The 144,179-nt window shown below is 44.5% G+C and overlaps 1 protein-coding gene across 1 annotated transcript; it reads left to right on the top strand.

Moving 5' to 3' along the window:
• Window positions 1-14,167: 14,167 nt before the first annotated feature.
• On the top strand, window positions 14,168-95,056 carry LOC144817785 (uncharacterized). Its single transcript, XM_078674600.1, has 2 exons — window positions 14,168-14,286; window positions 92,348-95,056. Exons 1-2 carry the CDS (start codon window positions 14,202-14,204, stop codon window positions 94,423-94,425), a joined length of 2,163 nt encoding a protein of 720 aa, XP_078530726.1. The 5' UTR covers window positions 14,168-14,201; the 3' UTR covers window positions 94,426-95,056.
• Window positions 95,057-144,179: the final 49,123 nt, after the last annotated feature.

A 144,179-nucleotide genomic window follows, 5' to 3' on the forward strand; every position in this document is an offset into this window, starting at 1 on the left:
TTTGACTTCCTTGTCCTGGTTCGGTTGGTCTTCCGTTCTCCGAGCGATCCACTTGTTGAGTGACGACATTGCCCCACCTTCCAATAGTCTGTTCCCCTCAGGTATGTTTTTTTCAGTCATCCTTTGGATATGCACTGTCTACTCTTTTATGTCATCCCCCTCTCTCTTTCTAGTTCTTCCCTCTACCTCTCCCTTTGATTCTCTCTGTTTGGATTTGTACTGTCTCCTTTCTTCTCACATTTTCCCAATTTTCCTATTTCTATTTTCACTCCATTCTTTCAATCCTTTCCTCTCTCTTGACAATACTTGCTTTTTTCCTTTCTCTTTCCTACCCTTCCACTTTTTAGTTCTATTTTGTCTATATTTATCTTTGTCACCCTCTTTCATTGCCTCCTTCTTGATGCAGTTATTTGCTTTTTTCTTCTCCTTTCTCTTTTCGGCTTTATGTTATTTATCCTTTTTTTTGCATTTTGCAATATCATAACATTTATTTTTTCTGCATGCTTCTTCTTTTTAATATTATAATGTATACATATTGTTTAGCATTTGTTGCTATAATTGTCCTCCTCCTATTTAATATTAGAGTTATTTCCTGGAATGTAAAAGGTTTTGTTAATCTCATAAAACGGCAGAAGAATGGAGTTGCCCTCATGCTTCATAAAAAGTTGAAATGTAAAGTTTTGTCAGAGGAAAGAGATGATGAAGGCAGATGGTGTCTTGCTACTCTATCTGTTAACTCAGTCCCTTTAACTGTTTTTAATGTCTATGGACCTACCCTACCTGATTGTACATTTTGGCCATTAGTTAAGAGTAAATGTATTCAACATAAAAATGACTTCTTCCTATTAGGTGGAGACTGTAATGAAATTATGGACCCATTTCTTGACCGCAAATCCACAGTTCGATTTGCTCCTCACAAATCTCATAAACAATTTCTCCATACCATTTCGCAGACACATCTAATTGATTCTTGGAGACTCTTACATCATGACACTTTGGACTATTCTTTTTTTTCTCCCCTCGCGCGTCTTTCTCTCGTTTGGACTATATTTTTGTCTCTCAATCTTTATCTCAGAACTTGCTATCTTCTTCAATTGAACCTATAGTTATTTCTGACCATGCTCCCATTGTAACAGACCTCGATTTGATCTCGCCCCCTCCCAAATCATTTCGTTGGCGTTTCAATTGTGTTCTCCTTTCCGATCCTATCTTTTCTTCTTCATTTCGCTCCTTTACTACTGATTTCTTTCACCTTAATTCTGACCCTAATGCACCTCCTTACATTCTCTGGGATTCCTATAAAGCGACTGCAAGGGGTTTTATTATTGATTTTGTTTCCAAGAAAAGATACAGTTTCTTCAGAAACGTAAACTTTCCCTAGCACATATAAAACAATTAGAACACCAGTTTTTCACCTCCTCAGATAAATGTATGTCACCAGATCTCCTCTGTGTTAAAATTGACTTTAACAAACTCACGACTGATAATGCATCTTTTAAACACACTTTTATAGAGTCCATTTACTCTTCTGACAATATTCTTCTTCATAAAGATAAAGATGTACTTGATCAATTCCAATTGTTTTACCAACAGCTCTACACTCCTGAATCTCCTCCTTCCTCCTCCCTTATTCAATCTTATTTTGAGAAATTGCCGAAACCTACTACTTCCCATCTCAACTTTTCTGCTCTTGAACTTGATCTTTCATTACAAGAACTTTCTACTGCTTTATCTTCCCTTATTAAAGGTAAAACACCTTGCCCGGATGGTTTTCCTGTTGAGTTTTATTTACGTTTTACTGATCTTTTGTTGCCCAAACTTCTGTCTCTTTTTCAGTCCTTCTATTCTTCTGGCAGAGCTGAAGGTACTTTTCAAGATGCTACCATTTGTTTGATCCGAAAAGAGGGTCGCGATCCCAAGCATTGTAAGAAATACCGTCCAATATCGTTAGTTAATGCTGATTCTAAACTTTTTGCCAAATTACTTGCCTTGCGTTTAGACCCCCTTATGCCTCATCTTATTGGCAAGGAACAATGTGGTTTTGTTAAAGGTAGACTTACCTCTGAAAACTCCCGGCTTTTTCTTAATGTTTTAAATACGTCCTCTTCCCTTTCTTTTCCTTTAGCTGCTATTTCTGTTGATGCGGAGAAGGCCTTCGATAGAGTGGATTGGTCTTTCTTATTTCCTTCCTTACGCATGGTTTCGGTCCCAAATTTATCTCTCTTATTTCCTTGTTATACTCTGCTCTCAAAGCTTTAGTTCTTGTAAATGGTCAGTGTTGTAACTTATCCCTTGGTTCTTTCCCCTTCTTCCTTTTCCCCCCTCTCGCCTCCTTCCCACTTGGTATGGCCCGTGCTGTCTCCTGAAGGCTGCAGTAGAATGTTGGTGGTTTACTATCCTGTCAAGCAGGGAGCACCAGTGTTGAAATGAACTGAATAAATGTTCTGGAACCTTACAGCGTGTGGAATTTATTACTACAGTCAGCTTTTTTCCTCTTTCACTCTTCAAAGAGGCGTACGTCAGGGCTGCCCACTCTCTCCGCTTCTTTTTATTCTTGCCCTTGAACCGTTTCTTACTTCTATTCGAAATAATAATTCTATTTCGTGCTTCGCTATGGTGATGATAACTTAAAACTCTCTGCATATGCAGATGATATCCTCTTGTTTATTTCTAATCCAGAATCGTCTCTTCCCCCCCTATTATCCTAATTTGACGCTTTTTCCTTCGTCTCGGGTTACAAGATTAATTAGGACAAGACAGAAATCCTTCCCCTAACCACTAGTTGTCTCCCACATATGTTCTCCTTATCTGGCTTTGCTTGGAATAGCACAAAGATCAAATATCTTGGAATTTTGTTTTCCAAGTCTATCTCTTCTTCCTCATGGAATCCCCTTTTCCTTTCTTGGTAGGGTCGACTTGATTCTATAAAAATGATGATTGCCCCTATTCTTATTTATACTTTTTCTATGTGACCTATTCACATCCCTGCTCTTTATTTTGAGCGCATTGATTCTTCTCTTACCAAATTCCTATGGAAAGGTAAAAAATCTAGAATTTCTTTGGTCGCTCTTCGTAGACCCAAAATGAATGGTGGTGTTAATTTTCCTGACTTTCGTCTTTATCATAAATCTTTTTCAACAAGCTTCCCGTTGGCTTACTTCCGACACTTCCCCATTTTCTCCTCTTTGGCTCGATGTTGAACGAACTTTGTTATTACCCTTTTCCTTTAAATAAATATTGGGTTTCTCTACCAAAACCTCTTATACTTCCCTTCCTCTGTTTAAATATGCTTCTTCTCTTTTAAAACCTTTGCTCTTTCCGCATGACATTTCACGTGATTCCTTCCTAAATACTCCTATCTGGTATAATTCTCTTATACTTATTAATAAGGGACCTATTTGTTGGACATCTTGGAGATTAAAGGGTATTATGTGGGTTAATCATCTTTTTGACGGTGTTTCATCTCGTTCTTTTCCTCAATTTCAACTTTTTTTCCACTGCCCTCACTCTTTCTTACGTAGATTTACCATTCTCATGGAAACCATTCTAGATCGTTATTACTCTCTTCCTTCTGAGGTGTCCTTACCACCTCAGTCTTGTTATTCTTTCTGCTCTTCCTAGATCGTCTTTAATCTATAAATTCTTTTCCTCTCCCAACCCGGAACGCAATAAAACCAAAGTGGAACTTTCTTGGGAACAGGATTTTGATTGTACTTGGTCTGTTACTCTTTGGGACAAGATTTGGTCTAGGTCTTTGAAGATTTCTCGCTCTGCTTCTCTTACTCAATCCCTATTTTTCCATACCATAGACTTTATTTGTCTCCTCTTTCTCTGTCTCGATTCTCTTCCTCCTCTGATTCTAAGTGCTGGACCTGTGGCTCTTTACATGCTGACCTTTTCCACCTATTTTTCCTCTGTCCTCCTGTGTCTTCCTTTTGGAATAAAATATGGTCCTATCTCTCACGCATTTTTACACTTTCTATTTCTTGCTCACACATTCATCTCTTTCTGGGCAGTCTCTCAGATTCTTTAGATCTTCCTCCACATTCACATGGACTTTTTGATCTCATGCTAGCACTCGCTTTCCAACACATTTCTTCCAACTGGAAATCCCTTTAAAATCTTTCAGTACAACATTGGTTGAAATCCTTATGTGATTTCCACAGACTTGATGTTGCCTTTATTTATTTTTATTTATTTTAAAAGTTTTATATAGCGCTGGCTAGACCCGGAGGTATCAGAGCGCTTTACATGAGCATCAGATCATAGTTATAGGTTACATCGTTACAAAGGTTACACAGTTCTTAGAGCATGGCAACATAGTTACTTGTAAGGTTGAGATAAATAATAAGCACAAATACATAAGGGGAAAAGAAGGCAAGGTGAGAGATTCAGGGGGTTGGAGAAGGGGAAATAGACAGATAATGAAGGTGGGAAAGAGGAGGGGAGGGGAGTGTGAGAGTCACAACATGGGGAGAAGAATGGAAGGATGACAGGGACACAAACCGGTAGATGAGTCAAGGCAACGTCCAAATCCAGTAAGCTGTGATCCCATGGGAAGTGGTATCCCTTTCCTATTTCTATTGCGAGAGGCTCCCTTTATGCAGTGGACTCTCTCAGAGAGGTCTCTGAGACTCCAAGGCCTACATACTGGATCCTTCCCCAAAAAGGGGAGAGGGAGTGCTTTGGCAAGGGGTGCCATACCATACCTCAAGTGTGAGTGGCTCCCTTGGCGCAGTGGACTCACTCAGCGGGTTCGCTGAGACTCCAGAGTATAAATATTGGATCTTTCCCCAACAAGGGGAGAAGGAGTGCTTAGTCAAAGGGCACAAAGCACAGGGGGAAGGCAGAGTAGCAGGCAAGGGGAGAGATTCAGGGTAGAGAGGATAGAAGCTAGGGAAGAGACAATAAGGAGAGACGAAAAGAAGTCTGCCTAAAGACCGACAGGGTAGGTGACGACCACGGAGGGAAACCAAGGCCCATCTCCCCTACATCTAAACCAAGTAGCTCCATCGGGAATCAGACACAATAGTTCAGTCTCAAAACATTGAGAGAGGAGGGAGGGAGAGACATAAATAGAGGGAGGATGCGGTAGGAGACAAATTATAGAGACGACAGGAAGTGCAACAATGTGGTTCAACAATATACTAGAAGAAAATCAACAAGAAAACATTAAATAAAACAATCAGCAATACAATTAGGGGAGGAGTGAAAGGCGAGAGAAAGTAGTGGGGGTAGGGGACGAGAGGGAGTGAGGATAAGGGAAGAGACAACCATAAAGACGAAAGGAAGTCTGTCTAAGGTTCACAGAAAAACAGGGTGGGGACAAAGGGCAAGGGCATGTGAGGGCTGAGGACAGAGGACAGAAGACAGAAGCTGGAAAGAGTAGGAGCGGAGAGGGGGGAAGGTTGCATGAGGTGCATAAGGTTTGAACAGATGCACGTATCTCCTGCCTGGGGGCTGTATTGTTGGGACCATGTTTAGATAGAGAAAGGTCCTGGGAGGGGGGAAGGGAAATTGAGAGGAGGCGTATTGGGCAAAGAAAGAGAGGTAAATAGGATAGTCACGTGAGAAGTCAAGGGAGGGCAGTGTGTTGAAGCTGTGGAGGGAGAGACGTGGAAAGGGAGGAGTGGAAGGACGCGGTGTTGGGAAAGGGTAGGGGAGGATTCGACAGAGGAGAAGTCCTTCTTCTTGTAAGCCATGACGTAATATAGACCTTTATTGGTTACCTCTTACCACATTTCTAGACCGATCAGTCCGAGCATTATCCAATCATACCACCTCAGAGACTTTCGAAGCCCCCTTGAAGGACTTGTACTCTCTCCCTACTTGTTAACTTGAGGTTTTTTGCAAGTTTCCTATTTTATATCACCTTTTACATATGTATACTGTTATTTATCGTATATTCTTCTCATAGTTTGCATTGCCGCTTTTCTTTATATTGTTCTATTATTAGTATTATGTTGTAGCATTGCTTTTCCTTTCCACCCTCCCCTCCCCCTCCTTTATAACCTTAAAATCCCATAAAATGCTTTTATTTCTCTGTTATGACATTTGCAATGACACTGCTTTAGTTTTTGTTTTTTGTAGTTTTACTTCTAGCTGATGTCTATTGTTCATCATTTTTGCTTTCAATAAAGCTTTCAAACTTAAAAATTAAAAAGAATTAGTAATTTCTAAAAAAATAAAGTTTAATTTAATATAATTAAATTACTTCCCACCCTATTCCCCTATAAACCCACACCCCGCTACGGAATTAAATTACGCAAAAATTAAATAACATAAAATGCATTACGTAAAAAAAATTACAAAAATAATATACACTTTTCACACATATAATAACATACCAAAAAAATGTGATATTATAAAAAATTCGATATATTGTAATACCTATATTATATACTTCGATATTTTGACTTTCTATATTTTAAAAATCAATTCAATTAGATATTTTTCCCACTATATTTTGTCGCTTCGATATTTTGTCCATTCTATATTTTTACTGACTATTCTATATTTTGTATTCGATATTATGTCTAGTTACCATTAAATCTTATTACCTAAACACATAAAAAACACTCTCTCCCGAATACAATCTTGGCTGACCGACAAACACCTAAAGCTCAACCCCAACTAAACTGAACTTCTCCTCATCCAGCCAAAAACTAGCCCTTACCCTGTCTATAACTGGCTCGACAACCTATCTGCACTATACTGTAAACTATCCTTCTCCAGCTCTGTTAAATCACTCTGGATCACTCAAGACAGAAACCTGAACATGAAAGACCACATCAATGCCTCATCAAAAAGTACCTTACACACACTAAAACACCCTAAGAAATGTAAATATTGTTCCCCATCGAAGACCTAAACCTCGCCCAACTATCTTACGCCAAGGTCTCCTATGAATGAAGTCACACTCAACACAGCGGCCAGACATCTCTTTGGAGAGAAACAATATGACTACATCACTCACACACTTAAGAAACTCAATTAGCAGGCAATTGAAGCAAGAAGTATTTTTAAAATAGCTTGCATAAACCACAAAGCCCTCTATTCTGGAAAACTAACCTTCCTTGCCAAAACAAATTCCTTTTAAGTTCTAACACTTTTATCTTGATTCCACCTAAATTCAAGACTAATCATTTTTATTTTCATAAATCTTTTTATTAACAATGCTCATGAGACCATTCAATACAATACAGTATCTATACAGCAAGTTTTGGAGAAACCCAAAAGCTGACCAGAAATTAATCATTGGGGAGCAACAAGGACAATCAACCACTATCATCTCCATCATCCCTCTGTGTATACCCCGGATTTGTACTAGCTCCTTCTCAGAGTAGTCTCCCGGAAGGTTGTTTGACAGAGGCATGCATGAGTAAACCATGCATACCCCTACAATGCTACCAAAACAATGAATGCTTCTTAACGCATTATTTTAACATACATGCCTTTACAATGCATGCCTTTACAATGCAATTTTGTGGAAAAGGCATGACTGGTAAAGGTATATGTGTGGTAAAGATCACAACCCAGGCCCCCACCCTAAAAATAGCCCTGACCCCCCGAGACCTAAAAGCAACCCTGATACCCATTGAGCCCTAAAAACAAGCCTGACCAACTGAGTCCTAAAAACAACTCTGAGCCCTACAGACAATTCCATCCTCTCCTAAGCCCTAAAGACTCCCTGACCTCTCAATCCCTGAAAACAATCCACACCCGGAACCCCTAAAAACTACCCGACCCCTAAAAACTACTCCCCTCACCCCAAAACCCAAAACCCGGTCCCTGCCCCTCCTACGAGACCACATCCATATTTCCTGATTCATACTCTTTTTGAGGCCACCAGCTTTGCATTTAGACTGCACACTTCCATAACCATTAATACGCATGGTTAAGGCATATGCGTGGTTAAGGAAAACGTTGTTCTGCTTACGGGGAAATGGCATGCATTGCTCAGCCCACGTTTGCAAGGCTGTTTCCCCTCACGTAATTTGGAACTCCCTTCCAAAAGAAGTACATGACAAACAATCTTATCTACGCTTTAGGAAACACTCACAAACTATCTCTTCTTAACAAATACCTAAACCCTCCCTCATAAATCAGTTCTTCCCTACTAGCTACACATCCAGCCCTCAGAGCAAACTGTTTCCTCCCAGCCTACAATTACATGACCCATGCCTCAATCTCCTGTACCTACCTCAAAACTTTATTAACAATTCTTTCCTCTATTACCACTGTATCTTTCGCATTTGTTTTATAACACATATCACTGTATGCTTTCTGCTTGTATTATATCTCCTGTTTTATATTGCGTACTATTGTATGCTTTCTCCTTGTTTCTCCTGTATGCGTCTTTCTGTTTTTCATTTCCTGTAATCGAGACTCTGGTAAAGCACTCTGATGACCTTGGGACTCGTTCGCCCTATATAAAACTAAAAAAATAAAATTAAAATATATCTGACTTAACTTGAAAAGAATTGTGGTTCCCGCTTGTACAAGGTGTATACAACCAGAAACCCGTGGGCAGATTTACAAGCCCCTTGTGCCTCTTTTATGTCGCCATTGCGTCACTTTTGTGACGTAGTAGCGGTGCAAATCCATCGCCATGGTGCGGGGTACTTTCAATGTGACGCATCTGGGAGATGTGTCACGTTGTAAAGCCCGGTGCCACATGTAGGCGTTCTGGTGCAGGGGGGGCCGTTCCGGTGCAGGAACGCCTCCTAAAAGTGGCTGAGTGAAATCTGCAAGATTTTTAGGGCCATGCTGCGTCAAAACCCTGCAACTGCTTGAAGCAGGAGTAAGGATTGACACAGCATGTTAGAGATAGGGCACCCCCGATCCTTGCTGGAGCTGCGTCATGTTTGCAACGCAACTCCAGCAATGTGCCGCATTTCTGCTGGCGATGCTTCGCGCATCTGCCCATCCGAGCGCAACGGTGTGCTGCATTGTAAATGAGGTGCATCAGTGGTGGCGCAAGGGTGGGCTGATGTGTCACAACTCTTTTGGCACATCTCTGCTGATTAGCAGGGATGCACCAGAAGTCGTAAATCTCTCCCCCAGTTTCTACCAGGGATGAAGAGACAAGGAACAGGAGTAGTGACCAGATGAAAGTAGAGAGAGGACAGATGAGAAATAGATTCTGAATCAAAGGGAAAGCACGGAGAAAATGAAGGTGGCCCGAGCCTACAAGGTGGGTGACAAGTTGGGTGCAAAAGGGGGTAGTGGGGGAGGAATCGAGTGACAAGTCTATGGTGGAAGGTGCTGGGAGTCCCAGCGGGAGGTTGACATCTCGAGGAACATGTAATCGGTTGGAAAACAGGGGGTGTGGTAGGACCGCAGAAGATAAACATCCTAGAAATGTACCTAACTCCCGGAGGAGGAGTGATGAGCAGGAGAGCTATTTTGAGGGTCAGGTGGCCGAAAGGGCTGGGATACAGAATGTAGGATTTGCGTGCAGGGGAGGAAGGCAACTCCTTCCAAATGATGAGGGGAGTTGAGATGCAGGAATGTTAGCTCTGCAGGGACAGTCGTGTGAGGTGTTGGAGTGTGAATGCCACTGGGTCTCAGGTGAGAGGACAGTGTGGCAGAAACAAAGAACATGTGGGTGGTGTACCGCTAGAGGTCTGCAGTAAGCCGATTCAGATGACAAATGAGGATGGTGAAGAGACATCATACAAGGGGGAGACAAATCACTAAAGGCTAAAGGACTTATTATAAAACAATGGAAATCAGTGAGGACCAGGCACGCGTGCCGCACATGGGTGTAGCTTACTCACTCAGTGATGGGCAATAACTTGAGAGCACGAAAGAGAAAATAGTGGTGTAGTAATTCATAGATCTATTTAAAGTAAAGTATAGAAAATTCAAGTGCAGAGCGGGATCAATGGCAGGAGAGAGGGAGAATGTGAAATGCCCTAGGATCCCCACAGATATTGAGAGTAGACAGCAGTGTTCACCGTTCTTGCGGCCACTCTTTGTGTGAGGTTCTGGAGCAGTGTGCTTGCCTCTGTGGAAAACCTTGGGCCTCATTTATGAGGCCTTGCGTCAGTTTATCGATTCCGATGCGTCATTTTTTGTGACCCATCGGTGGCGAAAAAAATGCCTCCTGTGGCGCACTATTTACAAAGTGACGCATCGAAGCAGATGCGTCACTTTGTAAACCCCTGTGCTACATTATACCTGCGTCAGGTATAATGTATGCAGAGGGAGGGGGCATTCGCCCGCAAAAAGCCTCGTAATAGTGACGCAGTGAAATCTATGAGATTTCACTGCGTCACTTTTAGGACGCTGTTGCGTCAAAATCTTGTGCCTGCATCACAGCAGGCGTAAGACTGACGCAAGCTCGTTCACATGGGGCTTTCCCCATGTGAAGGACGCATTGCTGGAGTTGCGTCACTTTTGTGACACACTCCAGCAATGCGTCACTTTTGCGCCTACAGATACGTCAGAAATACTGACGTATCTGTAACTCCTTGCGACATGATGCGTCATACTGTAAAATATGATGCATCAATCATGTCACAAGGAGTGAGCACTGAGAAGTGACGCATCGCTGCTTTCACGCAGCGATGCATCATTTCTCATAAATAAGGCCCCCTGAATGTTGCTAGGTTGGCCAGCATCTGTTTCTAGAGGTTGTCTTGACTTTAGTAGGGTGAGGAGTTCAGGGCTTGATAACATGCTGTGGCTCAAATACTCGTCCTCTCAGCTCATGCCGGCAAGAAGCATGCTACATCCTGCCAGAATGAGAAGTATTAAAGAGCGACGTTTATGAAAAGTAGTCATTTTTCCAGCATGCACATTCTAATTAGGCATTTTGCTTTCTAGACATAAAGCATTCGACAGGGATAACTTACTACAGCATCATGTCCCTCATTCTGAGAGTGCTCGTGCTTCTGCCATTGTGAAAATGACTGAGTGCACTGGGAGGTATCGATGAGCACATGCGTGCACACAGGGATAGAACTAGCTTGGGCATGTTTACTGAGTAAAACAAGGCTTGCAAACATTGTAGGATCTGAGCTGCATGTCACATGCCTTGTGGTTTTACAGCACACAAATCAACGTGATAAAACCACATTATTTGCTCACATATGTTTGCCAAGAGTATGCGCTGCTGACGTGTTGCAGGGTGATCATTTCTTGCTCATGATGGATGGCAACCTCCATGTTTGTTCCAAATTTGCATTGTGGGTTCTATATCTAGAGAAATCTCTACCAGAGGATGCAGTTGGGAGAGATCCCACCTGAACTGACGGAAGAGAGAAGCAGGCAGCGGTGAGACCTGACACCATCACTCACTGAGTGTGGGAGATCCTTCCTGAGCTGACAGGAGAGAGCAGCAGGCAGAGGCGAGACCTGACACCATCACTCACTGAGTGTGGGAGATCCCACCTGAACTCACAGAAGAAAGCCGCAGGCAGAATTGAGACCTGAAACCATCACTCTCAGAGGGCGGGAGATCCCTCCTCAGTTTACAGGAGAGAGTAGTAAGTAGTTGTGAGCCCTGACACATCACTCACTTGGTGTGAGATCCCACCTAAGCTGACAGGAGAGAGCAGTAGGCAGTTGTGAGCCCTGACACCATCACTCACGGAGTGTGGGACATCCCACTGAGCTGACAGGAGAGAGTAGCAGGCAGAAGTCAGACCAGGCACCATCCCTCACTGTGCATGAGAGATCCCACCTTGGGTCACTGAAACAAGCAGCAGGCAGAGGTGAGACCTGACACCACTGAGTGTGGGAGATACCTTCTGAGCTGACAGAGGAGAGTAGCAGATAGCAGTGAGAACTGACACCATAACTCACTGAGTGTGGGAGATCATTCAGAGATGACAGAAAAGATTAGCAGTCAGAGATGAGCCTTGACACCATCCATTACTGAGTGTGGGCGATCCCACATGAGCTGATGGAAGAAAGTAGTAGGCATCAGTGAGAACAGACACCATCACTCACCAATTGTGGAAGAACCCACATGAGCTGACAGAAGAGAGTAGAGGAAAGGTGAGCCCTGAAACATCACTCACTCAGTATGGGAGATCCCTCATGAACTGACAGAAGAGAACAGCAGGCAGCAGTGAGACCTGACATCATTACTTATTGAATGTGGGTGACCCCACCTGAACTCACGGAAGAGATCAGCAGGCAGTGGTAAGAACTAACACCGTCACTACCCGAGTATGGGAGATGCCACTTGAGCTGACAATTGAGAGAAGCAGGTAGAGGTAGTGCCTGACACTATCACTCACTGAGTGTGGGAGATCCCTCCTGAACTGACAGAAGAGAGTAGCAGGCAGATGTGAGCCCTGATTCATAGATCTAATCTGAGACAAAATCCTAAACGTACTACTGTTGGTATTCGCAGAAGGCATTTAGTAGTAGTACGTATGATCCATTGTCTCTGTATAATGTGTGTGTGTGATATAAAGGGATCTGACAGCCCTACACTGATTTGAGTAGCACTATAAAACAATAAACAGCTTGAGTAATGGTGTGGTTTTGGAGATATGAGGGGCAATGTAGGAGGGTGGTGGTGAGGGACTTCATGAAAAAAGTAGGTTATTGAGGGAGGTCCTCACTGCCGCTAATGCTGTCCCTGATGCTCAGATATGGTGTGGGGGGCAATATCTACAGATGCTTGGGGTGAGGCAGGTGATGATTCAAGAAGGAATTTGCTCCCAATAGACAAGACATGAAAGCATCCTCCAGAGCGGATAAGAAGCCAATAAAGTTGTGCAAGTATAGGTCTGGCTCTGTCAAAATGGGAGCTGAATTGCTGAATCTAGGGGACTAAGATTGAATTAAATGAATTTCTTGTCACAGACATTTATTTAAATCTAGGTCTATGGCATTGCAGTAATCAATCTGAAGCCAATCAAAGCAGACATGGTTCCATTTCCACCTTCTGGAGAAAGTAAGGGTAGGATAGGTGTAAGTTTGCACAACCGATGAGTCCAGTAAGATGAAACTTTCTGTACTTGGGGCGCCACTTTAGGCTGCTGTCTATTTTGGCTCCAATCTGTTTAACCTTATCCCTTCGAGCTGTAAAATGACTACACAGACTGTGCTGATGGAGAGGTTCCCATACACTGTCAGAACTTATCTTTAGCTTATACTGGTCCTATGACAACATTTTATCCAACCATTCTGGTGACACACATTTAATGATAGTGAGGTCGACTGGGCACCCATTAGATCAAAAATCAATTAGGTGTTGTCACCATAGATGTAGAAACAGGCAGAAATCTCCTAATCAGAGCTGGCAGTGGTTGTAGATGAAGTGAATATATTGAGCCTTGTAGGGCGCTGGTGGTCGAGGGTGCAGGGTGATGTTCTTGGCGTCCGGTGCATTATAAAACTGCTGCGGACAACCCACAAAGGGTCAGACACTCCTCAGTGGTGGCTCCTCACACTATTATCATTTTAAGTTTCCTTCTGCTGTGGCAGCTTTCTGGGATAGGCTGCTCCAAGGACAGAGAAGCAGGGGAGGAGTGGTTTGCAACTCCTAAGTGCACATGACTGCTTGGTCAGTCCTCTCGGGCCACACAAAACAGTCATGCACTCTTTCCATATTCTCCATTAGGGCTGCAGCAGTGTTTAAATTTCCAGTGGAAAAATTTATCTATTTTGGGGTCCCCTTTTTCTCTGTACCCGCATGACCGATCACTCCATAACATTACAGGAAGGATCTGAGGTGGAAGAACATCGTTTTAGAATGTTTCCTAGAGATACATCAAATGGTGCCAAAGTTATGAGCAAACCAAAACATGCTTCTCTACTGGAAACATGGTCCTAGCAATAACTGCCCAATGGTAAACGCCACTGGGTGAGTATCATATTGGGGGAAGTAATTTGACCTCAGCTAGGTAACAATTTCTATGGAGCAGCAAAACTGCTAATACATAAGGAATAGGACGTGAATACAGAGAAGGAAATAATATATATTTATACACAAAAGTGATGCTTGCACTTTGTTTAGATGAGACAATCAGCCCTTTGCGAATGCTGCCTGAATATCGGTAACCAATAAAAATTAAGTAGAAGTCTTGCCACATTGTTTACAAATGATTGATTGATTGATAGTACTTTACTTCAATCTCCTAAAGACAAGTAGTCTGTATTTTATGTACAATTATATTTCTCTTTCCCTCTCCACAGGAAAAAAAAATATTGCTGATCAGTCTAAGGAAGGCACCATGGAATTCAACATGCTCTTCTACACTCTGGTCTTCTTGTTGTCCACCCTTGAATGTTCCTATTCAGAACCTGTTTCCATTTACAGTAAGTGATTTGATTTAGGGGGCTGAATTACTTTGTCTACCAGTGACTGAATGCAGTGACAGCCAATAATGAATCAGCGGAACTCAGGTTAAAACACCAAAGAGAGTACAACCATGTCAGCCTTATAGAGCGAAAATGTATTTATTTATTTGAGGAGGTTGTATATAGTTCTAACTAGACCCAGCGGTATCAGAGCACTTTACATGGATGTGGAGTAAGAAAACAGTTGTACCTATTATATTGGTTACAAGAGAACAAATAATACAAAAACAAGTCCCATGGAGCATAGAGGGTGGTGGGGGAGGGGAATTGAGCCAGAAGCTGGAAATCAGTCCAAGTCAGGCATACCGGCAATGGAGAAGGTTATACACCAGGGGACCCTCTAAAGTCAAAGTCAACTAGCCCACAAGTCCGGTGGGGGTCACGGAATCCGCAGCATCTGGGCTGAACTCGCTCTCTACACCGGAGTACCTGGGCTGTAGATAGGGCCAGAAGTAGGGTGAGGAAAGGATGTCTTGCAGTGACCAGCATTGCTAAAAGGGAGAAAGCATTCCGAAGGGGGGGGTCAACTGGATGCAAAAGACAGGCTGCTGACCCCAAGACATAGACCGCCAGCAAGCGGTGATCTTTGTATGAAGTTAAAACCGTCAAGATGGAGAATCCAGGTCCTGGTCACCATATACCTCCAGCACAAAATGGAGGAATTGCAGATTCATCAAAAAATCTGAGAGGAAACCAAACTCTGGGAGCCGGACTGGATGTGTGAGGGAGCCACGGGGTCTGGAGGGTGGAAGACAAGAAATATCAGCTCTCACTCAGTTTGTCCAGGAAAATGCTCAGGGACACAAGGGCAGCAGCATTGCGGCATTCACTTCCTGTTTTGTCTGGGTAAAGTGACTCTGGTGCCCTGGCAGCAGCCCTAGAAGGTGTGGGAAGAGAAAGTCGTAGCGGGATGCGAGCAACCAGGGCCTTGCCCGGAAGGTAGGTGATGGCCGGAGGGGTGAACCCCAGCCCATCTCCTCTCACCAACATAGGCAGCTCAACCGTGCATCGGCCATGTTGCTTGGGCTCCATTAGCGGCAGACTTTCCTGGTTACTTGGTAGGTGCTATAGCTGATCTCAAATTCGATTGGTGTTGGAAAATCACAGGAACATAGTACACAGATCCCTAGGGGTGTAGGTGGTCCAAAAGGGGATTTGTTCCCCGGGATTTATGCCAAAAGGCAATCCCTAGACAGGGATCTCCCGGCCGAAGCTCCTTACCCTTCAGCCATCATGTCTGTTCAAAGGGAACAGACAACCCAAACCTAACAGCCTGAAGTTTTTGTGAACTCACTGCCCCACTCAAGCAGCTCTCAATTTTAAGGATGTGACCTGGTGAATTAAGTTGCTCTCTTGTGCTACTTGAAGAAGGTTTTCAAAGTGTTAACTGCTGCAGGTCTACAATTAATACCATTAAAGCATAGGGTATGTTACAACTACAAGGATAACTCTGACTGTGCAAGCTAGACTGTGTTCCTGGCTACAGAAATGCAATTCATCCATGTTGAAAGATGTTCTATAATGCCTCCATTTGTTTACCCCAAGGTGTCTTATCAATTACAAGTGAAATATAATTTGATACTTCCTTCATCCTCACACATGCACACCATCTCTTGTGATTCCACTGGACACAGATCAGCCTGCTCTTAACCACTGATGACCTGGTTTATCTCACCCCAGTCCATGCCCAGAGCACAGACAAACTACATGGGGGCATATTTTTTTACAAGATTATCAGGCAGAACAGCAAATCACTTTACTGTGCTGTGCTGCACTGCATGATAGGAAAATGCCAGGAATATGTTGTATTTAAAATTATACGATGCATTCCTCCCGTTTACCCTGTGCTGGTGTAATTTTGCCTCACACCAAGGCAGACACCCTTTCACCATGATGCAAGAGTGCCTGCCTTGCATGCAGGATTGTTTTTATGCTGGAAGGGGTGTCATAACCCATGCATGTTGCTAAGGAACACCCATGCAACATGCATGGAGAGCCTAATTGGCAGAAAGTAATTCAATGCAGTGATTAGCGCTGCGTTTCTTTACTCAAGATTTATGAAGCCATTGAGGGTCATGCAAGGTGGTCTTGCATGGCTTTATGAATCTCAATTCTGAGTCGTGTTGCTGTTGCTCCACATATTGTGGAGCAAGAGTGATGCAACGGTGCTCGTAATATGCCCCTTGGTTTCTAAAACTGCCTGCTTCTTCTCATGTAAAGCAACAGATCTACCTGGGATCATTTTTATTTTTAATTTCAACTCCCCCCATATTTCACCATCTCATTAATACTCTTCAAGTACAGGAGAGGCACCAACAGGACGGGAGGAAAAGAGGACTAGGAGAAAGAGAATACAGTCCCCACAGGAACCCAAAGAGAACAAACAACACTGACATTGTTGTGTCACATGTGTCTACTTTACTGAAATCTCTACACCAATTACAAAATGGCTGGTTGTAAAGCACCTGTAGTAATTGATTTTGGTGTGTAACCGCTCCATCTTTAAGACCAACAATAATGGGTATAAAAGAATGAGGTGAACCCCTTACATCTCCTGTGCAGTCACATGGGCAACACAGAGCGCAATGGAGTATAACGATGGAGAACTAGGTATTTTTGGGAGTGAAATTGTGCATGCTTTTTTTTCAATTCCAGCTAGTGCTAAATGAAAGTGAAGGGGCAGTGATGGTTTGCTACTCAGGGGCATGCCAACCTTGGAGAAATGTAGTGTACCTCTATCCTCTTGGCAGTGAAGGGCGTAGGAGGGATGCTCTCAGCCCTGGACCTGTGCATCTCACCCTGCCAGGGTGCTATTTCACTCCATCCTAGATTCTGCTGTGCTGTGCACTGTATTGTTAGGTGGTATTCTAGTGGTCTTCAGGAGAATGACAATGTGAGGGCAGACTGGACTATATTGCAGTGCTTGTGGAGAATGTTCTTCCCTGTGTCAAGTTCCCACACATTTGGCAGGTGATGGGCTGTAGCTGTACCAGACCCCCTTACTCCTCTCCACCTCCTTACTAGTCGTATCTTAGTGCAAGCTCACAGCTAGTAAAACTGGAATAATGGGCACCAGGCATTTTCAGGCCTGGAAGCACCAGACCAATCTGAATAAAATGGAGTGCTACCCTGTTTCCCTATATTGTACTGAGTGACCTTGTCATTGTGATGGCGCTTTAGCCATGTTATAAATTTGAGAGTATACTCTAATGAATCAAATCCCACTAGGTGCTGAGATGTGCATGCAGCATGTCAGTAAAATCCACAGTGGGCAAGGGATATGTATTTTCAAAGATCTAGGTAAATATAGCACCTAAAAGCATAAACGCATAAAGAGCAGGCCAGACGATGGGCATGGTGATCGGTGTAGCTTGCCGTTCCTGTTGTCAAGTCAAGTCAAGTCAGAATTTATATAGCGCACTACATACCCATGGGGTCTCAAGGCGCTTGAGGAAGGGGGGGAGGTTTACTTATCGAATATCCATGTTTTAAGTTGTTTTCTGAAGGCTAGGTGATCCTGAGTAAGGCGGAGGTGGATGGGAAGGGAATTCCAGGTCTTGGCTGCTAAGTAGGAGAAGGATCTTCCTCCCATGGTGGCTTTGTGGATGCGCGGAACAGCAGCGAGGGCTTGGTTGGACGAACGCAGCTCGCGGGTGGGGGTGTAAAAGGAAAGACGCGTGTTGAGACAATCAGGTCCAAGTTTGTATAGGGCTTTGTGTGCGTGGGTGAGGAGACGGAACGGTATTCTTTTGTTGACGGGGAGCCAGTGAAGGTCTTTCAGGTGAGCGGAGATGTGGTCTGTGCGGGGGATGTCTAGTATGAGTCTGGCTGAAGCATTTTGGATGCGTTGGAGTTTTTTTTGTAGTTTCGCGGTGGTACCGGCGTAAAGGGTGTTTCCGTAGTCCAGACGGCTTGTAACAAGTGCATGGATGACCGTTTTTCTTGTTTCGGTGGGGATCCAGTGAAATGTTTTTTTGAGCATGCGTAGGATGTTGAAGCATGAAGATGAGACGGCGTTGGCTTGTCTAGTCATCGAGAGTGAGGAGTCCAGGATGATGCCCAGGTTCCGCGCATGGTCCGTCGGTATGGGGGCTTTTCCTAGGGCCGTTGGCCACCAAGAGCCGTCCCAGGCGGAAGGGGATGAGCCTAAGATGAGGACTTCCGTTTTGTCCGAGTTCAGTTTCAGACGGCTGTGCTTCATCCACTCGGCTACTTCTTTCATCCCTTCTTGTAGGTTGGTTTTGGCGGTTGTTGGGTCTTCGGTGAGTGAGAGGATCAGCTGAGTGTCATCAGCGTAGGAGATGATATTGAGGTTGTGTTGACGTGCAATCGTTGCGAGGGGGCTCATGTAGACGTTGAAGAGGGTGGGGCTGAGAGATGATCCTTGCGGGACGCCGCAGATGACTTCGGTGGCCTCTGACTTAAAAGGGGGGAGGCGGACTTTCTGAGTTCTTCCAGCGAGGAACGAAATGATCCAGTCCAATGCTTTTCCTTGAATTCCGATGTTTCTGAGGCGTTGTATCAGGGTGCTATGGCAGACTGTGTCGAAAGGCTGCGGAGAGGTCAAGGAGGATAAGGGCGACTGTGTCTCCGTTGTCCAGTAGTGTTCGAATGTCGTCTGTTGCTGCGATGAGGGCGGTCTCGGTGCTGTGTTTGGCTCGGAAGCCAGACTGTGAGGAGTCGAGTGATTTGTTCGTTTCAAGGAAGGCGGCGAGCTGATTGTTGATGGCTTTCTCGATGACTTTGGCAGGGAATGGGAGGAGCGAGATGGGACGTAGTTTTTGAGTTCGGAAGGGGTCAGCTGTGGGTTTCTTCAGAAGGGCGCTGAGTTCGGCGTGTTTCCAGCTTTCTGGGAATGTGGCGGAGTTAAGGGAGCAGTTGATGACATCTCGGAGATGGGGTGCGATAATGGTGTCTGCTTTGTTGAAGATGTGATGGGGACATGGGTCTGTAGGGGATCCTGAGTGGATGGAGTTCATCAGGCGAATGGTCTCTTCTGTGGTCATTGGGTTCCATTCGAGAAGGATATTCGGAGGAGGTGACGGTTCGGAGGTGAGTGGGGTGGGCTGGTTTACAGGTTGGTTGTCGAAGCTGTTATGGATGTCGGCGATTTTGTCATGAAAGAATGAGGCAAGTGAGTCGCAGAGTACTTGAGAGGGGGTGATGTCGTTAGAGCTGGCGGTGGGGTTGGTGAATTCTTTGATGATGTTGAAAAGTTCCTTGCTGTTGTGGGCATTGTTGTCTAGTCGGTCTTTGAGTGCTGATTTCTTGGCTGTCCGGATAAGTTGGTGGTGTTTGCGGGTGGCGTTTTTGAAGGCGGCTTGGGTGATAGTGTTTGGGTCTGCTTTCCAAGTATTCTCGAGGGAACGACAGAGCTTCTTGGATATCTTAAGTTCATCGTTGAACCAGGGGGCGTTCTTGCTTCCTTGCTTGATTTGATGTTTTTTCAAGGGTGCTAATTTGTCGGCGGTTTGTGTTAACCATTGTGTGAGGTTGATGGCGGCTTTGTTGGGGTTCGTTGAATGGGCAGGGGGTTTTTGAAGAAGTGATGTTGAGATCTGGTCGATGGTGATTTTGTTCCAATTTCTTCGCAGAGTTGGTTGAGGGTGGTTGTGGATCGAGGTCTTGTAAATAAAGTGGATGCAGCTGTGGTCCGTCCAGTGGAGGGGTGTGGTATGAGTGAAGGAGATATGCTTGCTGGAGGTGAAGATAGGGTCGAGTGTGTGTCCTGCATAGTGTGTGGGGGTGTTAACAAGTTGTTTGAGTCCGAGATTGGCGAGGTTGTCCAGAAGGGTGGTGGTGTTACTGTCGTTGCTCTTTTCCAGATGGAAATTGAGGTCTCCAAGTAGAATGTATTCTTCCGAAGGGAGGGCGTGTGGGGTGATAAAGTCAGTGATGTCTTCGCTGAATTTTATACGGGGTCCTGGTGGCCTGTAAAGAAGGGTGCCCCTAAGTGTTGTCTTGGGGTCGGTGTGGATCTGGAAGTGAAGGTGTTCGGCGATAGCGAGGTTGTCATCTGAGCTGGTTGAGACGCGGATGGTGTTCTTGTGGACGATGGCGATGCCTCCTCCTGTTTGGATGGGGCGGTCCTTACGGATGATCTTGTAGCCGTCCGGGATGGCTATGGCTATGGTGATGTCTGGAGCAGAAGAGGCAGAAGAGGCATTCATCCAGGTTTCTGTTAGGAAGGCGATGTCCGGAGAAATGGTGTCGAGTAGATTCCAAAGGTCGATGGCGTGTTTGTGAACCGAGCGGGTGTTGAGAAGGATGCAATTGAGGTGGTTGGTGTTGGCTCTCTGTTTGGTGTTTGTGGATTTCGTTTGGGACTTGACGCAGGTGAATTTGCAAGAGTTGCAGGTGAAGGGTCCATGGGTGTATCCTTGGGCGCAGTTAGTGTGTCGGCCGGGGTTGAGTGCAAAGAGGGAGGAGGCGCCGTATGTAATGCGGGGAGGATGGGTGAGGCGGGGACCAGGGGGTCTGGCCCTGGGCGCGGTCCAGGCGCGGACGGGCGTAGACGGGCTTACCTTTGGCGCACCTTGGGCGCGACCGCAGCGCGTGACCGCTGCGCTCGAAGGCATCCGTCATATGTGGATGGTAGAGGGGGGAGGGGCGAGGGCGGGTCAGCTGGGAGGCAGGAGCGGGGGTGGAGACTCAGGTAGGGAGCCACAACAACAGGGCAGTAAACAAAATGGACGCAGGCCAAAAGGCAAATACAATTAGGGCGCAATCGGTAACAACGCGGTGCAAGTGGCAGTGGAGCCGGCACAACCAGGCAGCAATCAGCAGTACACTTGGCTCAGCGCTGCTCAAGATTCTTATCAGGCGTTTAGCAGTTAAAGAGCTACGATCTCAAAGCGCTTCAAAATTAATTATTTATATGTGAGTATGTTGTGTGTCAGAGACAGTCATTGTGGTCATTGTGGAGCTGCATGTTGGCAATCAGCTCAAGCTGCTGAATCTACAGCACAAAGAGCAGGTCTTGCAGAGCTAGGCATCGCTGGCTGCTGTGGCACGAAGAGTCAGGTTTGCTGGAGCTTTGCACTGGCGATCATCATGAGCTCCAAGATCATGCCACAAATGGGTCTGCTCGCAGTTGCAAATAGCTTTAAACTTAAGGGTTCCTCTGTTCACTTTAGAGGAGTGTGCCCTATTGCAAGCCAAGGTCCCAGGACCTAGAGAGCCACCTCTTAAGGATCAGGGACTCACTCTAGCATATCAAGGCCTCTAGGTGTTGGTGTGAAACGCAATGAAGGAGTCTTGGCTGAACAATGAGCGACTGTTTCTTTGCTATTAAATGAGATTTCTTAGATTATATATACACACACACACATACATACACACATATATATGCCTAGAGCACACAGAGTTAGAACACATTTAAATACCAGCAGCTCTTAATGTTCATCTCATAGGGATAATTAGTCCACACAGATCAGATGTCTTAGGCTGTGTGCAAATAGTTTGCCATAGCATACCTGTGTTTTATTAACAGCAGTCTTCCACACAGGGACAGTTAGTTTACACAGAGCTTATTTCTTAGCCTACATGCATTTGTACAAATGCAAAAGTAGATACTACCTATTAATCAAGGGTCTTTGCCTGTAAAGTGTGCTGGTCAGCATTCATCAATTGATATTTGACAATTCTCCCAGAAGGAGTCTAAAGCCACCATACATAAGAAATGTTCAAGGACCATGGTGGAACCATTCATTTCATTTCATGAACGACTTCTTTATCACAGCATGACAAGGCAAAGGAGATGAATTGGCCATCTCTTTGCTAAGATGAAACTTAAACCACCCAGCCTCTGCCAATTTTTTAGTTTTAGCTGGAAAACAGAACAGCAATTCAAAACAAGCAAAGAATAATAAAGCAGAGTTATCAAACCACAACAAACCCCACAGCCCGGCCTTACTGTCATTAATAAACCAGCAACTAACACAAAGTCTATCTGGTGATGGGGGTGATCCAAGGCAGTCACTAACAAGTTCCACTACCCAGGTCCCCACCGACCTATTAATGCAGGAAGCTACCCTTGCAGTGGACTGGTTGTTGCAAACTTCCCTCTTTCTCACCTACTGCCTCTGCTGATCTCAATGAAAAAATGCAAAAAGAGAAAAAGGACAAACTTAACCAATACTCAAATGGACTGAAACAGGACCACAGTAATTGGAGTGACCTGTGTACCATCCTGCAGCTCCTTTGGGAGTGCAACCACCGGTGTGTCGTCCTGAAGAGCTCCATTATTTCTATCAGAGTCAAGGATCTTCTGGTCAGATAGTGCGAACTGTTCTCCCCACCGCCACTGCCCCCTCTCTCTGACAAAGATGCATTCAGTATTCCGGGCAGAGCTATGGAGGCATTGCTGAGTTTACCATTCGCTGCCACCTACCAATTGGGGGGAGCATGGTGATCCTCTCTAGTTTTCTACCAGGACTGAGTGCCTTGGGGCCTTGTGTAGAACACTGTCCAAGTGCAGAAAATGACTTGCAACTTTACCAGGAATAAGAGGGAATATTTGACCCCCAGGGCTTGAATATTCTGTTTCACATCTAGAAATGCATCCTGTTGTCTGTGTACATCTACGGTGTAATCCGGAATAATGGTAACAGTGCTGTTATTAACACACCAGAGGCCCTTGACACAAACTAATTTCAGTATGTTATCCCGATCTCTGAAATTGAAGAGTCTTACCACCATTGTTCTTGGTAGTTCTTGGTAGTGTTCCTGGTGCAAGGGGATAACCAGGTATCCAGTGGGTTCTCTCAACATAAGATAACTTGAAAACCTTTCTTCCCAGCATCTCCTCCATCAGCCGCTGCTCCATCTACAAGTCAATACTCAGGCTCTCCCCTCCTTAGGCAGGCCTACCACCCTGATGATATTCCTCCATGAGCGGCCTTCTTAGTCATTCCTTATGTCTCTCAAGATTGCCACTGCAATATCTCAATCTGTCATTGCTGCTATGTGACAGAAGGGCGAATCAGCGCCATTTCTTTTTCTGTATCCTACACCCTGTCTTTGATTGTCTTATAATCCTCTCTCAAGTATACGTTGCCAATCATGAATGAGTCCAGTTTAGGATCCAAGGTAGTCCACCTATTGACTGCTGACAAGAGTTTTGAAAACCTTTTGGGTGTGGTTTTGCAAGAGGAGTTCCACTGTAGTTTGTAATTAGCCAGCAGATGTGTGCATGTGGACACCGTCTCTTCCTTACCCTGCCTTTACTATAGCCATTATATGAAGAGATGGGGTTGACGGTATGACTATGGAACCACGAGGGAGGGCCCCAGAGTAAGGCCAGAGGCAAGGTTCACATGGAGGCTGCAAGCCAGCATGGCAGGCACCAGGGAGAGTTCCAACCCTCACAATGCAGCTCTAGTGATGGGGTGCTATCCACAGAAGTGGATGACATACAGTAGAAGAGGCAGCAGGATAACAGATCCAGGTGTGCTACCTATGGGTCCAGCACCAGCAGGTGTCCTGGTCAGAGGTTTATGCTCATTCTACTGTGGCCATCAGACCAATGGTCCATTCTCCCCAAAATAGTCACATGGGGAAGCATTCACACCCCATCAGGGCCGAGCGAGTGAATAATAATGGGCAACGTGAAAGGGGCCATCGCACATAGCGTAGGTCAGTGAGGATATACCCCAGCCTTCCAGGACATAAAAGGAGAGTGTTGCTTGTACAGGTAATGTGTGGGAGTATGGTGCCTGGAGGAGATCAAGTCCTACCTCAAGTCATGTGTGGCTGGTGACGTGGCCTTCCGCTGTAAAAGTTTTTGTATGTGCAATCCCTATCATAGTCAGGTAGTTTATTGCAGGCTGCACCAGTTGAACCTTCTAAAAGGAGGGGGGTACAACAATTGCACCTTGGACATCTATTTCCTCCAGCTGGACAATCGTGTAGAAAGTGAGGGACTCCTACCTAGGTTCCACTGGGCATGGGACGGGCAAGTCCAGATGCTCCGCACCTCTAAATGCAGCTAGCTGCAGCCAAATCCACCTGACAGTGTCTGTAGTTCACTGGGGCACCCCCACCTCCGAAACTCCAGCAGCACACGGCTATGCCACAGCCCTGTATTCCAGTCGTTGATGCCCTATTCTCAGTCTGGGAGGCATAACTAGTGGCGCATGCTGTAGTTGCTCCTTTAGAAGTTGGCAACCAAACAATGCCAGGATACACATTCACAGGTCCCTTCGAAGGGGCGCAGGTACCCCCAAACCATGTCTGCGATCTGTGAGGGAGATATATTTATTTATTTATTTATTATTACACTTATTAAGCGCGCAGCTACCCGGAGGTTTCCCGGCGCTAGAGCAAACTGATCAGTGATAGGCGCGAGGGACATTAGTTGTTGAAAAGCCAGGTCTTTATTTTAGGCAGATAAATTACTGTGGTGGGTCAGAGCTCACAGTTAGACGTCTGTCCCAACTGCCATCTTGAACACCCCCCCAAGTTTGGCAGTCTACTTATTGATCTGAATACCCTTGGTCCAATTAGATTCAACCATCCTCCAGATTTTTCAGGGAACACTTAAAGGCCAAAGACTAATGAAGACAGATATTTGACATTTATGATTCGCAGTAGTGGCAAGAGAGAGAGGCCAACAAGGGTGTTTTTCACTTTATTCAATGCAGAGGCGATCCCTTTGAGCATATGGAATTTACCTGCACCTGATGCTTGAAATTTGTTGCCAACGTATATGTAAAATGTTGAGCTAGAAACTGTAACTATTGAACTTTCCATAGCCAAGAATGCCTCTTGCAGAACCTCAGGAAGACAATTTTAGATTTTTAAAGATTTATTTCTAGGCAGTAGTCTTTGCAGCAAATAGCCAGGTTGTTTAATGAATGTGGAAGGGAAGTGGCCAAAAAGCGAAACAACTTAGGGCCACATTAGTATGTTAGTCAGAAAGCCTCCAACCAAAGGTCAGAGGCTTTCCAACTAACATCACTGGTTTGCCTACCGAATACCAAATTACAATGTAAGCTGTCGGAACTCAAACCGGCCTGTCATTCCGACTAGCTTCTGACAGGCTCAAGGAGCCATCAGCCAGGCAGAAACTGCAACATAATCCCTACAATGGCATTTCCGCCATTGGGATTATGATGTCAGTCTCAGAAAGACTTTCCATGTAGGGCTCTACGGCATGGAAAGCCTATCGTAAACAGCTTTGGAGGCACTTAGCAGGGACCCCGTCTCACGGCTGCATCCAGTTGGGGGCCAAGTACCCTCCTGTAAATCCCTCCACCATGTGGCAGGCACCGTTTAGGGATTTACACAAACTCCCATTTCTCCATGGGAGGTTCTGCTGCAGGCATAAACTGCTTGCTGAACAAGCTCCTGTAGAGAAATGGGAGTATGCAATGCACCATGTGCAATCGCATCACATTAGTATGTTCGGACCCGCCGACCCATGGCCGGTGAGTTCCCACACCGAAATGGTGGCTGGCGGATTCCAGTTCACCCTACATCCAAATTGGGGCCATAGTGTCATCTGTGCACTCTAGAGTATAGATTTGTTGACAGTTGAGTCTAGGTGAACAGGGCTTTTGACTTTTGACTTTTCGCTGCTGATTTGATGTCAGCAATAAGCTTCAAGAACAACTTCTCAATGGTAGTTTGCCAAGGCAAAGAAGATAAATTGGCCAAATCTTTCCCAATATGAAACTTAGAGCTCCTAGCTTCTGCCATTTTTTTTAAATTTCAACCAAAACTTTAAAATGTTTGCCCTCTGTGCCAATGGATTTTCTGTGAGGCAGAAACTAGATGAATTTAGGCTTCCTTAATAGATTTTGGCAGTCTACATATTGATCTGAGTCACCTTGATTGGATTAAATTCAGCCGTCCTCCAAATTTGTCTGGGAATATTTCAAGGCCATAGATAAATTAAGGCAGATTTGTGGCATTTATGAGCAGCAGCAGTTTTAGGAGAGAGGGGCCTGTAAGAGTGTTTTCCACTTTTACCAATAAAAAAGAGATCTTTTTTGTCTTTTTTGGAGCGCTTCCATCTGCAGTTTACTTGAACCTGATTGTTGAGATTTGATGTCAAGAGATTTGTTAAAATCAGTGCTTGAAATTGTGAACTGCCCTAATGTCCATATCCAAGGATGCCTCGTGCGGATCTGGGAGATGATGACCATGTTAGTTTTTTCGAGATTTAATTCTAGGCCGTTGTCTTTGCAGAAGTTGTTTAATGAATGCTGAAGGTCATTTGCTAAATAGTGTAACAACATAGTACTGTCTTTGTACTTCAGAGTATAGAATTGCTGGTGAACAGGGCTTTTGGTTTTCCACTGCTGGTTCCACGTCACCAATCGGTAAATTGAAAAGGATGGAGGATAGCACACACCCCTTTTTAAGCTCTTTGTTTACAAACACACGTTGTTGGAAACTGTGCACTTGCTAATTCATTTTATATGTATCTAATCATTGGAACATAAAGCAATATTAGGGTTTAATACCTTGGTGACTAGCCACAGATGCTCAATTTCAGAGATAGATTACTCCCATTGATGCTACCAAACTCTTTCATATAGTCAAAAAGCACTGGGATGTAGGAAGTGGGATCTTTTTTCATTCACTTCTTTTTGCATTTCAGAAAGTGTAACAAAAACCATAATACAAGTCAAAAATGCTTAGGCACATTGTGAGATGTTTTTATTATTTCAAACTGTGTTTGGTGAATTACATGTTTTGGGAACACAAAGTACCTTTGTACATTGGTCCCCGTAACCACATCATGTGAAAAAGATGCTGCAAGTCTTCTCGAAGTATCTTCATTTGATGTTTTAGTGCTCAGCTTGTGTGCCCCTACAATCAGTTTTTCTTAGAGCACTTTGTTTGCCTGTAAAATATTTCATTTGCAGGTGCCTCGTGCCATATAGAAAAAATGGCTTTGAATTTCTAGAATTTTTCTGCATTCCTCTATACATTTGCAGTCTTTCTTGCTCTGATTTGATGAATTCTGTTGTAGGTAAGTGAAGATAGATGACAGGATACTTCTAGTTGATTACATGTAGATTTATTGTAGGACACAGCCGAGTACACATCTCGCCAGCTGACCAGATCCATCAACTGACACACATGGAACCCCAGGGGATAAGTTAGAACACTCACAGGTATTCTGGGAGACTAAGGAGGTGAAAACACTAAGGAAGGGCTAATGACTACAGTCAGCCATATTACAAGAAGAATCAATATACAACACATCTTCCTCCTTTACAAAAGAAATGAAAAAAACATAAAAACAAGCTTAAAGTATGGGAAACAGCAACAATAACATTAAAGACAGATAGGAGGTCTAAGACAACTTGAACTAATTTTAGTTCATGAAGGCAAAAGAGCATTTTGGGGCAAAGAGTGTAAAAGTGAAGTGTGAGGTGAGACACAACACTTAAAACAACTAATAGGCATCACCACTACCTACTCCCCTTAGACTGACAAAACAGGAAAAAGATAGTGCACTCCCTCCAATCTGTCTTTGACCAGCAAAACAGGAAGAGACAGTCCACTCTCTCAAATCGGTTTCCGTCCATCAACACTTTACGCTCTGAGTTAAAGATAGAGAGTTCAACACACGCCTTCGTGCTTTATAGATACCACATTCTTAGATAAACTTTGAAGATTCCAAACGTAGGTGCTCCTGAAGATTACCAAGTGCAGTATCACAAGCGATGTAAAGAAATAAATTTTCTCTTCTTGAAGCTTTCACTTCAACAGATGGATTTGTCCATCCTTGCTGTAAATCTTGGAACCTTTGTCCCAAATACGGGTTTTCCGGCTTTGCCTCCGTTGTGGACTTCTTGTCCAAACTCTGTCTTAGGACCACTGTACCCGTTGTGGACTTTCTGTCCAGACTCTCACTTGGGACCTTTGACTCCGTTGTGGACTTACCGTCCAGAGTCTCACCTGGGACCTCTGTCCCCATTGTGAACTCACCGTCCCGAGTCTCACCTGGGACCACTGTCCCCATTATGGACTTAGCGTCCAAAGACTCACGTGGGACCAGGACCTTTGTCCCCGTTGTGAACTTCCTATCCAGAGTCTCACCGGGGACCTCTGTCCCCGATGTGGACCTTCCGTCGAGACTTCCACCTGGGACCTTTGTCCCGGTTGTGAACATTTTGTCCATCTTGCAAACTTGACTCCACTTGCATGACCATTGTCCATATTTTATTTTCCAGAACAGCTTTTGTCCAGTCCTGTTTCTTTTACCTCTGTCCCCTCGTTTCTCCGGCTCAATTATGGACTAATTTCGCCCTGCTCTATGACTTTCCGAGGATTCCGGGCACCGATAGTTATTGAACATTTGTCCATAGATTCTCTGTCAAGCCAAAGTCTCCTTTATGTTTCTTTGCCATGCATAAGTACTAATTACAGTTGTAAGGCACTAGTCGAGAATGTGAGGGACATGTCATGTGGATCATGAAAAATTGTATCTTTCTCACTGTAAAGTTTATTTTACTTCGTTCTAGGCACTCTGACTCGTTTTTAGGTTATTCTCAGATCTCTGTTACAATAACGGAAAGATCCACTAGGTGGCACTGTAGTTAGGTATTTCACACACAAACAGTTTCTAAACCTAAAAAACACAAGTGCAGACTTCCGTGTTGAACATTGTTGTATAAATGAAGAGAATGCGCTGGCTTACCTTTACTCTCTGTATAAACCTTGGAGTGCAGAATAGCATTGTCGAAAGAAGCTCAGTCTTGTCAAGTAGGGACATGCACTAGGGTGACCAACTGTCATTGGTGCAAATTCAGGACGGTGAGTGTAAAAATTCAGGACAAAGGGTCAAAATTCAGGACAGGAGGTCAAAATTCAGGACAAAACTTCAGGACACTACGTAAGTTTTACAGACACATCAGAGGTCGCGCAATAGTATATAAGAAAGCCCAGCCATTTCCAAACATATTCAACCATTTGCAAACCTATCCATCATGTATCCTTCCATCTACCATTTCACTCATCCATCCCTTCATCCATCCTTTCACTCATCCATCATCCATCCATCCACCCTTTCACCCTATCCATCTGTACACTTATCCATCCACTCTTCATCCCATCCATCCATTCACTCATCCATCCAGCCATTTACCCTTTCACCAATCCAGCCATCCTTTCACTTACTAATCCTTCCACCCATCCACTCTTTTAGTCATCCATCCATCCTCCCTTTCTCTCTCCATCGACCTTTTCACTTAGCCAACCTTCCTTCCATCCATTCATACACCCACCCGCCCATCCATCTACTCATCCACTCATGAATCCATCCATTGACCCTATCACTCATCCATCTATCATTTCACTCCTTCACACATCTATTCATCCTTTTGTCCATCTACCCTCCCTTTCACTCACTCATCCATCCATCCTTACATCCACCCTTTCACTCATACGTCCATTCATTCACCCTTGCACTTATCAATCCATCCATCATGTCACTCATCCATCATCCACCCAACCATCCGCCTACCCAACTATCCACCCACCCACCATCCACCCACCCTTTCACCCACCCACCCATCCACTCATCCATCCTTTCACCCACCCACCATTCACCCACCCACTCATCCATCCATCCTTTCACCCACCCACTCATCATACATCCATCCATCCACTCCTCATCCATCCATCCTTTCACCCACCCACTCATACATCCATCCATCCTTTCACCCACCCACCCATCATCCATCCATCCACCCACCCACTCCTCATCCATCCATCCTTTCACCCACTCATCATCCATCCATCCTTTCACCCATCCATCCATCCTTCCCCTCCATCCATCCCCTCATCCATCCATCCATCCTTCCCTTCATCCATCCTTCCCCCTCATCCATCCATCCTTTCTTCCACTCATCCATCCATCCTTTCTTCCCCTCATCCATCCATCCTTCCCCTCATCCATCCATCCTTCCCCTCATCCATCCTTCCTTTCATCCATCATCCATCCTTCCCCTCATCCATCCTTCCTTTCATCCATCATCCATCCTTCCCCTTATCCATCCATCCTTCCCATCCATTTATCCTTCCCCTCATCCACCTACCCTTCCCCTCATCCATCATCCTTCCCCTCATTCATCTTTCCCCTCATCCATCATCCAGCTACCCTTCCACCCATACATCCAGCTATTTACATTTTCTCTCATCCATCCTTCCCCTCACTCATCAATTCATCCATCCTCTCTCATTATCCATTTATTCACTCTTTCATTCATCCATTTACCCTTTCACTAATTCATCCAGCCATCCACCAATCCCTTCACTTATTTACTCTCCCACCTTTCCATATTAATTTTGAGCTGAGCCCTCTTGTGAAGAGGCCCATCAAGAACTTCATCCTCGCTGCACGAGCCATTCCAGGACTGGGACAGAAGCCACCCTGGGCAGAGACATGATCCACCACAGGTGGGGTACAGGAGCCATCACAGGCGCGGGGGGGGGGGCAGGAGCCACCACAGGGGGGACAGGAGACATCACAGGTGGGGGGACAGGAGCCATCACAGATGGGGAACAGGATCCACCAGGGTGGGCACAGGGGTGGGCATGCAGTATTCTAGTATTATCGTGGGCTCCTCGCCCCTTCCTGCACAAGACAACGAAGACATGCTCTCTGTCCAAAATGTCATCCCCCACTGTGATGTACAGTACTTACAAGAGATACTCTCAGAGAACTGATGTGCCTTTTCTTTATTTTATTACATTATAGACTGCATGTTTGAAGAATCGAGGTTTGCTTACAATTTAGTGACAGTAATTAAGCTGTGTGAAGAGAAGCACGTGCTGCCTCCGTGTAATCAGGCGGAGTCTAGGATGTTTGGGGCCCTGGGTAGAAATGGAATGTCTGAGCCCCCTCTAAACTGCAGAGATGTGACCATTCAGGGCTGTTTGCATCTGAATGGATGTCCCTGCTCCTGAACCTGCAGCCCCTCCTCTCAGTCACCTTCAAGCACCTCTTAACAGCTCATCAAGGGCTGGAGGTGTGAGGGGTGCCATCCCGCTGTGCCTCTTCAATGCTGATGGGTATCTGAGCTCTGGAACAGAATCGGAATCAAGAAGGGAGGTGGGGGCAAGCTGTGCCGGTGGGGCGACCGGTGCCGGCTAAAATGACGGACAAATGGCGTGCATTAAAGAATCCTTCACGGACAACGGACAGACGGCCGTAATTACGGACTGTCCGTGAAATTTACGGACGGTTGGTCACCCTGTCTCAGGAAAGTGACAATAACAAGATATAGAGCGTGAAAACAGACCTTTGATCTTCACTCTCTGACAATGCCACTCACAAGACACACGTGAAATAGATTTTGAGCAAGCGTTTCAAGGTCGATTTCATTTGATGATGTTCCCGTAACTACGTTGCCATGGAATCAAAAGTACACAGAGCAAACAAAATGGATGCTTAATCTCACGCAGTGACGTTTCACGCTACGCAACATTGCGGGATGACTCACTCAGGTAGACAGAATGGTTACCTCTTCACTCCTAAGTGACGCTGGGCTCTCAACGTCGACAATGACGCTGCTCCTCCGCTGAGACTAACAGAAATGCAAATACGTCATCATTTGGAAATACGCCTTGATGAAGAGCAGGTCAGCACGGAGACAGTCAAACGATATTAACAGGCAAAACGGAAATCTCATCACACAATTGACCTACCGTAGACGAACATGAATAGTATTTCTTCTTCTCCTTTCACCGTTTGGATCTATAATTGACTCGATTTTGTCAGCAAATGTCTGTTTTTCCTCATGAAACCCTCGTTTACGTTTCCCTTTTTTCAGCATATGAGTTCACTTTCTCTGCGCTTCTCTCGTTTGTAGCAGTATGTGTGTCCAATTTAGATGACAATATCTCAATTATGACAGAAGCTGTGACTAGACCGTTAAAAGTAGTTGTCTTAAAATATTCTGTTAGAGAGGTCTAGAACTTCATTTGAAGCATTACTGGAAGCAGGGAGTAAACTCTATGAACACATTTCTTAAAGTTACTGGTTTGCAATCATTCTTAAGAAGAGATTCACAGGATTAGAAGTTCCTTTTCTTCTTGCATTTAGTTGCATCAGGTGCAGATACAGTTTTGTTTAACTCTTGCTGCCAGTTGAGATTGGTTTCCTAATTTTCCAAAACACTTAATATATTTGCGGCTGGTTTCTTCATTTTTAGCAGCACTTCAGATGACAGCCTAGGTTCTGGTTACTTGACATCTTAATTTCTCTATAGCTTAAATCTAACCACAATTGAAAGATAAGGCGTCTTTGCTTCTTATTGCGAAGTGCTTCCAAAAATGAAAAATAGACTTACAGTTCTTTACTTGCTTTAGTTTCCTTTGACTGTTCCAGCAATCGTGCGATTTCAATCTTCCTTTGATATTACTGGCAGCAGATAGGTGGACCTTTGAGGGTTCTTTTCGCGAGGTGTAGCTCAGGCTGTGTTAGATAGTTCTTTTTCTGATCTGGTCAGCTGAAACGTCGCCAAAATGTTGTAAGTAAGTGAAGATAGATGACAGGATACTTCTAGTTGATTACATGTAGATTTATTGTAGGACACAGCCGAGTACACATCTCGCCAGCTGACCAGATCCATCAACTGACACACATGGAACCCCAGGGGATAAGTTAGAACACTCACAGGTATTCTGGAAGACTAAGGAGGTGAAAACACTAAGGAAGGGCTAATGACTACAGTCAGCCATATCACAAGAAGAATCAATATCCAACAAATTCCTACCTTGAGCAAGTTGCCTGACCTCAGTCAGGATACTGCCCAACCTGAAGTGACTCTATCTCCTACTCCATGCCGACCCCGGTTCGAGGCCGGCACCCACTCTGCCTCGCATCTCTGCCTGCCTGCCTGACTGCTTTTGTTTCTCCTCCACTGTATTTCCTCTTATTTTCTTTTTATGTCCTTGTTCTGCCCTACCCATGTGCCTGTGCCCTTGTTTGGTGCCCCCAACCCGTTTTCTCCACCTGTCTTTTCTTGCTTTTTTCCCTTCCACTGTTGCCCCCATAGCCCCTTTCCGTGTCTCCCAGCTGCATCTCCCTCCGTCCCCCTATTTAATGATGGCTGCTGCGCGGCCATGCAGCAGGCATGCCACTAGCTCCCTGAAGGCATGCCAAAGGCAAGCCAATATGCGCCCGTCCATGACCCGACTGCTACCAGTGCCTGGACCCATGACCCTCTGGCCTGCCAGCGCTACAGCTCCTCGGCTCTCCCTGAAGTCAACACTAGCTAGGAACCTAAACTGTACCCTCTCCTGACCACTCGACAACCACCTGCGCTCACTGCTGACTTTTCTTTACCTACGCCGAGACCCAGGACCATCCACCTCCTTCCAGCAACAACTCCATCACACCCCAAACTCTGAGATGCATCCTCTTCAACATCCGCTCCCTCCACAGACATGCCACAGAACTCTGGGACCCCTTCGACAGCACTGCCCCGGACTTCGCCTTCCTCACGGAAACCTGGACAAACGCAGCCTCCAGCCCAGGCATTGTGATCGCCATCCCGGAAGGATGCAAGCTCACCCTGAAGGATCACCCGAACCTCCCCGGAGGAGGCATCGCCATCGCCCACAAGGCTAATCTCTGACTGAGCCCCTATACCAACTGTCCCTCAGACCTGATGGAACACCTCCCTTTCAAGATCTATACCACTCTGTCCTACACCCTCGGAGGCACCCTCATCTATGGACACCCCAGACCACGTGCTCCTTTCTCCGACTCCATCATCATGCTGCATGCCATCACCTCCTCTGATTTCATGCTGCTAGGAGACCTCAACTTCCACCTCGACAACCTCCAGGACCGCAACTCTGCCTTCCTCCTGGACAATCTCCACACCATCGGACACAAGCAGATCATACCTGAACCTACGCACTCCGCTGGACACATCCTGGATGCTGTTTTCACAGTAGGGAACTCCATCACCTTCAGCCACACCTCCAAACTTTGATGGTCAGACCACCGATGTGTCCACTTCACCTTCAAATCCAACATCCCACACAGACGCCTGCATCAACTCCAGTGCAGGAACAAGATCTCTGATGACCAGATCACTGCTGCTCTCATCAGCTCCGCTCCTACCACCACAAACTATGATGACCCCATCACTGCCACCCACACTCTTCACAACTGGATCACCGACTGCGCCAACACCCTTGCCCCTTCAAGAAAGCCTCCAAGCCTCACGCCAAGAAATCCAGCTGGTTTTCCACTGAACTCTGAGACTCCAGATGCAAGATGACTCAGAAAACTGTGGAGTAATTCAACACCCAGACTGACCTCAACAACTTCAAAATAGCTACTGCAGCCCAGCACAAGCTCATCAGACTCTCGAGGAAGAAAGCACTGCAGGACAAAATCTCCACCAACGGTCACCACATCAAGGAACTCTTCTGCATCATCAAAGAGTTTGCCCAACACAACAGCGAGTCCGTAGACATCATTAACTATAAGGACTCCTGCAACAGACTCAACACTTTCTTCCATAATAAAAACAAGACCATCTACAACAACTTCAACAACAACAACCCCCACAAGGAACCCCCTCACACTGCTCCCAACAGCAAGCAGCTGACACTTGACAGCTGGACTGCCCGCAGCATCAAAGACACTCTGAGGATAATTAAGACCACTCACCCAGAAGCCCCCACGGACATCATATCTAATGCAAAGTCGCAGGCACCATCGCCTCCGAACTTCAACATATCATCACTCACTCCTTCAAGACCGCCTCCTACTCTGATGACTGGAAACACGCAGAGATCAACCCTCTCCTGAAAAATCCTTCAGCGGACCTCACCAACCTCATGAATTTCAGACCGATCTCCCTACTCCCTTATCCGTCCAAAGTCATGGAAAAGGCCGTCAACAGCCAACTTGTCGCCTTCATCGAAGTAAACAGCATCCTTGACTCCTTCCAATCAGGCTTCAGGAGGAACCACAGCACAAAAACCACACTCTTTACAGAAACAGATGACATCCACGCCCTCCTTGACAGGGGAGTGACCTCAACCGTCTTGACCTCTCCACTGATGCCTGGAACGACACCTGGTGCCCCCCGCCCTCAGAGTCCCTCGCTCCAAGAGACCATCCACGTATCATTGGAATCATCCTGGACTCTGAATTCAAAATGGACTAACAAGTCAAAGCCATAACCTCCTCCTGCTACCACACCCTCTGTCTTATCCGCAAGACCTTCAAGTGGGTCCCCCAACACAGGGAAATGGTCACTCATGCCCTAATCAGCAGCAGACTGGACTACGGCAAATCACTATATGCCGGGATCAGCAAGAACCTCACCCGCAAACTCTAAAATGTCCAGAAAGCTGCCACCAGACTAGTCCACAACCTACGGCTCTACATTCACACCTATGGTCCCTACACTGGGTCCCCATCAAGAAGAGAATCACCTTTAAGATTCTCAACCACGCCCATAAGGCCCTCCATAACACCGGACCCCCCAACCTGAAACACCGCCTCGTGTTCCGCGTCCCCAGTGCTCTCTATGCTCAGCCCAGCTCCCCTCGCAATGGTACCTCAGATCAAGAAAAGCAGATCAGGAGGGCGCTTCTTCTCTCTCCTCATGGCCAAGGCATGGATCACCCTCCCTCTCTACCTCCAGCAGACTGCATCTCTCCCTAAGTTACTAATGGGCCTCAAGACCGGGTTCTTCGATGGAACCCAGTGATCCTTTGGACACTGCAGAATTCTCCCTGCTCCCTTCCCCAGCACCTAGAGACCTGTTCCGGGTGAGTAGCTAGCGCTTTAGAAACTATGATTGATTAATTGATTGATTGAATTTCCCATGATCATTGCCTTTTTATGAACTACTACTAAAACTGGTTCTAGATTAAAGCAAATCATGTTTGCATAAATAGATCCCAGCTGCTCCTTAAATAGATACTCATGAGACTGTCTTCATTGTTGCATGCGAGATCTAATATTGTGCTTAAATATGATACTTGTGGCTTCCCTTTGCATGGAATCTAGACTATAGATGACGATCAATATATTTACTATTTCAAGTATGTTTAGGTGAATGATTATAATGTCTACTTATAATGAAATATTTAATTGTGTTGGGACAGAATAGTCGCACCCATGGTGATGGACATTAACCGCTGCTCTGAGTGCCGCAGCTGCGCCAATATCTGGATCCTTGGTGATGATTTTTGGTCATGGATGAACACAGATCATGAAAGTGTGCCATGACCTAGGTTTGTCTCATGGATTGAGGTCTTGTTAGACCAGGAGAGGCACATAAAGTGCTAACATTACCAGGAGTTAAGTGGCTCAAGAGCATAGTTGGAAGCATACATTTTTTGTAGAAAGTGATAAGCTGGGGGAACAGTCCCTTTTACTCTATGTCACGATAGTGTGACATAAAGCACACTCAGGTACAGTGGTCATGCTCTGTAAATAACTCACCCTTGGCCTACATCATGTTAGCATGTGTTGAGGCTAAAAAGTCCCTTGTATGGTAATAGCTGTATACACCTGCACTGAATGGCCCACCAGTAGTGATATCTGGATAGTTAACAATTTGTGGTAATGTGTTGAAACAAATCAGGCATGCAGGCCATGACCTAGGCCTTTCTCATGGATTGTGGTTTTGTGAGATAGGAAGTGGAACATATTGTGCTTCCCTCATAGTGGGGAAGGGCTACCGTCCTTACCAAGAGCTAATAAGTACAAGCTGAGTGGTGGCAGTATACTCTTATGTAATGAGTAATCAGTAATATGGCAGGGTCACATCAGTGGGGCCTACTAGCTCACTCGAATCAAATTTGGTTACTGTGTGCTTAGCTCGCCTTTGATCTACATCAAGATAGATTGAGCGCCGTAAACGCGAATGTTGATACACAAGAGCAATAGTATGTGTGCGTATCTCTGGCAGCAGTAAAAGAAGGTCAGAGTGCATGTTTATGCACATAATGCTCTTATGTATGTGGGTCCATTGCAACAGTACGTTGACGTCTATGCTCATGTTTATACACAGAATGCTGTTATATTTGTGTACCTTTGGCAACAGCACATGGAGCTATATGTTCAACCTAGCAGCTTCCTACAGCTCTTCTACCGCTTGCGGCAGCGTCGGACACTCATTTTAGTAGCCGTTTTGCCCTATAACAAATATGTTTCATTCATTCATACATGCATGTATATGTGAAGTGTTAAGGATGAACACATGACTGTGAGTGCCTCAGTGCTTGAGGGCTTGTCTGTCCCATTTGGGGAACCGTAGGGCTTGCAGGAGCAGCATGTGGAGGTAGAAGAGCCCCTCAGATAGATGTGAGAGCTATGTGGGAAGGAAGAGCCAGGCTCATCAATGCACATTAAAAGGTGCTCTATTATTTTACTAGAGGTCACTGGTCAAAAGGGTCTGGACACCTCTCAAGAAGGAGATGAGGTTGATATGAGAATTGTAAAGAGTAGGGCAGGGGGCCTTTGTAACCTTATGATAGTCATATCACTGTGGCCATGATGTAAAGGAAGAGTTGTAGTTCTGAACTAGAGTGCAACTGTAAATGAGAAGCATGTTATGACTCACATAGAAAAGAGAAATGACTGAACTCCAGACCAGCACCCAGAGTCAGAGATAGATTACCATAGGCCCAGAAGAGCACAGTAGATGTCTGTTGTCTTGACTGTAGCTTCTAAGCTTCTATTCACTCCCAGGATATAGACGCACACTCAGGGATTTTGAATCATCATTACAGCAACACCTGATTGACTTTGTCATACCTAACAGATTTACTTATTGGCGGAAGGACAAAAATACACAAAGGGTAGTGGTCACTCAATGAGTTATCATCAACAGAGAAGGAGTACAATCTACACGCATGATTGTTTGACAATAATATATAATCTATGGTTGTGCATAGACCTCTACTATTGAAAGTGTGGTAAAGCACATAATTTATTTGAAAAACACAAATTAAAGGAAAATACTATTTCAATGAATAATCCCCCCAGAAAAGAGTGTCAAAAATGGGTGTTACCTATCCTTTCTTCACCATTGAAGCCACATAATTTACCATCATCATTTGAGCATAAATCACAATTAAAGTAGCACAATTAAAGTCCCCGACCAAAATTAAGATTGTGTCTTTAGCATTATCACAGCACAGAGAATTCAGATCGTTACCCAGTTTTTTTACCACAGACACAGATTTTTCCGGAGGAATCTTATTATATAAATTTGCCAATACAATACAATGTTTTATATTTTCATGTATTTTAATCATTTGGGCAAAAGGTTTTCTCTCTATATAGCTCTATCATTTTCATCTACTTGATATATAGGTCCTGAGTCCCCCTTTGCCCTGCTGCATTGTCCCATAACTGCTCGAGTGTAAAATGTTTTGAACCCATTTATATGAATTGGTTCCTCAGCCCACGTTTCCTGAAGACATAGTGTTAGATTTGGGGTCTCTAGTTGGCACAGGTAGGTACATGTGACAAATAGGGACCCTCGCCTGTAGTCAGGATAAGGGGATTACACTTCTAAAATAACCCCTGCTCACCCCCTTGGTAGCTTGGCACGAGCAGACAGGCTTTATCGCAGAGGCGTTGTATGTTAAGCATTTGTGACCAGAGGCACAGGTTTTATATAAAAAATAAGTATATTTTATATAGAGTTACCACAAGACCATAAACAACAAAAATACACAATACTGTTATGTTGCGTTGCGCTTCCACGACAAACAATGTCGCAGCGAGAGAAATGCGGCAAAGTTCAGGTGCAATAAAATAAAGAAGTGAATATCTTCCAGATGCGGCATGCTTCTCGGGGATGCAAGAAGTTTTAGGTTCGATGCGTGGACTACACCTGTGACACCCTTGTTCTGCGATGCAACGGCAGCAGCTCCAGCGGCGACGCTCTTCTCCCATGATGCGTGAAGCTTCCGCTCGATGCGACAACTACAGCGGCGACATCTACGATGCACCAGCATTAGCTCGGATGACAGAGCGCTTCGATACAGTACAGTGCGACAGTTCCAGCGGCAACACCCTCCCTCAGAGTTGCAACAGCAGGCACAGCGATGGCCAGAAGCTCCAACCTTGTTGTAAGATTCTTCTCCTGATGCGGTGCAGTGCGACAGCTACAGTAGCGACACCCTCCTTTGGAGTTGCGACAGCAGCAGCAGCGACGGCAACAAGCTTCTTCTTTCTGAAGTACGCTTCTCTCCGATGCGGTGCAGTGTGACAGTTCCAGCGGTGACACCCTCCTTCGGAGTTGCAACGCCAGGCACGGCGACACGCTTTTTCTTGTTGAGTCATTCTTCCAGCTCCTTGAGACATGCAGTCCCTCAGAAGGCCCAAAACAGCAGCAAGCACTTCCACAAGAACTCTGGGGAGCTAGGGGTTGAAGTCCGTTGTCCCTTAGACTTCAGCAGGAGGCAAGCTCTTTTCCTTGGAGATCCTTCACAAATTGAAAGCAAAGTACACAAAGTTCCTTTTTACATCCTTTGGCAGTAAGGCAACCACTGCATGCCAATACCCCAAGCAACACTTCAGCTTGGGAGTAGTCTCTCCTCAGTTTCTTCAGGTTCCTCTCCTCAGTAAAAGTTTCTTTTGTAGTCCAAAAGTGATCTAATTTCATGAGATCAGGGTCCCAATATTTATACCCTAAAATCTTTGTTCTCTGAGGGGAGAGTCCAAACCAGTTCTGAAGCACTCTGTTTAACAGACTTCTCCTTTTCTTTCACAGTGCAGGGCAGGCATATTAGATGCCCCACAGGAGGTGGAGCCAGCATTGTGGAACGCAAGTACAGCCGTGGAGCACTTTGTTTACAGGACTCCTTCGCTTCTTTCAGTGTGCAGGGCAGAGACATCAGCCACTCCACAGGAGGTGGAGCCAGCATTGTGGAAGGCAGGCACAGCCCTATTCAAGGTTCAGGTGCAACTCCTCCCTCCCATCGAGATGCAGATCTCTCTATTCACCACTGGGTGACTCAGCCTGTCTCTTGGAATCCCCCAGCCCTGTCACTCACAAAACCAGACAAAGGAATACACAACCTAGCAGAGGCAGGCTTGAAAGGTTAGACAAGCAAATACCTACTCTCTAGAAGTGGTATTTTCAAACACAGAATATTAAAATAAACTTCACTAAACTATGTATTTTATTATTATTATTATGAGTCCAGGCATACTAAACTCGAATTTCTACCATGTTCTCTGAGTTTGTAAGGATTATAAACAATAATACCTCTAACAGCCCATTCTGGCCTATGGAGAACAGGTAGCCTTGCAATAGTGAAAAATGAAAATGGCTGCAGTTCACTATTAGGACATGCCACACACATCAGGGCGTGTCTACCTTATACTTACAATGCACCCTGCCCTTGCGCCTTCCATAGGGGTGACTGATATGAAGAAAAGGGAAGGTTTAGGGACTGGCAAGTGGGTGCATTTGCCCAGTTAGCATGACAGTACCAGACTGCACGCAGGTTCTGCAATGGCAGACCGTAGACACATTTTACAATGCTGCTTCTGTGGGTGGCACAACCAGTGCTGCAGGCCCACCAGCAGCATTTGGATTTACATGCCCTGAGCACACTCAGTGTACTAGACTAGGGTCTGACACGTAAACCAAATATCCAAACATGGAACCACTGATTCATACATCAATTTACAATAGGGAGCACTTTCACTGTGGCACTGGATAGCAGTGGCATAGTGCCCAAAGCATCTAATACCAGCAAACATACATGAGGCAACAGCAAAAATGGAAGGGAGACCCACGCCAATGGTGCCAGGTCTAACACATAGTATGTCATGTCTTGCTATAAAATTGCATCAAATTGGATTAGTCGACTTGGAGCATAAACCTGATATATTCCACAAAACAAGATTACAAAAGATTTTATCAGTGTTGCCCTTAGGGCTAACTGTTACAGCCTTATTGGACAAACGTTCACTAATATTGATAGGTGACTGAACTGGACTTGTATATGCATGAGAATTAGAAGAAACAGCCGGGCCAATTTAGTAGTACCCACACCGCCTCCTCCTGCTCACTAAAGGCTGGAGATAACAGGCTGTTACCTATAGCTAAATAAGCCTGATTAGGGGTGGTTTTCTTCTTGAGTGCCTTGTTGCCTCACCCTCCATTTAGGTTAGACTTAAGATTTTGAGAGTAGGATTTCAAGTAAGTCAATCTATATCTTCTAAAGGATTCAGAATATCATAGTGATTGCTAACTGGAACCACATATCTAGGTTGTCTGGTCCGTGTGAATCTCTCTTCCTCAGAAGAAATCCATGGGGATCTAAGTAGTTGATAAACATACCCTAATGGTAGAATATTAATGCCCAGCACCATTACGGTCCAGTAGCCAGCCCTACAAGGATTGACTGGACCAAACCTGGTGACCTAAATGTTAAAACTACGCAGTCACCAGCTAATGTCTTAGTTGATTTGCCTACCCAACGTATTCTTTGTGCCATTTTCAATTTAGAGAACATGTTAGTTATGCCAGTACTTGCACTCAGTAGGTGTAGGGACATATCGCTCAATGTAGACCAGTGTTCTGTGGCATTGGGCAGTGAAGAGGGGAAATTAGTCAACACAACCATATAAGAGGTTGCTTCTGGGGGAAGGTGCAGTTTCAAATGTGGGCTTGCAATATCTCCCTAATCAACTCTCCGATGACTTTGTGTACTTATAGTTTTTCCCCCACACCTTGTGTAGTACTCCTCATAACAGAAGGTGCCCCGTTTGGGGGGGTTTATGATCTGAGCGTGTGCAGTGTTCAAGCCATCTTTATGTTGGTGGGGCCATGAATGATCTGGTGAGGAGGATGCTGCTCTTTGATGTAAGAACCAGCCTGAGCTATACTATTTTGCATCCTAGTGTAATTCTCTTGTCTACTCACAGGATTGCTTCCAAGGTGATTACCCACTATACCCATCTCCCTGCTAGATGGCGTGTTCATATCCCTGCATTGGCTTCCATCGGGGAAGTTGGGGAAAAACTAGTAACAAGCCCTTCCAGCTTTAATAATCTCACTTCCAGTTGGGACAATTTTTGTGTCAATGGATCTAGCAAAACTGATATTGTTGACTTTAACCTCTTCCAGAACACCTCCTCCTCCAAAAATGGAGGTATTCCAGTCATCACAGCGGGCTGTGGCACTATACTGGGCCCCTGACTATATTCATTGTCCACAATCTTAGTTTTGTGACCCATTGCCTATGGCAAATTATGGTTTTGTTTCTGAGGCCCTTGACCTCTCCTCTTAGGTGGGGGCTCATGGCTATTGCCTTGACTTATTTTTGCCTTTTGACCTCTGGAAGTTACATTGGGCCTTGTTTGTCTTATCTACTATCTCAGATACTCCAATAGATTCAGGGTCTGCTTCTGTGGATTGCAGCTACTTAGGTTAAATAGAGGAGTCTTCAGGGTTGATTTGCAGTAAGGGTCCAATGGGTGCTTATCTATTCAATGAGAGCTGGGGCTCTAGAGATAATCTGCTGTCATTGTGTTCAATCTCATGTATAAGTGCTGACTCAGCCCTTAACACCCCCCACGATGGCAGTGAGGCAAAATAGAGGTGAGTACAGGCTCCACAGAGTCAGTGACTCCATATGCCAGAAGTGGCTGCTGTGAAGATAATTGCAACTTTACCCAATAGCCTGTGTACTGCCTGGTAGGAGGAGCATAGCCATCACTCCTGGTGTACCATATGCAAAAAGGATGGACCATTGCAGTCTACAACCTGAGACCAGGAAGACCAGTGGGATTTGACCCATGGGCCCTGAGCCTCGATTGAAGCATTGGCAGCAGAGTGACTGCTCCCGACCTTTCAGCGGGATCCAAGGTGCTTACTGCATCATCTGAGGAGAATTGTTGATGACCAGCTACTCTGCCTAGAATGACAATCCAACTGGCTTCTGCTCTAGTACACCATGATTCTAGAGTGCGGAACGCTCCCAGGGTCTTCCGTATCACAACACCAGTGACAGCAGGTAAATCTGATTTTCAAGCCACAGAGCCTAGGTGGATTTGCTCTGTCTCATATCGCTATGCCTCTGTAAATCTGCGACTTTCAAAAAACTATTGTGGAACTTATAGGGGCAGATTTACAAGCCCCTTGCGCCTCTTTTGCGCTGCCGTTGCGTCACTTTTGTGACGCAGCGGCGGCGCAAAAGATGCACTATGGTGCGGGGTATTATCAACGTGACGCCTCTGGGAGATGCGTCATGTTGTAAAGTCCTGCGCCATAAGGAGGCGTTCCTGCGCAGGGGGGGCGTTCCTGCACAGGAACGCCTCCTAAAAGTGGCTGAGTGAAATCTACAAGATTTCACTCGGTCACTTTTCGGCCAATGCTGCGTCAAAACCCTGTGCCTGCTTGAAGCAGGCGTAAGGATTGACGCAGCATTTGAAGGATAGGGCACCCTAGAGCCTTGCTGGAGCTGCGTCGCACTTGCGACGCAACTCCAGCAATGCACCACTTTTACGGCGCAGATGCGTGACGCATCTGTGCCGTTTTTGCCTCATGGTGCGCCGCATTGTAAATGCGGCGCATCCATTGTGGCGGAGGCATGGCGCACAATAAGTGGCGCATCCCTGCTGATATGCAGGGATGCGCCACTTATTGTAATTATGCCCCACTATATTCTGACTCAGTACCTATTGAAAATGGAGAATTATCCCTGCCAGTGGATTGGAGACTATAACTCGCGACTGGAATAAGAAAAGCTCTGTATATTATTTGTGTATTGTGTTTGTGTTTGTGTATTTCAGATTCACTTTGACAAATTCTACCATTTCATAAAAGCAAGTATCTGGCTGTATATACATTAATTGGGGTTGCTAGATGTATGTTCCGTCCTGCGCTTGTTTGCATCTTGCCCCTACCTCCCCCTAGGAAGCCATAGACTGCTCAACCCATGTTGCCACTGAGATTCAAGTGATGATAGGGTACTTGGCACATTTCCTTAGTACTTCACCTAATTCAGACCCTAGACATCAGGAGGGAAAGGACCCAACCAGCATGAAGCCTGTGGACCTCTGAATAGAGTTATGACAAACATGTTTTGAGAAGGTAATGGGCAACTTGCCCCTCCATTGTCTCAAATACCCAAAAGCAGATTGCCATTGTTATTTGTATAATACCGTATTCATTCATAACTTTGTCCAGCTGTCAGTCCTTTAATTATCAATGTGCAAAGGCATCAAAAGCCCTTTATGCTGATAGAGCATGTTGTTTGATCAGTTTTATTTTGGTACTTGTCATTGGATTTACACACATTTCATGGAAGATTTATTGGAACAGACCTTCTTTGTACAGAATGTCAGTGAAAACAGAAAATTAAATATAAAATCACAAAGTATGATGTCAGAGAGAGTTCAGTTACTGGCAACTCTCACTGGGCATGATCAGCAAGCTTCCTCTCTCAATGTATCCAATAATTCATGTAGCTATTTTAGATTTCATTCCCCTTGCTCATATAATGAAACTGTATAGATGAAGTGGGAGGGGGAACTTTGTAGGATGCTCTACATGTCAAGTTTAGTTCTGTGCAAGAGATTAAGGGCCTCGTTTATGAAAAGTGACGCATCCCTGCGTGAAAACAGCAATGCATCACTTTTCATTGCGCCCTCCTTGCGACGCCAATGATGCGTCATATTTACAGTATGACGCATCATTGCACAAGGAGTTACAGATACGTCAGTATTTCTGACGTATCTGTATGGCGCAAAAGTGACGCATTGCTGGAGTGTGTCACAAAAGTGACGCAACTCCAGCAATGCTTCCTTTCACATGGGGCAAGCCCCATGTGAAAGGGCCTGCGTCAGTCTTACGCCTGCTGTGAGGCAGGCGTAAAATATTGACGCATTTGCATCCTAGAAGTGGTGCAGTGAACTCTTATAGATTTCACTGCGTCACTTCCATTGACCCTTTCTTGCGTCAATACGCCCCCCTTGCATACATTATACCTGGCGCAGGTATAATGTGGCGCAGGGGTTTACAAAGTGATGCATCTACCTAGATGCATCACTTTGTTTAATATGGCGCAGTAAGGTGCATTTTTTATGCCACTGGTGCGTCACAAAAAGTGACGCACCAGCGGCGTAAAAGTGGCGCAAGGGCTCATAAATGAGGCCCTAAGAAAGCAGCAGGTATAGAGAATTCGCTGTACTAAGTTTTAATGGCAGTTTCAATGAATCTAACTTTTGTCACTGGATTAAAGGAGACACAACCTCCGTTGGTGCAACAGATGCAGTGGCTTTAGGCCCAGAGGGCTCATTCCCAATGGACTCTGATTTTTTCTGGCATTGAGGCACTTGGCACACTTGCTGAGGTGTCATGAACCCCACCCAATTTAGATTCTATAGAAGGGGTGGGTTGCTTAATGGGCTTACTCTCTCTGCAACGTGACAGATAAAAGCTCACAAATAAGGTAGAACTAAATATTTGTTTCTAGAAAAAGGAAAAAAGGATACATATTGGTGAGTGGATAGATGAGTGAGTGAAAGAATGGATGGTGAGTGGGTAATAAATGGGTGGGTGAAAGGGTGAATTGGTGGATGAAAGTATGAGTGTGTGAAAGATAGGTGGTGAATGAATGTATAAGTGGGTGAAAGTAAGGATGTGTGAAAGGACTACTTAGTGAGTGGATGGATAAGTGGGTACACAGATGTGTGAATGAAAGGATGGGTAGATGAATGGATGTCTGGAGAGATAAGATGGGTAGGTGAAAGGATATATGTTTTGGTGAAGGAATGGATGGGTAAACAGTTTGATGGGTGAAAGAGCTGATGAAGGCGTGGGTAAGCTAGTGGCCAGTTGAGTGGGTGATAGGATGGGTAGATAAATGGATAAACACATGTCAAAGTAAATGGAAATCTGTGAAAATAGATGGGTGGGTGTAGGAAAGTGCCCTCTCTGCATGGTTGCCCCATACGTTTTTGCCAGATATCTGATGCAATTCTACTGAGTGGGTCATGGTTCCCTGCAATTCAGGTTCACAGGGCCTGCGTTCTTTCCCTAAACTGTACCATTGTTTCCCCAATTGGCACAACTCTGGGCTACCTATAAGTCCCTTATATGGGGTACAAATTGAACTAAGTGCATGGTAGCCAGGGAAAGGCATCTGAGGGCTGCAACATGTATTATGCAACCCTGAGTTACATTTCACCACAAGCAGGTACAGTTTCTTGATAATATGCCCCAGGGTTTGGAGCCCTGTTTGACGGCTAGAAGCAGGAGCATTCCTTGTTGTTTTGCCAACCTTGCTGCTTGGCGAATCAGCAATGCCGTGCCTACAGCCAACACCATTTTTCTGTTGCACATCTTGTTATTAATGGTGTATGACTATACACGGTTTCTCCAGTATTAAATTGCAGTCGGAATTTAGGGGCATATTATCAAACATGAAGTTAAAATTATCGCCGCTTTAGTGGCAGAAAACTGCTGCTGAAGCGGCGATTATAGGCTTGATAATGTGCCCTTGAGCATTCCAATAGAAGCCCATGTTGACACCAGAACATGGGCTTCTATTGGAATTCTCAAGGGCATATTATCAAGCCCAATATCGCCGCTTTACCTGCAGTTTTCTGCCGCTAAAACAGCGATCAATTTAACGCCGTTTCTTGATAATATGGCCATTAATTTCTTCATTTAAATCTAGATTGTGAAAAACAGAGGGGCATATTAGCAAGGAATAGCAATATTTATCGAAAAATGCGCTTAGCACATTTCTTTTATTGCTGACTATCCCTGAATATGTTAGCGGAGAAAACATGCTATTAGCAAAGTTTTTCTCCATTGTGCTAAAATATCCAGCGATAGCGGCGAAATTCATGAACATCACTGGAAATCCAGCGATTTTCACGCATTAACGCAAATGGGGACTTAACCTGACATTCCACCTCATATTGGATAAACAGGTAAGCCATGTTTTTAGCAGGCGTTAGATTATAGTGATAATCGCGCTTTGCGGATTTTTTTATCATTATGCCTGCCTTGCTAATAGGCGATAGCTGTGTTAGCGACTGCTTTCAGTCGCTAACAGTTTGGGTATGCCCACTTGTCATTAGTGATAAATATTGCTGACATGCAAATCGGGCCCCAAGCCGGTAGCTATCGCCTAAAAGCTGTTGCTAACTGCTGTTAGCGACAGCTTGCTGATAGGGAGATAAAAATATCGCTGCTTTAGCGGCAAAAAGTGCCACTAAAGCAGCAATATGGCCCTTGCTAATATGTCCCAGAATCTCCATATGTTGCCTTTGCATTGATTCATTAAACAGGAGATAGTAACTATGGGGCAGACTTACAAGCCCCTTGCGCCACATTTGCGTCACTTTTCCAATGCTAAAAGTGACACAAATGTGGGGCAACGGGTTGTATATCTGCCCCTATGTGTCACAACAGCACGCACCGGGTACACAGTATTGGCATGCCCTCTGGTTTTTGCAAATGGCAGCATTTTCAATATATGTGAAAAAAAATCACCTCTGACGTTGAAACAGTTAAACATAGAAAGAAAAAGGTTTTAATTATATTGGTGATGTTAGTCTTATGAAGGACGCTCTTGCACGTATTCTCTTCCTACACCCTTTTCCCAGTCATTTTGTTTAAGTACAGGAATGGGGTGGGGAGAGAATCTGCCCCTCCCCATGACACCTGCACTGCAGTACAAGCCAACAAGCTGCATAAGACATAATCGGTCAATACAAATGCATCCTGCCTGCTTGTACTTTACTGGCTGCCCAGTCCCGGGGAAGAGAGCAAATAATTCCCTCCTATTCGGAGTAGGATTTGCATGTCGGCGTGTGAGGCACATGAGCTGATGGCAGCGTTCCTCGAGTTTTTTTATGTTCTGTGTCGGTATCTTTTCTGCAGACCCACATCTCTGGAGGCTCTCAATTGATTAGTATTATTTATGGCGAAAAGCCTTACATTCCCTTTTTTTGGATCAGAAGTAATTCCCAAGAAGCAGCATGGGCCTGTGAGATGTGTGTTAATACTCATAGGGGCATATTAGCAAGAATCTGGTTAAAATTATCGCCAATGTAGCGGCAGGAAACTGCTGCTAAAACTGCGATAATAGGCTTGCTAATATGCGTAACAGAATTCCAATAGAAGCCCAGGTTAGATGTGCAGGACAGCATCACTGCTTGGTGGGAGATGTCACTGTGAGTGCATCTGGGCACATACGACAGAGGGGATATGTTTGCGGAACAGGGGGACGTGCTCTAAAACTGCTAGAGCCTTGAATAATAATAATGATGAATATATATATTTTATAACAATATCCTGAGATCTCCAGGCCCTCGGTAACCGGGTCAGTGGGAGGAGGAGTGACAGACCACTGCACTGCTGTGAGAGGTGCACGGGTAGGAACCCCCAGGAGCACGAAACATGCAGACAAAGAGAGGAAGGAGGCACCCTGGCCACAGACTGATTTCCTGGTGTCAGATGACACTCTCTGCCCCAAGCTGCCTCCGAGACAGTCAGGGACCAGAGAGGACTAGAGCAGGCTATGGGCTGCTGAGAGACGGCCCCACTGTTGAATTAATCCCCCGGAATCCATATTCAAGGGGCTCAAGCGCTCCCCCCTCGGGTGGATGATTGGTCCCAGAGTGGCTAGGTGGGTACAAAGAGCACCATATAACTGTGCTGAGTTTTTAGTGTCCTTATTTGTCCAGGCAGCGCAGCGCGGGGCTGCTGCTCCCAGCCATCAATTCTCGGATGAGCGCTGCAGCCCCTAACCTGACATTGCAAACCTGTGCTCTCTATCGAATCTCGCGCCTGATACTGCAGTGCTGCACCGGCTGGCAGGGAAGGACTGCACCTCTCTGACATGACAGCGCCGGGCTGCACGCCCATGGCATGGACTTGCAGCACAGAGATACGCTTATCTGACTTGGCAGCGCAGGGTGCGCCTCCCGGGCCTGTGAACAGTGCTGCACCTCCATTTGGCCTCGCAACTCAGGGCTGCACTTCCCTGGCCTGCAGCAGGGCTAAAGTTCTTCCTGCCTCGTTGCCCTTGCCTGCGCTCTCTGGGGCGCTCCCAGGGTGCTGGCACACCTCGAGGCTGCTCTGTCGGGCCCTGCTCCTCTGAAGCCAGCATGGCTTGGCCCGGCCCCTTTTCTGTCTGATGTACTTTGGAGACCTTTGGGGGTGGACTTTGCCAGTGCGGCTGTGGGGGTGATGGGGCACGGCCCTGTGTGTGGCTGTGGCCTTTTGGGGTGAAGTGTGTGTCTGCGCGGGCATGTTTGTTCATCTGTACGATGTGTGTCTGTCGTTTACTGCGGTCTGTGTGTCTGTCCCGCTGTGATTTAGTGGTCCTGTGTATACTTGTTTGAGGTAGGGTGTTCGCACTTGTGTAAGGTATTGTAATTGTGTGCACATGTGTTTGTGTGTATGCATGTGTGTGTACGGTGCTGAGGGTATGTTTGTTGTGGTTAAAACCCATTTTTTGGCTTTCAGGAGGAAGAATAGGAGGATATGTGCATTTTTTAGTTTGTCCATTAAAACAACATGCACTTTCTTGCACCTTCACCTGCCAACCAGAGCAGCCGATGTGGCTTTATATGGCCTTTACCTATCAATCCACACTGCATATCAAGTGGCTTCAGAACACCTTCACCTGCACTCCAGAGGAGCAGATTATGATACCTCCACCTGTGTTTATAACGGGGCTGAAGTAAACTTGGCCACACTGACAAGTTGCCTCTCACGTCATCAGCAGAGACCCCTCATTTTGAAGTTGAAACGGAAATCACCTTTCTAAACTAAGCTAAATGCACCCCTCTGGTAGGGAGCGGGGTGTACGTTTGCTCACAAGATGTGGATGCTTCAGAAGTCTGCTTCGGGAAGTTTTGTTTTCTCTTTCACATCTGTAGTGAATGCCGGCCTTGCCTGGCGCATATCATCAATGAGGCGATAAAAAATTAAAGCCGCTTTTGCGTTCGTTTTTGGATGAAAAGCGGCGATAATTTTATCACCTAATCAGCAAGGTCACGCTATAACATGAAACCTTGCATTAGCGTCTGTTTTCTGGATGCCCACTGTACTGTAGTTCCTATATTTCTAATAGGCTCTGCGCATTGAAATAACATATACTCTAGTTTAGAAGTAGGACTGAAGTCGACTAGGTCTCTATCATATATATTAGACTTAATTGTGAGTGCCAGCTAGCTCAGAGTGTAGTATGTTTATCTAGGGACCTGTATCGATACTCCTATTTCTGACCCTTGTCCGGTTATTACAATGGCACAGAAACCCGTTTTCAGATTAAGTCATAGCGCATGCTGTCCCATTGAGCAAGCACTATTCCTCCAGCCCCCTAGAAAGCACAACAAGTTCTCTAAACAAACCAAGCCTCCAGCAAACCTGGGAAATCCCCGCTACTATTGTTTTGATTTCGTTTGAGAACTCCTGTAAAGAATGTAAGAACGACCAGTTCTTAATGACATCCTTTATTGACGTCTTATGTCCATTCTTACGTCAAACCCGGCACCTTTCAGGTATAAATATACCGACGCTGCCCTAAGCAAGACACGGTGGTGATGAGCTTGGAGCAGTGACTACTTGCCGGAGAGCCCAGCTGATGCTGATGCAGGAAGCCCACGGACGCTGCCCCTCCCTTTTTGATGCGCTGAGAGAGACGCTGTCTTTTCTCCTGCCGAGAAATCCAGCCTCCGGCGTTTCCAGCTTGCCCTCGCGGGTAACTGGGATACTGAGTCCTGAGACAGAGATACCAGCCCTCCTGCCTTCTAAATCCCAGGTACTGAACTGACTAACCCCTTACAGAGAATTCTTGAGTCAGATTCTTGGCAAAACAAACTTAACTTAAACTGCTACTTACTTACTCTCTCCCATGTATTAGGCTTAGGTCAGGTACACCGGGGTAGGCGTAGTTAGAAGCACCAGTTGAGTACGATTAGTCAATGTATATATGTATGTATATCTTTTATCCATTTTAAAGTATCATATGGCTAAGAAACCATATCAATGCTTTTACAGTATTATTTTATAATCCTGCTTTTACTGTATGCACTTTACTTAACCTTAAGTATTGCAATTGTAGCGATTCATTTCTCTTGTATGAGAAAAGAGACTGATCAATAAATAACACCCTTTTTATTGAACACGCCCATCTCTTCTTTCTCTACAATCTGGTGAAACTAAGTATGCACGTACTGACTGAGTAAAACAATTGTCTTTTGTTTTCACACGACCCTGGAGATATACTCTTGATTAGGGAGAGCAAAGTTGTCATGTTCTATGGTTGTCAGCAACTAAATCCCTTCTTGTCTATCCAGGGAGGTTAAACTCCTCCTTGCCTATTCGAGAAAGTTTCTAGTGAACTCTGAGCTAGCTGGCACACAAAACTTAAGTCTAATATTGTCAGTAGAAGACCTAGTTAACCTCTGTCCTACGTCTATACTATTGAAGATATTATTCCAATGCGCAGAGCCTATTGGGATAATAGGAACTACACTACATGGCGCCCAACGGTTTGGTAAGGCGATAAATCTAACGCAAGACATTAGAGTAACTCAGTCGTGCTTTTTCACACAGACCCTTTCTCCCATAAATACTCCAAAGACGTCTGGAGTGGGTCAAAGGTTAAAATCCGCCAAACCTAGTAGGAGGAGACTCCTATGTATAGTTTTTGGTTTATTCAACCTTGAAGGATACAGTGTTCCAAAATATTGTGCACCTAATCTTTGTTTCCGGGGAAACCTGATCTGCAACAAAAAACCTTCTTGTCAGTAAAATGTCAGACAATGAAGAAGAAAGGGAGGCAGCTAGAATAGCAGCTCAACTCCTAGCGGATGACACAAGTCTCCTACAGCAAGACCCGGGTGCAATACTCATCCCGGTCAGCATAACAAAAACTATAACTCTTAAGCTAATAGAAAATGGAGTGACATCAAGAGGTGGTACTGTCATATTCGTAATTGAGGCACACAAATATCGGCAGACAGAGGTATTCTATTCATGGATAAACTTTCCAGAAGCAAACGCTTTCACACATGAGTTCCACTATTACAAAATAGAGGAACCACCGGATGAGTACACTCCTTTCGAGGAGGTGGAAATACCCTTAAAATACCAATCGCACCTGCTCTGGTTTAAAGGCGCCCTAAAACATAATAATCACATCACCAGGCTCGGTCCACTAGGTAGACCAGGAGCAACATGGCCGGTTCTAGCCGGATACACACCACATCCAGACATTGAAAAAATGTCAATACCAGATCTTTTAACACAGCTAAAACAACTGATTAAAATACATAGACAATTAGTCCAATATGTAATGCGGACTTCAACAGTCCAACCAGCTATTAAAATTCCACAGCTAACCCCTCATCAGGGGAACACAAATAAAATCACACCACAGAACATACAGTCCTGTCTAGGTAAAGTACCCATTAAAAGGGAACAAATTCCATTCTGGTTAGCACAAAAAATCACTCAAATAGAGGCAGTATTTCCGGATACCACCCCTGTTGAGAAACACAGAATTCTGACTATCTGTCTTCCAATGGGGATCGCACCACATGTGGAGGACTGTGACACTTGGGGTACAGTCTTTGCTTCCTTTTACACAAAAACACATGGTGTTCCGTCCATGGCGGTAATACCAGAGGTGCTAAAACAGATTCAAAATGAATACAGTCCAGAACCTGCTTTAACTCTGGGTATGAAATTACTGAAAGACTTCAAGCAGGTCGCGGCAATATTACTAGCCAATATAAATGGGGAAGCAGCAACTGTGGCAATCCGCCAAAGACTGAAAGAAACAGATATAGCAGAACAACCATTTGAACTTGCCAGAATCATAGAAAAATCCTATGAAGAACTAGGAAGAGATAGTTTGGGTGGGAAACCAGTAAAACCCCAACTAACTGAAAATCCTTAAAAGGTATTCATTAAAAATAATCTTAACACTCTAAAAAAGAGCTGGGATGGAAACAAACAATCCACTCCCAAAGAAAAAAGATTCCAGTCCAGAGGAAGGTCTCCTCGGCGGAGAGAAAGATCTCCGGACCAAGGACACAAGTCTCCCCAGAGGGAGTCCTCCGAGAAAAAATATAACCTTAGAAATAGGGATAATTTGAAGAAGCCTGATAGATATCAAGATATTGATACACGTCCCTCTCGATCTTTTCAGACTTCCTCGCAGAAATCGGAAAGAAGAGGATGGTCAGAACACAGGGAAGAGCACGTCAAGTCCAAAGACAAGGAACCTGCTCATCAAAATAAAAAGTTACAATTTCCAAAAAAGAAGGTAGCCAGTATTAAAGTAATCAAACATGCCGAGGATACTGAGGACACAGCTGAAAAACGGAGAGTGGGCTCAGACAATGCTAGACAGCGCAGCAGAAGTGAGCATAGCTCGCAAGATCCTGATGAATCATCTGGAGACAGTGGACACGAATGAATACATTCAGGTGGAAACTGCAGATACCAGAGTTAGCAAACCTCATAATATATATGAAATAACATTACGTATAGAGGGAGATAAGACTAGGAAAATAAGGGGTCTATTTTGGGATAACCTCTCCAGAGGCTATGACATCCTTTTAGCTGAAAAAGACTGGCCACCGGAGTCTGTCAGGGAGTGCCCTCATGGCGAAGAAATTATTATGCCTGCCTTCTCAAATCACATTCCAATACATAGAAAATATACACTTGCTAGAAAGTGGGAAGTAGCCCAAGCTCCTGCACTATATAAAAATCATGTGGGATGGGATGAGGACTCACATCCTCACAAAATTCAGTTAAAATCTCAACCAACTGCACAGAGGCAGTACCCAATTAAGCAAGAAGCTAAAAAACAGGTCAGGGAGATCTTAGATCAAGTTGAATACCAGGGGGTGATTGAAACTTGCACCTCACAAATGAACAATCCTTTGTTTCCTGTCTCCAAGCCAGACGATTCATATCGTCTAGTTTTGGACTACAGACACCTTAACTCATGTTGCAAAACTTTTGCAGTACAAAACTCGCACAGTGCAGCACTAATGAATAGCATAGTGCGCAAAAAAATACAAAACAACATTAGACATCTCTAATGGATTCTTTTGTCAAAATATAGCACCTGAAAGGAGATATTTGACTGCTTTCTCAATAAATGGCTCGCAAGAAATGTCTGTCGTTTGCCACAGGGGTTCAAGAACAGCCCAGGATTATTCTCAGCGAGAGTAACAGAGTTACTACAAATATATGATGATGAGGCATTATCTTATGTCGATGACATCTATTTAACAGATGATGACTTGGATACTCACTTGAAAAGAGTGAACACCATAATACTTGGGTTCGCAGCAGAGGGTTACAAATTCAACTTAAAAAAGTCAAGAATTGCCCATCTAACTGTCCTGTTTTTAGGATATGAATTATCAAGTGAAGGCAAAAGCCTGGCAGACAATTTCCTATAGAAATGTGCTGTAATCCAAGCACCAAGAACGCTGAAAAACTTACAATCAATTTTAGGTTTCCTGAATTTCGGAAGAACTTATATTCTAAATTATGCAGAGAGAGTTAAACCTCTTTATGACTTAATAAGACCAGATTTTGAAAGAATCAATTGGACTCAAAAACACACAGAAATTTTGAGATCTTTACAAACAGACATGTTAGTTAAAACAAAACTACAAACACGCGATAACACACGCAACCTTGTAATCCGAGTCATCCCAGGAAGATGCGGATACACATACCTAACCTCTAATGAGGGAGAAACGGTACCAATAACATACAAATCTCATTTGTACACAGAAGCTGAAAAAACGTTTAGCATCAAAGAAAACATTGTGCGGTTCAAATAGGTGTAGCAAGATAAAAAAGAGACCAAGCTGACGGCAGACGGATTACAGTCAGAACAGCAGAATCAGCTTTTGAGGCATTAACAAGCCCATGTAATTTACCTACTATGGCACTAAATCCAAAATGGATACAATGGGAAAATTCTCTTGCTACAGACAAAGTAAAATACTATTTTGATCCGGAAATGAAAAAATTAAAAAATCTAGAATATGAAAGAGAATATCCTCTGCCAATCGACATTCTGCCCATACGACAGTACGCCTGTGTAATATATACAGACAAACATGCTCAACCCTCAGTTTGGGGAGAGCAAGCCTACAACGCCGCATGCGAGATTGTAAAAGACGTGTGGCGCGGGGGTAAATTGAGACCTCTGTTTACAAAAACACACTCAGTGGAAAATAATTCAGAACAACAGACTGAAATAATAGCGTTAAAAATGGCGCTAGATAATGCCGATCGCTAATAGTGTGCGATTCGTATTACTGCGTCAAATCATACAATAACGATTTACAGAAATGGATTCAAAACGGTTACAAAGATGACACAGGTGCCACAATCAAGCAAAAATCGCTTTGGGAACAAGTAGTTCTTTTACAGAAAGAACTACCAAAGACTCACGTGATACACTCACTGAGTCATCAGCGTGATGGCGTTCACGTTGCAGGGAATTCATTGGCTGAGACAGCCACAGCGGAAGCAACTGAATCGGCTTCCGTAGCTACAAAAAAGCGTTCGGAAAAATACATTGACGGGGAAACAATGCTGGCGGTGATAACTTCATCAAAAGGCGACCGCTCAGCGCTACCCATCATGTATCCACTCAATTTTACATACATAATCGATGCAAACTCCGTTCCTTTTGCTCAAATCCCTGGAGTGGGGGATATAGTAATTCCAAATATGAACAGGAGAGTATTGTTAATAGCAGACGCACATATGGGTGAGGGTCTTAGACACCTTAAGCTTAAGGAATCTCTGGAAGAATTACAATCCAGATACTGGTGGCCAGGAATGAGCCTGCAACATCACATATCCGCAAAAAACTGTCCAAACTGCAACAGAGATCGCAGTGGTGACCGAGATGGTGTATTGCCATGGCGTTTCGCTCAATAAAGGATTAGGCTATGGACATAAAAAACCCAGTAGGAATAATGCGTCACATTAACATATAGAGACTATTTTCACTTATAATGTAGACCCCAGCTCTCGGCTGACGTCTGAACTGTTATACTAAGATTTGCGAGTCTACAATGGCATATACGCAAGGGGCATGCTACATTCTGGCCATTGTCCTGCTCTTAGCTCTCGAGCTTATGGGGAGGGCATGGCCAGCATGGGCATTGCATTGCGGGACTCTTGTCACTTCCTTCCTGAGGGAAACGGGATGGTGTAAAGAAAAAAACAAGGCATAGAGCAATCCATGCCTAAGGTATTAGGTTCGGGAGCTGGGTGGGTCAAACATTTAATAAGTGTCCAACGTAGTCTTAATAATCTGCCAAGAAATTCTCTGAGAGGTCTCAGTCGTACGAACTATTGTTTGAGACTAGAATGTTAATCCAGGACCTCGATAGTCAAACTTCAGTGGTTAAAGAAAAATGCTTTGATATCAAAGATCGTTTGGCTATTTTACAGGACTTAAACGAAAAAAGAAAAGACCTGAGCAACATAAAGTTGAAACAACAGCCAACAGCCACTGAAGAGAAACCACCTGTCCCAGCAAGGCCTGTCTGGATTCCAAAAATCGGGGATCTGGTCAGAGAGAAGATCGCGGTAAAGAAGGAATTTGGGCCTTCTTATAGAAAGCAGTTCCTGTCTTGTCTGTCAACGGGACAAGATCGGTAGTATTACCGCCCCTTGCTGTTAAAAAGGAGAACCGAGTTGTATCCATTGACCTGGTTAAACCACAATCATGTGGCCGATAACAAGTAGTAGGCCAAGTGGACTCCCAAGAAGTAGTAGAACACCAAAGTTTGCTACAAATACAGAGGTTCAAACTGAGAGACTAATCACATTTGATAAACCTACAGTGAATCAACAAGGACTATGCAACAAAGCCATGGAGCTTAAACCTCTGGAAACCCAAATCAAAATTTTACATCAAGAAACACCAATCTACAATGATGTAACCACTGACTATGCTAATGAAACAAAGGAAATTCAAAAAGCAAAAAAGAATCCAGAAGCAATTGAAACAATTGACAGAACAGCATCAGGCTACTTCATCAACTTCGATGATTTTTCTGAGGATCCAAGTGAACCTGGGGAACAACCAACAACAAAAACTTTTAAAGACAAATCAAAGGAACTCTTTCATCAACTAAAAGAAACCTATCTGATTTCCCCATGGATTGAACTTTGGGTGGCACTAGGTGTATTCATCTTCATACTTTGGCTCATCATGATACTATGCTTGGGACATTTTATTGAGGGAAAATATGTTACAATGGACACAGCAAGTCAGAATATCAACTTGGTCCTGAAACCACACAAGTCTTCACACATCGAGAAAAGAGAATTTTCTTCAGTAAACTTCACAGCCAATCCTATACCCGGTGGGGGAGCGTGGGACAAAACTGATTACGAAATCTATGGTCCGGTCGAGCTCCTGAAGTATCCTCATCAATTCAAGATTTCATTGAGTGACTTTGTAAAACCAAGCACATTCGCTGATGATTGAGACTTTGAAAGTATTAATGATATGATGTCAGATCTAGTGATGTCAGCTAAATTTACAGAACATGATTATTTGCAAGGTTCATCTAATTATGACCAGATGTATTGTTACAACCACTATGGTAACCATTATCTGCATAAATCTGCTCAACCTAGAAATGTTTTAAATTTTAACCAATGGGAACATTGTGCAACTCCACTAAAAGGAAGTTCAAAAACATTTTATGATAAATTTTCATAGTTCTCAGGGTTTAACACAAGTAATGCAGAAACGTTTTATTTTAGACTGTTAAATAAGACAGGAATGAAAACCATGCTTACAAACACAAAATTAATCTATTCAGAGACATTTTTTGAAAAAATGAAAACATTTGGTTTTGATTTCTGGAACAATAATATTGAAACGAAAACGATCTGGGGTACAAAAGATTGGCAAGTGCAAGGTATAGAATCATTATTTAGAGCCTGCATGATCCCAGAAAAAATTATATTTTTGAATGATACAATTCAACAGACAACCTGTCTTGGCCTAGCCAAAATTAAAGACTTAAACAAACCGTCTATTCCAAAGCCAACACCCGACAGTAATAGCACTACAGATGTTGAGATAGACGTATCCCATATTTTGAACCAAAACCGAATACATCCTGATTGGAAAAAATGGTTGATCTGGCCCACAGACACATATAACTGTCAAGATAGATTCCTGAACAAAAAACAGGGGTTCACATTGACCAGGCCAGACCTTAGATACTCCCAGAGACAGCATCCAGGGATTGTAACTACTTACAGTGTAAGGAAACTCTGCCTTGAATGGCTACAAACATCCACACTGGTTGAAATTAAGCAACACTTGACTTTACTTAAGGAAGGTGCTGACTTGCGTGATTTCATTAAGGGACCACGCAAACAGCGTCAAAAACGTTTCATAGCGGCCTCTATATATGCAGCTTATAACGAAGCTTGGAAAGAAAGTCAAATTGAGACAGTAGAAAAAATATGGGAAATTGACCGTGTTAATTTGGAAAAATCACTTTCTGTTGTAGACAATGGGTTAATGACTGTCTTCCAGAATATATTCACTGGACAGTATTGTATCATCTGCAATCGATATAATAGAGCAAGACTTACTGATGTTGCAACACGGTCAGTCACAACTGCGTTCTATTGTACAGCTTGGCTGGACGTTACAAAATCTGCGTTCAGGCTACGTGCCTTGGCGTTTAATCAACACAACGTCAATATTCACTATCTTTAACCTTACTGATACACAAATCAGCTTGGCACAAAAGGGTGCAGAGTATACAATTCTGAGCATTGAAAAACTTGAGAGATTACCATTGACAATGTCAGAACGACCTGTCATTGAATGGATAATACATGGGATAATAACTATTCCGATAACGACTTTCCAGTTTCGATACTGCCAAAAATATATACAGGCAGGCCAGTATGAAAAGTTGGGTAAAGGATACATTAAGTCAACATGGAACTTACCGTATACACACACATGTTACAGTAATAAAGGACAGAGTGTATTTCTTAGTGGTAATAATTGTGAAAAATCACTAAGTGGTAAACTTCTGTGTCAGGGTATAAGTTTACATGGGGCCTGTGAGGGGACTTCAAATAACCTTTCATGTCACCAGCTCGGCACACCTGCAACGCAAATAGAACCATTCTTTAGACGGCTTTCTAACGGGAGCTACATTCTAATTGTGGATCACAGATGTTGTGGCTTGCTGCCAGGAAAACCTTATCTCATAAGCGTAGACTCCATGGTCACTTGTTGTGAGAGAGTATTGTTTCCGAATGACACTCCAGACAGGGAGGGAAAAATTTGGCCCAGTTTGAAAATCTCTTCTATTCGAATTGATACTTTAAGCAGAATGAAGACTGTGCTCCTACAGACGCCAGTTCGCCTGACGTCATCAAAAGAAACGTATGATCTCCAAGTTGCAAGGACAACGAAATCTTAAATATTTCTGATACAAATGGTATCGCGAGTGTATTTAAGACCGTTTTTTTGGGACTGTTAACTCCATTCAAAGCGGTCCTGGGTATTTTTCCTAATTTCGTCCATTCCATCTTTGGCAGACTTCCACTCCTGTTGGGACTCGTAGCAGGCATCCTATTTTTGCTACTCTTGCTTCATTATGGCAAGCCATGTCACAGACAAGACTCCAGCAACAATGGAAGAAACGATCCTAGCTATACGCTACCGGGACCGCATAACTAAAGTCCTTGGATTAGCCCGGCTAAGAGATCTGAATATGACCTGGTTTCTTTCGTTCAGACCCATATGGCAGAATTGTTTTATACCTGAATTGAGGTGCATGCTATGCGGCGAAGAATGCGTGTTGGACACCTGTCTTACACTACAATCAGAAGTACCATTGGATGCAGATACTTTGGTGAGTCCAGTAAAGGCTCATGCATTGTGCTGTCCCCAGCGGCTACCTATCCTGATGACGGCATTCGTGGAGACTTCACCACTACGATTGAAGGGAAGTGAAGTACAAGATGAAAGCAGCATCAACCAGGTACGGCCATCTGTTAGCAATGCTGATCGAAACATCACTGAAAGCGAACATGCGCATGACTGCATGGTAGCGACATTTTCCAACTTGGTCGAACTTTCACCAGAAGCGGTAGACTGTTTTTTCGAGAGTCTGTCTGAAATGATGTTTTCACCCGAACAGAGAGAATAACTTTAAACAAACGAACACACAGCGTTCCCTGAACTCTGTATTTGGCCTTCAGCTTTGAAAAAACAAAGCCACTGTGAACTATTTTTTTTTTTCCCCTGAAAAACTAAAACTTTTTTCCTAATCCAAAATATTTACCTTTTTTTGGCACTTATCTTCTGCTTAAAGTAGAACTATTCTTAGAGAACAGAGCTTCTATTCTTAGGCACTCTAGAGACAATACATTACCTCAACCTCTAGCTTATATACAAGTAATTGTATTTATATGTGATGAGATGGTCTCGCACCTTTTTTCTGTATTAAGAGCCATTTCATGTGTAATTTCACAAATCATTCATGCTGATATATATGTGCATCTCTTTTTGAATGATTACACTGCTTGAATGCATACAGTACCTATACTCATTTTCGTGTATTTCGCATATGCCATTTTTCAAATGCAAAAAAATGTATTTTGGGGTGGTTCGGTATACACATGCACTATTAGTTATGTTTACTATTGCTTAGTTAGTAAATATGGACATAAAAGCGTGGAGTGGGTGTAGTATGTTTATCTAGGGACCTGTATCGATACTCCTATTTCTGACCCTTGCCCGGTTATTATTCACTAATGTCCATACAATGGCACAGAAACTCGTTTTCAGATTAAGTCATAGCGCATGCTGTCACATTGAGCAAGCACTATTCCTCCAGCCCCCTAGAAAGCACAACGAGTTCTCTAAACAAACCAAGCCTCCAGCAAACCTGGGAAATCCCCGCTGCTATGATTTTGATTTCGTTCGAGAACTCCTGTAAAGAATGTAAGAACGACCAGTTCTTAATGACATCCTTTATTGACGTCTTATGTCCATCCTTACGTCAAACCCGGCACCTTTCAGGTATTAATATACCGACGCTGCCCTAAGCAAGACACAGTGGTGATGAGCTTGGAGCAGTGACTACTTGCCGGAGAGCCCAGCTGATGCAGGAAGCCCACAGACGCTGCCCCTCCCTTTTGACGTGTGAGAGAGACGCTGTATTTTCTCCTGCCGAGAAATCCAGCCTCTGGCGTTTCCAGCTTGCCCTCGCGGGTAACTGGGATACCGAGTCCTGAGACAGAGATACCAGCCCTCCTGCCTTCTAAATCCCAGGTACTGAACTGACTAACCCCTTACAGAGAATTCTTGTGTCAGATTCTTGGCAAAACAAACTTAACTTAAACTGCTACTTACTTACTCCCTCCCATGTATTAGGCTTAGGTCAGGTACACCGGGGTAGGCGTAGTTAGAAGCACCAGTTGAGTACGATTAGTCAATGTATATATGTATGTATATCTTTTATCCATTTTAAAGTATCATCTGGCTAAGAAACCATATCAATGCTTTTACAGTATTATTTTATAATCCTGCTTTTACTGAATGCACTTTACTTAACCTTAAGTATTGCAATTGTAGCGATTCATTTCTCTTGTATGAGAAAAGAGACTGATCAATAAATAACACCCTTTTTATTGAACACGCCCATCTCTTCTTTCTCTACAATCTGGTGAAACTAAGTATGCACGTACTGACTGAGTAAAACAATTGTCTTTTGTTTTCACACGACTCTGGAGATATACTCTTGATTAGGGAGCGCAAAGTTGTCATGTTCTATGGTTGTCAGAAACTAAATCCCTTCTTGTCTATCCAGGGAGGTTAAACTCCTCCTTGCCTATTCGAGAAAGTTTCTAGTGAACTCTGAGCTAGCTGGCACACAAAACTTAAGTCTAATATTGTCAGTAGAAGACCTAGTTAACCTCTGTCCTACGTCTATACTATTGAAGATATTATTCCAATGCACAGAGCCTATTGGGATAATAGGAACTACACTACAAGAGGTCACTAGAAACTTTCTCGAATTCACAAAAAGTTTCTGACAACCGCATAAACATGACAACTTTGTTTCCCAAGAATAAGAAATCAATCTCTAGAGTCGCGTAAACAATTGATAGCTATTTTACTCAGTCAATCGTGCATGCTTTGTTTCACCAGAGGTGTTGAGAAAATAGAGAGACGGGTGTTTTCAATTAAAAGTATTTATTATTATTATTATTATTATTATTATTATTAATGAGTTTTATATCGCGCGTGGTTACCCTTAGGGCATCCCAGCGCTTATCCAGAGAGGGCAGACCTAGCAGAGATGACTCATTAAGCAGGAAACAGGTGAGTCTTTAAAAGTTTACGAAAACGTAAGGTGCCGGTTTCAGAACGCAGGGTAGGCGGAAGGGAGTTCCACAGAACTGCCACACTGACGGAGAATCTTCTACTGCCAGTCCTGGCCTTTCTTACTCTCGCGACTTGCAGAAGATGTTGATTATCTGAGTGAAGAGCACGAGGGGCCTTGTAGGGTTGAACCATGCCCCGAAGGATGGGTGGCCCTTTCCCCTGCAAGATTTTGTGGGCCATGCAGAGTGACTTGAACTTCACCCTCTCTCTGACTGGAAGCCAGTGAAGCGCCTTCAGCGCCGGACGGGCTGATTGCCACCTGGGAAGGTCTGTCAACAGCCTGGCAGCGGCGTTTTGTACTTGCTGCAGCTTGTTCAAAGTTGATTCTGGCGCCCCCAGAAACAGCGCATTGCTGTAATCCAGCCGGGAGATGATGAGCCCCTGGATTAATAGCCTCCTGGTGGCCGTCGGGAGGAGGGGTAGGATCTTCCGGGCTGACCGGAGCAGGCCAAAGCACACGCCTGCGGTCTTTTTGGCGTGTGACTTAAAAGAGAGATCCTGCTCCAGCCACACCCCCAAGCTCTTGATCTCCTTTTTAGGGGTAGGTGGCGCTCCCAGACAGCTAGGCCATCTGCTTAGGGGCAGGGAAGGAGAAGAGTTCCCCAACATCATCAGTTCGGTTTTAGAACCATTGAGTTTAAGGGCTGAGTTGCACATCCAGGTAAAGATCTTAGCCAGGCATGCATGCAGCTGATCGGGTTGGTTTGCCGACTGGGGAAGCCCTACCACCAACTGGGTATCATCAGCGTAGCTAATGATCTTAATTCCCAGTGGAAGTACCACACTCTCCAGCGGGGCCATATAGATGTTGAACAATGTAGGGCTCAATGATGAGCCCTGTGGCACCCCACACTGGAGAGGGAGCGATGTTGACTTCTCGTGGCCTTCCCAAACCTCGAACGTGCGCTCTTCTAAAAAGGACGCGAGCCATTTCAGAGCCATCCCGGCATTATTGAACAGTCTTCTTTCTTGAGCATAAGAAATGTAATGCTACAATCGTAATACTAGTAATAAAGTACAGGGTATATAATACGAACAGTATTATAAAGTAGTACTGTAAAAGGATGATATGATTTCCAAGCTATAAATTGTCTTAAATTTATAAAATACATACAGTGATAAAATGATGGCTAAAAGTACTCAACTGGTGCTTCTAAAATACACCTACCCCGGTGTACCTGACCTAAGCCTAGCACAAGGGAAGAAATAAGTGAGGAGTAGTTTAAGTTTAGTATTTTCTGCCAAGAATCTAATCAAGATTTCTCTTAGGGTCTAATCAGCTCCGTACTTTGGTTTAGAATGAAGGAGGTCTTGTATCTCTCTCTCAGGACTCGATTTCCCAGCAACCCGCAAGGGTAGCCTGGAAACACTGGAGCTGGATTTCTCAGCTGGAGAAAAGACAGAGTCTCTCAGTGCGTCAGCTGGAGGGTCAGCTTCTTTCAGCACTTGCTGCTGCAGGCCGTCGGACAAGTAGTTAGTCGATCTGCTCCAAACCACTGTGTTTGTCTGAGCAAATCTAGGCATATTTATACTTTGAAGGTGCAGAGTTTGACGTGTGATTGGACTTAATAACATCATCAAAGACTCAGTTCATCGAAAATGACATGATTTCCTAGATAAATTAGTATTCAGGCAAGGGGATGTCCCTAGCTGCTGAAGGCGGATTTTTTAAAGAAATCGTTGTTGATTCTTGGAATTTAGTGGAAGTAGCCATGCCGTCTTTTGGCTGCATAGGGTCAGTCTAAATATGGTTTCTATGTCTATATAAGGATAGGATAATCTATACCTATATAAGGGCATGAATCGGGAAAATTCACACTAGGGTCCTAGATTCATATACAACACCACTAATGAGATGCAAAGTGGGCGTTCCTGCCCTGACTTAACTGGAGAAATGTCGCTAAGCGACATTTCTCCAATCATCAATGGGCACGCTAACCTGCAGAGCGACAAGCAAAGTAGGGATAACCTCTGTTATCTTTACTTTCCTTACGCCTCCTTCAAGACTGACTTAGCCATGATATTCTATGTAAGGTGGATATCATGGCTAAGTATGCCTTGCCTTATTATCAAACTTTTGCCAAATTTTGTGAGATTATCGCTAGATTTCCAGTGATAATCTCACATTTGGCAATTAGCGCTTGGAATTTTATCGCTTTTGAGATAAGCATTGCTAATAGCACACTATCTCAGCGATAAAATTCCACGTTATCCGGTGATAATTATCCTAGCGCTAAGTGTCGGTTCTTGATGATATGCTCCAGAATCCCACCATATCTGTTTGTCCCCCTCCAGCCTCTGCCCCTCGCATGTGCTGGCGTTTGAGGAGCTCGGGCTGACAGGGCAGATAATAAGGCACTCCCCTTTATTTATCTATTTCAAAGAATGTTACATGGATAGAACAGCGGAGCATATTATCAATGAATTATCACTGCGTTAGGGGCACTTTTCCCGCCGCTAATGCGGCAATCGCTAGGTAGCGCTTAAATACCTATAGCCATCGTAAAGAAATTAGCGGGAGTTTTCTAAACGGTTCCCTGACTTTATCGCCTGGTACTGACCTGTTGATAATACAACAATAACAAGGCAACAATTATCAGGGAAAGTAGGCGATAAAAAAACTCCTGCTAACTGGCGCTGGTGATAGTTATCACCAGGACTTGATAATATGCCCTCAGTTAAGCAACAAGTTAAATTTCTCAAAGTTTTCTGGGACAGAGAATGATGGTAACCTCCACAATTTCTATCTTTGCTGGCATTTGAGCACAGCGCTATAATGTTTTAATTTAAAAGATACACGAAAAAGAGGGATAAAATTAAAGCCTAGGTGCCTAACCAGTTTCATCTGCTTCTTGAAATTCAAATAATTGACGGTGAGAGATTTGAAACCAGGACACCACTTATCATTTTTTCTGGGGGCATATACTTGAGGTTATTGCTTGCGCTTTACAGAGCAAGAATAAACGTTTTTCAGGGTACTAAGGGGCATATTATCAAGAAAGCAATAAAAATTATCTCTGGTTCAGTGGCAGAAAACTGCTGCTTAAGCGATGATAATGGGCGTGATAATATGCCCTTGAGAATTCCAATAGAAGTCCATGTTCTGGTGTGAACATGGGCTTTTATTGGAAATCTCCAGGGCATATTATCAAGCGAATTATCGCCGATGAAGCTGCAGTTTTCTGCAGCTATACCGGTGATAATTTCAACACCGCTCTTGATAATATGCCCCTAAAGCTTTGGCAAGTCTAGATTATGGTGGCAGAGCAATACCCTGCCTGCTTATGAAGCTCTGCAGAATTTGGTAGACTTTTTTTGTAACTCTGCAAAATTACACAGGGTGAAACTCCACGAGCTCCGCCCAGGCTTACCTATGATCCATCATTGGATAACCTCCTCTGAGCTTGTGCTCAACACCTGCAGAATAAATTAATCAATCAATCAATTTTTAAAGTGCACAGCTTCCTAGACAGAAGTGTCTCAGCGCTAAGAGCAGACTAAAGAGAAAGATAAGCCAATAATACTCCTTCTGCTGAAAGAGACACGTTTTTAGGACCTTCCTAAACTCATGAGGGCAGATTTACAAGCCCCTTGCGCCACTTTTGCGTCACTTTTAACATGGGAAAAGTGTCGCAAAAGTGGTGCAAGAGGCTTGTAAATGTGCCCCACGCTCTGTTTTTTCCCGGTGCAAGTGAATTAGCAGTGCGTTCCACAGTTTGGTGGTCCTAACTGAGAAGGACCTGCTGCCTGGCTGAGTCTTGGCATATCATGGGACGCAGAGGAGAGTGAGATGATTAGAGATTAGGGTCCGCTCCTGCAGATATGGTCTGAGCCTCTGACTCTGGGGTAATGCCACTCATGGCTTGAAAAGCAAAGGTCAAAGCTTTAAACTCTAAACTCCTGACAATCTGGAGGCAGTGTAACTGTATGAACAACAACCTATCTCCTCGGGTCTTATCAATGAACTAAAGGCCTAAACAGGATCAGAATGCGTGATCTACATCAGAATTCGCTCATTAATCAAACTAGTGTGTTCACAAACTGTAGAAATATTTTAATCACCATAAGGGGAATTTATCCCTTAAGGACTAGAACCCTCACTCACCCGAGGGTGACATGCTTCATCATTTGGGTTCCCCCTTACCAGTAGGAAAATCTAGGCCTGCTGGGAGCTACGACATTTTCACTTTAATGAAGGAGCTAGTTTGATTAATGAGAGGATTCTGATATAGAGCACACATTCTGATCCTGTTTAGACCTTTAGTGCATTGATAAGACCCGAGGAGATAGGTTGTTGTTCATACTGTTTTAGGGGAAATGTCTCCTCGCTGGTCTATACATTTGATTACCTGGAACCCAAACTCCACTTCTTGTTGTTATGGCAGTGTAACTGTGTCAGGTGTGAGAAGATATGATGACAGAAGGAAACCCGATGAATTTGCCTTGGTACCGTATTGTGGACCATCTGCAGTCTGTGAATCAGATAGGCTGGCAACCCCAGATAAAGGCTATTGGCATGATTCATCTGCGAGGTCACCAACGCATAGACTATGATTCTACGGTACTCCTCTGGCAGGACGCATACGGATTTCTTTATAGTTCTGAACTTCCCAAAAAAAGCTAAATACATTTGCTGGACTTGCTCATTAAAAGAGAGATTTGTCTCTGACCAGATTCTAACAGTTCTTGCTGAGTCCTTAGGGACAGATGGAAGACCGGTCTGTAAGGGCCACCAGAGACACAAAGGAGGGGGGAGACTGACTAAAAAAACAAGACCAACGTCTTATCTGCATTTAATTTCAGAACTTTTTTGTTCATCAAGATTTAAATATCTTTAAGGCATTCCTTAAATTTATGGAAGGCTGCAGCAGATTGTTATTTAGACGAGGACAACAGTTGTGTGTCATCCACATAGGAAACCATTTTCACCCCCTCATGAGGCAATAAGAGAAGCCAAAGGGGTCAGGTAGATATTAACACTTTCGCTAGTAGGCCTTTTCCCACCCTGTGCTAGGACTTTTTTGAGCTATCTGGGGTAGTTTGTGAATAGGCCCCTTTCACTTTTTGTCAACATAAGATATCCATGCTCAATTTGAGTCCTTGTCTTCTAACATCATGGGGATTTTGAAGGCACCCATGGTTTGCAGATTTCCCAGGAGGTAACCCAGAAATTTTCCAAAATACAGCTTCTTTTCTTTTTTTAATGTGGAAAAAGTACTGCAGAAGAAAGCATCTGTTTTTTCCCATTGGAAATGGTATCAACAAAGGGCTTGTGGTGCTGAAATCACCATCTTCCTAGCTTCAAGGAACATACAGACTATTGTCGAAAAAACACACTTATCTGCAAAGTGTTGGCCTTTTACTGGGACATAGCCTATTTTTGCTACTTTTTAGGCTTTCAACCTCTTTTCAGTTAGCAGTAGAAATGGGTGTGAAAGCAGTAATGAATCCCAGAATGCTATACAATTCTTAAAAGTAGTGAAAATTTTGAATTCACCAAGGGGTCATTTGTGTATATCCCTCAAGGTTTTTTTTAATTGAAACTAACAGTTGAAAGTACGTAATATTGAGAATGTTTTGGAAAAAAAACAGTCATTAGTGCCAACGTTTTCACCTGTAACTACTACTAAGTATAAAGAACTGTTACAAGCATTATACCGTTACATCTGCTTGACCCTTCTGGTTGTAGGGATATATAGGACGTGTAGGTTCACCAAGAACCCGAAGAAACCAGAGCCAATAACTGAGCTACATCTTGCAATGGTTTTTCATTGTGTATCCGGTATATAGAAATTCATTTGGTAAAATATAAAGAGTTAAAAGCAGGTATCGAGAACACCTATATATTTCCAAAATGGGAACAAAATATAGAGGGGCAGATTTATGAAGGCCTTGCGCCGCCGGTGCGTCACTTTTTCCCATGTTAAAAATGACGCACCGTCGGCGCAAGGCCTTCATAAATCTGCCCCAGAGTTTAGAAGCAGTAGGTATTTGCAAATCTCCAGAATTTGTGTGTCCATACTAGCATGTGAATTACAGACCAATTTCCAAAGTAATTTTTTACACATTGTCTTACGTTTGGAATGCAGAAATGCATACAAAATCAATTGATAACAAGAGTTGTTCTGCAATTCTGTGTTCCTCTACATCTCCTGATGAAATTGGTACCTCACTTTTGTGGGTAAGCTTAATATTAATAATATTATTAGTTGTGGAACTTACAAAGTGCAACAGCTACCACAAACTGAGCGGTATCTGGTAGGGTAACTTGACCAGGAACCAGTCCTGGCTAAAGAGTCAGATCTTTAAAATATTCCTGAACTACAATTATGTTTCCACTAAATGCATATCAGCTGGCAAGGAGTGCCATAACTTGGCAGCCCTCACTGTAAAATATCTAACTCCCATTTTGGACTTTGCAAAACATGGTGCACAAATCAGGTGCTGGGAGTTTGATCTTAGTGTATTTTTAGGTTCCTATAGGCAAAACCTATGTCTGCGATACCTGGGCCCCTTATTATGTAGGACACAATAAGCTAGGGTCAAGGACTTGAACTCAATCCTTTTTGCAACTGGGAGCCAGTGCAGTTCACTAATATGTGGGCAGATATGGTGACAGCCTAATGCCTGCGACAGGAAACAAGCCAAAACACAACATGGACACACCACACTTTTCCAGTAAACACGGACCCTTTTTGCAAAGTGACTTACTGTGGATTTTGAAACCTAGCTCTGGTGGCACCCTGGGAAACATAGAAAACCTATACAGTTTTAAAACCTAGACACCAAGGGAAATCCAGGATGGGGCGTCTTGTGTGGCTCTCACCAGATTCAGTTACCTATGATCACTTGAAAATCTCAAACTTTGTGAAAAAAACACATTTTCCTCATATTTTTGTGATGGATAATTCTTTGTTTCGTATCATTTTACTATGGAGACTGAGGGGAACTCTGTGTGGTAGGACATTTGAGCCGGCACTGTGAGCCCACACACAAATGTGTGGAGAAAGTGATTTTTTTCAGCTAAATGTGAGGTTTGCAGGGGAGTCTAAGTGGGAAAACATTAGGAGATCGATACAAGCCATACTTCCCTGGACTCTGAAGGGTGTCTAGTTTTCATAAATGTGTGGGTTTGATAGGTTTCCCTTGATGACTGCTGAGCCCGGGGCTAAAACCCCAGGTGCCCCCCTTTCAAAACAAGGTAATTTTGGGTCCTTGCCTGTTGTGGGCACTTGCCCACCTACACCTGAGAGGTACAATTATTTTTATCAGAAGATCTGGGGGTGGTAGGAAATTTGTGTTAGCCTGGTGATCCCACAACTTTCCAGACAGAAATGTGATAAAAAGTAGATTTTTTCAGCTAATTTTTGATTTATTTGTATTTATTGAGCGCAAAACTACTCGGAAGTGTCTTGGCACTAGGGCAGAGGTGAGCCCATAAAACAATCTACTTCTGGAATAGCCTGGCTTTCAGATAGTTTCTGAAAGAGATCAGTGAGCTAGCATTTCTGAATTGTTGCAAAGTGTGTTCCATAAATCTGCTATGCCATAAGATAAGCTACAGCCTCCCCAGCATGTGGTTTGAGTTCTTGGAACCCTCTTAAGTCTGGCACCAGTGGAGCATAGCTGCCTGACCGTATGGTACCAAGAAACGAGCGTTTTGAGAAACACTGGTCCGGTGTTGTTCAAGGCCTTGTAAGCGAAGCATAATGCCCTGAACTTAATGCGATGCGGTACTGGAAGCAAGTGGAGTCTTTGAATTTCCTTAGTTACTGACTCATATGTAGGGACATCCAGTACTAATCTTGGGGCAGCATTTTGTATCATCTTTAATTTTTTAAGGTATTGTTTCTGCATATTCAGGTAGAGTCAATTGCAGTAATCTAGCTTAGTTTGAATGAATGCGGTCACTACTATTCTTTTGGAGTCAACGGGAATGTAAGGTAAAATCTTCTACAGTTTCTTGATCAAGAAAGGGGAGGTGGACACCATAGCTTTGGTGTGCTAAGATAAGGTGATTTTACTATCAATCAGCACCCCCAGATTTTTTGCCTTAAGATCTTGTTTTAGCAGTTCCGCCGGCCACCAAAGGTTATCGCTTATGAGCTGCATATTTCCAAAGATCACCACATCGGTTTTCGCAAAGTTCAATTTGAGACAGTGCTTTATCATCCACCTGTTTATTTCCATTTTGCAGTTTTGAAACTGCACAGATGGGAGGCTTGATCTTTGTACATTGTCACCACAATCTGGGCTTCATCAGCGTGTGAGGTGAGACTAAAGCTGATGTCTTGGATCAAAGGGGCGAGTTCTGATACATAAACGATAAATAGTGCTGGACCAAGTGACGCGCCCTGTGGGACCACACAACGGAGGACATAGGGTGTTGATTTAAACTGGCCCAGCGTCGCTGTTTGTCTTCTGTCCTTCAGAAAGGAGGATAGCAAGGTCAGAGCCAGACCGCTAACCCCTAACGTTTCCAGATGCCATCAACAGAGTGAGGAGGATGAGGTCGGCCGCCTCACCTCCGTCCATAACCCTCTTGATCTCTTTGGTGTCTTTGATTAGTGCTGTTTTTGTGCTGTGTTCAGGTTGAAACCCGAATTAGGAGGGGTCAAGTAAGTAATTTTCTTGTATGAACTGAGTTAACTCTTTGATTATAATTTTCTCCACTGGGAGTGGCAGTCTGGCTATAGGACGTTAGTTGTTGGGATTAGAATTGTCCAGGTTGTTTTTTTTGAACAGTGGCAATATTGACGAATCCTTCCAAGGAGCTGGAAAGATACCACACATGAACATTATGTTGAAATTGTCTCTGAGTGGAGGGCTCATCTCCTTTCCTATATCTTTGAGGAATGCTGCTGGACATGGATCCTTTAGGGATCCAGATTTAATTTCTTTGATATGTTTTTCCTCTAGTACCATAGTAACCTGTGAGAAGCAGTGAAAGATCTTTCCACTGAGGTCTGAACTTGGGAGTTACTCATTAAGAGCACGAGCGGGATTGACTTCAAAAGTGTAGTAAATGCCTTTAACTTCATTTCCAAAGGCCTCTGCAAATACCTTTTCTTCTGCAATCAGAAATTTATTTATATTTAGTCCTCCAGCATCTTTCAAGTCGGCAACATTTTTGTTTTTCTTGTCGTAGGGCTTCTGTGAACTAGGGGACTGGTAGTGAATTACGGTTCTCTGAAGTTTTACCGGTGTGTAGCGTGGCCGTAATGGTCTCAGTTAGCCAAACCGTGTATTTAATAACTGCTAGGTCTGCGGGCATAATTAGGACTGGTCTTGCCCTGATCAGTTAGCAGTGAAGCAAGTCTTTATCAAATTGGCTCCAGGCATTATATGTTAAAGAGTTGGATTTGACTACCTCTTTCCTCTGGACTTTAGGGATAGTGTGATCAAATGTGATTAAGGAGTGATCTGACCACGTGAGAGGGAAATGTTTTTTACTACCAGGACAGGAACAGATGTAAAGATACCATCAAGTGTGTGTCCTGCCTCGTGTCCAGCACCATTCTAGATAAGCCTAGTGTCCTGAGGGTCTCTACGAGAGAGATGGTGTTGGTGTCCCCACTGTCTACTAGGTAAATATTAAAATTGCCTAGACTGATGTATTTATTGGTGGAGAGAATGGGCTACATGAGAGCATCTAGGTTGTTAGCAAAAGTGTACGCCACCAAAGGTGCTTTTTGCATTTGCTTTTAAGGCAAAGCAAAGCAAAGTGCTTCATAGTAGGGGGTGGGAGCTGGGGCAAAAAGAGGCTTCTAACTTTTCCCTGTATACAACAGCCACTCCATTTCCCCTCTTTTTAGACCTATATACCCTAAAACATAGAAATCCCTGATGGGCTGCTGTCAAAAAGTCCGTATCAGAGGTTGCATCTGCCCATATTTCCATAATGAACAAAACATCTAGCTCATATGTGGATATATTGCCTTCTATTTAGATCTTGTGTTTTAAAGGGGTCTGACATTGATGAGACCACAGTGCGCTTCTGTCAGAGTTGGGGACTCTAAATGCTTCACCTCAACATTATTTCTAGTGGTTTGAATGCTTTAACCATCTGGTGCAGGGTGGGCGAGAAACCACATGCACATTTGCGCTCCCCATGTGCCTGATCTTTAATTAAGTTAAAGATACAGCAGCTCACTTTGGACTTGGTAAGTCCTTGTAGTTCCTTACTTGTGTAACTCACCAGGTACATATTTAATGGACCAGAACTTCTGGCCCTAGGCCCGGGCCAGGCACAGGTGGGCACAGACAGGCTTGCCTTTGGTTCACCAGCAGCACGCCCGATGCGCACATCATCTGTGAACGGCACCATCTTCAATAAATATAATGGGAAAGGCGGAAAATGCTAGACCGCTCACTGCTGGAAGTGAGTCAGTCTGTGTGCTAAAGATGTTAGGTGCTCTCCACACAATCGGCACTTCAGCTGTGGCAGAAACAGGGCAGGGCAGGAGCTACACCAATTGGAAGCACCAGGAGCAAGTTATGTGCAAAACAGTGCAAAGGGTTCAGCAAATGACATAGTAAAAATATCTGGGTAAAAACAAGTAAATGCGATATCTCTGTAAAACAGCCTCTTTACTAATAAACTTGCTGTAGTGGTCATGAGCAGGGCTTACTGAAGTCCCTTTGAGGTTTGTAGAGGATCCTGGGTAATAAAACAATAAGGGATCCACGTAACCCATACATCCCTAGACTCCCCAGCTTGTCTAGTTTTGAGAAATGTGTGGGTTTGGTAAGTTTCCTTAGATGGCCGCAGAGCCCAGGGCCAAATGCCCAGGTGACCCTCCCTTGCAAAACCAGATTGTTCTATGATAGGTCATTTTTTTGTTTCCACAGTACGATTTGTGCCATTTTAAGTTTTGACCACTATGCCTACCCACACAAGTATAGTGCCATTTTTATAGGGAGTCCTGGGGGAATGATGGGTGGTAGGGTATTGTGGACGCCCCATGATCCCACAACCCTCCCACTCAGAAAAGTGAGGAAAATATGATTTTGTTAGCTAAATTTAAGGTTGGCAGTAGAGTCTGGGTAGGTACGTTTTGGTAGATCGATGACATTCATAATCAATCAGGAATGGATCTTTTGACCTTGAAATAATTATCCGAGTCGTCAATAAAAAATCCTCATTCACGTAGTCAAGTAGGGTCAGGGGGATCTTCTTCCCTACTTCTCCTTATCCTTCACAGGTACGCACTGGCCTCTAATAAATAGGCACATTTCACCCAGTTTCTCACCAAGAATTATAGCAAGTCGCATAATTCTATTTAGGTCCTGAAGAAAGCCCCCCTGACCCTCCTAGGCAGACCAAGGGCTGAAACATGTCAACCTTTTTGGACACCACAGTGCATAGGACTAATAATACATCTTTACACTCACGGTATTGCATTTAGACAAATCTGATACCTAGACCATTAAATAATTTCCAATCTAGGCAAACAAGATTTTTTTAACTTCACTACTTTACTTCACACTCACTATAGCACTGTTCATCACCTACCATCTCGTTGATCACTACTGCAATAACCAGTGGTTCTCCTCCAGATGGAGGAAGCATACAACTAAAATAAAACCCAATGATGATGCTGTCACATTTTTTAATATAAGGCGAAGAACAAAGATGTACTGCCTCACGATTTGAGTACGTGAATGAGGGTTTTTTATTGACAACTTGGATAATTATTACAAACCCTGGTTACTCAGGTCAAGTGATCCATTCTTGATTGATTAGGAACACTATGCTAGGAAGCTGAATGGGTCACAATCCTTTCCTTCTCCCAAATAATATATCTATGCAAGCCACACCTACGTGGACTCTCTGGGTGTCTAGTTTTCATCAGTGTGTGGGTTTAGTGGGTTTCCCTAGATGGCCGCTAAGCCCGGGACCAAAAATGCAGGTGACCGTCTTGAAAAACCATGATGTTTTGTGATAGAAAGGTGGGCACCTCTGTTTTTCGTCCTTGGTTTGCAGACATCTAAGAAAACCTACAAAAAGCCAGACATTTTTTAAAACTAGATATGCGTGGGTATCCAAGGAGGTGTGGCTTGCATTGATCCTCCAAAATTTTCCTTCCAAATATCAGTTGCAAACCTCAAATTTTGCTAAAAAGTTACAAATGTTCTCAAATAAAAACAACCAATTCACAGGGTATGGGGCAATTATGACTGCACTTATCACCGTAGTAAGTTGATATGTACAAATGTACCCTTTGGTGCACAGGACCTGAGGCTCAATACCCCTAAGCCTCTTGAGATTAAAAAAAAACCACAATAGCAAGACAACAATTTGGTCCAGCACTCCTTATTGCAATATTTCAAATTACATCACATCTCGACGATTGAGGACGCCACGCTACGAAGCCTGCCCAAAATCGTGTATGAAGGAATTTAGGATAGGATCGAATATTGGACATAGAAGCACCCTTGATACAGGAGCACCTTTTCTGCAGTTTCACTGAGAATTTAAATACATTAAAAAGAAGAAGAGACAGAAAATTCGTAAGGCAATCTGAACTCAAGTTTGACACCATCGGGGAGAGATTGATAACACTTGTGAAAGATCTAACTCAATCATTATTATTTATTTTGCCCTGAAAAAGTCCGTGAAGGACAAAACAGGTTAATTGAAGAAAAATAAAGAGTGAACTACAAACAACTCTACTGAATTGCTGTCTTCATCAACCTGAATGATAACAAGTTACATTGTCAATTTTTTTTAAAATATTGAATGTACTTACAAAAAATTAGTGTGCTGGACCACGGTGTACCATAAATTGTGAGGAAGACTTCTGTCTTAGGAGATTTAGGGGCAAGTGAATCTCCGGTCCGTGGCACCTAAGAAATTTCTCACTTGAACAGTACTATCGATAGGTGCAATAGTGTGTGACCCCATCCCCGTTCTCCCTTTTGCAAATTACATCACATGGTTAAGCACAACATCAATTATTATTATTTTTTTTTCCAAAACCTTTATTGATGGCAAATAAAGAGTACATAGCTTCTCGCCTACAACCTGAAAGCTCAGGCCGGCAGCAAAAACAGTGTCATTAATGTAACTCACTTGCTGGAAAGGAACATATAGCTAACACGGCATGCCGCCTACAACCCATCTGGGCCGGACGCAGTATATACTAACGAGAGCTGCGTAAGGATGCATTCTTTAACACTGAAGATTGCTAGGCATACCGAAACAGTGAATGCTTGAGTTTTCTTGGTTTTTACCTTTATTAACTTTCAAACATATCGAACCTATGAAACTAGTGCAAACTGTTCCCTCCCATGGTGTGCCCACCATATCTCGTATGTGGAGTAAAGGACCCTTCGGTGCGGAGCATCAGTGTGATATCGCCGGCAGCTTTAAGTCACCATAGTCAGAAACTAAATCTTTCCGCACCTAATAGACAATGCGAATGATATGGGGGGTATAACTGATGATCAGATAGTGAACTCGACTGAGTGCTGTCTATTGTGATGTCATGCTAAGTGTATGACCTTAGAGTAAGGAATCCGTGACTAGAGAACAAGGAGAGTGTCTAATTCGTCGTTGACGCAACTAGTGTAGCTGGTGTATGATGTATATCACTGACTCACGGGTGTACTGTGGGTGATGGTAGTGTACCACAAGATCCCTGCCAAGTCCTGCCGTATGTAACGTCTCGTAGGTTGAGCAAGGCACATGCAATGAGGTAGATCGACCAGGTGGCATCATTTAGAAATACAGTTCAGGGCCAGGCATTACAGAAGCTTCTCACTGCCAGGTGGCGTTGTTGTCGTTGTCTATCTCCTCAGTCTGAGTACTGACTTGAATCCGGAGGAAGTACGCTGTGAGGGGTCCCCATAGGTCCTTGGGTCGTGATTTATGCGGCAAGAGCTCAGCATAATTATGCAATTGGTCTTGCCATGTGGTCTTGAATTTGGGTGCCCGACCCCGCCCCCACCGGCACGCCACGTGTCGTTTTGCCAGTAGGAGACCCAATGTGAAAAATTTCCGGTGGGCTTTCACCACAGGACATGCTTGTCCCAACAAAGCAATCCTCGGCAGGGTGCGACGGTCGTACCAATCATATCCGATATGGCCGCAAACACCTCATCCCAGTATGTCGCTACAGCATGGCGTGACCATGCGAGGTGTAGGAAGTCCGCACCCTCACTTCTGCAACGAAGACACCGGCCATCATCCCGGAGGCGAAAGCGGTGTAGTTTGCCGGGGTATAATAAAGTCGGTGTAGAAATTTATAATGAACCAGTCTGAGACGCGCGTCACCCGTCACTGCAGTGGTATGCGCGCAGCTTTCCTCCCATTTAGCCTTTAGGAAAGCCATTAAAACTCATCTTTTCCAATAATCCGTTCTTTTGTGCACCCTCATTTCGCACTCTGGTCAGTTCGCAGCGCCGGGACGCCCCTTGGCTGGGGCAGCCGCGCGCTATACAAATCCATATAACATAACATAACATAACATTGTTCGTCCATCAGCGGGGCATCAAGATCGCCGTCCCAATTTCGCCGCGCTCTAAGAGAGGAGGGGGATTGGGCAGCCTGCCCATTTTTGTAAAGCATGGAGACAACATGTTTCGGGGTGTCTGTCTGAAGTAGTTTGTGAAGGGGCGCCACCGTATCAGGTTTGTCCGGGAAGTTGGGGGTGACCGCTTTGACATTCTGTCTTAGTCGCGTGTAAAGCACAACATCAATTTAACAGATTTGTTCTAATTTTCTTTATTCATGAATCCTTATCCCAAAGAGTGCTGACTGTGATGTTCAAGCTGTTTTTATAAAGTGCTAATGGTAGAGACCTTATCAAAGTCAAACTCTTCGTATATCAAAGCATCAATCGATTTCGCATTTTTCTGATAACCAGTCTTTTATTTTATTTTGAGCTCTAGCCAAAGTATGGCATTGCAGTGGGTGTTATCCTATTCAGCAACTTCTAATGCAGCAGCATGTGGCTCACATTGTATCCACAGATTGTATACTTTATGAAAATGGATTGAACATCATAGAATAGAATAGAAGGCTAACACTGTTTGACCTGTGAAGTCTGAGAGGACCAAACGCATTGGCCATGGTTTTATCTTTTGTGAAGAAGAGATCACGAAAAGAGAAAATTGAAATGTATGTTGGGCCTAACCACGTGATGTAATGTCAGATATACCAATAAGGAGTGCTGGACCAAATTATTGTCTTACATTTTTCTAGAACATTTGAACACATTTATGACCATACATCTTTCCCCTCAGTCTTTGATAAAAATTATACTTTACTTGTGTGGATGGGTCAAGTGCCTATGACATGGAAGGGCCAAACATGTTTAGAGATTGAGGAGGGCCCAAAGTGGGTCAAAAAGGACAGTTTGTGTGTACATTTTAGGTGGATGCTACTTTGGGCACCCAGACAAGTGAGGTATAATTTTTCTTAGGAGACCAAGGGGAATGCTAGGTAGTAGGAAATGTGTGCCTGTACCATGTCCTACAACATATCCACGTAGAAATGTAAGGAAATCAATCAATCAGGGAATTTGTAAAGCGCACTGCTTACCTGCTAGGGTCTCAAGGTGCTGGGGGTGGGGAGCTGCAGCTAGTGCTCGAAGAGCCAGGTCTTGAGCAGTTTTTTGAATGCAGGGAGGTCTGCGGTCTGTCGTAGGGGGAGGGCGATCCAGGACTTGGCGGGACGGTGGGAGAAGGATCTGCCCCCGGAGGTGGTTCTGTGGATGTGCGGGATGGCAGCCAGGGACAGGTCGGAGGAGCGGAGTTTCCTGTTGGGTACGTAGAAGGAGAGTCTGTCGTTGAGGTAGGCTGGGCCGGTGTTGTGGAGTGCCTTGTGTGCGTGGATCATGAGTTTGAATGTGATTCTTTTGTCAATGGGGAGCCAGTGCAGTTCTCTCAGGTGCGGGGTGATGTGGTCCGGGTGTGGGATGTTGAGGATCAGGCGTGCGGAGGCGTTCTGGATTCTCTGGAGTCTGTTGATGAGTTTGGACGGGGCTCCGGCGTAGAGGGCGTTTCCGTAGTCGAGTCGGCTGCTGACGAGTGCGTGAGTGACGGTTTTCCGGATCTCCGTCGGGATCCATCTGTAGATCTTGTGGATCATGCGCAGGATGTCGAAGCAGGAGGAGGAGACTGCGTTGACTTGGTTGGTGATGCTGAGCTTGGAGTCGAGGATGACCCCTAGGTTAGGAGCGTGGTTTATTGGTGCTGGGGGGGTTCCCAGTGATGCTGGCCACCAGGAGTCGTCCCACACTGAGGGATTGGGCCCGAGGATGAGGACCTCCGTCTTGTCCGTGTTCAGTTTGAGTCGGCTTGCCTCCATCCACTCGGCGACGGCCTTCATGCCCTGGTGTAGGTTGGATTTTGTGGTGAGGGGGTCTTTGGTGAGGGAGAGGATCAGTTGGGTGTCGTCGGCGTTGGAGATTATGTTGAGGTCGTGTAGTCTGGCGATGCAAGCGAGGGGGCCATGTAGATGTAGGGCTGAGTGAGGATCCCTGGGGATGCCGCAGATGGTAGTGGTGGTTCCGGAGTGGAACGGGGGAGGCAGACTCTCTGCGTACTGTCGGTGAGGAAGGAGGTGGTCCAGTCCAGGGCCTTGTCTCGAAATCCTGCATCGTAGAGGCGTGTGCGCAGTGTGTGGTGGCAGACGGTGTCGTAGGTGGCAGAGAGGTCCAGGAGGATGAGGGCCGCTGTGTCGCCATTGACCAGTTAGGATTCTGATGTCATCTGTGACGGCGATGAGGGCGGTCTCGGTGCTGTAGTTGCTGCGGAAGCCTGACTGGGAGAGGTCTAGGATGCTGTTGTCTTCTAGGTAGTGGGTAAACTGGGTGTTGACGATCTTTTCCATGACTGTCGCACGGAGCGGAAGCAGGGAGATGGGCCGTAAGTTCTTGAGGTCGCTCGGGTCAGCCTGGGTTCCTTCAGGAGGGCGTTGATCTTGCCGTGTTTCCAGCTCTTAAGGAAGGTAGCGGTCTCGAAGGAGAGGTTGATGGTGTACGCATGTGGGGTGCGATGATGCTGACGGCTTTGTTGGCGATGTGGTGGGGGAGCCGGTCAGATGGGGAGCCTGAGTGGATGATGCTCATGGTCCCAGTTATGTCTTCGGTGCTCACGTTGGTCCAAGTGGTCAGGGGGTCATGGTCGGTGGGGCTCGGGGTGTTCGTTGTGGCAGGGTCCGTGGGGTGCGTCCGGGGGTGAAGCTGTTGTGGATGTCGGTGATCTTGCGGTGGAAGGAGGCAGAGAGGGTGTCACACAGGGCTTGTGATGGCGGAATGTCGTTGGTGCAGGAGCTGGGAGTGGAGAGCTCTTTCACAATTTTGAATAGCTCTTTGCTGTTGTGTGCGTTGTTGTTGAGGTGGTCTTTGAATAAGGCTTTTTTGGTGTTCCTGATGAGGTGGTAATGTTTGCGGATGGCGTCTTTGCGGTTGGCGGGTGTTCTGTCATTGAGCCAGATGTTCTCCAGTTTCTGGCAGGTGCGCTTGGAGGCTAGGAGCTCTGGGGTAAACCAGCTGGCTCTCTGGCTGGTGTCTCTGTCAGTGGGTTGTTTCATAGGTGCTACGGTGTTGGCGCATTCCTCCATCCAGAGTCTGGAGGTGTGTGCCCCCTTCTCGGGGTCAATGAGGCTGGGTGGAGTGCGAGGTGTGTTTCTAGTCGTTCCTCGGTGACTTTTCCCCAGCATCAGTGATGGATCTGTAGAGTGCGGTGGTGGGAGACAGGTTTCTGGAAGGTGAAGTGGACGCAGTGGTGGTCGGTCCCGGTGAGCTCGGAAGTGTGGCTGAAGGAAACATGGGGGCTGGCGGTGAAGATGGCGTCGAGCGTGTGACTGGCAATGGCAATGTGACGATCTGTCTCAGTCCGAGGGTGGCGAGGTTGTCAATCAGGGTGGAGGAATTCCTGTCGTTATTGTTTTCTAAGTGATAGTTCAGGTCGCCGAGCAGGATGTAGTTGGTGGAGGTCAGGGCGTGCGTGCTGATGAAGACGGCGATGGAGTTGCAGAATTGGGGACTTGGGCCTGGTGGTCTGTAGATGAAGGTGCCTCTGAGGGTGGTCTTGTGGTCGGTGTGGATCTTGAAGTGCATGTGTTCGGCGGTGGCGAGGGTGTCGTTGGTGTTTGTGGAGACTTTGATGGTGTTCTTGTGGATTATGGCGATGCCTCCCCCGGCTCCATTGGTGCGGTCTCTGCGCGAGATCTTGTATCCATCAGGGATGGCCACTGCAATGTCTGGGATGGTCAAGAAGGCGACATCTTGTGAAGTGGTGGTGAGTAGGTCCCAGAGATCGACGGCGTGCTTGCGTGCGGAGCGGGTATTGAGCAGGATGCATCGTAGTTAGTTGGGTTCTGCTGCTGTGGTGGTCTCGGCTTTGTTGTTGCAGGAAATGTGACTTTGTAAGTAAATTTGAGGTTTGTAGGGGACTCTGGGTAAAAGAATGCTGAGGGATCCATGCAAGCCACACTGCTAACAGCGATACTGCCAGCCAAGAGTCAGTACATGCACATTACCATCCACACACACCACCGGCCAACCACCATTCAAGCATACCGCCAGCCAAGGATTATCCTCACACCCTGCCAGCCATGCACCATCCATACACACCACTTGATAAGTGTCATCTAGGTACACCACAAGCCAAATGCTATCATTGCACACAGACAGCCAACCAATATCCATGCACACCATCAGCCAAGTACCACACATGCACTTTGCCAGCCAAGCACCATTTCCAAATACTCCCAGCCAAGAAGAGCAAGACTGGGAACTGCAACCAGCCCTGGCAGATTGCTACTTGACTGGCCCTGGGAGGGGGACGTGCTAGTAAGAATCACTGCTCCTTCTTTTCTCACTGGGGCTCAATGTTGCAGCATTTCTGCTAAACCAAGTGACAATCCCCCCAGCCAGAAAACCAGCCCCCCACCACTCCAGCAACCCAGAGAAAAGACTGGTGCCCGCTAAGGACAGTCCAGTTCTGCAGCCAAACACCATCCATGCGCACATCCAGCCAAGCACTAGTCCATGTACACTGCCGGCTAAGTGCCACTCCACACACACCACCAGACAAGTGCCAATCTGCACACACTGTTATCAAGCGCAAGTACAAGCACAACATTAGCCAAGTGCAGGTTCACACACACACCACCAGCAAAATGCCAGCTGAAGGTCAGTACACGCAGACCATCAGCCAAAGTCCTGTTTACACACACACAAACTCTCCCTGGTTTCTAGTGGCTGTCTGCCCCTGCATGTGTGCAGATGAGAATAAAAATATTGCTGAAACAGCCAAAATGTGTGCCTAAAAAAAGGGAGTGACCCTTGCCTATGGTGCTTTTTTACTGGCCTGTCCATAAACGTACAAAATACAAAATTTTATAGGGGGTCCAAGGGGAATTTTATTTATAGACCAAGTATTATTCTATCCCCCATCCACAGTATACCAAAACAAAGTGGATACTACTGGTCTGTCAATACAGTGATATACGGCAAAAAACAGAGAGTCTGTTTCAGCTTAACCTGTGTCATACTAGAAAGGAATCCCATCAGCCCACCAGATGGCAGAACTTCATCATCTGGGATTTGAAAAGAGACTGGTATATGGTAGCGCAGCTCACCTTTTATAATCGTGAGCTGCCCTAACTCAAAACACACCAGTGATGGATCAGGCCATGAATGCAACCTCTGTGGTGCTGGCAAACTAATTGTGCAGTGTTGGTAATTGTGAGAAAAAATCATAAGTGCAATTTAAAATTGACTACCATGATAAGAGAAGTAACTTTATTGAAGGCTTACCATCATGTCAAGACTAAAACAGTGTGTAGATAGTTTGTCATAATAACTATCATTGGTTGACTAGAAAGTCCATAAACGTTGCCCGGTTACTAATTGGGAGTAAGTGCACCGCAACTGCCACAAAATCATGAGGACCTAACACATATATCTTTGAGCATACAGGCAAGAGATAACCAGCAGGTGAAGGGCTCTATCCGGTCGACCCTGGGGGGAGAAATTCAAACCCCTGGCACTAGGGGTAACCTCTCAACTACATTAAGATACCCAAATGAGACCCGGAGAAAGATACCAGAGATAAGGCTACACCATATACAGTCGTCCTAGCAAATGTCCCTCCGCTATCAGTTGGTGAGGAAGAACACTGGTCCACTCTAAGAAATAAGTTGCTTCACTTTTTAGGTGAAAGGACAAGTCTAACTAACAAACTGTTTAATGGATTTAGGATGGCCAGGAGAATTGACAGGATTGGGAGCTCTACCAAGTCTATGCCAGGTGACTGTGTTGTGTTAACTCTTAGCTCCCCTGAAATGATTCAAACTGTATTAGAAAGGGTGGGCTCCAGGTATGTAACCAATACAGGGATGAATATCCTCCCCCAGGGCTACTTCTATCAACCCCCTCGGCCTATACATCACCGACTAGAGGGAGAACAATTTCTTGAGGGGTATAACAAAGGTACACCGTCCCGACTATTAACCTATCTGATGTTTTTAGCACCTTGGGAGATATTGACTGACTTGACAGGTGCCATACTTAACTTGGGAGGGTGGGTCAGCAGGGAGTTGCAGCCTTGGGTTCACAACACATAACTGTCACATGGAACAGTCTGACAGGGAGAGGGTTATAAATCAGCAACAGCGGGAGGAGGATGTATTGGCGAGTGGAAACATCAAAAAGGACAAGGCCCCTCTATTTGTAACTTGGAGCCTCTCCGCAACAACCAGAAGTATTCTTTAATAATATTTCTAGTAGTAATATGCTTATCCCACCCATCCACGCACAAAATAAAAATGTACCTTATACTACAGTCATCTCATGGAACATCTCAGGATTACGGACTAAGATAATTAACCCAGTATGGTGTAACTATATCCAGAGCTGTGATATACTTTGTTTACAGGAAACCTGATCTAGTGAGCAATTTCACATTAATGGTTTTAAAACCTTTCGTACCCACGCTGTGAAGAGGAAAGGGGGTAAACTTAAGGGAGGTCTCTGTACATACATCTCTAATAAGATGAAAATCAATAAAATAGAGGCATCTCGGGGGATAGATTTTATCAGGTAGTTAAGCTATTTTTTGGGGGTAACCAATGTGTAGTTTTAGTTAACTTGTACAACAACACAGCCGCAGAAGAACTTAATCAGGTGCTGAGAAACCTGAGTGTCGAACTGAGTGGGAACTGTAACACAAGTCTATTAGACGTTATGACAATTATGATGGGAGATTTTAATTGTGTACTGTGTCCCTTAAAGGATAACAGAATATGTGGCCTCATGAACGAAGAAGATTTTAGTAATACCCATTTCTGCCACACAATGGTGGGTTAGTTATTTAATGAATTCCTCGCTTTCATTGACTGGGTTTTGTGAATGAGCTTGTTTCCTGGCCAGCACCAATGCTTTTCACTTTAATGGAAGGGACCTGGCCTCTACTATAGATTATATTTTAGTCTCATGTAACTATGCATCTAGAGCACTTTCTTTTGAGGTTGGAGAAAACTCTCTGAGTGATCACTTCCCCTTATGGTTAAAGGTTAACTTGCCACTAAACAATCTAAAAAGACTTGCTTAAGTGAGCTGGCCCCTCACAATAGGATTGTAGCATCCTATATTGAAATATCAAATGAGCGTAGGAATTTACTGTCTGCACAATGCCGAAATAAATCCAAAGAATGGGCTGTTTCAATACAAGATGTAATCAAGCATATTCCAACTTGAAGCTTGAACTACACAGGCAGCCTAGAGTTTTGAACAATGTCAGGAGGGCCAGACTGGAATATAGGCAGGCAATTAAGGAAAGAAAGAATATCATTAGAGAGGAAGCTTGGGAATCCTTGCACTCAGCAGCAATGTCGAGAGACAGTGCAGCCTTCTGGAGGGCAGTGAGGGAACCTTTTTTAACTGACAGAGATTGCACGTCAATAGAAATCGCCATCACGGAAGAGGAATGGATCAGGCATTTTGCTCAGGTATACAATGGACCAGATAACCCCCCCTCCCTGACTAGTGGTAGTGCAGTGAGTAACCTTGTTAATGTTGATCTGAAATTTACTTTAGATTAGGTAAATAGAGCATTAGCCCTAAGTCAGACGGGCAAAGCCCCGGGCCCAGATGGTGTTCCTGTGGATCTGTTTACATACAACATCATTCTTTGGGGGCCGATTATAACACAGTTTATCAATGCCAGCTGCCAAACCCGACTCCGAAAGACCTGGAGGGAGTCAATATTTGTCCCCATTTTTAAAAAAGGAGACCGTCTTGCAAGGCAGAGCAGATGAAACACAGGTTTTATTAGATCTACAATATGATTTTCGCGAGGGGCTGGGCACTGTGGAGCAGTGCTTAAATTTGACCATGCTAACCGGAAATATGCAAGGGCAAAAAAAGGTAGTTTGTTTCTGGTCTTTGTGGATCTAACTGTGACGTTTCATTCAGTTAGGCATGATAGACTATGGGAGATCCTTGAGGAGCTGAGGGTTGACCCACACATTATTTTCTTTTTAAGAAACTTGTATAATGGAGCATCAGTCAGTGTGCGTTATGGAGTAGGGGGTGAGCGCATGGCCGCCTTCACCGTACGGAGGTGGGTCAGGCAGGGCTGTGTGCTGGCCTCTCTCCTTTTTAATCTGTATAATAATGGATTGGGCAACACACTAGTGAGAAGTGCACAAGATTATCCACAAGTTGCCGGTCGTCCCATCCCAGCTCTTCTCTATGCAGACGACGCAGTTTTAATGGCAAGAACCCAAATTGGTCTTCAACGGGCCCTTGACTGTTTCTCAGTCTTTATGAAAGATCTTGGTCTTAGTACTAATATATCTAAGATGTTTGTAATGAGATGCGGGCATGGGCCGAAGAGATCACAAGATATATTTGGGGATGGCCAGGAGCTAGCCTCAACTAAAAGTTTCTCATATCTGGGAGTACAGTTTAACTATAATGACTCATGGGCCCAAACTATAATCATGAAAACATTGGTGTTTATCCGTACTTCTAAAGCCCTTTTAACTTTCTCAAAGAAATTAGGAAAGAAACCGCCTGAGGAGCTCCTACAATATATAAAGCAAAATGTATCACATCAGTTATGTATGGAGCAGGAGTATGGGGCCTAGCTAACACTGAGCTGTTGCAACAAGTCGAAAATTATTTTTTCAGATTTATTCTGTCAGTCCTGGCTAGTGCCTCCTCTCATGTCTGCCACGAGGAGTTGAGTCTGTCCTTTATTTCTGATCTTATTAAAGTAGAACCTACACTGTTGTGGCACAGTATTTGGACAAAGGCAAAGACGCATCTAAACAGGGAGATTCTGCAGGACTGTCTTAAATTACACAGAGTTTTAAAGATTCCTTGGTTTAGATTTGTCCATGATTTTATGGCAGATTTAGGGCACCCAGAATATTTCACTGACCCCGCGACACTGCAGACGATCCCTAGAAAAGTTCTTAAAAAGGAGGCTTTACACTTGTTGGAAACGGTTAGATTGTAAGAAGAACTTTTAAAGCCTAGTGTTAGCCAACACCAATGACAATTAACTACATTAAGAATGTGGCCATATTTGACATTTGTCCAGGGACGTATGATAGAATGCTATTGTTTAGGTTTAGGCCTAATAATGTGCATAGAATAGTGACTCTGCCTAAAATTAATGACTGGTCACGACAGTTAGCATTATGCCCTTGTGACAACCAGTCTACTGAGTCCACTATTCATTTAGTCTTCTTTTGTAAATTTTATTCAGTGTTAAGGAAAGTGTGGCTACTGCCACTTTTAAAATCTATGGGGCTGAGGCAATGTCGTCCCGCACTGATGAAACTCTAGCTCCTGGAGAATGAACATGTTGCTTGGAGGTTAGCCCTGTTTTTAAAGAGAGTGCTTCGACTAAGAAAAAGTCTTACTAATGAAGAATGTTAAATATCAATGAATTAAGCTGTTATAATCGTAGTACATTTTACAGAATAAAATATGCATGTTTGTTGATGATTTAAACGCACTGTTTACTGTGATTGCTTCTGTTTTTAACCTTTAAATGTTACCATTGATTTGTAATGCTTTTATGATTGTTAATAATAACATTTGAATAAAACTTTCCTTGACTTGACTACTAAGTGGGCTTTGCACTTCCCACAGGGGGCAGATAACGACCTAATGCCCAGATTGTCCTTCCAGGGGCAGTAAGCCTTTTTTGGTGGTGGGGGCCTTAGCATGTCCTTTCTTGGCAGCCTTCACCCCTACGTATAAAAACGATGAAATCCATGGTGCCTTGTGGGCTTTCTGCCCCTCTGGAGGCAGATTAGGGACTATTGCCCCCATCTGCCTCCTGTGCTATGCAATTTGTTCGGGGTGTGGAGGCATTGACATGTCCATTTTGGACAGACCCGCCCCCTCCATATTAAAAAAAACAATCCCTGGTGCCTAGTGGGCTTTCTGCACCCTGGGAGCAGATCAGGAGCTATTGCCCCAATCTGCCTCCTGGGAGAGCAGAAAGACTGTGAAATTTTGGGAGGATGAAGGTATTGTCAATGCCATTCTGGGTGCCCTCACCCCTATATACATAAAAAAGAATCCCTGGTGCCTAGTGTGCTTTCTGCCCCCTTGGGGTGCATATCGGGGGCTCCCAGGGGATGCATAAATGGTGTGGAATTTTCTTGGGAGGAGGGGGCATTGGCATGCCTATTTTAGGCAGCCCCCACCACAACATATAAAAAAATAATAATCCCTTGTACCTAGTGGACTTTCTGCCCCCCCAGGGGGCAGATCAGGGGGTTTTGCCCCATCTGCCTCTGGGGAGACAGAAAGACTGTGGGATTTGTTTGGGTGGGGGTGGGGCATTGGAATGTCTTTTTTGGGTAGCCCCCACTGCTATATTCATAAAAACAATCCCTAGTGCCTAGTGGGCTTTCTGCCCCCCGGGAGCAGATCAGGGGTTATTTCCCCATCTGCTCCCAGGGGGGGCAGAAAGACTGTGGCAGTTTGCAGATTGCCTGAGAAGGACATGCCAATGCCTCCACCCCTAAATAAAATAAGAAAAATAATCCCTGCCATCTAGTGGGCTTTCTGCCCCCTGGGGGCAGATTGAGGGCTATTGCCCCATCTTTCAACCGGGGGTACGGAAAGAATGTAATATTGTAGGGGTGGGGCATTGGTATGCACATCCCTGGCAGCCAACACCCCTAAATCCAATATAAAAAAGAATCCCTGCCATCTAGTGGGCTTCCTGCCCCTCGGGGGGGGGAGGGGCAGATCAGGGGCTATTGCCCCCATATGCCTCCCAGGGACAGCAGAAAGACTGTGTAATATTTTGTAGGTGGGGGTATTGGCATGCTCATCTTGGGAAGCCCCCACCTCAAATTTCAATATAAAAAAGAACCCCTGGCATCTAGTGGGATTTCTCTCCCTGAGGGAGGCAGATTAGGGGCTACAGCCCTAAGGGGGCAGAAAGACTGATTTTCCAAAAATTATTTTGGGAGAGCAAAGGCCAAGAGTCCGCTTTCTGCTCCCTGGTGTATAGTAGTTGGATCCCTGCTTGGGGATCGCCCTACTGAGGTAATCACCAAACTGCGATCCACTAATAGAAAGGGGTGATTCTCCCGTTTCTAATGATACCTCTCCTGTCTTTCTACATTCTCGGGGTCAAAGATAGCCCCCAGAGCCCATAGAAAGGGAAATTGAAATTGACTCATTTCAGTTTCGGTTACTCTGAAATGACATCAGCGTGACATGCGTCCTGATGCTAGTGAGCCGTCAGACGCACATGAGCACTTCTGCATCGGATGAGTCCTGCACTTCCAACATATAGAAGGGGTTAAAAAGCAGCAGGCTCAAGGAAGAACTCTAAAGAACTCCACAAACTAGTTGTTTTAATGCAGAAGAAAAAGGACAAATAAAAGCCCTTTAGGAGCGATCTTCAGGATAGAACCGGATCTAGACGAGTGCCACCCCGAACACCAAAATGACTTATTCATTCCAGTTGGATTGGGTGTGGGACTGTATCAAACACCACTGATATGTCTAACAGAACGTCATGGCAGATGCGCGACAGTCACCAGTCACTCTCCCTGAATCTGCATCTTCAACGAAAGTTGTCTCCGTGCTGTAACCAGACAGGAAGACTGATTGAGAATCATGCAGGAGGCCATCAGCTTCTATACAGTCAGATCAGATAGTTGTCGCTGAGCATAATTTCTCCCAAAAATAGTACGTGGGTGCAGACAACAGGAAGATTGGTCGGAAATCGCTGAGCTCATCAGGATCAGCATTAGTTTTTTTCAGCAATAGTAATAAAAACGCTTGTTTCCAAATGGTAGGAAAATTGCCAGTTTTAAATGAGGAATTCCAGATTTGTTTTAAAACAGGATTTATCAAGGGGTTCATTGATCTAAAACCTGGGAAACAACGTTTATATTGCATGCTTTATATAGCAAGTTATTACAATGCGGTTTGTTCCAATGTCTGCGATGTTACATCACAAACCATTGCCTTGCAAGTTGTTACAAAGACTTGCTGTAAGGGGCTGAAGGTGTTGGATTTACAATCCAACACCTTTCCTGGTGTTGCACAAACTGAAGTAGGAATAGTAAATAATACCATTCCTAAGTCTAGCACGCCCGTACCAGCAAGTCGTTGTAACAACTTGGAATGTTATGGTTTGCGATGTAACAAATTGGTCGTTGTAACGACCACATTGTAATGGCGTGCAATGTAAAGCATGCGTAGTATAGATATATATTCCTAAAAAACTGGGAAAGACAAGGGTCCCCAGGAGACCCCGACTTGCATTTCAAAAGTTCAGTCAATGACTCTTCAGCTGTTATTGGAAGACATTCAGAAAAAGAAATAAGGTTGTTGAGGGAGCTCGATGGTGATTATTGGCAGCGGCTCCTGTCTCAGCCAGAAATGAGTAATACAGATTTTGAATTTTTTCTTCAAAGAAATCTGACAGGCTTGTGCACATGGTATGGGAGGGATGGATAGTACTATCCATCGCTGCTGGTTTGGTAAAGGATTATACAATCCTAATCTTTACTTAGCAGAGTTCTCAGACCTCTCTAAGAGTCTAACAAAATGTCCCCTCCTCTTAAACTGCAACTCCTTTAGCTACGATATTGTAGGACTTTCTCCAGCAGTGCTTTAATATTTTGCAGCTTTTCATTTCCACGAAGCTCAGCTGAGAAAGGGGTTGAAGGTGTGGCTCTAAAAGTAGTAACTGATCATAAAGACTATATTTAACGCAGTTGTGATCCATGAGTTAGAACTGGTGGAGTTACTGTCTGGATTTCCTGACAGTTGTGGAACAGCTGATTGCAGGTCTGGCCCCAGGGTATCCTTTGTGACCTTTCACAAGTTATTGCTCTTTAATTCTGTTAGATTTTCAAATAAGGTGTGCTTAGTCTCAAAACTAAAAGTAAGAGAGACAAGCAAGTGGTTGGTCCGTAACATGTTAAGGGGAACTTGGATGTTTGAGATGATTAAGTCTAGTATGTGGCCAGCTCTATGAATAGGTGAGGTTACTAATTTAGGGGTCGATTACGATTGCGGAAGGACCACCACTGCCAGCCATGCAGTGGTGGTCCTTCCGCAATATGACTGCGATTTTCCCCTGCCACATTAAAATGGCTGGGGAAACCACTTTCGGACCACGGCAGATGCAAAGACCGCCCACCACGGAACTGCCACAGGAAATGGTTGAGCTGTCTGCATCCATGAAATGGTGGGGGTGCCTAGCAGGCACCGTCCGCCAAATCACAATGCTGTCTCCAGCCACACTTTCTGTGGCGGGTAAACTATACTTAACTGGCACTTGGTGCAGTGAAATGTAGGGGGATACCATGGGTACCCCAGTGCACCCACACCACCCTCCAACAGAAGGGGGGCCCGCAATTTCCCACCCATTACCCCTATATACCCAAGAACCCACACCTAAAAAAATTACACAATTACCATAATTAATATTCATAAATTAATTAATATTTAATTAACAACCAAATAATAATCACTTACAAATAAATGATTTCCCACACTAAAAGCTATAAAATCTAAATAAAATAAATAAATGAAAAATTATTAAAAGACTTCCACCCTATTCCCCTATAAACCCACAGCCCACTACGGAACAAAAAAATGCAAAATGTAATTTTAAAAATTCATAACTACTAAAAATGTACATATATATTTTAAAAAAACATAAACAATACTTATACAAAAAAATGCATAACATACCTTTAAAATATAAACTTAAATACATAAAACTAATTTAAAAATCGACATTTTAAACATCTATAATTTTTCAGCATTAATGACTTTTTAAAAACAATATTTCTTACCTTGATTTGATATTCTTTTCCACGATATTCTTGCTGTCGATATTTCTGAATCACAATATTTTCAACTCAATATTTGTGTAAGTTGACATTTCCAACTCCAGCACCGCCATATTTTCAAGGTATGGGGATGCCACAAACTTAAGCTCAGGAAAAACCTGGTCTTAAACAGGGATACGAGGATACATTTCTCCTTCTATTTTTCTCTTGTCATGCTTGCTGCTTTCTGCAGCACACATAGAGGGTGCATTGCGTTATTGGAAAGATGGAACATCCTTGCGTTTCAAAAGTGACAAAGTGTGGCATTAGCCTTCTTGGTTGTATGCTGCGCTTTCCCACTTTGCTAATAAATATGCCCCTTAGTGCCTTAAAGCAATTTAACCTGCTCACTGATGTCCTGTGATTCTTAGACTATGTGATTAGTTTGCTTTGTGAAACTGCAGATGTAACTGAAAAGGAACTAAAAAGTAATCTAAAGTAATTTTAAATGTTCTGAAGAGCTTACGACCCATTTCTCAATTGTAAAATGTGTGTTCCTGCAAAACCAGTGCACATTGTATTTTTCAAAAGTAACATTGTATGAACAGTATCACTTACCTGCTACTGAAAAAATCTTGGTTCTAGTCATAGAAGTAACAACTTTTTATACAAACAATTGATCTGGATTCAGCCTTTGAGTGTGTTACGTCATTTCTTTCCTGAGGGTGTACAACAAATGCTTAATACTACCCTCTGATAAGCCTGACTGGTCAACCACACTACCACAAAAGAGACAACAGTATTGTCTACTTTAGCCTCTGCAATACCTGTGGGGATTCACTGGATTCTGTGCACACTATCACTTACTTAGGTATAGTATATACAGAGCCAGCTTCCTACATTGAAGGAACGGATGGAAGAGTACATGGAAATTAGAGAAGATGAGTGGACAAAAGGATTGGTGGATGAAAACTTTATTGATCCTTGGGTGAGTCAAATGATGCATGGTGGATGGATGACCAATAGATTGAATTGTGGGAAAATTCATTGATGAATGACAGAATGTAAAGTTAAAATGGTAGATTAAAGCGTGAAATTATGAATTTAAATATGATGGACCGAAGAATCAAATAAGCTCTTCTAAGGAGTTGTGGACAACATAGAGGTTATTTTACTTTTCTGGCTTCTCTCTTGCACATGGTTATGTTACAGCTAGAAAACTTGTGCAATTCATGTTTTACCCAACATAACATATGTAATAATCTGTATTTTCTCTAGGGCGCAGAAGAGAAGTGGACTGCAAAACCACAGCTGCTAATCTCAATGATGCAATTGGAAGTGTCTCCTCAGTCCAGGAAGTGAGGGATGATATCGTACTGAAGATGCAACCCTTCGCCTGCTGGGAAGAGTTCCTGGTGCCGCTCCCCATCTCCATCGCAATACTAGGAGAGCTGGCAGTCCTTTCATCAGCGGGAGGGGACTTCTCCATCAACCTGAATCCACCAACAGATGGATACAAGTACATGAAATACCCAAATTCCTTTGCTGCATCCCTAATGCAGGTTTGCAATTCAGCCTGGTTTGCCTTCAACACTGCAAACAAGAACATGGACCAGATAAGGCTCCTCTCTGGGTTCATACCTAGCGCCAATGCAGAAATAGTCAAGATTCTGTCCACGCCAACTGCCTCTGTTGCCAACCTCCTCCCAAAGAAGCTGAACAGTTTGCTCCGAGTGTCCAATAAATGCACATCCTTGGCTCAGTCTGTGGAGTTAGGCTTTAATGAGACAGTTTACATAATCCATGAGATTCTTGAAGCTTGTTTGAACTCGATGAATGGCTACGAGCATAAGCTGTCAGATATAAAAACTGCCCTGGAGCAGCTCAGCATAAAAGAAGCATCCTCAAGGAAATCTTTGCAGACAACAGAAGAGTTAAGGAAGGCCACTGAGACACAACTAAAGGATGCAATAGAAGCCTACAAGAATGCAATGGACAAAGTGCCCTCTGTAATGGAAACTGCTGGTGCTGATATACTGGGCACTTTTCTTAACCCATCATCTTACATAGCAAAGAAAGACGTAAAACAAGACTTAGACGTAGATGGAACTCATGACACGAGTAATGGAAAGTCCACCTTTTGCGCCACCAATGTCTGTGCCAGATCCAATCAGATGGCATCACTCGCAGATAGTCTCCTAAAGGTCTTAGACAGTGAACAGAAAACTGTTAACATGAAACATGTTTATGATGAGAGGGACCATAAAGTCATAACAGACTTTTTTAAAGATGGTTTATTGGACCTGCAAAAGACGATAAGTGATGAAGGTAATTGTACTGCAAAAATGATAATGGATATTTTTCTGGAACATGGCATTGCTATTTGTGAGGAATTGCACAGAGCTGCCACATCTGCGACTGACGATCAGGAGAACTTGAAGAGCATTGCTCAAAAGATAAACACTCTTTATCTCAGCTCAGTAAAAGCTGAAACACATTGTAAAACTGCAACCAATGCCCCTACTTTGCAGCAAATACCCCCAAATCTGTCTAAGGCTGTAAGCAGTGGTGGAATAGGCACACAGGCTGCACAGAGGGCTTGGGCTAGAGTGGAACAGGCCAGAATGCAATTAAACAACACTCAAGCAAATTACCTGAAGACCTTTGATAACCTAAAAAAAGAAAATCAAAAACTCACAGAAGTCCTGGTTGAAATAAGGAGTCACCAAGTAGAAAAAATAGATTTTGAAACAACCAAGAAGTTGCTCATTAAAGGGTTGTCTGCTCTGCAGAAAGTCAAAGAGCAGTGGAATACGATGGTTACCTTCTTCCAGAAAATATCCAACCTCTTAGAGTCCTGTCTCTCAAGAAATGTCAACGAATTAGTGGAAAATGCTGAATCCTTAAAGAGCAGTATGAGTTATCCAGCAGTAGCCTTTGTGAAGGATTTGTTGTTCATGCAGGCAACCAAAGCCACCAACTTAGGCTATCTGGTCAACATGATATCCAGTACCTACTCTGAAGTATCTCAGCATTACCTGATGGACCATGTGAATGTTTTAGGAATATTCCTCGGCATGAACCCCTCAGATCCGGAGTTCAAGTTGGAGCACCTGAAGTTACAAACCGGCTGCGAAGACGCTCAAAGGGCAATCACAAGCTTGGCAATTTCAAAGAAACAAGAGTTTGACTTGGCTTTAGAGGCGAGAATTGAAAGAATCAAGTGCCAGCTGGGTAAAGCCATCCCACCCATGTCAGAAAAGGAAAGGAAGAGCATTAGTGAGGCTGTAGAGGAAGGGGGAAGTACTGCTGGGGATTCAAGCATTTCAATTCCAGACATGGCTGACTTTATGTAGCAGGGCTAGCGTATTTTCTCTAATTCTTTTCTATTTTATAATCCTTCGCTTTGACAGTAATGAATTGGAGTTTGTAGGTAAGGGATGTTTGTGGAGGGCAGCCGCTTTGCATTTCGTTTGTGTTTGTGTTTGTGTTTTGTTAACTTAATATATGTTGTCCATTAATCTGAAACTGTGATGCAGCCACAGGCTGATCTCACACACAGCTGGTCCACTTATATATAATGGTATCCAACCTTAAATTAAAAGGTATTACCAATAGTCAAATTCGTGGATTTTAAGTCAATAACACATATTTTATGTCATAACACCGAGGTGTCTGGGCACCAATGGCATGTTCTGAAATAAAACTTACACAGTTACATACAAGCAACCTAAATGAGGAAGGTGCTTAAGATCCTACCCAAGGTAATCTCTTGAGTTTGATTGGAAGATCATTTCACAGTTTTTCCTATAGATATTTTGATTAAACGTGTAGGAGTCAAGCCAGTCTTTATCATAGAATCTAAAAGTGACATTGGATATATGTATTTGTGTCTCCAATGATCCAAACACGAATGGTAAATGGTTGCATGAATCATCATGGGAGGCTAGAATATGACTCTTCTGGCAATGGGAAGCCCAGTGTTGGCCAAACTACCAAGCCAATTCTTGTACTGGGAAGGAAACAAGCTTCCGGGGCCCGGTTTCTGCCATTTCAGGCGTCGTCGGCCCGGCTTGCTTGAATCCTGATGGTGCAATGAGCAAGGGACTCACATCTGAGTATACCCTTCCACGCTTATGGTGGACAAAATGATTCAGAAAAGGGGGTGGTGATGAACAGAGTGCCTGAATTAAGCAGACTACTCTTACCCAGTCCAAAGATCAGGGCTTGATCCATCACCGTTTTTTAGCTCACTTCACCATCCCAGCTCAGAACTTGGCTATATGCAAATTAGTCTGTTCCTGTCCCAGTGCATGATGGGAACAGGGCAAACCAAACTACAAAGCCAATTCTTATACTGGGAAGGAAACACGCTTCCGGGGACCCGTTTCTGCCATTTCAGGCGTCGTCGGCCCGGCTTGCTTGAATCCTGATGGTGCAATGAGCAAGGGACTCACATCTGAGTATACCCTTCCACGCTTATGGTGGACAAAATGATTCAGAAAAGGGGGTGGTGATGAACAGAGTGCCTGAATTAAGCAGACCACTCTTACCCAGTCCAAAGATCAGGGCTTGATCCATCACCGTTTTTTAGCTCACTGCACCATCCCAGCTCAGAACTTGGCTATATGCAAATTAGTCTGTTCCTGTCCCAGTGCATGATGGGAACAGGGCAAACCAAACTACAAAGCCAATTCTTATACTGGGAAGGAAACAAGCTTCCGGGTACCGGTTTCTGCCATTTCAGGCGTCGTCGGCCCGGCTTGCTTGAATCCTGATGGTGCAATGAGCAAGGGACTCACATCTGAGTATACCCTTCCACGCTTATGGTGGACAAAATGGTTCAGAAAAGGGGGTGGTGATGAACAGAGTGCCTGAATTAAGCAGACCACTCTTACCCAGTCCAAAGATCAGGGCTTGATCCATCACCGTTTTTTAGCTCACTGCACCATCCCAGCTCAGAACTTGGCTATATGCAAATTAGTCTGTTCCTGTCCCAGTGCATGATGGGAACAGGGCAAACCAAACTACCAAGCCAATTCTTGTACTGGGAAGGAAACAAGCTTCCGGGGCCCGGTTTCTGCCATTTCAGGCGTCGTCGGCCCGGCTTGCTTGAATCCTGATGGTGCAATGAGCAAGGGACTCACATCTGAGTATACCCTTCCACGCTTATGGTGGACAAAATGATTCAGAAAAGGGGGTGGTGATGAACAGAGTGCCTGAATTAAGCAGACCACTCTTACCCAGTCCAAAGATCAGGGCTTGATCCATCACCGTTTTTTAGCTCACTGCACCATCCCAGCTCAGAACTTGGCTATATGCAAATTAGTCTGTTCCTGTCCCTATGCATGATGGGAACAGGGCAAACCAAACTACAAAGCCAATTCTTATACTGGGAAGGAAACAAGCTTCCGGGGACCGGTTTCTGCCATTTCAGGCGTCGTCGGCCCGGCTTGCTTGAATCCTGATGGTGCAATGAGCAAGGGACTCACATCTGAGTATACCCTTCCACGCTTATGGTGAACAAAATGATTCAGAAAAGGGGGTGGTGATGAACAGAGTGCCTGAATTAAGCAGACCACTCTTACCCAGTCCAAAGATCAGGGCTTGATCCATCACCGTTTTTTAGCTCACTGCACCATCCCAGCTCAGAACTTGGCTATATGCAAATTAGTCTGTTCCTGTCCCAGTGCATGATGGGAACAGGGCAAACCAAACTACAAAGCCAATTCTTATACTGGGAAGGAAACAAGCTTCCGGGGACCGGTTTCTGCTATTTCAGGCGTCGTCGGCCCGGCTTGCTTGAATCCTGATGGTGCAATGAGCAAGGGACTCACATCTGAGTATACCTTTCCACGCATATGGTGGACAACATGATTCAGAAAAGGGGGGGTGATGAACAGAGTGCCTGAATTAAGCAGACCACTCTTACCCAGTCCAAAGATCAGGGCTTGATCCATCACCGTTTTTTAGCTCACTGCACCATCCCAGCTCAGAACTTGGCTATATGCAAATTAGTCTGTTCCTGTCCCAGTGCATGATGGGAACAGGGCAAACCAAACTACAAAGCCAATTCTTATACTGGGAAGGAAACAAGCTTCCGGGGACCGGTTTCTGCCATTTCAGGCGTCGTCGGCCCGGCTTGCTTGAATCCTGATGGTGCAATGAGCAAGGGACTCACATCTGAGTATACCCTTCCACGCTTATGGTGGACAAAATGATTCAGAAAAGGGGGTGGTGATGAACAGAGTGCCTGAATTAAGCAGACCACTCTTACCCAGTCCAAAGATCAGGGCTTGATCCATCACCATTTTTTAGCTCACTGCACCATCCCAGCTCAGAACTTGGCTATATGCAAATTAGTCCGTTCCTGTCCCAGTGCATGATGGGAACAGGGCAAACCAAACTACAAAGCCAATTCTTATACTGGGAAGGAAACAAGCTTCCGGGGACCGGTTTCTGCCATTTCAGGCGTCGTCAGCCCGGCTTGCTTGAATCCTGATGGTGCAATGAGCAAGGGACTCACATCTGAGTATACCCTTCCACGCTTATGGTGGACAAAATGATTCAGAAAAGGGGGTGGTGATGAACAGAGTGCCTGAATTAAGCAGACCACTCTTACCCAGTCAAAAGATCAGGGCTTGATCCATCACCGTTTTTTAGCTCACTGCACCATCCCAGCTCAGAACTTGGCTATATGCAAATTAGTCTGTTCCTGTCCCAGTGCATGATGGGAACAGGGCAAACCAAGCTACAAGGCCAATTCTTATACTGGGAAGGAAACAAGCTTCCGGGGACCGGTTTCTGCCATTTCAGGCGTCGTCGGCCCGGCTTGCTTGAATCCTGATGGTGCAATGAGCAAGGGACTCACATCTGAGTATACCCTTCCACGCTTATGGTGGACAAAATGATTCAGAAAAGGGGGTGGTGATGAACAGAGTGCCTGAATTAAGCAGACCACTCTTACCCAGTCCAAATATCAGGGCTTGATCCATCACCGTTTTTTAGCTCACTGCACCATCCCAGCTCAGAACTTGGCTATATGCAAATTAGTCTGTTCCTGTCCCAGTGCATGATGGGAACAGGGCAAACCAAACTACAAAGCCAATTCTTATACTGGGAAGGAAACAAGCTTCCGGGTACCGGTTTCTGCCATTTCAGGCGTCGTCGGCCCGGCTTGCTTGAATCCTGATGGTGCAATGAGCAAGGGACTCACATCTGAGTATACCCTTCCACGCTTATGGTGGACAAAATGGTTCAGAAAAGGGGGTGGTGATGAACAGAGTGCCTGAATTAAGCAGACCACTCTTACCCAGTCCAAAGATGAGGGCTTGATCCATCACCGTTTTTTAGCTCACTGCACCATCCCAGCTCAGAACTTGGCTATATGCAAATTAGTCTGTTCCTGTCCCAGTGCATGATGGGAACAGGGCAAACCAAACTACAAGGCCAATTCTTATACTGGGAAGGAAACAAGCTTCCGGGGACCGGTTTCTGCCATTTCAGGCGTCGTCGGCCCGGCTTGCTTGAATCCTGATGGGGCAATGAGCAAGGGACTCACATCTGAGTATACCCTTCCACGCTTATGGTGGACAAAATGATTCAGAAAAGGGGGTGGTGATGAACAGAGTGCCTGAATTAAGCAGACCACTCTTACCCAGTCCAAAGATCAGGGCTTGATCCATCACCGTTTTTTAGCTCACTGCACCATCCCAGCTCAGAACTTGGCTATATGCAAATTAGTCTGTTCCTGTCCCAGTGCATGATGGGAACAGGGCAAACCAAACTACAAAGCCAATTCTTATACTGGGAAGGAAACAAGCTTCCGGGGACCGGTTTCTGCCATTTCAGGCGTCGTCGGCCCGGCTTGCTTGAATCCTGATGGTGCAATGAGCAAGGGACTCACATCTGAGTATACCCTTCCACGCTTATGGTGGGCCAGGGACAGTCTAATTTGCATATAGCCAGGTTCTGAACTGGGATGGTGCAGTGAGCTAAAAAACGGTGATGGATCAAGCCCTGATCTGTTGACTGGGTAGGAGTGTTCTGATTAACTCAGATACCCTGTCCATCACCACCCCCTTTTTGTAATTATTTTGGCCACCATGAGTGTGGAAGGGTATGCTCAGACATGAGTCCCTTGCTCATTGCACCATCAGGATTCAAGCATGCCGGGCCGAAGACGGCTGTAATGCCAGAAACCGGTCCCCGGAAGCTTGTTTCCTTTCCAGTGAAGAATTGGCTTGGTATTTTGGTCTGTCCTGTTCCCATGATGCACTGGGCCAGGGACAGTCTAATTTGCATATAGCCAGGTTCTGAACTGGGATGGTGCAGTGAGCTAAAAAACGGTGATGGATCAAGCCCTGATCTGTTGACTGGGTAGGAGTGTCCTGATTAACTCAGATACTCTGTCCATCACCACCCCCTTTTTGTAATTATTTTGGCCACCATGAGTGCGGAAGGGTATGCTCAGACATGAGTCCCTTGCTCATTGCACCATCAGGATTCAAGCAAGCCGGGCCGAAGACGGCTGTAATGCCAGAAACCGGTCCCCGGAAGCTTGTTTCCTTTCCAGTGAAGAATTGGCTTGGTAGTTTGGTCTGCCCTGTTCCCATGATGCACTGGGCCAGGGACAGTCTAATTTGCATATAGCCAGGTTCTGAACTGGGATGGTGCAGTGAGCTAAAAAACGGTGATGGATCAAGCCCTGATCTGTTGACTGGGTAGGAGTGTTCTGATTAACTCAGATACTCTGTCCATCACCACCCCCTTTTTGTAATTATCAAGTTATATGTGACACATAATATCCCTTTCTCACAATAGATCATGCCAAAGTATCATTTAAACACTACACAGTGTGAGACTACAGCGGGTGCAGTCACTCACAAGCATCTCACACACCCTTGGTTGAACTCATAGGTTTCCCAAATGTATGTCTTATATCCCTGAACCTCATACTTCTGTCTCTGACTAAGATTTGCATAATTTTAAATGTTATTCCTGCAAACTATAATGGTGCTGCATGTCAGGACCATTATTTCATTCTTTACTTACTAAATTCACTTTGGAATTTATTTGTGGAACACACATTAAAATCATGCTGCAGGCTTAGCCACTTTTCTAACACAAGTCTTACCACCATGTTGGTAGGAGCATTTTTGTCACTGCAGCAGTCAACTGAAATAAAGGCAAGAGGTGTGCTGCTGGGTGGATGGAGGTAATGGTCTTCACCACCCTGAGGGAATTGTCGAATCACTCACTGGGATCTTAACATCACCCTTAGTCTTAAAATGTGAAATGTGATTTATAGTGGGTACACAGCAAGGCTTTTTTCTGATATGAACATATTACATACAAGCCAGGCCTAAGTGTATGATGAACATGACCACACAAACACGTTAGAGTGTGTATTTGAGAGGCCTAGGACCTAGAAAACTAACATTTTGAATTGTTATCATAGCTAACAGAGTAGGCAAGATGACTACATAGCAAGCAAGCTGACACTAGGCATGCTATCAAAAATAACATAAATGTAAGAAGATGAAACTTCCAATCTCTAGTGTTAACTAGTGAGCAACTTTTCAAGGCCATTTGGCTGGACATAGAGCTACTATGGAAGGAAGCATGTGTTGATGCACTTCCTTGGCTTTCTAATCTGTTTCTAACTGAAGCATTGTCATATAGTAAGTGATACAAGAAAGTACACAGTAACTCCCTCCCTTTACAGTAGAAAATAGTTGGTGAGAAAGGTATTAAGAGGTCTAGGAGTTTAGGGTAGGTATGCTCAAATACTGGTTACTTGGACAGAATACCAGAGGGCAGAAATCTAACTGCAAGCCTATGAGTGTTTTAGAGTTATATTGGGATAATGCATGCCTGTCATAAGGTTGAGAGAGAAAGTATTGACCATTCCAATATTAATATAATTTGGGAGGCTGGCAACATAAATGTAAATGTTAGATAGAGATTAGAGTAATTGCTAAGGGCTTTTCTAAAATGCATCTTATTTTATATCATGACCACTGAAATTTCAATAATTTTACGCTATGTATGTTTTACATTCTGATTATACATAATAAAGAACCAATCATTGTAAGCAGCTACTAATGTGTGTGTGTGCTACTTTCAGAGATCGCAGTAATGACCCATGAAACGACCAATAACGCCTTTCGATAGGAGCTTTCCAGGCAGGCTTGTTTGACTCACAACACTTTCAATCTAGCAGAACCCAAATCTCTATGGAGAAGAGTGAGCAACACCTGTCTGTTTTCCTTTTCTCCAAAGGGGATGCAATAAGAAAGTTCCCCTTAGACCTAAAGAAATCTTTCCTGGTGTGGCCTTCAATTTGGAGAGGGATGCCACAGTAGAATGCATTTAGTTTCTGCAAGTGCCTGAGCTTTGACATTATTCCATACTATTCGATACCAAAGAGGGTGATGGACGGAGCGCTTGAGCAAATAAAACACTCACTACCAGTCAACTGATCTGGGTTTAATCCATCATCATTCTTTAGCTCACTCCACCACCCGAGTTCAGAAATGGCCATATGCAAATCAGTCTGCCCCTGTTCCTCACGGGAACAGCCCAGCCCGAACTGCCAAGCCATGTCTTCCCTGGACCGGAAACAAGCATCCTGGGACCGTTTCCGGGTCCATAACCCTCATCAGCCAGGTATAAATTGAATCCAGTGGCACAGTGAGCAAGGGACCCCCGTCTGGGCATACCCTGCAAACTTATGGCGAACAAAGCGATACCAAAGGGGATGATGGACAGAGCTCTTGAGCAAATCAAACACTCAACCCCAGTCAACTGATCTGAGTTTAATCCATATTATTCCACACTATAGCATCAGAAGACAGGAGGATACAGTTTAAAAAATAGATTTCTTTATTGTCAGTTCTTGGCTCTTTCAATAACCTCTGTAGACTTATCAGACTAGAGAATATAGAGGCATATTACCAAGGGCCTTATCGCCGCTTTACCTGCACTTTTTGCCGCTAAAGCGGTGTTATTTTTATCGCCCTTTCAGCAAGCTGTCGCTAACCGGCGATAGCAACAGCTTTCTGGCGATAGCCCCCGGTTTTCCTATCGCCTTGCATGCCAGCAACAATTATCGCTAATGACATGTAAGGTAGGCGTTCCCAACTAAAAGCGACTGAAAACAGTCGCTAACACAACTTCCCCCTATTAACAACCAGGAGAAAGCATTCAAATAGTTGCGCTAAGCGTGATTATCGCTAGAATTTAACACCTGCTAAAAACATGACTTACCTGTTCTTCAATGGGAGGTGGATTGTCAGGGTAAGTGCACCATGGCGTTAATGAGTGAATATCGCTGGATTTGCAGTGATATTCAAGTAATTTCACTGCTATCGCTTGATATTTTATCGCACTTGAGATAAACGTTGCTAATAGCGTGTTATTTCCGCGCTTTGCGATAATTATTGCAAGTTGTTGCAAATATCCCCCATAGAGGCTTGACCTACTCATGTAAGGTTGATATTCACAAACGCATATATATAAAACTCGGATTATTTAGGCAATCTCACATGCAAGTCCCTATTAGTAAAAGTGCAGAGGACAATGTCCTTGTTCATTTCTTTTAATTAAATATGAATATGCACAGAATGTTCCCATTTTATTCTCTTTTTAGATGGTTTAAGACCAATTCACAAAAGTGTGTAAGAGTAAGTAAATGCGTGCTACAGGGATACTATTTCATATACTACTACTGATTCCCTAGTGTTAACAGAAGAGGGCCAGAAAACAATACAAAGGTTATAATTAAGGTTTGTCAAAAGAAAGAAGACAATCATGCAAATGAAAGGGCACCCGAAAACTATGCCTGCAACAAGTGGAGCTCTACTGAAATTAATTTTTGCTCAGTTGCTCCAAAGCAACATTTCTATGCTGTTATCCATTGTGGCCAACCAGCACTGCAAGCACATATAGTACATATTGTTTACTCCTCTGATGCACCTCTTATATGAAGAATATACAATCTACAGAGCTCCTCTAAGGAGAATATTCATCATGTGCCAGCAATTGGAACAAGACCAGCAATGTGAGCAAAGCCAAAAAAATGGATTGACTCAACACTGTGAACTAGAAAAGTAGTACCCAGTTCAGTGAGCCAAATTTTAGATGTATGTTTGCATATGCCCTGTATTCTTTATTTCTCTAGCTCCTATCGCAATCAGTAATTAGAAGACATCGTTGATACTCAAGCAGTGTAGTCTTGCTATAGTAGGTGACAATTAAATTAAAATCAAAAGCCTAATTTCACAAAGGAATTTGTATATTTACTTTGCAATTACATGTGCAATTGTCTTTTTTTTAAAATGTTTTTAATAGCATCATGAGTGATAAGCAACAGTAAAAAGATAGAACTCATAAGTACATACAAAAGTAAATCATTCCAAAAAAACGAAATAAGCAAGGAAATTAATTCTGTCTGACATAAGATCCACAATATCAACGCATCGAAGCATTGGAGTTATTAGAATACTAGACAATCCAATAAGCCTGTGTTTACCCATTGATCTAATTCTTAAAATGATTTCCTGTCTCAACTTGTTTGTTATTATATCTTCAAAAGAGTATAATCGCTATAATGCTCTGCCAGGAACTAAGGGGTTACCATTTAAATGGTTTCTTTTTACTGAGCCTACAGCATTATTTATCACTATCAAAGAACACAAAAATGTACTTAGTTCGGTACATAAGGAGTCTTACCATGGATAACCTGAAATGTGCCTACTTGGTAATTCTTAAGACTTAACCCCTTCAGTGCTAATGACAAGGGTAACTCGTCATGGAGTTTCCCTTGATTTCAATGGAAATTCAATGGAAGCACAGAAATGTGCTTAGCATCCAAGTGGTTAATGAATTTTCCATAGTCAGGTTTAACATCATAGACCATGGCATTTGTATTGGATCTATTAAGAAATTAGTACAGAACAGAAAACAAGATACAAGATACTAAATCTTGCAAGAGTGGCAATCCCAACAATCTCCACCACCCTCACCTCAACCCGCCAGCACCCCCGAGTCTGCTCTCTACAAGTAGCCCAAGAAAAAACAGCATGAATCTCTGATTAAGGACGGATCTGGAAACACTTTTCCACCTTTTCTAAAGGGAGCTCCCCCATCCCACCTAGACACAATGCCTCCCACCACGTCAGCCCATACCATCCTGCTTTTTGCGAAGCACCTAAAACCACATGGCCCAAACTCCTTCTCGGTGTCCCACCTAATCTCTCACCGAAAGCGGAAAAAAAACTTTCAGCAAAAGTGATCAGACAACATCCCGAATGACTATTCACCGACTTCCACCACGGCTCCTCCAAAGGACAGGTAAAAATGGACCTCATCTTCTACACTAAAAGGCCCGAAATAAGGAACTCCAACCTTAGATTGCAACTCAATATCTCCAAACCAACCATCTCTTCAGCAAGCTCCAAATTCTCACTATCAGCTCATAACCACACTAGGAGTACTGGTAACACCACTGTGACCATCTACTCCAATGGCACAGTCCTGATAGAAGCCAACAATGAAAATCTAGAGTCCTTCAATGCCCTTTTCCCATCCCTCAGGACTGCCCCTCTCACGCTCTCCTCCCCTTCCTACCCCCGCTCCCCCCGAAGAATCGGACCCACCCCCAGAACTCACCCTCCACCCCAGGCTCCCATGTAATTACAACTGCCCCTCGCCACACGACCTCACCCTCACCACTACCAGAGAGAACAAGACCCCACGTCTCCTCCCCGTCATTCACCCCCACCCGCCATTTAGCCTCCACCCCCTCAACCCACCACGAAAGACTTCAACACGCAATCTCTGACTCCCAACTACCTCCCCACTCTCACATGCAATAAAACACTGACACCCAAACATGACACCAACGGCCAAGTCCAGAACCCACACTCTCAACACATGCACTAAAAAGCAACCCAACAACCTAAATCTCTCCCCCCTCAGGTCTAACATACCTGCCTAGAACACCCACACCAACTTAGAGACTGGTCAGCGGCTCCATAAACCGCGCTCCATAAACCTCCTCATATCTCCTGTATACTCACCAAAGGTCCTCATAGGCCTCCCACCAGAGATGGCTCTCTATCCCCTCTCCAAGCATACACAGAGACCCAAAAGAACGAGAGCTGCAATGTCGGAGAGTAAATTGGCAGACCTTGCCTCCCCAAACAACAACCCCATTACTGTCACCCTCCAATCCAAAATCCAGGTGATCACTGGATGAGGCAGAGACCAGGCACTTCCAAAATCCCCCAGACATCCAGCCACCCACACTATCATAAAGACGGCCCCTAGTGCCAACCGCATGCTCATAAACTGCAGATCAGCCACCAAGCACACCACAGAGCTAGCGGAATCCATCCTCACTCATGACATAGACAAAGCATTCATCACTGAAACCTGGCTAAATGATTTCTCCCTACCTCTTCTCGATACTCTTGTCCCCCCGGGCTTTGCAATCACCAACAAAGATAGAAAAGACCAAGAGGAGGCAACATAGCAATCATCCACAAAACCACTGTTTCTGTGACGGAAATAGACTCCTTCAACTACAACACCTTTGAATGCCCAACCGTGAACATTAACACTAGCAACAACAACATACTAATCTACCACCTTATCTACCACCCCCCAGGCAACACCACCACATTCACTCAACACCTGTCTGACCTGCTTGCCCACTGCTCTCTCCGAGATGCAATTTAATTCTGGGTGACCTCAACCTACACTTAAATGAAGAAAACAACCTGCAAATCCAGAAACTGAATAAACTGCTACACAACAACAACCTTACCCTACACTGCATAGAGGGAACTCACAACAAAGGAGCAATCCTAGATGCCATTATCGCCAAACACGACACAACCACGATAAACCACACCCTGTCCATAGATTGGTCAGATCACCACTTAATCCTCTTCCACCTCACTTAACCTATCACTCTCCAAACCCCCACCCAAGACCCTCCCAAATGGACCAGAAACCTCACACAGATCAGTATGAATGACCTTGAAGAAAGGGTTAACTCGCTCCTCACCTCCTCCGCAGATCATCTATCCACCACTGAACTCACTGCCCATTACAACACAACCTTGACATCCATTATAGATCAAGTAGACCCACTGAAACAAAAAAAAAAGGATCATCCCATCTAGATCCTGTACAAAAGTACAGAAATTACATCAGCAGTGAGAAATCCACCTTTTTCTGCTCTGCCCTGGACAACACAAAAAACAGGCCCATCGAACTGTTTAAAATCATCAAGCAACAAACCTCCAAGCCCCTAGAATTCTCAACACAGGTCTCCACAGACTTGTGTGAAAACTTGGCCGTCTTCTTCGAAGAAAAAATCACCAAGATTGAGCTCTCACTAGACATCAATGCCAACCCAGCCTGCAAAAGCTTGCCCACAGTGACAAAAGACAGCAGTTGTATGTACCCCATAAAAAATGGAAGTCCTTCCACCCATCCCAGAAGCTGAGATCCTTAAGCTGATATCCACCTCCAAACCCGCCTCCCATGTCCTTGATCCACAACTCACCCAACTGACCCAAAAAACTGAAACTCTCTGTAGGAGAGTAAAATCTGCTTACAATGGTTACCCCCACTTTTTGCTTGTGTTTCACTGTTTTTTTTACTTTAGTCTGGCTGGGGCCCTGCTATCCAGGACCCCAGCCTAGCTGATTCATCTCTACATTGATTGCGTGTACTTTAGGTACACTCCAGTTTGATTACTGGGGTACTCTTGTGAGTCCCTAGTATATGGTACACCAGGTACTAAGGGCATAGGTACGCTAGAGGCCTACCAGGGCTGAAGCATGTATTATGCAACCCCAGGGAAGCCTTCCAAAATGACACCATGGGCCTGCTACTGCAGCCTGGGTAAGGAAGTGCATGCACCCTCTACTAAGGTATAGGTTACCTGTACCTACCTACCTTTAATCACTGTCAATCCTACGACAGGCCTCAATCCTAAGGCAATGTGCTTGGCTTTGTGTGAAAGGGTGCTCATGCATGAGCTGGGCCCCTCTACAGCTTTCGGAGACTATTCTCTGAGGCTGTTCTGTGATGCAGCCAGACCATATATTCTTAAGTGCATTATAACCTTGCTGCAAATGCTAACTTTGGAATGGCTGCATGCAAACATGTCATGTTTGGTGTCAAACACTCTATAATCCTATCTCCCCGCCAGTCATGGCAGCGGGGGTAGAATTCCACCCTTATAGAGGGAGAGACATGTACACCTTGGCAGCCGCGGCCCGTGGAGGGAGTTACGGTGGGGCAGGGAGGGGGAGGGGCAGGGTGGACTGGCATATCTAGTGGTGGAGAAGTGTGGCTCACTGGTTAGAGGCGGCAGACCCTGAAGCAGAGGTCAGACCCGGGACCAGGGTTCAATTTCCGACGTGGCAGGGTCTTGAGCCCAAATATCCACGGACTCGATAATTCTCGTTTCGGTGCCTACTCGAGTCACAGGTTCACACTCTGCAGCTCTGGGCATTAGCTTGCTTAATCTCCACTACGGCCCCCCCGCGGCGGGATGCCTGGCTTTCACCTTGGGGATGCCCAGTACGGGTATCTCACAGGGAAAAACCAGGACGGGTTCCCAAGGCAAGCGTCGAGATGCCTACGGGTAATCGAGCACTATATAAGAACGCTTAATAATAATAATAACATGGATAATTGCAAGTAAGTAGACAATTTAATTAATATAACAAAATGCGTAGCGCGCACAGCATCGCATTTTGTGATGCAGTGCACGCTACGAAATTTGTTTTATTAATTATATTGTGTACTTACCTGCAATTATCCCTATGCCAGTTTTTTGGTCCCTCCAACCTGCCCCCCCCCCCTCCCCCTCCTCGCCTCCCTGCCCCACTGTAACTCCCTCCACGGGCCGCGGCTGCACCTTGGTCTAACCGGTAATAGTTTAAAAGAGCCCTGGTATCACAAAATGGATGCTACAGCCACAGACACAAGTTTGGCCTCCTGCTGCTGACCGAAACTCTGGCAGGGAGGCCTGGACAATAGGTTTCCTGTCACAGGGAGGTGTAACCACCTCCCAGACAGGCTTTAGTGTATTGGGGCTGGGTGGGTGCACTCTGAGAGTGCCTTGAAGTCAGCACTGGGGGCACATTTGGTGTCCCTGTGCATAGTCTAGTTCAAACTGGTTGCAGGGGCTACCAGTCTCTGCTCTGGTGTGAAACTTGACAAAGGAAATGGGTGTAGCCACCCCTCTTTCCAGACCCTCCCATAGGTGGGCCCCGAGAGTATGTCCAACCCCTTTTCTTAATATAAGTAAGGGACCCCTGGCAACAGGACTTTAGGTTACACCTGGATGAAACTCTGTAACTGAATCCTGGAACTCCAATGCTCTATTAAAGACTAGAGGATGGATGAATCTCCCTTGGGGTCAAGGAGAGACTCCACTGCTCAAGCACACACCAACAAAGCATTTGCCGGTCTGCATCTCTGAAGCTCCCGCCAGACTGCGAAGTATTTGCAGCCCAAGAAGAGGAGTTCCAGACTTCTCTGAGGCCAACCCGAGTCCCCAGCAGAGCTAAGGCTTACAGCCCTCACAAGTGATGTGGAACTGGAATCCCTGGACTCCATGCACATTTGCTAGTACATTGACTTCCCAAGCTTTTCTTAAGTTGTGCTTTGGGTTACGTGTAGCCCAAGCCCCAAGCACTATCTGCACTAAAGGTTGTCTTTACACTCCATGAGTGTTCCGTGAGCCTGCTTCTTGCATTTCCGCTTGAGGCTCCTTTGCGATCCCTGGTCCGTTGACTGGTGGCTCCCCATGAAGGCAACTTTGATTTTCCTTGGGCTTCCCTGGTTGTTCCAGATGTGCCCTGACTCTCTACCAAGTGGTGAGTCCTTCGGACCTTCTTGGTCCACACCGAAGCATTTCTTTGATTCCTGCGTTGGTTGATGTTGCCAATGCATGTTACGTCCGATCCGGGCCATGACACCACAGCACTCGACATTCTTTGTGAAAAATCTCGATTCCAGATCCTGGACACCATCGATGCCTCCTGGTCCTCGTGGCTGAAGAGTCAAGCTTCACCTTCTTCACCAGAAATCACATCGGTGGGCATTCGACTATCATGCCCCTGGTCACTGGCTAGTGACTCAGACTCTGTCCCCTCTGCTTTCAGGTTCTTCTGATCTTTGATCCAGGCTTGGATCACACCGGACACTTCCTCTTCAGCCACAGCACTTTGAAGCAGATTGCCATTGAAAGCGACGATGAAACCGAACACCAAATGATACCTATGCACCGGGGTTCCCTGGGTGTGGTAAATTGAGGACTCCGGTGCTCCCATGGGTGTTGGCTCTAGAACCCCTTAAGGCTAAATGGGCTAAAGTCCTCCTCTAAGTGTCCTTTATCTTTAAATTTCCAAATGCGACTTCCCCTATAGAAGGTAATGATGATTTGCAGGTGTGTTCAGACACTGCAAGCGTCCCCCGTGGGTCTCCTGTGTCGGTACCTTGGGTGGTTCCTAGTGGCCCCAGCAGGTCTACAGGATCTAGGCCTTGTATTTATGCAAGTCGTGGTTCTTATACCACATCTTTAATATATGGTGTGGTACGCCCCTAGGGCAAAATGTATATTGTGCTAATTTACTGTGAGTTATTAAGTTTACTGAATGTACTTTTGCCTTTAGCCTCATAAAGGGACTAGAGGGATGTGTTTAGAATAAATACATATATTTTATATATATACCTGGTGTGGTTCTCCTTTCATTTGGCCATTCACAAGATTATAGACTGGTAAAACAAGCTGCTTTACCTTCCTCCAAGACTTAGCCTGAAGGCTGCTCTCCACAGCTACCACTGGTATAGCTTTCTATAAAGGTTGTCTTTAACCTACCATCTGTAAGGTTGTTTGGACTGGTTCAAGGTGACCACTTCAATAGTGGAGAGCATATGCCAGGCCAACTTCTCACACTCTCCATAGCCCCTCTAGTGTGCAGAATCATAAACAGTTCCCTGGAAACCGGCATCATACCTGAATGCATTAAAGTTGGCCAAGTCACGCCACTACTAAAAAAACAGGCCGTAACACCAAGGACCTGAATAACTTCAGACCTGTTTCCAATCTCCCCCGCCTATCCAAAATATTTGAAAAATGCCTCCTCTTGCAACAGACTCAGCACATGGACAACATCAACCTTCTAGATCCCTACCAATAGGGGTTCAGAAAAGGCTATAGGACTGAGACCGCAATCCTCAACATCACAGACGATAGCCACAAATCCCTTGCTACCAATCAATGCTGTCCACTCATTCTCCTGGACCTATTAGCAGCCATTGACATGGTTGATCAACAGCTACTCATCAGGGCTCTACAAGAGAGGGTAGATGCTGATGAGGGGGTCCTACACTGGTTCTCCTCCTACTTACACAGCTGCTGGCAAAGGATAAAAATCAAAAACTTCACTTTCAATCTACACCCCGTCAGCAGAGGTGTCCCACAAGGCTCAGAGCTCTCACCACAACTGTTCAACATATACATGGAACCCCTCACCACCATTCTTAAAAAAACCAACATACCTTTCCACCTATTTGCGGATGACCCCCAGATCTATCTAGAAACCTCCTCCTTAGATGTCATCCACAGACTAAATGTCACTCTAAAAAAAATCCAACAGTGTCTGTCTCTAAACCACTTAAAACTCAATCAAGACAAAACCGAGATCCTCCTCATCTCCAACAAAGAAGAGAAACCCCAAATTGAAGAATGGCTAAAAGGGATGGATGTTGTCAATGGGAATCTCACTCTGGCAAACACTGTAAAACCACTAGGAATCACCCAAAATCCAAAACTCGACATGGCCAAACACATCAAAAACTCCACCAAAAGTGCCTTCCTCAATCTGAAGCGACTTAACAAAATCAAACCATTCATCCCTACCAAAGATTTCAAACAAGCCACCCAATCACGGGTTCTATATAAACTTGACTATGGGAATGCAACCCTCACTGGTACAACAATATCCCACCTAGCTCCCCTCAAAACAACATTCAATGCAGCAGCCAGAATGGTCACTGGAATTAAGACATACAATCACATTTCACCAGCACTCAGAGAACTAAAATGGCACCCAGTTGAACTGCGTGCTAGCTTAAGAACTGCCTGCCTCATGCACAAAAGCCCTACACACAGGAAAACCCGAGTACTTGGCCGCAAAACTTAAGAGAGCTGGTCAGACTAGAAACCTCGGGAGCTCAAATACCCTACTTCTCATCCCTTTGAAAACACGCAAACAAAAAAACACTGCACGATCCTTCACCGGAAACGCGCCCAGAATCTGTAACTCAATCCCAGCAGATATCAGAACTATCTCATCCTTCACAAAATAAAAAAAACACCTAAAAGTCCTTTTCCTAACTGCTCCCACCCAAAGGGATAGCTGCCGCCTCAAAGCAAATCTTTACTCGTAGTTTCTCCCTGACATTGTATCACAAATACCTACCCCCTACCTGCTCCCTGACCACCTCCTGATCCTCCCCTCTCCTTAAGGGTCCATCCCAAGACAAAGTGCACTAATCAGCTATCTCAGGTCACACGTACTACCTCAATACTGCACAGCACACTTGGACTTCCAAACCAATAAGTATAACAAGATAACAGACTCTATTATATATATGACTTGCAACAAACTGCTGTAAAGTGCCTCGATACCCCCGAGTCTGGCCAGCGCTAAATAAAACTCCTTAAATAAAATAAAATAAAATAAAGAAAGATTTGATAGGACTAAGACTGTCAACTAGTCTTAAACTATGAAAAGAGAGATTGCAAAAAAAAATAGAAAGCAATAGATCTGAAGGTAACCATTGTAATTCAATCTGCACCCCCATGACAGAGAGCATTAACAAAGCAAATGTCTCTCCTGAAGTCACGCATTCTTTGGAGAAACCAGTAGATAATAGGGGTTGGTGAAACGTGTGTAATCCTGTGTTAGGGAATTACTGAAAAATGATGCAAATTTTTGAGGTACTCCAGATGCCTCTTGCATACGTTGCTCAGAAAAATAGGCTGAAGAAACTTATTGGCCTGAAAAGCAATGTAATAGCACCTTGCAGTGGGCAACAATGCAGGCATATTCTTTATCCCACCCTCTGCTGCCTAGCCATCACATGGTGTTTTCTGCTTGTTAGGCCCCATCCAACCAAATCTACCCCATTCTGATCAACCTTTCACCTATTTTTTCTATATTTTCCCTTTTCTATTGCTTTTCGCCCTCCCTCCGTGTTTCTTTTAAATCTTTATTTATGGGTTTTGTCTTTTTTTAAAATTTGTTTGTACTTATCCCAACCAACCCAGCTATGCAAAGGCGTGTACAGCTGCTGTGGGGTTTCACACCCCCTGTGAGTGATGTAGGGACACAGGGTAAAACCCCACCATGTTTTTTCTGACGCAGAGTTGGGTGCACTAAATTTGTTTTGGAGTTGGCTGATACATTCAGCAGCAAGTGGGCTCACATCCTCGAATGGGAGCAAGACTTGTTCGACCTGCTCAGCATCAAAGTGGGGGTGTGACGCATGTAATATACATTTCAGCAAACAGTTAATTTGGAGAATAAAATGTTAAAAAGAACATTAAAACTCAAGGACATTTTTGCATTTCATGGCTTAATACAGATCTCATTGACACAGTCATTAATAAATTAAGAACATATAACAAAAATAAAAAAACAGACCACCATCAGATCATCTCAGTAATAGTGCACGTTTCTGCAAATTAAGAATCAGATTATATAAAACTGTATTCTGCCTTCTCCAAATGGAGTGTAAAGGTGCAACAATAGTTTTATACTGAATGAATGGGACACAAAGTTCAAAATGAATTGTGGCATTGGAGCAGCTATGAGGGACTGTCAACAGGTGTTTCTACCCTCTGAATTCCTTAAACTTCATCCATGCCCTAAATGCCTGCCCTTTAAGTGGCAGTCACAACACATTTGCTGGCATATATATTTATTAGCCCCATGACCGGCTAAGAGCCTAGTTTTTTTTGTAAATCTTTGAATACCGTTTATTGACTGTTCAAACATAGCCACCCTATTGGATTTCATGGGTTTCCATATATATTTATTATTCTGAGGTATGAAAATGAAGTAGTCTCATAAAATGTAACACTGTTAACAAAATGCCTGGCCTTTTCCTTGGCCTTGCCATGCAAATCATTGTGAAAGTGTTGCTTTCATTCACTTTTAAGTCCAAGTCCTGTATTAACACTATGGGGCCATTATGATGGTGGGTGGATCACCACCACCCGGCCAGCCATGGCGATCTGCCTGTAATCACATCATTGTTCACCCAGCACCATATTTCTATGGTGGGGGTACCGCGGTGGATGGAAAGTTTGTCCGCCACTTTTCCGCCGGTCTGCAATCTCCACAATTGCTGGCCGTCCGGAAAAAGCCCCCAAATATGGTGGTGGCATCCATATTATGATCACTGCTGTGGGCATGCCTTTCCATGGCTGAAACTCCGCCATGGAAAGGTATGCAACGAATGACTTTGGGGGCCCGTTGGGGGCACCTGGGAGGGGTGAGGGGTGGGTGGCTCCACTGGAGGATACCTACGGTACCACCCTTCATTGCCATGCACAAGGTGGCAGGCACTGCATGGTGCCTGTCATGTTGTGCATGGCAATGCACAACATGCCTCTTTGGCATTGCGGCGGGTGCTGCTTACAGCACTGCCCACCACAATGTCAAAGATGAGGGATGCGAATGCCGGGGTGGCGGTCACATCCTGATTAGCGGTGTGGTACCGCCGCAACACAGGCGGACCGTTCCAGCACCTCTAGGGTGGCGGGCAGACTGAAGTCCGCCAGCCATCCTAATGAGGGCATATGTATTCATCAATCAGGACTTGAAGTCCTCTACCCAATCTAGCAATTAAAATAGCATAATACGCATATAAAAGTATAGGGAGAGGGCGAGGCCCTATGTGATATATCCCTTGCTTTCCTTCTTAGCACTGTCTCTACTCAGTTTATGTACAGTGAAAAGAGAAAAGGGGCAAGTACGCACCGTTGTCTTCTACCCCTCCTAATTTTAAAGTGCTCAGTGCATTTGCCATTTCGCCCATGAATACACAAGCATTGGCATCTCGGTACAGTTGTCATAAAATGAATGATGGCATCATCTACGCTTAACTCAGCCATGATGGACCAGAGTTTTGAATGGGACTCAAAGGCTGCTGAAACATCCATGAAGAAGAGAAATATCGTGCCCTTTTTTGCTATAAGTAATGACAAATTCAAACCTTGATTGATTGTGTATATTAAAAATAAAATTATTATTATTACAAACGTACTTTAAATAAATTACAAAAATTAATTAATTTCAGTGATTTTAATATTAGTTTAAAAAGTTTTAAAAAAATTAAAAAATAGTAATTTTTACCCCTACACTATCCAGCACTTACCCTACTATTACAACCCCCTGGAGTTAGAATAGGAATTTTTACCCCTACACTATCCAGCACTTACCCTACCATTACACCCTCCTGGAGTTAGAATAGTAATTTTTACCCCTACACTATCCAGCACTTACCCTACTATTACACCCCCCTGGAGTTAGAATAGTATTTTTTACCCCAACACTATCCAGCACTTACCCTACTATTACATCCCCCTGGAGTTAGAATAGTAATTTTTACCCCTACACTAGCCAGCACTTACCCTACTATTACACCTCCCTGGAGTTAGAATAGTAATTTTTACCCCTACATTATCCAGCACTTACCCTACTATTACACCCCCCTGTGGAGTTAGAATAGTAATTTTTACCCCTACATTATCTAGCACTTACCCTACTATTACACCCCCCTGGAATTAGAATAGTAATTGTTACCCCTACATTATCCAGCACTTGCCCTACTATTATACCCCCCCTGGAGTTAGAATAGACATTTTCACCCCTACATTATCCAGCACTTACCCTACTATTACACCCCCCTGGAGTTAGAATAGTAATTTTTACCCCTACACTATCCAGCACGTACCCTACTATTACACCCCCCTGGAGTAAGAATAGTAGTTTTTACCCCTACATTATCCAGCACTTACCCTACTATTACTCCCCCCTGGAGTTTGAATTCTATTTTCAAACACCTAATTAATTTAAATTAAATATACATATATTTAAAAAAATAGGAAAAAAATGTAATTAAATTAAATTAATTCAATTTTAATAAATTAAATGTTTTAATAGAATTATATACTTACCTATACTTACGTTGTAATGGCATGCATTGTAATAGCATCTGCGATGTAATGTCATGCGTTGTAAAGGCATTCGTTGTAAAGGATCCTGCGTTGTAAAAATTGCATTGTAAAGGTAGGCGTTGTTAAAGTATGCGTCGTAACGTCATACATCCCCTAAGGGAAACAACTGTTTAAACGTCATACATCCGTAGCCTAATCCCCTACTCCAATCTGTGCACTAAAATATGCTACATCACATTTACTGTTGAGTCTAAAGGGGAAAGGCGATTTGGCAACATTTAAAAAAACCTTTGCAGAGTGGTGTAAAAAGGGGTGTGGCCTTGGACCACCTCTCTGCAATCCGGCTATGTGGCACTTACCGGAGGTACCTGGTGGGCTAGTTGGCTCAGTGATCCTCAGTATTCAAGGGGAATTAATTCCCCAACCTCCAACTTGCCAGGGGGGCCGTGTGCAATGTGGTGCAGGGAGGGGCGGGGCCTCTGGTGAGATGCCAGATTTTTTTTAAAAAGCAATTTTTGAAGAGTGTTTGGGGGACCCCTTCTTTTAGCATTTTGGGACCCTGGGACCCCAACCCCAGGGTCTGACCTATTTTTTATTTAAAAAATAAACAGGAATGGGGCCCCCCTCCCAAGGCCAATTTTGGCCCCACAGACCCCATCCCCCAGGGCATGGCCTACTTTTGTATATGTATTTATTGGGAAGGAGGCCACATGGCCACCAGTCCCTAGGCCACTATTGGCCCCTGGGACTCCATCCCCCCCGGGGCCGGCCTGCTCTTGTTTCTTTCTTTCTTAATTGGGAGGGTGGCCGAGTGACCCCCCTCCCAGGCCACTTCTGAAACCAGGGACCCCATCCACCAGGGCCTGGCCTCACCGTTGGGGACCATGGGGGGAGCTCCAATGTCCCCACAGTCCCAGCGGCTCCCCACCTCCTGCGGAAGCCAGAATTACCTTTGCACAAGGGGAGCTGCTGACATGCAGCTCCCCCTGTGCAAAAGCAATCTGCTTTGTTTTTTTTAGCAGGATTTCTGTACCCAACTTGCAGCCCACCTAGAACCACATCAACTCCGAAACAGCTCTCAATCAGGCTTTGACAAAAACCACAGCACAGGCACAGCCCTCATTCTGGGTACTGGCGACATCAAAACATCCTCAACTGAGGAGAAACAGACACACTAATCCTCATTGATCTGTCGGCAGCTATGATCTGGGCTCCCACAAATTTCTCATTAGAAAGCTTCAGCACTTGGGTATCTGCGGACCGGGACTCAAGTGGATGTCCACCATCCTCACAGACAGGACTCAAAGAGTTACACTTCCCTCTTAAACCTCAGAACCCAAATCTCATGTGGGGCATCCCTCAACGATCATCACTCAGCCCAACATGATTTAACATCTACCAGATGCCCCTCTCATTCACCATCAGAGCACATGCCATCAACATAGTCCCCTATGGCAATGGCATATAGCTTATTTTCTCAATTTGCACTGCGAAAGCAAACTTAGGCAACTGCATGAGAAACGTTACTGCTTGGATGAAAAACACCTGCCATATCACAGACAAAACTGAAGTTCTACATCAATCAGTCCCCCTCCTATGCCTCTTTGTGGCCCTCCAAACTTGGCCCCCCACTGACCCATGCGTACCATTCCATGAACCTCGGGATTATCCTAGACACCAACCTCACAATGACCACACACACCAACCCTGTCCCTTCATCATGTTTCCACAGCCTGTGAACGCTTTACAATATTTTCAAGTGGAACCCACTGAACACCAGATTAATCTTCTCCCATGGTCTTATCAAGTAGATATGATTACGGAAATGCCACCTACATTGGAATTCCAGTCCATGTCCTATGCTGACTCTAAACCACCCAGAATGCCTCTGCAAGAGTCATCCTGAACATCCTGCAAAATAACCACATCTCTCCACACATCAACAATCTTGCTCCCAGTACAAGTAATATGTAAGTTCAAGCTACTCACTTGCAAAGCTCTCCACAACTTCGGTTCAACTTACCTCAACCACTGCTTCAAATTCTACTGACCCACCCGAAATCTATGTTCTGCATCCCAGCCAAAAGCACACCTCTCTTGCATCAAGAAGACCAGAAGCAGAGGATGCTTCTTTTCATACATCACAACCAAGACCAGGAACTACCTCCTGAAACACCACAGAAACTCCCCATTTCTCATGGACTGCTGAAGGAAACAGGCATGATCTTTTCCTCTACTACTCAGCATAACATAAACTTGAGACATTGGGCCTGATTTACAGTTTGGCAGAAAGTTTACTCCATTGTAATGGCAATGGAGTATCTTCTCCACCAGAGTGAAGTTCTGCCTGCCTCGTTTAGAGTCATGCAGACCTTAAGTATGTCAGCGATAGTGTAGTGAAGGCAGGGCCCTGCTTGCACACATTGCTATGTTAGCATAGGCTTATTAGCAGTTTAAACACCATTTTCCCTTTTTGCTGCTATTGCACACAACACTGTATGTAACTCTTGTTGTAATTTAGGCTGCGTGAAATTCTTAACATGAAAATGGCATCCCTAGACTTACATATCAACCTTAGTCCGCACCGTGAGTGCTTAAGCCTCCAAGGTTATCATAACAAAGTTAGGTGTTGTTCGGGCTGATCGGCTCATGCTCTAGACACAACATGCACGCAGCTGCAGCTAGCTGAAATTCTGGGGCCTTTAATATTACACTGCATGCATGATTTGAACACTTGGAAAAAATCTGTTTCCAGAGAGAGAGAGCTTTTTCAAATCCTGATGTGATTCACCTCTGCTGATCTTGGAGGTATGGGGTTCCTTCTAATATTATAAAAAACATAGCTCCTAGCTAGGGAGGATGGTATTTAAGCCACTATATGACCTGTTTCCACTATCAATGTAATACGATTTCTCCATTTGTGTTTTATGGAATTGTGACAACACTTATCGTATTATTTTTAGTCATATGCCTGCTTATGTAAGTAAAAATACTGCACGTTGTAAAAATAAACATTGTTAACTTTATTGTGTCTCTTTTTATCCATGTTGTGGACTGGTATGAGAATAAAACGAAAGAGTGTTCTTGATTCCCACCATTCCTGAGTGTATCCTAAGTCACATGTTCTGAGTTGTCTAATCATTGGTACCTTTGCTATAGGACGCAGAGATAATGAGACACTGATGCTAGTTGGTTAGGCGGTTCTAGGTGCTGAGGTGAGTTTTTAGGTCCACCACAATTCACTGAGGTCCTGAATCTCTGTGCACAGTTCTGTGTAGAAGCAGAATCCCTGCAACAATAGAGATTACTCTGTCCCTCTCGGACATACTCCTCCAACTGACTGATGGAGGTTTGACCATTTGACCGCCCACCCAATTGTGTGGGCGGTTAATTGGGCAGGTTTTACTTTTATGTACTACCATCAAAAACATGGCGATAAGTGAAAATTTTAACTTTTTGATAACCTCCACGTCATGAGAGAAATCTTCCATGGTGAGCTGGGGTCATTCGTTTTTTTAATAGAAATCCTACCTAGAAAGGAAAAAAAAGTGTTGATAGTATGCTGGATGGCACAGTCATATTTGCGAAGCCACAGTACAGTTTTTCTGTATACTGAGAGGAACCACTGTGTTGACGGTTCCTTCCAATGGTCAGAAATGTCTGCTGGCCGAGCGGACATCTGTAACTCTGATAAAGATATATATGTATGGATTATACTCTGCCTGCCAAACAAGTCTCTGTTTCCAAACTTAGGGGGTTATTTATGAGAGCCTTGCACTAGTTTTGCACCACGTAAAGTGGTGCAAGTGTGATGCAGGGCTCTGAATCTGAATTTTGAAGCCAGACAAATCTACACTGCATAGCTTTGACAGGCCTCATAAATCTTGTGTAAGATGATGCAGTGCAAATCACTGCCTAACCTTACTCTGCACTCAGGAGTCATTCCATTGGCAATGCAAAGGGTGTTTCCACACCACACCCAAATGCATGTAAACCTAGGGAAGCACCAAATCCTTTTGCCTCCTAACATGAGGCATACATTAGGAGACATATCTTTCTGTGAGAAAATTTCTTAGGATTGTTTCTGTATAAGAGCATCTTTCCCTGCACAAAAACAATCCTGCATGCAATGGAGGCACCCATTGCACCATGGTGCAAGGGTGCTTGTATTGGTGCAAGGCTGAAAAAAAGGCACCATCACAGGGAGAAAGGACAGGATTGCACCGTATTGCATAAATACTGTGCATTCCTGCCCTTCACTTTGGTGCAAGGCAGCTCATCAAGGTGATATGCTGCACTGCCCAATGCCAAAATCCTGTAATTGAGGGCCTCAGACTCCTCCTGCAGGGTATGGCTGCAGGCTTTGTCTGACAAGGGCTCTACAAGTCCAGGCACCTTTTCACAGATGCCCTGCTGACTCAGAGTTGTGGCTGCAGAGAAGCTTCAAGGGAGGGAAGCATTGCTATTCTGCCCAGCATGCCTTATGTTGATTGGCTTAGCAAATTTGTCCCTATCCTCTGAATAGCTTGGAGCTCAAAAACTGTCTAAGTTCCAGCTTTTCAGAGATGATAGGAAAAGTCCAGTTGGACACAACAAATGGGTCCCAGGCCATCAGGAACAGCACTTGGGAATAAAGGCTCACTTCAGCCGATGCCACCAGAAGGGTCAGATAAGGTCCAGTTAGAAGTGGTTTGCTAGGAACTTGATGAAAAAGACCTCCTGCAGCTGGTTGTGTTGCATGGTACACTGCTAGCCAAACAACTGAGCCTTGGAGTCCACATGGTTATAAGACAGAACAGGATTGGCCCATTGTGTCTCATTGATTATTTCAAATATCATATGATGTCCTATTTCTATTCTTCCATATTTCAAGTGTTTTCTGAAGATGATGCCTTGGGGTGTCACATTCATGCTAGGCACTAGCACCCTGCCCAATCAATCAGGCATAGGTTCCCAGGGGGAGCCCTACCTACCTTTGCATCTGTTCATTTGCACACAACTTCAGAAGAGGCCTGTTCTTGTTGTGACAGGGAAGGCCACATTCAAGTAAAATAGGTTCCTGGACACACACTGCCTGGTCACCTGATAGAGGATCAAAAACATTTCCCCACACCCAAGCTACTGTCTTTTCACTGGGCAAGGGTGCTGATTGTGCTCAATAAACGAATTGCAAGTCATGATACCTTCTCATCATTATCCTGCTGAATAAAACCTTCTACTGTGGAAAGATTATGAATAGGAAAAATCTGTTTCTTTAGTCATGGAGACTTGCCTTAGACAGATTGGTTTAGCAGATTTGTCCTGGTGCTCTGGATATTTTAGAGCTCAATGTTTTCTACGGTTTACAGAAATGTATTGCTCTGGGAGCAGTTTTCACACATCATCAGGTTTATTCATTGGCTGAATTATACTTGGAGGGCCACTGCAATCAAGCTTCCGGCAGCTTAAGGGAGGGAGAGATAACTTTTTGGAAAGAAAAAAATCCTTAATATATTTAAAAAATCTGTGTTCACATTAAATTGCGCCTTTTAATAAATATTAAATATAGTCCTTTACTAATCTTTCCACCTGCCCCAACCCAAGATTACAGAATTATTGTTTGATGTTGCTTCTCTGTATTTTTCTATTGGCCAGTCAGCTTTCTTTACGAGAAAATAGCTTTAGTGGGCTAACCACTGTAAGTCTAGTCAAACTAGTGTATAGCATAGCAGTGCTGTAGTCCATTGGATACACTTACCTATCCATGCAATGGGCACATTTTGGGAAACCATACACTATTCCCTATAGGAAACTTAACTATGCCAATTAGGATTAAGCCAGTTTTACTGTATTTAAGCTGTCACTTCATATCCACTAGGACTTGGTTAGCAATGTTCCAGTGCACAGAGGTAAAACGCCATCCGAACCAGTCCACAAAATTGGAGGTGACCATGCAAAAAAGGGGATATAGTAGCACACCACGAACGAAAGTCTGGATTAGCAGGGAAATGAGAGTGCACAGAAAAAACAAAACTGTTTTTAAAAGAGGCACTTAATCACAAGCTTCCCCCAGGATGAAAGGTGAGGAGCAACTCAGCCATTTCATGGGCAGGTATTATGATCCAAGTGGAAAAAACTGGAAAAGCCATTTAAACCAGTGTGGTCATTTCCAGGCCTGTACTCCACTGTAAAGTCCATACCTAGTAGGGAAATATACTGTCTCAACAGTTTAGGCTTTCTCCCTCCTTTTATCTGCATGAGCAGCCTGAGAGGCCTGTTGTTGGCTTGAACTCACAAGTGAGTTCCAAACAGATACGTTCTCCACTTCTTCAGTGACCAAACTAAAGCAAAGATTTTTTTCTCTTTAAGGCATGCCAATACTGCTCTCTCGGAAATAATCATCTGCTGATAAAGTTAATAGGTTTAACACTGTGAGAAAAGTACTTCAATACCATGTTCTAAAGCATTTATTTGGACAACAAACTCTTTGCTGAAATCGTGTGTCTTGACAATGGGTGCAGTGCACAGTACCTTCATCAGGTTGTCAAAGACCTTCTGATACTCCTCCTTACATGCAACCTTCTTGGGCATATCGCCTGTAATACCCTCTCAGGCCCAGAAAAGCTTTGATCTGATACTAGGTTTAGGTATGCTCTCAAGCAATGAAATCTGGATATTATGTTGGAAAGACTGCACTTGCCCCTTCCTAGACAGTTAGCCCTGGTGTACCACAGACCCCCTACCCTATTTGTTCCATGCTGGCTTGACAGTTGGTTTAGCTTGTTGTATGGCATGAAGCATTTTGCTAAGGTGAGTCAGGTGTTTCTTCCAACTAAGTTAAAGGCAACAGTATCATCAGGACATTTGACAATACAGGTCTACAGTCAAGATAGCACCCTGTTGACTGATCTCTAGAAGGTAGCAGGGGCTTTTCTAAATTTTTAGGGCATCACCTTTCTTTGGAAGTGGCCCTTATCAGTTGGGAATGCTGATCTCTCTATAGCACTCTCAGTCAGGGCAATCTGTCAGTACTGGATATCAAGTCAAACATAGGGAATAACTTTGATCCTTAGGGACGGCCTGTTTCTTCACCAGAGCGATGGAGTAAATTACTTTGATGTCCAGATGGATTATTAGAAGGTGGTTTATTAGTAAGTTCAGGTAGGAACGTATAGTTAGTGATCGCACCACAAATAATGTCCAGTCAAGTCTCAATAAATTAACACTTGCTCAACCCTTGATAGCTTGGTTGACGAGCAGGCAGGCTTAACTTAGGAGATGTGTGTTAAGAATTTAATATCACCAAAACAGAAAAAAGTAAGACACAAAACACACTTTAAAAACACAACACCAATTTATAAAATGACAAAAATCCAATACAGGGAACTGTAGAAACGAATATAAAAAAAAAAGAGTTCAACTTTGCTTTCTAGCGCTTAAAAACATAAAGTGCAAACTGCGAATATCTGGTCATGCTTGTCCGGGTCAAGTCAAAGTTGCAGGCTGACCTCGATGGAGCGTATTCGGATACGTTGGGTGGTTGGGGCCTGTTTAGGTTTCCTGGTTCTTTTTCTCTTGATGTTGAGTTATTGTTGTTTGATAATTGCACCATTTAACAACCATGACTTGCTTCAGCGGGAAGCCTTAATGAACTCCTGGAGGTCTCGTTGATGGTGAAAAGCTCTGGAGCTTCAGGTGAGCAAACCTGGAATTCAGGCCGGGTCACGGTTCTTCAGTCCATGCTTTACTCACGATAATGAGTGAGTCAACTTATGGAAGTTTTTCCCAAACATTCTCCAAATGAGCGGCTATCTCAAACTTCTGGATTTTCATCTAGAAGGTCCTTTTTGTGTCTTGAAGTGTCCACAAAACCATCCAGGTTTCCAGATGCTCTGATTTGCTCATTAGAGAGTTGGGACTGCAATTACCACAATGCACCTGGTCAAATCCTTAGAAGTACACTGCAAGCGGCATGTACCAACATTAGGGTCATGAAATTTCCTCTGTCCCTTATAGGCAACCAGTGGAGATCCCGCAGATGAGGCCTGACACTTGACCTCCTAGGGAGGTTGAGCAGCATCTGAGCCGCCGTATTCTGGATCACCTGGAGTTTGTCAAAAAGATATTCAAGCAAACCGGCATACAATGCATTTTCATAATCAATATGCGACATAACCAAACTTGGATGACTTTTTTCTTAGCATGGAAAGGAAATAGCAGCAGAAATTTCTTCAGTGCTTTCAATATCCCAAAGCAGATTCTCATCAGCCTTTTGATTTGAGGCCCAAAATAGAACTTGTCATCAAACAACATCTCCGAAATTTGCCCTGGTGGGCCGGCAGGGGTGTAGCATCCAGCCAGAATGAAAGCCAAAACTGCAGAGGGAAGTTTACAAAGAGAAGAATCTCTGTTTTTTCCTCATTGAATATCACTTGAGCCTTAGCTAGCAACTGGAAGACTGAGATGAGACAAGATTTTAAATGAGAGCAATTTGTCTCACTTGCCTTTTTCAGGAAAAGAGCAGCTATGTTCCATCTGCATAACAGATAACTTCTACCCCATATGTATCTGCTAACAGGGTCATATATATTAACAGGGAATTAACAGGGTCATATATATATTGAACAGCATGGGGAATAGTGCTGAACCGTGGGGAACTGCAGTATCCAAAGTTTGAGGAGAGACTGAGTAGGGTATGATCCAGATTATTTGGCTTCTCTCCTCCAGAAATGATTGAAGCCAGTTCAATGGTGAACCAGCCAAGCCTATTGCTCATAATCAATTTGAAAACATAGCATATGGTATCGTATCGTAACCCACCAACAGATCCACTAGTACCAGTTCCACCTAACCCCGATTATACAGTATGCCCCCGGTAGCTTCTGCTACCTCAACAGCTGCCGTTTCCGTGCTGTGTAATGCCCTGAAACTTGCTTGAGGTGGATGGAGGACCCTAATATGCTCCACAAACCTCAGTAGTTCTCTGTTCACCTGCTTCTCAGCAATCTTAGAAAAGGCTGGGAGTAATGAAATGGGTCTATGTTTAGTAGGTGAGGATGCATATGCTGAAGCTTTTTAAGCAGGGAATAATTATTGCTTAACCCATCCTCTGGGCACCTTGGACAATGCTAAAGATAAATTAAGCAGTCTATAATCTACCAGATTAATAACAGGTGTGGCTAATTTTTCTCTACACTCCCTTTCTAGTCCCTGTTCTAATTCAATTACAGGGGCTCACGCAGGCACAGGATGCAGGAAGTGGGGGTGGGCCTGGTGCCTGGCCTAAGTGTCTTACGCTCTTTGAAGAACTGTTCGGCTACCCAGCCCTCTTCCTGTAATGGCATCTACAGGCAGTAGATCAACTCCTACCAGATCAATCAATCAAAAAAAGATGTATAAAGCATAGCAAATCACCTGTGAGGGTTTCGAGGTGTTGGAATTGTTGCTGCTGCATAGAGTTTGATTATTCATCCAAGTCTTCAAATCTCTCCTGAATTACTGGAGCAATGGTGCAGTCCTGATGTGCTGTGAGAGTTTGTTCCAAGCCTTGGCTGGCAGGTGCAAGATGGAGCTCTCTCCGCTGTTGGCTCAAGAGATGCATGGGCTGTCAGAAAAGAAGACAGAAGCTGATTGAAGGTGTTTGGTTGGATTGTGGAGGGTTAGGCATTTGTTGATGCAAGTAGGTCCTTCATTGGACATGTTTTGTAGGCGTGGATCAGTATCTTGAACTGCCATATCTTCCGAATCTAGACCCAGTGCAGTATCTTGCTTTCTGGAGTCTTTATTTATTTTATTTTATTTTATGCATTAGTAGAGCACCTGCATCACCCCCTGAGGGTTATCTCTCTGCGTAGGACAAGGCTGCTGGCAGGCTGATAAAAGGAGTTAAAACAAAGTGGACTTAAGTGGTTTCCTAAAACGAATGTAATCAGGGCAGAGTCTCAAATGAATGGGCAGTGTCTTCAGGAGGCATGCAGTGATTCTTACATACAGCATTTTTCTATTGTCCAGTCTGCTAGTGATGAGGGCCTGAGTGAGGGTCATTTTGGTGTTTGACAGGAACCACCTGATGTTTTTGCGGGGACTGCATAGGGTTTGAAAGTAGACGGTTAAGACTGCATTGACTTGCTCCTCCACGATTAGCTTGCTATCCAGGGTGATGACAAGGTTGCAGGAGTGGTCTGCTGGGGCAGGGATGCACAGAGCTCTACAGGCCACAATGTGTCAGTCCATGGTGAGGTGTTGTTCGGAGTTGAGTTTGAGAAATTTGTCCTTCAGCCACTTGTGATGTTCATCACGCATCTGTGGAAGTTAGCTTTAGTGGTGGATTGATCTTTCAACTGGGACAGTTAGAGGATGAGCTGTGTGTCGTCCGCATAGGAAATTATGTTGAGACAATGTGATCTGACAGTGGTGGCCATGAAGTTGTTGAAGAGGTTTGGACTGAAGGACAATCCTTGTGGGACTACACAGATGATCTTCTTTCGTTCTGAAGTGAACGGTGAGAGAATGTTCCTTTGGGTTCTGCCATTGAGGTCCATACGAGGGCATTTCCTTGATTCCCAATGTGATGGAGTCTATTAATAAGATTATGCTGTGAGACTGTGTCAAATGCAACAGACTGATCCTGTAGTTCAGGAGGGCTTTGGTGGCATCTGTTTCTGCAATCCGGCTTGTCTCCATACAATGGTTTGCTCAAAATCTAGATTGAGATGGGTCTAGGTGGTTGTGGCCTTCTAGGTGTACGATGCTGGCTGATCACTTTCTTAAGGACTTTTGCTGGATAGGGGAGAAGAGAGATGGATCCATAGGTCATCAGTTTTACTGGGTAGGCTGATTATTTTTTCAGGATTAGCCTCCCTTCAGTGTGTTTATAGTTATCAGGGATGGAGATGTACAGAACCTTCATGAGCTCGTCACCAATTGTCTTACTTTCGAAGTTCAAGATGTTATAGTGGCATGGATCCATAGGTGCTCCTGAGTGTACTGAGTTCATGATGGAGATAGTGTCTTACATGGTGAGGAGGTTCAAATGGGTGATAAGGTATTTGGGGTTTGTGTTCATGGGTGTGAGCTGTTTGAGCCTGTCTGTGGCTCCTCACAACAGTGAAGAGTTCTTTACTGTGATTTGCCCTGGCTTTGATGTGAGTTTACTTTGGTGTTCTTCTTGGTTTATTTTAGGAGACGGCGGTACGGGTTGAGAGTGGACCTGAAGGAGTTGTGGTGGAGTGCAGCTACTCAGTGAACCAGCTTGCTCTTTTGTTTAGTTCTTTGAGCTAAGGCAATAGAATTTGCACATTCTCTGATCCACTTTGAGGAGCTCCCAGCTGCTTGATCAGGGTTGTTTGTAAAGTCAGGGAGTTGGGATCAGAGATTGTCTTATGAGTCTTTTGATGACCTTTTATGGTTTTATTGCATGGATCTAGGGGACACAGTGCCGAGGTAGATGGGTCCTGAGATGGTCAAGTGTACGCTGTGGTAGTCTGACCAGGTGAGTGGTTTTGCTGTACCTGACTCTGTTGCTGGAGGTGAAGTTAAGGTTGAGCATGTGTCCTGCCATGTGGATAGGGTCAGTGAGGAGCTGCTTGAGGACAATAATGCTTATGGTTTCCAGGAGGTCAATGGGGGTCGGTGGCACTGGGGTCATTGAGGTAGAAGTTGAGAATCCTTAGGAAGATATGGTGCTCAGAGTTAATTGCGAGCAGGGGGATACGTTCTGGGATGGCGTTGTAGAAGCTGGGGACTTATGCTGGTGGCCTGTAGGCAAGGGTGCCTCTGATGGTGCTTTCTCCATCTGTGTGTAGTTGAAAGTTGAGATATTCCTCCATTACTGGTGTCAGTTCATCAAGGGGTTGTCGTTCAGTGGATGGTGTCCTTGTAGATGAGGTCTCGTTTGTCTCAGTCTAAACCACTTCACACCTCTTCGGAGCAGCATGGCTCAGCTTTTTAAAGTTCGGTCAATCAGAAGAGTCTGATACATGGCTGTATTTGGTAACTTCTTTTCTGCAATAGTTATAATAAATCTAAACTTGGCAAGTTGTTGGATTTATTGCAACTATTATTTTAACACATTCAATTAAATTTGAGTTTACTCCTGTCAAAGGTTAGGCTTTGACCCCTTAGCTGCTTCGCCTCCCCCCCCGTGCTAAGCCTTTCTTTGCTATTTGGGGTAATTTGCGCTTAGGCGCCTGTAACTTTTTGACCACATAAGGTATACATGCCAAATTTGCATCATTTTCTTCCAACATCCTGGGGATTCTAAAGGTACCCGGGATTTGTGGATTCCTTTGGAGGGAACCCAGAAATAAGCCAAAATAGGAAGGAACGTGTCCGTTTTTTCCCCTGCAAATGGTTTCAACAAAGGGTATGTGGGTCTGAATTCACAATTTGCCCAGATTTCAGGGACTGACAGACGTTTGTCAGAAAACCAACATCTTTTACACAGTTTTGGCATTTTACTAGGTCATAGCCTATTTTTGTTATTTTTTGTGCTTTCAACCTTCTTCCAGTTAATAGTAGAAATGGGTATAAAAGCAATAATAGATCCTGGAAAGCTATACATTTTAGTAAAGTAGACAACATTCTGAATTCAGAAAGGGGTAATTTGTGTAGATTTTTCAAGGTTTCTTTATAGAAACTAACAGTTGAAGAAGGAAAAATTTAAAATTAGTTTAAAAAAACAGCCATTTGTACCAAGGTTTTCACCTGCAACTTCTTCTAAGTATGTCATATGTTTGAAAGCAATGCACCTTTACATCCCCATGGCCCTTCTGGTTGTTAGGATATATAAGACTTGTAGGTTCACAAAGAACCTGACAAACCCAGAGCCAATAACTGAGCAGCGTCTTGCAATGTTTTTTTTAATATGTACCTGGCATATAGCATTTCATTTGGGAAAATATATACAGTGAAATATTGGGATGAAAGACACCTATGTATTTCTGAAATTTGAAAAAATATAGAATTTAGAAACAGTAGCTATTTGCACATTTTCAGAATTGTGAGGACATTTTTCAAGGTGACTTGTTTATTACACATTGTCTTTAAATTGGAAGGCAGAAATGCAGCAAACTTCAATAGGTAATAACAGTTGCTCTACTATTCGGTGTTACCCTAAGTCTCTCGATAAAATGGTACCTCCATTGTTTGGATAGACCTAGTGGCTGCAGCAGGAAATGGCCCAAAACGCAAAGTGGACACACCACATTTTCACAGTGAAAACTGAACTTTTTGCAAAGTTCCTAGCTGTAGTTTTTTAACTCTAGCTCTGCCGGCATCTAAAGAAACCTAGCAAACTTGTCCGGCTCTCACCAGGTTATGTTACCCAGAATCCCTTGCAAACCTCAAACTTTGTAAAAAAACCACATTTTCCTCACATTTCTAGAATGGAAAGTCCTGGAATCTCCGTGGATCCACAACATTCCAACCACCCGTATTACCCAAAGTATTCAGACAAAAATGGTACCTCACCTGTGAGGAAACAGACCAAAATGCAACATGGACACATATTCACAGTGAAAACTGACACTTTTTTCCTAAAGTGCGTAGCTGTAGATTTTGAACCCTAGCTCTGCTGGCACCTAAGGAAGGAAAAACAAACCAACACCAGAATGCAGAATGGAGCAGCCAGGACCAAACTCAGCACAGGTTGTCAACCCCTCAAATCCCCCAACAGTCAGGATGACAAGCCAGAGTCCCTGGGGAAGAGGAAGTTCAGAATCAGGGCATAATTTATGAAAAGTGATGCATCACTGAGGATGAGCCGTACTTATAGTACAGTGCTCTATGTCACAAGGACTCAACAGATACTTCAACAATCCTGACCTATCTGCTGCCACAATAATGATGCATTGCTAGAGTGTGTCGGATAACTGATGAAACTCCAGCAATGTGTCAATACACATGGGCAAGTCCCATGTGAAAAGCTCTGTGTCACTCCTTACGCCTGCTATAAGCAAGCACAAGGATTGGGACACAAGCAAGTCGCAGGAGTGGTACAGTGTAATCTCATAGATTTCACTGTGTCGCTTCTACGAGCCATTTTCTATGCCTATTGACGCAATCATTGGTGGAAACAATACTTGCATGCAAGAAGTAACCCTGGAACTTACTGTGACCAGATAGGTGATGCCCAGTACCATCCCACAACAATCTTGATCATTTAACATCAAAGAGCTCCTATTTGGGAGCAGTTTGAACACAGGATGTATCACGGCAGCAGTGGATGCTTTCACGTGAAGCAATGAGTTTGCAACCAAAGCATTACAGGCTCAGTGAAGCAAAATATCCAGACAAATTAGAGAACCACTTAAAGTACTCTCACAGTCTGAACCACTGAGAAAAACCTTAGTGTCCCATTCCTGTATCTCAATATGGATGACAAATCCCAAGATTCACGTGTGCTTCCTGGTACCAACGCTTCATACCTGCCTCCCTGGTAATACTGTAGACAATCCTGAAATTGGAATTTTGTGACTGATAGTATAATATTGTCATGGAATAACCATTCTGTGGGCGGTGATTCAGCCATGGGAAAAGGTAATTGGTCCAAATTTTCAATGTGCAGCATTGTATATTTTGCAAATCTTTGTGCCATTGTTGTCTTTAGTTCTGTTAGATTGTCTGCATAAAACAAATGTACTGTTTTTTATACCACCAGAGGACATGACTAGATCGCAATGAGAGTAGCGTCCATCTCAATAATAGAATGGATTGCAATTGCGATTGCCCATGTTGTAAAAAATCCTATTCCACTATTTATATTGCAGAAGACACAATGTTGTCCAGTAAATAAATCCTGGATGACAGTGTAGCAATACTATTATCAATCACTGCCAAAGCCTTTTCTAGATCAACCCTGTCAATCTCACGCAATCTCCCAGCAGCCTGCAGCTGGGAGATTTTCCATACCTCATTGTAAATAGCATACAGGAATTGCTTTTGAAGTGGCTTCCGGGGACCTAACACAAAATCGCTAAGATCTATGACCTTTGAGAAACGGACAAGTGTTGTTTCACCTGGGACAGTGTTGAGGTTCTTACCCTCTCACGGCATAACTTCCCAACACTATAAGATGTCACCAGCCCTGGGTGTTCTTTTTGTATGTAGAGCTGTTCAGGCCTATGGATACTAAACACTTCAGTGATACCCCTGAATCGTGACACCTATTTGTGTTGATAGGCCATACTAACTATTCCTTCCAATTGGGATCTGATGAATTGTAAGAACCATTGTGTAGTATGGCATCCAGTGTATCCCACTGTATTATGTGTAATGTTGCCAAATCTCGAAGTGTATGAGTGAGGTAATCCATGGTATGTTCAAATCCTTGATCTTGGCTTACCCAAGACAAGAAGTCATTCAGGAAGATAATCTAATTTGGTATGAGGCATGTTCTAATAACGCCTTAGTTCCCTGAACTTGCGAATCTTTAGTTGCCAATCCCAGACAGATTTAGAGTCTATAGTGTCCCTCTAAAAGTCAAAGCCCTGTAAAAACACTTGGGAAATAAAAGAAGCAGAGTATTTCAGATTGGTGTTGGTAAGAACTTTTTCTGTGCAGGTGTAGGTGCAACCTTCTAATAATAAGATATGGTGTCTAAAGTGTTAAACCTCGAATAATAAGTAAACTTCTGAGCAAGCATTTGTGAACTACCTTTTGGTGATATTGGGCAATGTTCCCATTGATGGTCAGAGAAAACATAACACTGGATACTTGTTTTGTGCAATAAATGGGTACCATAGTGCTGGTAACAAAACATGGTGTCAAAGTTAGATGTATCATCATACAATTCATCATTTGAAAATGCAGCAGATTGTTCTAAATCAGACCACATAGTATTTACAGTATCAAAGTCCCCATCATCAGAGAAAGTACCAGAGGGGATGAAACCACTTAAAGACATTTTAAATAAATGTGGTATTTATAAAAGTTCAGTAAGACAAGTTACATCATATGAAACACTGTCCCAAACTATTCCTTCTGGATCTGGAACTGTTGTAATGTTCACTAAGGACAGGTCTCTCTGTTCACAGTGAGATTATGCATGAGGTTTCAGGACTAAATTCACATGTTGTACTGCATAGAGTTCTAGGAGCATGAAAAAGACAGTCACTCCACCTATCCAAAGGACTAAGAACAGTAGACCAATTGCAATCAAGAGCTGTAACCAGGGAGAAACAAGGTAAGTCTTTTTCAGCCAAAAGTAGAAATCACGAATTTGTTGTTTGTGGGAAACAGGCGATGTTGGCAATTCGGGTTCAATTGAATCCATTGAGAAAGTATCATAATCAATTAATTAGCAAGGTGCAGTTTGATCTATCATTGGTAGATCAGCAGGAAATATTGACATCAAAAATATAGGAGGTGGAATATCGACGTAAAAAATATCGAAGTCATATCTGCATTAAGGTAAGTGCAAAAATATTAAAAAACAATATTGTGAAAAATATTGTAAAAAATATAGTTTTTTGTTATGTTTGAAAACAATGTACAATTAAATAAATAATACATATAATTAAAATAAACATACTTAAAATATATTTAACATTATAAGTAATACATATAGGGGTCGATTCTGATTCGGGAAAAAAGAACGTCCGATGAATCGTATTCGTAGCCGTTTACATACGAATCGTACAAATCAGTCCGAATTGCGTAGTATGATCCATTTCCAAAAAATACGTCCAAATATCTTCAAACCGTACGAAAAACAAGCAAAGCTCCGTACGATACTGACTTGGGAATTGAACCGTACGATTTGTAAACATGCCGTACGACCCGCAAATCACGATCCAGACCGGGGACCCAGAACGCCATACGTACGGAAAAACAATGTCGCGTATCAACTGTGATTTGTACGGAAAACATCGCGTATGAGCGAACCACACTATCAAATACTAAGCGAACCCCCCACAATGAAGCGCTCGCGTACCCCGCAAAAACGCCGCGTTTGAGAGAGCTACACAGTAAATCACGAAACGAACTCCCCAACCAAGCGCACGCGTACCCCGCAAAAACGTTGCCTTTGAGAGAGCTACACAGTAAATCACGAAATGAACCCCCCAACCAAGCGCACGCGTACCCCGCAAAAACATCGGGTTTGAGAGAGCTACACAGTAAATCACTAAACAAATCACCCCAACCAAGCGCACACGTAACCTGCAAAAACGTTGTGTATGAGAGCTACACAAAAATCGACGAAACGAACCTTCCTCAATCAAGCCCACGCATACCCCTAAAACAGCACAAGGAAGGTGCAAAGGAATCGAACAACACTCCAAAACATGACTCATAAGTACTAACCATTGCAAAACAATGTCCTGTCCAGATCAAAATTGCCAAACAGAGGACCCAACTCAGTCAGTCAGTCAAGATATCTTTATTCGACTCATTTACAAGTCATACAAAGTATTTAAAAACAATTCATACACAAATTTAAAACATTTCGTATATATTGACATATGACACTAAAAAGCCCTCTTCGCTGCAATGAATCTAGGCATACAAAAAGATAAAAGAGAAAATGGAACTAACTAGAGTACTTTTTTTATCCTTGCAGCCGCTACCAAGAAATTAGCTATGCAGAAAGTAACGTGAATGTTGGGCAGGGATTGTAAAAAAAGCAGAGCCGGCCTCACTTGTGTGAAACCACTCGCCTTCAGGAGTGGTACCAGATATTTTTTCCTTGGCTCTGCATAAAACCGACAAAACATGACAAAATGCATAGTATCTTGAACTGACGAATCATCACAGCTGCATGGTAATGCTAGTTCCGGTTTTTCCCATTTATTAAAAGTACCTAAATAAAAATGTAACAAATTAAACCTCAGTTTGGTTAAAAGGAACCTATGAAACGGGATTGTAACACACCCAAGGTAAGGTGCCAAGGAGAGAGAATTAATGAGTAAGTAATGGCACCTCACTGACGGTTTCATTAATTCCTTCTCTTCACGGGACGCTCTTGCCCTTGCCATAAAATTGTTTTTTACCAAGTCAACGTCTTGTGCCTTAATGTCTTGAGGGGTGAAGAGCTCTGGTCGTCCCAATTCAGTAAACGCCTTCAGCAAATAGGCCAGCCACGGGATCTTTTTAAAGTGGTCCAGGGATAAGACATCGGATATGATCCTGTGGTTAAGTGGCAGATCTTTATTAAGCCATGTCTTTAACCAAAAGATCAGGGGGCCATATTCAACCCATCGGTAAGGTAGTCCAGGCCCACCTCCCTATGTATGGAATAGGTAGGTGTAGATTGTGGCAAGGAAAGGAGTGACCTTATAAATCTGTTCTCAGCTCTCTAGATAGGTTCCAAGTTTACATAGCCCCATAGAGGTGAACCATATGACGCCAGAGATACAGATTTACTCCTATATATTTTTAATAATGCTTCCATAGGCCTAGCACCTAACCTACCCGCAAAGCCCATAAGGGCAGACGACGATCTCGAGACCGCCAGCTTCTTTGCCCTCACCTGAGGGCCCCATGTTCCTCTTTGATCGAATAGGACCCCAAGGTAGGGAAAAGTGGAAACCCTAGATACCGTGTCCCCTCTGCAGCTAAAAGATTTTATTCTCTTTTTGCGGCTTTCTTTGCCCACTACCATTGTATGTGACTTGCTGGTGTTAATTTTCAAATCGAGCTGTTCCATGAATTGGCCAAAGGCGTTCAAGAGGCGTTGAAGACCAGTACCCGTGCGAGCAATTAGCACGGCATCGTCCGCGTACAGGAGCGCTGGAATTTTAGCCGCACCTGCACGCGGGATGTCGACTTCCCTCTCTTCCAAGTAAGTACCCAAGCCGTTGATATAGATAATGAAAAGCAATTGGGCCAATATGCAGCCCTGTCTTACACCGTTCAAAGATTTAAAACGAGACGTACACCTGCCCTCGTTTGTGACCCGTACGGCTGCAAAAAGTTCCTGATGTAGGGAGGCCACAAACCTCACCAGGGCCTCCTCAATCCCCATCTCCAGCAGAATTTTCAATAGCTTGGACCTGTTGACCAGGTCGAAGGCCGAGGAGATGTCCATGAATGCTAAATACAAGGACCCCTCCTTGGCCACCGTATACTTTGAGATGAGCAGATGTAGGTTGGAGCACTGTTCAATGGTGCCCTTCCTTTCTCTAAACCCATACTGGATTTCAGACAACCCTCCGCAGCTCTCAACACTATCCCTCAGCCTGGACAGAAGCACTCTACCTAAAATCTTTACAGAAGAATCAAAAAGGGATATGGGCCTGTAACACCCCAGGTCATCCCGCTGTCCCTTTTTAAAAATAGGCACAATGGTAGAGATGTCCCAGGAAGATGGTGCATGGTTACTGTTTACAGCAGTGAATACGTTGGCCAGTACCTTTGCCCATAGTTTTGGTGAATGTATAAAGAAATCGGCTTGCACCCCGTCAGGGCCTGGGGCCTTATGCTTGGCTGTGGCTATAATGGCTTTCTCCACTTCAGGGCTATTGAACTGTAGTGGCGTAGCTTCTAGGATGGCTGGCAACGCGTCTTTGCTTGCCCCATCATTGTCCCCATACACGTTTTTAAAGTGGGTAAGCCACTTATCGTCAGGGATAACACAGTCCATGGCCTTGTTATTTTGGTCGGGAAAAAAAGGCTGTTTGATTATTTCCCAAAATTTATGGCTGTCCTTTCGGACTGCCACGGAGAGGAGGTTTTCCCAGGCTTCTCTTTTAATTGATTCTTTTCTGGTTCTTATTGCTAGCTTATAATTTTCCCTTAAGCTAGCAATCTCATCCTTTACCCTGGGTTTTTTTTTCAAGGCAGCCATCAACGATCTGTGTGCCTTCGAACATGCGGCGTCAAACCAGCGCGTCATATTCGGTACCTCCTTTTTAGGTTTAGTCAGGAGGTCCTGCGCTACCTGGCTACAGATTGACTCAAAAGCCCCTATAACCTCATTGCCCGGGGCGCTGGGGTACTGACAAACCTCCACCTGTTCCATAATTTTAGGGAATACTGCTGCATAAAAGTTGTCTGGGGCCACCTTAGCCCACTTAACTCTCCTGCCCTGATCAGAGGTACGCAAAGTATGGTGAGACCTCACTTTCCCCGGAATTGGTCCCATATGGTCTCCCCATGCAACTTCTAACAAAACGGGGTTGTGGTCACTGAAGTGGGATGGTACAGTACGATAAGCGATTGCTCTATTTAAGATGCCTTGTGTGATAAAGATGTAGTCTATTATAGTTCCAGGATTAGTGCCAGTAAAAGTAACTGTTCTTGGGCCGCCCTCTGGTTCATACAGATTGAAATCTACCAATAGATCTTCTAGCTCTTCACCATCTGTTGTGTGTTCGAAGTGTGGGAGCTCGGGGCCTTCACCCCAATCCTGGTTAATTAGACTACAGGCTAGCATGCAGGGATGAATGTTAAAATCACCTAATAATATATATTCTGTGTCGAATTGTAAGTTCTGACTGCCTGACCTTAGTATAGCATCTAAAATAGCAATATTACTGCCCCTATCCTCCCTATTCTGTGAGTTATAAAAGTTAATATATAAGGACCTTGTGGCGGGGATAATAACTCTCTCTATAATAAGGATATTTTGAGATCCGCTGCTGATCACTTGTAAGGTACCCTTCAAGGCCAAAGAGAACAGCATCAGCAGGCCACCCTTAGGTCTGCCTATACGGCTAGGGGTCGCCGCTATGCCAAAACTACTAAACCCATCCAACCAGCAACCTGCAGTTGTATCCCAAGTTTCCTGGAGGGCAATAATATTATGGCCCGTGACAAAGCTTAACCACTCCTTATCATCCCGTTTGGCGTTAAGTCCAGCTACGTTCCAGCTTAGTATTTTACAAGTATCCGTGGTGTTCTTCACTGCAAGATCAGTCGAAGGAACTCCTTCTTCTACTTGCACGTGCGGCATTTCCATAGCCGAAGGGATACTTTCTGGCTCTATTACAGTAGCCTCAACATAAACATTATCATTTCCGTTTACATTCTCCAAAAAGGGGTCATCAATAACCTCGACCTCAACTTGGTCAGAGGGGGTTTCCCTTTCCAAGCAGATCGACATATTACGGTCCGCCAAACTATTTAGCTCAAGTCTATTTGTACCTTTCAAAGTGCCACTACCCCTGTCGCTAGGATTAGGATTAGTTACTGGACATGAGGATCTTCGGCCATTATGTAACAAAACGGTGCCCCCCCCTGCGTCAGTCGCAGTCATTTAGATTGGCCAGAACCCCATACCTATTCTCAGTTCCAAACCCCCAGGCCTGTGGTGTGGCCCCTGGTCCCTGCCCAAACACTGCTGTATCCCACCTAGATAATGGGGTATTGGGGCGCATTGGGAACTGCTCTTCTCATAGGCACCGAACCTATTTCCACAATTCCCCCGATCTGCCCCCAGGCCGCCCAAACCCCGCCTATTCAGAGTGTTCCATGTTGATCTAGGGTTTTTAAAAGATGTCATATTCTGTTGGTAATTATAATTATAAAGCCCTGCGCCAAATCTGTCTAACAGACCAGGGCCATTTTCATCGTATGTTGATCTTAACCCCCCCCCCCTTCTGTTACAACTTGTCGTCCACCCCAATCTTGAAGTATTTGGGTGGTACGCGTGTTGTCGCTCGTTATAAAAGAATTTTAATGTGAGGGGGATAATGGATCCACTTCTGCGTTGGGGCGGGAGTATATTTTGTAAGACATTCGGGAGTACTGTTGCGTTCGCAAAATTTATCACTATGCAGTCCCCCTTAAACTTTTTTTGCTTATTCCCAATCCAAGACATCCTCCTTGTTAATACAATTTCCTCGGCCAACTGTTCTTTCCCATGCTGTGCCATCTTCATATTGCATGATAGCCAATGTAAGGCCTTGCTTGTCAAGGATGAGGTGGATTCCGTTTGGCCAGGGGATAAGGTAGGGGCATTTGCTAGGACCAGTACCACCGGTGAAGCCTCTACTATAAATTGTTGGGATTCGTCCTCTAGGGATGTCAATGATAATGTAGTTGGTATAGGGGTGGTAATGTAGGGACCTCCCTCACCGCTTCTTGGCTAGTGCCCTCAACTAGTGCTTGTACTAGCTGAGAAGAGTCTGGTGGGCCTTCAACTGCTACACTGCCTCCCCCACTGATGTTATTTTCTTTCACTGGGTCTATTTGTTTGGAGACGATGGATACTACATTCTCCATTTCTTCTGCTAGTTTACCTTGCAGACCACCCCACTTTTTCACCTCTGCCGTTAGCCTATCAATTTTTCCAATCATTGGTTTGATAATAGTTTTTATTTTTTGATCTATCATATCTGATAACCTACGGAAGAATTCGTCATCTATGACTTGTCTGGCATTCACTTCCTCGGGCTCTGATCTATTTCCCTTTGGTTTTGGAGGTGTGATAACCCTTTTCCTTCCCGCCCGTGTCCCCCCTCTTTTTGGTTGAATTCTTCTGCAGGGTCTCACCGCCCTATTAGTAACCACAGGGGATAATAAATCATCTACTAAGGGATCAGTATGCAGCTCTGGGTCAGAATCAACGTTTGTTTCTAGGTCAACCAGTAAATCTGAGCTTTGATCAATACATACAGTATCAGGGGGGTTGATCTCAAGAAGGTTTATACTGTGATCTTGCTCTGATTCTTCACACGTATGTACACTCGGGAGAGGGCTCCCTTGGTGGAGCACGGGGGATTGGCTCAAACCTAACGATTGCCTTCTTTCTGTGTTTATTTTGTGTACAACTTGAACTAAATAATTATCAAGGGTATTACATGTTTCTGGTGCCGCCAGGGCGTTTTTCTTAGGCATGTTAACAAATAATGCAATAAAGCCACAATATTACACCAACGGATATCAGCTAGTCCAAGTCAACACTAGGCACAGGACCGAGAACACCGTTTCTGTATTTAAGGCGAATAATATACTCTAGCAGTAAACGGTTTACATACGTGAATATATGGGCCGGGTGGATCCCGTGACGCACAACCAAGGGATCTTGCCCAGTCCAGTCTCCTCAGGCCTCGGAGGGCCACAGAGGGCCCGCCCTTTGCCCGGGCTTAGCCCCGGGCGCTCCCGCGCGGCTCCCGCGCAGCATTGAACTCTATTACTTATAGGCCAAAGGCCATTGAACCATGTGAGTGCAAATGGGGCGGGGCGGTCAGGGAGAGCGGGGCCAGGTGACTCGGCCTCTGACACCGGGACTCCTGGGAATGCGAGTCCCGGTACACGCTCGCAGCCCTGCAGCCCCAAGCACGTCCCACAGAACAGCTGATGTAAAAGGGTCAAAGTAGTCAGGCAAATAAAAACGAAGCGGGACCCGCGGATCGGGTACCGCAAGGCGTGGGTCTGGAAGCCTTACTCCTTGTAAATAACAGCAGCAGCGCCGGTTAGGTTATGGCAAAGGGCGTCCCACGAAGCAACAAAATCCTTGGCCTTTTGAGTGAATGCAGGTGGGGCGGGGCGGTCAGGGAGAGCGGGGCCAGGTGACTCGGCCTCTGACACCGGGACTCCTGGGAATGCGAGTCCCGGTACACGCTCGCAGCCCTGCAGCCCCAAGCACGTCCCACAGAACAGCTGATGTAAAAGGGTCAAAGTAGTCAGGCAAATAAAAACGAAGCGGGACCCGCGGAGCGGGTACCGCAAGGCGTGGGTCTGGAAGCCTTACTCCTTGTAAATAACAGCAGCAGCGCCGGTTAGGTTATGGCAAAGGGCGTCCCAAGAAGCAACAAAATCCTTGGCCTTTTGAGTGAATGCAGGTGGGGCGGGGCGGTCAGGGAGAGCGGGGCCAGGTGACTCGGCCTCTGACACCGGGACTCCTGGGAATGCGAGTCCCGGTACACGCTCGCAGCCCTGCAGCCCCAAGCACATCCCACAGAACAGCTGATGTAAAAGGGTCAAAGTAGTCAGGCAAATAAAAACGAAGCGGGACCCGCGGAGCGGGTACCGCATGGCGTGGGTCTGGAAGCCTTACTCCTTGTAAATAACAGCAGCAACGCTTCACACTCAGGACCCACACACCCCCATCCATACACACCATCAACCTCCCAATCACAATCACCCCACAATATGCCTGCACCAAAGAATCCAAAGTTCACAAACCAAGAGATGGAGATCCTTGTAGATGAGGTCATCAGAGTCGTACCACAGCTGTTTGGCGCATTGCTCAGACAGACCAGCATAGCTGACAAAACACACATGTGGGAGAGGATCGTCAATAGGGTCAATGCTGTTGTACACAAGAGGCGCACCAGGACGGTTTGCCAGGCTAGGTGGTACGATCTGCGGAGGATGGTGAAGTACAAGATAGACGCAGACTACACCCAGAGCCAGTAAACTGGAGGTGGTGGTCCCCGCAGACCAGTACAGTACCATCCCTGGGAGAAGAAGGTCATGGCCCTGCTAACACCGGTGGGAGTACATGGAATTGAAGGAGTCGTGGAGCCTGGTGAGTATACCAATAACTCATGTAACATGGGGGACTCCCAGCAGTTGCCAAACATATGAGGGGAGGGTGGATATGACACCCAGCAGTGGCCAACAGTATGGGGCAGGGTAGATATGACATGCAGCAGTGCCTAACAGTATGGGGGTGGGTGTATATGACTCCCAGTAGTGCTCAGACATAAGAGGGGTGGGTCGATATGACTCCCAGCAGTACTTTTTAGATTATTCACAATCCCCCTTGCACCCTCCTACACTCCCACTTGCACCCTTCTCAGTCTCCCCCTTTCAGCCTTCAGGCCCTGCCCCTTGCACCCACCCACATACTGTTGGCCACTGGTGGTAGTCATATCCACCCACCCCCATACTTTTAGGCACTGCTGGAGTCATATCCACCCACCCTCCTCCCTGTGTCACCAGGCCAGAAACATCAAGGCAAAGACTGACAACAGGCACTGGGAGGGAGTAGGAGGCGGAATCGTCCGACGGAGCGTCCCAGGCATCGTCAAGACCTGCACATGAGGGTCCCCCAAGGAAGGTGGGTCGTCCACGGAAAAGACGGTGAGAGGCAGTGGGCCATGGGCATCTCTCAGGTCACCTGGTCTGGTATCTTGCCTTTCTGTGCAACAGCATCACCTTTTTGACTTTCCAACTCTCCCACATGGCTTTGCTGGTTGCAGTGTGACCAATGATGCCAAGCAATGTGTGCTGGACTCTGTTGACTCAAACTGCAAGGAATTACATCTCCCTTTGTGAACTTTGGATTCCCAACATTTTTGTACAGCACCTACCACCTACTCACATTTCACACACAAGATGGTCAAATAAATTTGACAACCACTATACGTACTGATGTACTAAATATTTTTCCCGGCCTCAACAACCTATGTGTGGGGATATGTCAAAGTATGCCAGAGTGTAGAACTGTTGCGTCCCACGGCAGAGGCCAGCCTCGAGCACTGCCCTGAGCCATGGTTTGCGGGCAGCGAACGCAATAGAAAACAACATTTCCCATGAGCAATTGGCCTAAGGGCATGTGACGTCATCACGCTGCTGTACAAGTTGTTGCCGGAACTCCAGTGCGGTGCGTTGATTCTGTGTTGCTGCCGAAGAAGACTGGTAGGGGTGTTCGCACCAACATTTATTTTGTCTTTTGAGGGAGATGTTACTGCATCTCCCCTGTGTGCTTGAGAACGTTCCCCTCGTGGATTCATGCGGGGCTACTGCGGTCAATCCTTGTTCCATTTTTTGTGGAGTAGTCTCGTTTCTTGCTGAATCTCCATGTTTCTAGTGGGACTATATGTTATGTGATCAGTCTGTGGGCAGCTCTGGGCGCATGCTGCTAATCGCCTTCTGAAGTTAAGAAGGACATGTCTATGATCGCATTCTGTCGGCAGCTCTGAGTACATGTTGCTGATTACCTTCTGATTTTAAGACAGTTATTTAAATATATGAATTTACCCCGAGTGTGACTTTGCTTAGAGATTACCGGGGTGATAATTCATCAAGGCTGTTAGGAACTCGATTGCCTATTTCCCTGATTTCTGATGAACCTCCGAGTGCGAAAAGGCATCATCAGGATTGGTTGTTTTTGCTCTACGATACAGCTTTGGTTTTGCGCATCACGGACCACTATTTAATTAATACTCCTTGGTGAAGTTATACCAGGAGGTCTGAATTCCATTGTTGTTTGAAGCTACTTTAACCCTACCCAACCATTTTATATTCCCGCAGCAGGGGTTGATTGAGCTACCGCCTGGCAGGGTCCGTTCTATAATCTCCCCTGTTGAAGAAATCCTAGCTACACCTTTTGGTATGTCTGAATCACTTACATGAATTCTGTGTTTGTGCAACACTAGGGGTTGATTCTAACATACTGTTACTCTCATAGGTTCAGGATACCAGGTTGCCAGGCAATATTACGTTCTTTTCTTTTACAGGTATTGCTATTTCCTAATATGTAAGATAACTTAGATATATATACATATATATCAACGAATGACTATGCTAGATGTAGTGTATGTTTTTGTCTCATAGTGCCTTGTTCTCGTTCCAGATCTCCCTCCCTGCTGTCCCCTTCCTTTCCCTCCCTTGCCTGACCCCTCCTTCATGTCTGTTGTTTTACTCAGACCTAGGGGCTGTCGGGAGATGGAACCCATTTTAGCATCTTACGATTCTGAGGACTCCAGGACCTGACAGAATCAACGGCCCACGAATTGTAGTCATCTCGATCGTACGCTGTAATGGCCACCTTAGAGGATGTAATGGCCGCTTTAGCGTTGGTTCAAGACGAGTTACAAGCTTCTAGAGTGGTAACGGCATCCCTGCAGGCTCAGGTAGATAGAATGGCTCGAAATCCTTTTGATGCGGGTTCATCACACACCACCACTGTAGTAGTTGAGGTTCCCGCTCCTATACCGTTAGCTCCTCCTGAAAGATACTATGGGGACAGTAACAAAGTACAGGTATTTCTTACTCAAGTCCTGTTACATTTCTCCTGTAAGCCAAAAGTTTTTAATACCAACCATACTAGAGTAGCGTTTCTTATTTCCTACTAAGCGGGGGATGCTGCTCAGTGGGAAGTAACATTGGTGAAAAGAGATGACCCCTTATTGCGAGACTGGGAGGCATTTCTCCAAAACTTTGAAAGACCTTAAACCAGAGCGGCCACCTTGCCAGCTGATAGGGAATTGTTGGACCTAAAACAGGGAAGCAGTGATTTAATTGTATATCTCAACGATTTTCGGAGGCTAATTGCTGAAACCAATTGGCCTGAGGAGAAACAAATGGCTATCTTCTACAAAAGTTTGAAAGAAGAAATGAAGGACATATTGGTACAGATCGACACTCAGCCCGCCACTTGTGAAGGCCTTATTAGTCAAGTACTCAGATTAGATCATCGCCTTTGTGATAGGAAAGGAGAACATAAGAGAAAGGAAAGAATACCTCCACCTTACGAGCATTCTCGAGTCCCAGAGAGTAGTCCCAATCTGAAGACTGAACCCATGGAAATAGGGGCGGTAAGATCGCCTCTTATGTTGAAAATGGCAATGTGTATGTACATAAGCGGCGTTCATTTTGTGTTCACTGTACCCCTTGTTGTAAGCAGAACGGATATCGCTAAAACACTGACTGTGTCATCCCGCTAGCATAGACCCATGCACACACGTACACGACAGCCATTTTAGGTATCATGGTCTCCTTGTTCACGATCGATCATCGTCACACTTCCCTGACCCTGCAAACTTCCCCCATGCACCGTGACCGCCCCCGCTCTCACATGTACAAGTCAGGAGCCCTCCCTTCCCGCATGACTCTGTCTTTGAGAATCACACCCCGCGTCTGACCAACACCTCCTTTCCTTCCATGAATACCCCTCCTTTGATGATCCCGACCTTTGAGCCTGAATGTTTGCACGGACCACTGGTCATCCCTTAGCCTGAGGATACAGTTTATTGCCCACTACTGTATGCACTCGTCTCTCTTGAAAGACGCCACTGTTGATCATGACCGCCCCACCCCCTGAGATTCGATCAGGAGCGCACATTCCAATGGAATCAGCAGAACACTCAGCTGCGTGACAGCCCCCTCCTATTGCATGGAGGATAAGGGCCCCTACTGTAGCCACGTGTTGGAATATCTTCATACTGCACAATGTATTGATTGTAATAAAGGATGCCTGTGTGCCACAAACCTGTGTATAAAAGGCGAAGCCGCAGAGAAACTTGTTAGAGCACCTCCCGAAGACACTATGCGAGTGTCCCAAATGACATGCTCTCCTCATGAGTAATAAACTCTGTTCTTGTTTTCCTGCCTTCAGCGCCCGTCTCTTTATTTTGGTAATTATTGAAGATGGGAACGAAGAGTCGCCCTGCACCAGCAGCCTGGGCATCAGGAGCGTTATGGGCTGACTTTTCTACACTTATTTTAGAGGAAAGGGATTATAGACGAAAAAAGGGATTGTGTATTTATTGCGGCAAGAAGGGGCATTTTTATCAAAGAATGCTCGTTTAGACCTAAACCTAGGTTTGAATACAAAAAGGTGTCTATTGTAGCTTCGGAAGGAGTGTCGGGAAACGAGAGAACTTGAAGACGGATGAAGGGGCCCCTTAAAGTTGTGTATTCATCCCTTCTTTGGATGGCGAAGTCATAAAGGAAGGGCTTCATTTTTATGTGGTTATCCAACTCTTGGTACAGGAAGAATGGCTGTCGATCCGTGCTATGTTGGACTCTGGAGCTACAGCCTGCTTCATGGATAAATCCAAGGCAATCATCTTGGGACTTGTCTTACACAAAAAGGAAGTGCCAGAGGCGGTGTTTGCAGTAGATGGTAGGAGGCTAGATTCCGGACCAATACGTTTGCAGACGGGAGCCCTTCCGATGTCTATGGGCATGGAACATCAAATAACCCTGATCTTCAATATCATTCAGGAT

The sequence above is a fragment of the Lissotriton helveticus genome, chromosome 2_1 (assembly GCF_964261635.1).
Source record: "Lissotriton helveticus chromosome 2_1, aLisHel1.1, whole genome shotgun sequence".
NCBI lineage: Eukaryota > Metazoa > Chordata > Amphibia > Caudata > Salamandridae > Lissotriton > Lissotriton helveticus.

Coding starts and splice junctions, on each gene's coding strand:
- LOC144817785 (XM_078674600.1), top strand. CDS start 14,202: ATGGAATTCAACATGCTCTTCTACACTCTGGTCTTCTTGTTGTCCACC. Junction 14,287..92,347: donor AGAACCTGTTTCCATTTACA/GTAAGTGATTTG, acceptor TATTTTCTCTAG/GGCGCAGAAGAGAAGTGGAC.